Here is a 131659-nt window from a genome sequence, read left to right on the forward strand (position 1 = left end):
TGCTCTAAAGTTCCTTACTGTCAGTTTTCTAAGTGGTGCATGTTTGTCAATCACTTGCATGAATAACAAATTAAATACTGCAAGAGCATCATCTGGATTTAGTTTTTCAAAAATATTTTCCAACATATCTTTTGAACATCCTTTATAAATGACTCTTCACAAAAACATTTCATTGATCTCCTCACAATTACTTTCGGTCCTGCTTTTGGCACCTTTGTCTTTCTCACGATAATTATTAAATTATGATCAGTACACCCTACTGGAATTGATATTGCCTGTGAACATAAATGGCTAACACTTGTAAATATATGATCAATACAAGTTGCACTTGTTGCTCCACCTTTCTTTATGCATATCCTAGTAGGTTTAGTCACCATTTGTACCAAGTTACATGTATTAGCTATTGTCTGCAACTTGTTTTTTAAGGCACAGTGGGACATATTCCAGTCAATGTTTAAATCACCGATAAAATAAATCTCTCTATCAAGATCACAAACTTTATCTAACATTTGACATACTTTTTCTAAATAATTTAGGTTTGAATTAGGAGGTCTGTAACAACATCCCACCAACAAAGGTTTCAAATGAGGTAAATGAATTTGCAACAACAGTACTTCAATATCAGCAGACATCAAATCATATCTGACTTTAGCTGGTATTTCCTTTTGAATGTATACTGCCACCCCACCTCCATATGCATTCCTGTCTTTTCTAAATATACTATATCCCTGAATGTCCACTGCAGCGTCATTAAAGGTGTCATCTAAGTGAGTTTCTGATATTGCTAACAAATGAATACCACATGATAATATTTCCTCTATCTCAGACACTTTATTTCTTAGGCTACAAATATTGATATGAGCCAATTTAAACCCTTTATTTGGTAACTTATTTGACATTAAGATGGCAATTTAAATGTTTTTCCTTTTTCACTTCTTTTCAAATTGAGAGCTGAACCAAAACATACAAGCAACACAACTTCAACCATGTAACTGCCATCGAAGTCAGAATAAATAAATAAATAATAGATTAATAAATATTAGGTTAAAAATATAGAGTTCATAAAATACATACATTTCTAGTAATAATAGTTTAATATTAAAAGCATCATTTCATATATTTCATGTATATTGTTTGTTTTGATACGGGAGAAAAGTCTTAATTAAGGGGGGAACCAAAGTTTGCTGCCGCAGGTTGACGGGGTGTTATGATGGTCGTTACTTGTTAGTAACATTCTGGACCAAGCTAGCAGGCAGACACCTCGCGGATTCCTCTGCCTAAGACCAGCGATGTTATAAGGAAGATTTGAATAAAGTGCATAGTGCAATGAAGGACTGAAGGAAGATACCTAATTGTCTCTCAAGGGAAAGCGGCCAATGAGGTACATTTGTGTTTTGTTACTGTTATTTTTGTAAGACTGTAAAGATGTAATGTGACGGATTTCTGTTGAGTCATGTAACTATGGTCGCGTTGTGTCTTTGATGTTTACGTGGGAATAATTTGTTTTTATTTGCTTTTCTGTCTGTATGTTAACAGTTCTCACGGCACACTATCATGCTCTTCGTGTGATTAAAGCCAGTAAACTTTAAGAACGACTTGGTTTCGTAACTTCGACTTGAGAGGGAATTACAGTGAGAACTCAGCCACCGCCACACGAGGGGAGAGCGTGACCAGCAGCCAGCAAGGAGCCAGCACGCGCGCCTGTCTCTCGTCGTCGGAGCTGTGAAGATGTTCGAGGTTTCGGAGGAGCTACTCTTCAAAGGACAGTAAGCAACCTGCCGGTAACCTAGGAGAGTTGTGTGGTTATGCCAACGAGAAGCACGTTTGAGCCAAGTTAAATGTGAAGACGTGGAGTAGCCTCTACAACTGCTAAAAGGACTTTTGAGTTTGAAGATTCAGTCGGACTGATTGCACACAGCATAAGGATAAGTTCAAGAACTTGCATATTTCATTAATGAATGCTTGCTAAGTTTGAAGTGTAATTAAGGTTTAATGCGATAACCTTTCTGATTATTGTACACATATGTTGCCTTTGATATTTGAAGGTTTATAGGCTAAGTGTTAAGCAACTTTAAGCAATTCTGAGGAATATTTAGTTAAAGGAGGACTGTGGTATTTGACTATTTTCAGTGATTCTAAGTTTAAAGAGTGCTCTCATTTAATATTAATTTGAAATAAGTCTATCTTGCCATATAGGGCATTTAAGCTATCACTTGACATTCAAGTTGGTGTGATCTGATTTAAATATTATTACTTCATTTATTACTATTACTTATTATTATTAGTTTTATTACTACATCATTAAGACTGCATTATTGATATTTTAAAGTTTTAATTTCACAGAATAGCCTTTAAACATAGACCAGTTTAACTGTTTAAAAACAAAAGGTGAAACTTTAATTTACAAGCTAATTTAATTTACAAGCTAATTAATGCTATTTAAGGCTCCTAAAGGTTACTTATTAGACTCAGTTTAATTCTTAAAATACTAAAATGGCTGATAAAGACATTGCAACTAAAGTGCAAGACTCGGAAGATACTCATGAAGACGAAGAGGAGTCTGTTCACGATGAACCTTTAGAAGAAGGCCCTGCAAAAGAAACTGAAGTGAATACAGAAACTGATGTTACAGAAGAAAAGAGGAAAAGAAAACTTACTGAAAAGGGTCAGGAATTGCATAATGAAAAGTTAAAGAAACTACAACGTAATTTTGACAAAACATACGATAAATGGAAAGTTCTTGCCAAAGAGGCTAAAAAGGCACTCTCCTTACCCAACCCAACCGACGTTCTACATGAACACCAAATCCAAATTCACGCTGCTGATCTCGAAGTAAAGGAATGCTATGAGGAAGTTCGCAAACACAGTGTCCCGGACGCAGACACCCGACGTCGGGTAGACACCTGTGATGCTGTATCAAAACAGCTCATTGAACGGCTACAGGTTCTACAGGATGAAGACACAGATAAGCATTTACCCACTGTACAAGCACCATGGGGTAACACTGGCTCAGTGTTTTCATTTAAAGAAGACCAAGTATCCATGTTGAGCCGCCCAGTCTCTGGACGTGTTTCAAGACGCTCAAACCAGTCCTCCACAAAGAAGCAGGAGGCAGAAGCAGAGTTAGCTGCAACTAAAGCTACCTTGAAGGTTCTTGCAGAAATGGAAGAGGAAGAAAAAGAGATTCAAAGGCTTGAGGCTGAGAACAGGAAGAAGATGGCAGAACAAGAAGCAGAAAATGCTGAAAGACAGACGTTACTGGAAGAGAAGCGCAGACAGTTAAAACGTTTGGAAGCAACTAGAAGAATGAATGCTGCAAAGGCAAGACTGCAAGTCTATGAGCAAGATGTAGGCTCAGATGAAGAAATATCAGATCTTCTTCATAACCGTAACCTGTCATGGCCTCCACCTAAAGCTAATGCCCTTCCAAAATACAGCATGCCTTCAAAGCCTGCCAGTAGGCTCCCCACTATGAGCTATGAAGTCCCAAAGCCTACTTCTCAAGTTGCTCGCCCCACTTCTCACGAGAATAGCACAACAATGCTTGCTGAAGCGATAGCAGAGTCCATAAATACAAGCCGTCTTCCAGTGCCAGAGCCGCCGATCTTTAGCGGAGACCCAATAAGGTACAAGGACTGGAAAATGTCATTTCTAACCCTTATAGGCCGGAAGAACATTCCTGTAAATGAAAAGATTTACTACCTCCGCAAGTATGTCACAGGAGCTGCAAAGAAAGCAATTGAGAGTTATTTCCTGGTGGGCACTGACAAAGCCTATGATTCAGCATGGGAAATATTAGAAGAGCGATACGGCAACTCCTTTGTGGTCGCTAAAGCTTTCCGCGACAAGCTGAATTCGTGGACAAAGATTGGACCCAAAGACAGCTTTGAGCTCAGAGAATTCGCAGACTTCCTGCGAGGCTGTCAAGCAGCCATGAGTCATATTAAGAGTCTTGAAGTCTTAAACGACTGCAGTGAAAATCAACGAATCCTCAGCAAGCTCCCTGACTGGCTCATTGCAAGGTGGAACAGAAAGGTAATGCAATTCGAAGAGGAGACACAAGACTTTCCGAGGTTCCACACCTTTGTTGAGTTTGTGTCTAGAGAAGCCAAGATAGCTTGCAATCCGATGACTTCACTTCATGCTCTGAAGAGTGGTGATGCTGAAAGGGCAAAGCCGTTTAAGGTCCGCAATGTCGCAGCAAAGGTGCTAGCAAGTGCATCTGAAGAGAAGCCGGATGTTGAAGGACAAAAAGGCGATGCTAAGGGATGCATGTTTTGTGAGAAGACAAACCATGGAATTCAGACATGTCGGAAGTTAATGGAGAAGCCTGTCAAAGAGCGAGTCAAGTATGTGCAGACAAAGAAATTGTGTTTTGCATGTTTAAAGCCAGGACACCACTCAAAGAGCTGTGAGAAGAGAAGTGTTTGCAACGTGTGCAAGGGGAGGCATCCCACATGTTTGCATGAAGACCGTGCCAAGACGGATGAAAGGGTCCAAGTGGATGGACAAAGGGAGAGTGGAAAACCCTCAAAGGGAAAGGAAAGGTCTAAAGAGCCGAAACATAGTGACACAGAGTCTACAACTACGGAAGTAACGAGCACAGCTATGTCTAACCAAGTCACGCACAATGGGAACAGCACATATTCGTCCACAATAGTGCCTGTTTGGCTGTCAACGACAAGAAACCCAGATGCTGAAGTTCTGGTATACGCTCTTCTGGACAGTCAGAGCGATAGCACCTTCATCCTACAAGAAAGGGCAGAGACTCTTGATACACAGATGGAGCGTGTGCAATTAAAGCTTTCCACACTAGCGTCCAAGCTGACCGTAATCCCAAGTCACAAGTTAGTTGGGTTGCAGGTCAGAGGGTTTTACTCCTCCAAGAAAATCCCTCTTCCCGTGACTTACTCACGAGACTTCATCCCTGCTAGTTTAAGTCACATCCCTACACCCAAGACAGCAAGAGCATGGTCTCATTTAGAGCACCTTGCTGAAGAGATCGCTCCTCTGATTGACTGCGACGTTGGCCTGCTCATAGGGTACAATTGTTCTCAAGCCCTGTTACCAAGAGAGATTGTATCAGGCAAAGATGACGAGCCATTCGCAGTAAGGACGGATCTTGGCTGGAGCATCGTTGGCTGCGTCAATCCCTGTGTTGACTATGGAGATGCCATCGGAAGCAGCCACAGAATCATTGTGAAACAAGTCACACCAAGTCTACAGTCACAGAGTGACCTAACAAGTCAAGTTCAATATATACGCAGAACCCAAGTCAAGGAAGTCATTGTTCCGACAGATGTGCTGAAAGTGCTTGAATCGGACTTCAGCGAGAGAAACGTGGAAGACGCTCATTTCTCTCAGGATGATTTTCGCTTCATCACAAAAATGGAGGAGGGCATAAAGACACAAGCGAATGGACAGCGTGAAATGCCATTGCCATTTAAAGAAGACAAGCCGTGTCTGCCTAACAACCTCAAGTGTGCAGATCATCGCCTCCGGTGTCTGAAAAGGAGGTTTGAGAAAGACAAGCAGTACCACAAGGACTATGTTGCATTCATGAATGACATCATATCCTGTGGAGATGCTGAGAAGGTCCCGGAAAGTGAACTCCAACGAGGCTCTTGCTGGTACATTCCGCACCACGGAGTCTATCACCATCAGAAACCAGGGAAGATCCGCGTGGTGTTTGACTGTTCAGCCAAGTTCGAAGGAGTATCACTTAACGACCATCTACTCACTGGACCAGAGTAGACTAATACTTTGATAGGCGTCCTCTGTCGATTCAGGAAGGGCCCAGTAGCCGTGATGTGCGATATTGAGCGCATGTTTCACCAGTTTCGGGTCAGAGCAGAAGATCAAGACTACCTCAGGTTCCTGTGGTGGAACAAGGGGGACATCAAGTCAGAGCCATCAGTTCACCGAATGAAAGTGCACCTATTCGGTGCAGCCTCGTCACCCGGCTGTGCGAAGTACGGCCTGAAACACGTCGCCGCACAAGGACGAGGTCAGTTCAGTGAAGCAACAGTCCACTTCATTGAAAGAAACTTTTACGTCGATGATGGCCTGATAAGTGTCTCAACGCCGGAAGAAGCCATAAAGTTGGTTGCTGAAGCCAGACAGCTCTGCAGCTCTGGAAGGTTGCGCATCCACAAGTTCGTTTCCAATAGCCAAGAGGTGCTTGCATCCCTCCCGAAAACAGAGTGTGCAGATGCGTCAAGAAGTCAAGACCTGGCTCTAGGTGAACCCCAGATGGAGAGAGCGCTAGGCGTTAAATGGTGCGTCACGTCGGACCACTTCAGCTTCAGAGTGGTGGTGGATGAACGCCCACTCTCTAGAAGAGGAGTGTTGTCGACTGTGTCCTCCATCTTCGACCCCTTAGGCTTTGTCGCTCCCTTTATTCTGATCGGGAAGCAGATACTTCAGCAGATGTGCCGCGACAAGGTTGGATGGGATGATCCGCTGCCAAACGATCTGAGACCACGGTGGGAGTCCTGGCTCCTGGACTTGAAGAACCTGGCAGACGTCAAGATTCAGCGATGTTATCTCCCATCAGAGTTCAAGCAAGTCCAAAGGTATGAACTCCATTACTTCTCCGATGCTAGCGTCCTGGGGTATGGAGAATGTACTTACCTGCGGGTAATTAGCGAAACAGGACAAATCCACTGCTCCTTAGTGATGGGCAAAGCCAGAGTGGCCCCCACTAAGGTCACAACTGTGCCAAGACTCGAGCTATCGGCCGCAGTCGTAGCCGTACGCATGAGTGACCTGCTCAGAAAGGAGCTAGAAATTGAGGCTCAAGAAGTCTTTTGGACTGACTCAAAGGTCGTTCTTGGATACGTGAACAACGATGCAAGAAGATTCCACGTGTTTGTGGCAAACCGCATCCAGCGGATTAAAGACAGCACCAGACCAGATCAGTGGAGACACGTGAGATCAGAAGACAACCCTGCCGATCACGCGTCGAGAGGCCTGCGGGCAAAGGAGCTCATTGCCTCCAACTGGTTCTCTGGTCCTGATTTTCTCTGGTGTGAAGAACTTCCTAGTGGAAATGTTGAGGTAGAAGATGTAGCAGCAGAAGACCCTGAGGTACGCAACGTCTTCGTACACAAGGCTTCAGCTACAGAAGTTGCACTTCTGGATCGCTTCCCTAGGTTCTCCTGTTGGACAAGATTGGTCAAGGCCATTGCTCGTCTCATGCGACTTGCTAAGGAGCTGAAAGGTTCAATCCCAAGAACGAATGAAGCCACAAGTCTGGTGGAAAGGAGCGATGCCGAGGCTACCATCATTATTCTTGTTCAGAGAGAAGCTTTCGCGGAAGAAATCCAAACCCTCCAACATGGGAAGGAGCTTGTTAAGACCAGTAAGCTACACAGACTGAACCCTTTCATTGACGAACAGGGAATCCTCAGGGTGGGAGGTCGGCTGACGCATGCTGATTTGCACCATCACATCAAGCATCCAGCTGTTTTACCTGCCAAAGGTCATGTAACAAGACTGCTCATACAGCATTATCATCAACAAGTGCAGCATCAAGGACGTGGCATAACTGTCAACGAGCTACGAGCCAATGGATTTTGGATACTCGGATGCAGTCATGCTGTGTCATCCTGCATTAACAAGTGTGTCAATTGCAGAAGGTTTAGAAGGTCTACAGAGAATCAGCAAATGGCAGACTTGCCGCGCGACCGCATGGAAGAGACACCTCCGTTTACATATTGCGGAATAGACTGCTTCGGACCGTTCTATGTTAAGGATGGAAGGAAGGAGTCAAAGCGCTACGGCCTGCTGTTTACTTGTTTATGCTCTCGTGCAGTTCACATAGAGCTTCTTGAAGAGATGACCACAGACTTTTTCATCATCGCTCTCCGTGCCTTCATAGCCATACGTGGCAATGTTCGACAACTCCGCTGCGATCAAGGCACCAATTTCGTCGGTGCCAGGCGCGAGTTTGGAGAGGCCTTGAAAGAGATGGATCAAGAACGCCTAAAGATACTGGGCTGTGAGTTTGTCATGAATCCGCCGTCAGCAAGTCACATGGGCGGTGCCTGGGAAAGGCAGATTCGGACAATAAGAAGTGTGCTTACGTCTATCCTGGATCAGTCCTCAAATCGACTCGATACTTCATCATTGAGGACATACTTCTATGAAGTAATGGCAATCATTAATAGTCGGCCATTAACGGCTCACTTACTGAACGATCCTACGGGACCGCAGCCTCTTTCACCTAATCATATACTGACAATGAAGTCCTCTATCATTCTTCCACCACCTGGAAAGTTTGAAAGAGAAGACCTCTACCTTCGGAAGAGGTGGCGCAAGGTCCAATACTTAGCCAACGAGTTTTGGTCCAGATGGTGCAAAGAATATTTGCTGAACTTACAACCACGTCAGAAATGGCAACGAAAGCGCAGAAACGCTAAGGTCAATGATATAGTGATCGTGAAAGATGACAATACCCCAAGAACAGAATGGAAGTTGGCAAGGGTCACAAAGGCAATGGGATCGCTCTTCTCTATATCCTTTTTCAGTCCAAACACACGTAGATTCAACTTTCTGTTTTGAATCTCCATCCTCTCAATTGTGTCTTTAAACTCTTTGTTTTCCTTCATTAGATTTCCATTTGCGGTTTCGAGTATAGCAACCCTACAATCCATATCGGTCAGTCCCTCCTCCACATCACCGAGCCTCTGACAACATGAGTCGAGTTCTCCCTTTAAAGTATCAAGCTGCGGCTGGAATCTCTCGAAAGCAGCCCTTATCTCCTCTCTTATTATTGAGAGTATTAGTGCCGACAGCTCCGAGTGGCTCACCTGCGAGGACTCGCTCTCCATGGCGTTCTCCTCAGCTGCTCGTGTGTCATTCACTCCCGACAGGCCGCTGCTCTCGTTTAACGGCACTTTAGCCTTTTTGTGTGCTTTCTTTGATGCCATTATATTCCCCACATTATATTTCACTATGGACTTTGACTGAACAACTTGATCATCCGTTCATAACCGGATTCTTCAAAAGTTTGAAACGGGAGCTACACGCTCCTAAGTTTTACACACCACTTCCGCGCATGAGCAGTTCTGACTTTGCACACCGTATAACCAAAACAATATGATACTATAAAAGCTGCAGTGCTTGAAATCCATATTGTTATTATTATTTTTTTGCATTAACCATCTCATCAATTTGTTAACTAAAATATATTGATCAGTACAGTTTAAAAAAAAAGAAGAAAATATTGAGTACTGGCAGAATAAATGCTGTATGTATCACTCAGTACTGATTGCAAAGACTAACCGCTTTCCGATTATTATAATGTGTAGAAATGATCTACTTATAAACATTGTTTTAGGTAATAATTAGGGCTGGGCGATATGGCCTTAAAAGAAAATCCACGATTTTTTCACAAAAAATCCGATTTACGATTTAAATCGATTTTCTCTTACACGTACCTGGGGTCCAAAACGTTTAGCATGCGAATAAACCCCGGCTTTTCCACCGTATGGGCACCATATCCTTTGCTATATACATTGCGACCACATCTGTGATCGCTGTCCAGTGGGCCCCATTCTTTTCATATGGGATGCAGTTTGAAAATGTTTGTAAGACGGTGTTGTTTTTTGGTGGGTGTGCTTTGCCATCTTTTTCATTCCGTTGGGCGCAACATTTCTCCCTTTCGGCAGGATGCCTCTGTTTGAGGTGCTGCAGTAAATTTGTCGTAATGCTGCTTTTGCTAGCAACAGACTTCAAACACACTTTGCAGCGGGGTGTTGTTTGATCTAAGTCTGTCGCCGTAAACACAAACCAATTCCAAATTACGGATGACACTGTGGCTTTCTTGGGAACAAGTTATTCCCTGCTCGCTGCTATGTTGTTTACTGTATCTCTATGGCAAACGCGCGCGCGGCACAGGGGGAGGGCTGAACCATATACAGTCTATGGGCTGAACCCATTCAGTACTACGGGAGCCCAGAGGGGAGCGTTGGTGGATGTTGAAGAGAAAACAGGTTTTCATTTAAACAAGTCGAGGTAAACTGCACACTCGAGTTAATCGATAAAATCAATTTATCGCCCAACCCTAGTAATAATATCTAAATTGAGCATGTGTTGAAGAAAACTGATATCATTTACTGTGTTTCAATGCTGATTCTTGATGACTGGCTGCTAAATGAATAATAAAAAGATACACTGAATAATAACATGGAGAGAGAGGTTCATCTTCGTATGTTGTGCCTCTACTGTGACATGTTTCCGTGCTTCAATGTTCAACAAGCTCTTTATTTTTCTCATACTGCCTGGGCTGCAGCACCTATTTTCACCTTCCGTCTGAAACCAGAGCCCAGTCGGTTCTGATTGGTTAGCTGGCCAACTCTGTTGTGATTGGTATATTTACATGGGTACATCTGTTCATTTACACTGTATTTTAACAGTTTGGTCTGAAGATGTAAGCCTTCTGTCTGCTCCGCCCATAGACCCCCCATCTCTCCAGGTTTTATAGACATATAGCAGGAACAACTTCTCTCTCATTACCTTCATCTGAGACTCTGTTAGTGACCACCGCAGCCAGATCACCTCAACTACATAATGAGCTGAAATGAATAGTGTTCTCCTATGGCAACCCTTTGCAACCTGTTACAAAGACACACACACACACACACACACACACACACACACACACACACACACACACACACACACACACACACACACACACACACACACACACACTTAAACAAATGATTGCACAGAGCAACCACATGAGTTGAATTTGCAGTGAAAGGCTGGACGTGATGGAGAGCGGGCTCAGACATCAAACACTTGATGGTTTCAGTTTGTGCCGGCAGCCGCGCTCTCCATTTTAATCCTTTCAGACATTAGCATCATGTCAAATGGATTAGACACACTCTAATGTCTTCATAATGTATCAGGTGCGTTGAGCAGAGCATCATTCAATATTTATAATTAAAATATTGGTTGTAAATTGGATTTTGTTTCGAGAGTTAATGAAAATTATAGGATTTGTAGATCAACCAGTTGTTGAGCATGTTAATTAAAATACTCACGTTAAGCAGGCCTACACTACATTGAAACTGTAAAAAAAAAAAGAACCACAAGCTAAATAGAAAAACGTGATAAAAGTAACAGTAAAATAAGCCTTATTATAAGAATGAGCCAGTTAAAATAAAAATGGATTGAAGTGTACAATAATACAGAGAACAGATACATAATAAGGTTTTTTACAAAACTACATTTATTTTCCGAGAAGCAAGATGTATAATAAAAAATATGGTGTTAAACATTTTATTAAAAAAAACAAGCCACATTGGATTGAGCTTTGGATGATCACATAATAATGTTAAATCTAAAACAAAAGTCAAAAGATTATGTTTTTTTCTCTCTTCATAGTCCATTTTAATAATTCAGTTCCCTCTATTGTTTATTCATACATTGAACAACTTTTGATTTGTGTAGCCTTTTAGCAGCTTTGGCACTTCTGAGACTCTGTACCCCTCCACACTTGTGCTACTGCTCACAAGTGTTCTCCTAAATGTGCTTTTGATTCTGAGATGAGATGATGGGGAATCAAAATAAACTTTTTTTGATAAGTGAGTTGTAAATCAAGCCTTTTGAGTGCATGTCCCTGTGATGGCCTGTGTGTGTGATATGCCTCAGAGGAGTGATCTATTGTTTGATCTAAAAAAAATGTTTCCGAAGATAAAATGCAACAAGCTAAAAGCCGAATCGTCCCCTCAAGACATCCCAGATTGCCTCTGACATGACAGTTGTTCCAGATGCTTTTTCAGATTTGCAAGCAGACTCTCTTTCTCCTCTCACCCTTATTTTACTTTGCCGGTGTATTAACTTCTGGCTAACAGTAGAGCCAGATATGAGATAGGAATGTTAGCCTGGCAATATATGCCATATATCAGCATAATCCGAACCCTGCGGGCGGATCTCCTCGCTCCTTTGAGTCCAATTATAGAGTGTGTTGTGTGAGCAGATCCAGCCAGTGCCAGCCACCTCCTCTCATCCTCGCTCTGACACCCACACACACACTGACATATACCCGACTAAAGAAGAGATACAGTACATGGACACACACACACACACACACACACACACACACACACACACACACACACACACACACACACACACACACACAGGGTAGATGATTTGTACAAATTTAACGAGGCATGCTGTCCCGCGCCATTGTTGTTTACTCTGTCACATTTTCCCTTATAGTTAACAAGGCGAAAAGTATTTGAGCAAAGGAAGGATAATCATTAACTAACAATCTCCTTCCAGTTACACATTAACCCTGGCTCTGCTAAATCTGTTTATACACTTAGAATTTGATTTAGCAATTCCTACCAGGCTAAAATGTGTTCATGTGACAGCTTACAAATCGATACCTTTTCTTAATTAATTGCGAAAAATACCTCCCAGAACGATCAATTGTCCAATTTTACACCTTACAAAGACGTTACAAATCACTGTGGCAAAACATTAAAGCATATTCTAAACTGAAAAATTGAGGATTCAGTGGGGTTAAGGACCACAAACTACTTGCTAAGGGAATAACCCTGGTCGTGGTGAAAATAAACTGGAGTTGACTGTCGTAAAACCGGAAGCCATGCCATCCATCCACCCTGAAACTCTTCCATTGCATTGTTTTCTGTTAACAATCCCTCATGAGTCACATTTATACATGTTAAAATGTCCATACACAGACATTAGTGACACAAAATAATGTCCAATTTCCCAAATTACTGTATTTTAAAACCACTTAGTGTCTAATATACGGAGAACAGTGAATAAGTAAATGGCAGACTTTGGTAACCCTGCTGCCATTACTGGTCTTAGTTGAAGGTAAAGAAACGTCATTTTTACAAATGCACAACATTTTCTGTGAATATTTCCTTTTTATCAGATTATAAATACCTTGACATTGGTGATAGCCTTACTTTTCCTCCAAGATGGAAAAATGGTGATGACATGTTTCTAATTTCACGAAGGACTCTATTTGAAACCACTTAGTGTCTATTGTATAGAGAACAGTTGAATAAGTGAACAAGGTACTTTTGGGAACAGCCATTAGACCTTCTGCCATTACAGGCGATAGTAAGCAAATTACATTTTTGGACAGATGTTGAGACTAATGGTTCTGTCACAGTCTTTAAAGGTACACATTTGCAACCATTGCTTCAACACTTGGCAGAATGTCTTTATAACTGTTGGATGGGATGCAATTATATCACATTTATATGTAGGCCGGCATGTGCAAACGCGCTTCAGCAGCCAGAAACACTTCCATTAGGACAGATGCGCTGCACTTTCAAAATCAATGCCAAAAGGAAAACACAAATTTGCCAAAACACATTCAAATGAAGAAATATCTTCACCAACTTCACCAAACATGCGCCGGGTTACTTAAAGCCTTGCATAAACAATCGATTGCATAAGGAAAAATGAAGCAAGAATGCTGAGCATATGTTGTCAAGTTGGTGAAGATGTTTCTTCATTTGAATGTGTTTTGGAGCACTTGTGTTTTTTTATTTGAATTGTTTTTGAGCTGTGCATTTCTCCTGATGAAAGTGTTATGGGCCGTAAGCATTTGCATTGCTCAGGTACCCAGAAGATGTATACTTATGACTTTGGTTCCCTCCTGACTGTCCATCTAGCAAACACCTTGAGTGGCTGTGAAATACCTCAGGATGATGGGAAATAACTTAATTTAATGGCACCTTCATTAGATCAAAATTACAGTTGCATAATGCCTAATGACAGTCCCATGATTCTCAACTTTACGTAGTGTATATCGCTAATCAGTGAATAGCATCACACTGAAACACTTAGCTGCGATGTGTTGGCCTATGTCATTACTGTTTTATAGAGCTGCTAGCATGGCTGTGGACTCTTGGGCTTGTTTTCAAAATTGAGTTAGACATTATTTTACCTTCATTTAACTGCCTTTGAAGTCCTAAATATCTTTGTTATACTTCTACGCCCTCATTTAAAACACTCATGGACAAAAAAGAGGCGGAGGTCGGATGTTGTAGTCTGGGAGAAAAATGATGTGTTTCAATACTTCCTTCATTACGTCGGGCTTTGCAGTGTGTGGCCCTGTGGAGTCTTTAAAGCTACAGATCAGAGGCTGTGGGTCTGTAATGATGTCCGGTGGGAGATGTTGCTATAGAGCCAAGGACCTTTTCCCTCTCTGAACACAACTGCTTTTCATCCTGCGTCCTCACCTACCCACCACATTTTGATGTATCTTTTACATGAGCTGTTACTCAGTTCTTCACCCTCCCTCGACATCCATTTCTAGCTACACATTACCCCTCCCACTTCTTGTAACCCTGTTAGGATTCTTTAAACATCAATTTTCTTCCAGAGATAAAAATCCATTATAGAACACAACATACCTTGCAGAAGATTTGTGCACATCTAGTATTTATCAACCTTCTGTTTTGGCTTTTGTTAAAGACAGTTATTAAACTGGTATATGCTTTAAGCTTGTTGAATTTTCACTCACTGAATCTCCTCTCCCCACATTGTTTAGGGATTGATTTTTATCCTATAAATTGACTGTGACTTTTTGAGAACCAAAGCCATTTGAAAGCTAATAGATTTTTTTGTCAATTGTAGGATCCTGTTCCCATTCACCTGCACCTCCTTTGCATATGTTGCATGAACAGGAGGTCAATGAGAGAGAAAATGTGTCACTTTTGAAAATGTAATGTGCTATTTGCCAACTCGCTTTAAAAATACACCACTCTGACCTTTGCTATTGCTCTATTAGCAACTAGAAAAGGTCATACCTTCTGCATGTATTCATAAAATAAAACTAGGTTTTCCACCACTGCATTACAAGCCCGGCAGCCTGTCGAGCAGAAATAGTTTTTTTTAATGATTTCTTAAGAAGTGTCTTAAACCAAAGTTATACAAGTAACTGCTATAAGGCATCACTTTGCAGAATCGTCACGTGTGTGTACAGGTTATTTATCAGTGGACACATGTGATACCCCTCAAGACCCAAGCCAAGTTCCTGTCGCGTTTTGCAACTTGCTAAACAAAATAAAGGGATCAAAAACAATAATTCAAAGCTCACTCAAGGAAGGCTGAGTAAGCCAAGTCCCTCTGCGGAGTTTCTGCTCCACCACTCCACCACTACGGCCTAATTGCTTTTTCTGGCAGGAACCCTTTAAAGAATGAAATTCATCGAACATTTGGCCTGGATTTTGCTTAATTGAAAGTTAATACATCACTAAATTCATTGTGACTCATAATGTTGGTAATATGAATATTTACTAAAATAAATAGCAATCTATAGTTGATGCTATATTAGAGACAGTACTAAAGTTGCAGACTGAACAATGGACAATCTCTTAATGCCACTGTCGAAACATCGATCCTATGCACAGTTAAAACAGTCGAAAACATCTTTGCGTGAATGACAATCATTTTCAACAGAAAGCTAAACGGACACAATCTGAATATACACAAGGCAGGTTTATTGTTTTGCATCAAGGGAAGTCTAGGAGTGGTTCTTTTAGAAGCTTGAGACTAAAAAAGTCAAAGTGATTTTGATCAATCTAGACAACTTTAGGTGGTTGCAAGATTAAAAGTCGGATAGGAACCACTATTTCAAGTCACGATTCCAACATTTCCATATACTGGGAACGTTTCAATGAGCTATGGATTTATTTCAGGTGAACTAGTAGCAGTGCATCAGTGGAGAGTTGTTGTAGTTCTAGCAGTCAGCTGCAGTAGCGTACTGCAGTTATGATGAACTCACATTTTAGAGTAGATATGCATGTTTTCTTCATGTTTCTGCACCTTATTTCCCATTGTTCCTCTTTTCTTCTTTCCTTCAGCCTCTCTTCATCACATCTCTGCTCCTATTTTTATATTTCAGAGGTGTATTTGTGGTTCAGAATCGGAATCAGGTCAGGTGTCTTTCTCTCGTTGTTGGTCCATCACTCTCCTCCCTCCATCATCCTTCAGTTCATCCATGCATCGTTTTCCTGTCCCTTGTGAAACCAATCCCATTCACACCCGGGGAGAGTGGAACACCTTTCGGAAGTGTGTGTGTGTGTGTGTGAGGGTGTGAGATGGAAAAAGTGAGAAAGACGGGGATAGAGAGGTGAAGATGCATCATCAAAACAAGATGAGCCAAAAGGGGCAGATTTAGAATAAAAAGAACACAAAGGAGATACAAAAAGGGGGATGCAAGCTGGGAATATAGAACAAATCTGTCACATTCACCTTTAAATAGCACCTGGAGCACCTTTCTCTCTGTGTGATTATGCAACCAAAAGGAAAACTCATCTGATTGATATTTGCAACTCAGTATTATTCTTCGCCTTGTAAAGCTCTTTCTTTGCCAAGCTAAATGAAAAGGACCATCCATCCATCTATCTATTTTGGACCACTTATCTGGAGTCAGGTCACAGGAGAAGCAGTTCTCCAGAGGGCCCCAAACTTCCCTTTCCTGGCCTCATCAACCAGCTCTGACTGGGGGATTTCGAGACTCCCAGCTGGATGTGTCTGTAATACCTCCCCTTTTTCTGAATAGTTATGAGTTAAGATATGCCTGAGTTTTGCTGATGTTGTGTAGATCAAAAGAAGCAATCCTTGAGTTTTATGTGGAAGTTAAAGGAAACATCTTGATCAAATATAACAACAAAATAATGGCTTATGGTTTCGCTGGACACCAAGTTAATGCCACCCAGAGTGAGTATATCTTAGGGTCGAGTACAACTTCACTTTTGTCTGTGTTTAACATCAAAAAGTTAAAGGTCATCCAAGTTTGTATGTCCTTGAGGCAATTTTGTATTTTATTTGAATGATTGGTTATATCAGGCTTGAATAATAATTAGAATTGAGTATCATCCGCATAACAATAAATGTTTCAAATACTTTGCCTCTCTGGCTTGAAGCTCTGTGGTTGAATCTTATCTGATTTACAAGAAAGTATATTTCCTTAACAATTAAACCATTCATTAATGAGAAACTATTGCAAAGAACATGCAATGTAATATCCAAATGTCAATAACCTTTGAATGCCTTAGAAGAGTAAATACAGGGTTCCTGTCTCATCCCAGGCAATTTCCATGACTATATTACATTTTCACCACTATACTCCGGAGGTGCAATAATGATGCTTTTACAGTTGCCATGACACTCCTTTATTGTCTACTTCACAACCTATTATAGGGCCGAAACCAAGTTTGAGTTTTTTAAACAATGGCATAAATAGAAGTTGTATATAATAATAAATAGTAATATAGTCAACTGATATGTTAGTCTAACCTTAATATATTAATACAGCAAATTATAAATATACTTGCAGTTTCTAGTTTTTCATTATTGCTTATTTTCATTCATCATTATTTTCCTTTAGCCATTATGACCGCAACATATGAATTGTTATTTCACGCCAGCCTTGTTTAGTACGGTTGAATTGAACACTGGAGCATTTCAGTTTGTTTGGGCTGGTGTGAACGCAGTCCGAGACCTCTGTTCCGAACTAAACAACCGGACTCTGGTACACCTAAAAGAGATGGTCTTGGGCCGCTTGCTAATGAATTCTGGTGTGAACGCACTCCACACCAACACATAGGAAGCATGGTCTTTACGGGTCATTTCCTTGTTTTTTTAATCTAGGCTGTGTGTAACCTACAGTAGCCTATAGGGTCATGCTTTCATTCATTCTGAAATCATTCATTAATTCACGGAACTACTGTTAGCGGACTTTTATGTGTGATGCAACCTTAGTGCTGATGTCCTAAAGACTTTTATGTTAATTTTCTTGTTCAAATTTGTATTTTGTGCCTCTACTGTAACATGTTTACATGCTTTAAAGTGCGAGTGTTACATAGTGATGTCATTATGTTGTGTCATTTAACAAAGTAGGGGGGCATTTCTCTAGAGGGAAATTTTGGATTTTATCTTTTGCAGACCATTCACATGCACTAGGACCTATATAACACACCACAAAAGCATAATAGGGACCTTTAAAAAGTCCTAAACAGTATTACATTTAAATTGACTCCCCTTGACACCCCTTACCTGCACGTATTATCACTTTGCCTATTGGATGATCAATCAGATACCAAAAAAGGACAAAACTTTAGAGGTATTTACGCTGTAACATATTGAATATGTTTTGTGAATTAGCCTATGAGACAGCGAGTGCAGATGGTGCGCAACTCATAGTGCTTTCAGTGACCGCATTCCATTGTTTGTTATTTGCCCTTCTGTGTTTCAGAGGGAGTTGCACTTAATACTTGAAATATAATGGAATAAAGGTTAGCAGTTAATTAGATATTTTAAACTTTGTTAAACAAGGAAACATCACTATCAGCTGGAAATAGTGTCCTGAAAACATGAAACAGGTCTTCGTGACTTGGATAACAACATCAGGGAGCTCAAACAGAAACCTTTTGTCTGCTGTCCAGGGGCTCTGGCTACAAACTACCCTATTAGTGGTGAAACCCGGTGTGTGTGTGTGTGTGTGTGTGTGTGTGTGTGTGTGTGTGTGTGTGTGTGTGTGTGTGTGTGTGTGTGTGTGTGTGTTCTCAGTAGTTTGCCTCACCATCCACCTTCACCGATGCATTCTCCCCTCTCCTCCATTAACGTGCTGTTGCTAAGATACCAACCGCTCATCTTTACTCCTCTACACACAACCACCCTCACCCTATGTGGATAGTGAGAGGTGTTTTCTCCCTACTTCCTGACTGTCCTTGACACAAACACACACACACACACACACACACACACACACACACACACACACACACACACACACACACACACACACACACACACACACACACACACACACACACACAGTCACCTTAAGGGCCCTTTCATAGTCTACGCAAGCTATGCGGACGCGAACGGATTGAGCTACGCAAGGAGGGTTTGACACGTACTTGCGTAGCAAAATGTGTAGTCCAGATTTTTGTAATGCGACGCAAGTGCACCTGTCATTTCACGTGTTTCTGGTAGGGGCGCTGATGAGAATTACTGTACTGTACTGTACTAAATCACAATTAACAGAAGAAGTACTATAGCAACCATGGCTGACAACGAGGAGCGTCTCTGTGAATAAGTTTGTGTGCACCAGCATCTTTATGACCCTGCAAGCGCTTCACATTCAGATAGAAACGCAGTTGAAAATGCATGGCGAGAAATAGCGCTGGACCTAGATATCGATGTTGATACCATAAAAAAAAAAGTGGAAGCAGATGAGGGACCGGTTCATGCGAGCCCAGAAAAAATGGAAGCAGGCAGCAAAAAGTGGCGCGGGGCAGCTGAGTTTCGGCTACCGCGCAATACTTTCTCGTCTCGGTTGGCTTGCTGAGTACATCAAGCTGCCGGAGATTCAGGAGAAGCAAAATTAGGCACTCCTCTTCTGTAGCCATTTTCCTTTTTTCTACCAGACAGACAAGTCACCGGAGACTCTGCTACCCCCTGTTGGATGAGCGGTGTATCGCGTCTGACAAGGCACAGCGCAGCAACTGACTCGCGTTCTGTATGTACTAAAAATACGTGCGTGAACCTTGCGTTTACAACTGCGTCCGCGTAGCTTGCGTAGACTATGAAAGGGCCCTAAAGGTCACTGGATGACAAGGTAGATAGAATTTTTTTTGTTCGTCCTTTGTCGCCTGAAGACACATTCCTGCCTCCTGAAACCTTGAAACAAATTAAACAATAGCATTTAACTGGCCAAAGAGCATTTCCAACAACAACACTAACGTCCCAGTACTCTTTAAACAAAATAACGTCATGTGCCAGTCCTCTATTGAAATGAAATATGTCAAGGAACAACTCCCGTTTCTCCCCGAAGAGTCTCGCCAAAGACTCATGGGAAATAGTATGTTAATAAAAAGTACAGTAGCTGTCTTGTGCTGAATTGATCAGGAGTTTTAATGTCCTCTAATGCAGTAGATATAATATTCATGTCACGCATTTACAGAATCACTGCGCATTATTTTTTCATCTCTCAGAAGTAAATAGTGTAATTTGTAGTGCACATCATTCGCTTAACTTAAGTTACTTCCAGTAGAGTTTTTTTCAACTCCTCTTGTTCAGTAAAACCTGTAAGGTCTGTAAAATCCAAATCCAAATGTTTGATGTTTAATATTTGTAATAAACTGAAAACACGTCATCACAGGGTTGTTTTTAGAGATACTGTATGTGGTTATCACAGGACCTCCACAAAGTTCCAAACAAATGCTGATCTTAAAGGAAATGTTGCATTGAGTCATGAGTCATTTCAGTAAAAAAACAGCAAAGTAGCAGTGAGAGGGAGAGAGAGAGAGAGAGAGAGAAAGCTAGAGAAATTATCTGTTTTTGTGGACAGTCCATGCATTCGATGGCTGACAAAGTTTAGTTGTATTATGCTTTCCAAACAGCTCAAATACTAGCTTCATACTTTTTGAGTTGTTAATGAGAATCTATAGATAAACTTATTTAAATTTGTCCGTTTGTTATGATACAGCTATGAGCACATGATGGTGGTGTGCTTACCTATCTCACTACCACTGCGTCAGTTATTTTTATTTTGGCTCAGTCAGCCTCCAGCCTGAATGACCTCCACGAGAACCATAATGCATTGTGGGGGGGACTCTGATTCTTGCTTGTGCCTATGCAGAGTATTCTGAGTCTTCTTTGAGACTCTGAACAGAGTCCTGTATGGGGTTTGTGAGTGGGTCTCCTTAATCTTGCTAGGAGACTTCAAAGCGGGCAATAATGGATACCCTTGGAGGGGTGTGATTGGGAGGAATGGCCTCCTGGATCGGAACCTGAGCGGTAGCTTTTTTTTTTCAACTTTTGTGCTTGCCAAGTGAACACGATACCAGAGCACCTAAGGCAGAACGTCAATGACCAACTTTGTTATTGTGTCATCTGACCTGAGGCTATATATCTTGGACACTTGGGTGAAGAGAGGCTTGGACGGCGTTGACCTCAACTGATGTGGTGATAGGGCGGTGGATGGAACACTTTGGGGAACTCTAAGTTAGAGGTCAATGACATAAAGCCATCTAATCTCTGTTCAAGCAAATCAAGAGCTGTGTCTAGATCCTCAGCAGTAAATCAAACTAATTTATGTTGAGGATTGGCCACCACCAGAGGATTGGCCACCATCAGAGGATTGGCCACCATCAGGCAAATCCAGCTGATAGGAGACCGAAAGGCAGGCCCAAGAGCTGCTGGCCTGGGAGCACCTTGGAATCCCAGTTATTGTAGCAAGGGAAAGGGACATGTTCTGCCCCCTGCTGGAACTGATTCCTCCGCATCCCATCTCCGGGTAACCGGTTGAAGATAGATAGATGTACGGATGAATATATCATATTTTCCATATTTAAACTTCTTAGGAAACTTTAACCAAACCAAGTACTTTCAGTGCAAGTTAGATTTTAATTAACAAAAGTGAAAGATCCACAACCAACCCACACAACATCACTGCGTAAAGACTACAAGTTTAATGAAGACATATGTGCTCAGACACTCTGACTGCATGCTGTCAGAGCATGTGCTCGTGGCTGCTATTCCTGACACCAGTTTGTCACAGTCCTGTCTATAAGCAGGTGACAAAGGGTTCTGTGAGATGCCTGAGCAAAAACTCATAGAACAAGCAGGAGATGATTTGGGAAATGTGTGACTGAGAAACCAAGGTACATTTTAAGTTTTAATACATACATTAATTGAGGATTTGAATGTTATATATTTTATACTTCTATTCTATTAGTTACTAGTTATAAATTACAATAAGTTGCTTCTCAGATTAACATATCAAATAAAACGTATCACAATTTCAAAAGAATAGTGTGCGTTGTCTTCAATTAAACTTGTGTTTCTCAATCTTGGATTGTTACACCTTTCATTAAGACAATTGTTAAATTACTTGAAGATGCTCAAAGACAAAGAAATTCCCCAATATTTTACAATTGCACTGTACAATTTTCTCCAATTGATGATTTAATGACCCACCTTAACCCAAGGATGGGAACCACTGGACCTAAACTAGTGTATGTACAAATATAAATTTAAACAAGATTCATTTCAAGCATCCTTAATTTATTTAATATTGCAGGCTAATATATGATACATCAGTCCAAGGATCTAAACCTAAATGTTTGAAGCCTAATATACATTTCCTGATATTCTTTGACTTATAGGTTTTTTAATGCAGAACAATTACTTGTAATACCGTATGTTTTTAAGAATGTATCAGAGTATTTCTTCCACCACTGCTTAGAATTAGCATTCTTTCTGTTGATGCAACTAAAACGACTAAACGGACTCAATGTGAGATTAACTGCAGCCTCATTTTTATTCAAAGAAATAAAAAATAACATTTGTTTTTTTACAGAAACTTTAATCAACAAATGAATAACTTCATTGCAAAGAATAATACCAAATCATTGACATCATCAGTATCAATCAGCAATTCCATTACATCAATGTGTTTTTTGTCATTGTTTCTATGATGAATTGTTTTTTTAATTGTTTTTATTTTTCTTCCCCTTATAGTATCATTAACTATTTAATGAATCTTGAGCCCATCAAGTAAAACCAAAATCATAAAATAAAGTTTATATTTGAAAAATCAATAAAGTGAGTAAATGATTTAAATCAAATGAGGGCTGAGCCCTCTAGATCGGTATTGTGTCTGACCTCAGCAGAAAGCTAGCCATAGCCATATTATAGAGTAAATGACTTAAATCCAATAAGAAATTATTTAAAGAAAAGCTGAGCCCTCTGGGTTGATGGACCTCAGCAGAAAGCTAGCCACTGTTAAACAACAGATCTGGAGCTATTGGTGAATCATAACGAGCCGGGAGTTGAAGTATCTGGAGGCCGACCGTCTCCTTCCGTTTCTGGTGAGGAAAAAAACAATGAGATCTAATAAACAATATTTCAACCCTGTTTTATTTATGTATTGTTCTGCTGTTAGACCATTTTAGTAGTTTGGTGTATATGCTGTGTTTAGGTTGAATTAGCATTATTTTCCACTCACATTAACATCGGTAAAGCTTGTTGACACGAGCGATGTCATTCTTGCTCATTGTACCAGCAGTCCCAAAGTTAAGACTTGGATTGCTCTTAGCGAGGATGGTCGGTTGGCTGTTTTTGCTGAAGGCGTATCTTGAGGAGCAAAAGAAGACAACATGTTTGGCATACAGAGGTCGTTGGAAAGTTGACTTTTGTAGACAAACAAAACATTTCACAGTATGTTATGAAAATCTGAGCCTTTGAGGAAATATTTGAAAGTCCCTGAAGCGGTAAACAATGTGAAAACACAAGTAAAGTGACAAAAGCAAATGTGCCAGTGTCGGGTAGGTAATGACAGATATCTGCCCTGCAGTCTGACTGATGACATGTTACCTACACAAACATGACTTTGACACAGTGTGATTCAATTGGATTGTTGAGTAAGAGCTTCCTGGTTCACTAATCTTTCCATTATATAATCCTGACTCAGTCGTCTGTGGTATGTAATATATATATATATATAAATACACATGTCTTTGAGTTAAATTAAAACATTTATTTTTTATTGTATTATATAAACTACTGACATTTGTTTTTTGTGTTGGAATTCAACAGACACTGTAATGGCTGCCATACATGTACAAATAAAGATTTAAGAAAAATGTGGAGTGGTCTCTCTGTATGTATGTTTTTTATTGGACATTTCTTTTCACTTCATACACTTCATATATATATATATATAAATACACATGTCTTTGAGTTAAATTAAAACATTTATTTTTTATTGTATTCTATAAATTACTGACAATTGTTCTCTGTGTGGGAACATAAATACTGTGCGACAGAAGAAGATATCCAGAATAGCAAAGGCAAGGTCAACATTGAACAATCTGGAACACACACACACACACACACACACACACACACACACACACACACACACACACACACACACACACACCAAAAATGACATTGTAATGTTGACTTGTTTGTGAGCTCGTTTTGGCAATCTAGAGTTAGATTTAAGACTCACTTTCCGTAGTGCATGATGGAGTCGAAGTCGTAGGGAGTACCCAAGTTGTTAGTTTGCTTCTTCATAAAATTACTTTCTCTTCTGCACGGGAAGACACAACAAAAAAGCATTTACATTTGAGGAAAGTGTTTACATTTTTGCCTTTTTATGAATGGTGGATTGAAAATGTGGTAACAAAACTTGCTTAAAAGCATGCTGGTAGACGTAACAGCCAACCCCTTTGAAGTATTAGTAACTATTGGATGGATATAATAGAGACATTCATGGTGCTCACGGGATGTTTCCCAATAGATTTCGTGTTGCCCTGACTTTTCCTCAAGTGCAACAACTTAGTTAAAATGTTACTCATCTAGTAAAATATCTCAACATCTAAAAGATATATTTTCATAAAATGCCCAGATAATATATTCTAATTATTTCCCTCTCGCGCCATCAGATGAAAATCTAAATGTGTCCAATACTTATCTCTACAAAGCTAACTGTCAGGCCCTCTGCTCCCTAGCAAGGAATCTCTCTTCTCTCTCCTCCCCTGTGTGTGTCTGTGCTTAATTACAGGATTGGGATTTGGTGTGCAGGTGCCAGGCTGTTTTCAATCCCAATCAACATGACTTTAAATACCGGGCTCCAACTCCAGCAAGCCGTCAGATCATAGACTCTGCTACACAGCATCCTGCCTGACTCCTACCTCCGACCCCTTTGCTTCAACCTTGTTTAAGTATTCAAATAAACTCCTTTGCAACCGCTCCCTATCTCAGTGCTGTGTGTTCTACATTTGGGTTCAATTGGTTATCTAGCCTGAAACTAACACCTTCCCCAGCCTCAACTTTCCTTTGTGTTGACTTGTAATTATCAGATGTTAGCATGCTAAAACGCTAAACACAAGACTGGGCCTCTCTCAAGGTTGATGGAGGATGTGCGAACTGGGAAATGGGAAAGACCTTGAAGAGCTGCTATCATGGCAGTGACTTTGATGTTGGTGAATTTTCACAACAAAAACAGAGCGTGGGGAACCTCGTGCTGCACTGTGGATTTGTACAACCAACCATTTTTCTGCAGGGATACAAGCTGTCCTCTATGCTGTCGGCCCAGGTAGGACCAACACCTGTCTCACACACACACACACACACACACACACACACACACACACACACACACACACACACACACACACACACACACACACACACACACACACACACACACACACACACACACACACACACACACACACACACAAAACAGGAAAAACCCCTGTAAGAATAGGTGTGGTTCATGCATTCCTCGCTTCAAGTATTATTAACTTTTAAGGAAATGGGTGTTTTGGATAACTACTTTAATTAAGTACTGTACTCAAATAAAAAAGTATATAGATGTTAACACACTATGTTTTTATTTGTCATGTTTCACATGTCTATGTAATCTTTTAGTATATTTACAGTGTGAGTACTTCTAGTGAAGTAAAGGATCTGAACACTTCTTCCACCACTGCCAATAGGGAAGCTGAAAGAACATGAGGGGAGGCCCTTCATGGGTAACAATGCGAAATTAAACATCCAGCAAAACAAGTGGCAGGTGAACAAGCCATCAGCAGGTTCGTTTATGGTAGCTTTACTAGATTAGATATACTGTAAAGCTTTTATATATAATAATATATTATTACAACATATACGTTGTTAAAGCATGCTGCGATTTGACAATATTTCAAAAACTACAGTGTTAGGTTCTTCAGTAAAAAATAATATACAGTATATACATTTGACTTAGAGCTGGCTAATTGTTTCTAATCATTTTATTGCTAAACCTTTAGCAGAGTAGAATATCAGTTTGGAAAATAACATAATGTATCCTTATCCCATCATCAACTTAAAAACTCCATGTTGATGCAATACCTTACATTGTCAATGCAATCAACTGTATTTAACATTAAATCGGCACTGCTGTGTCTTCCAAATCTTCCTCATTAAATATTCACAACACTCCTGTTCATATTGCTTAAAAAGAATGACAGCCTCAGGAAACTTGAAATGTTGTAAAATGATCCGCACCGACAAGGATTCAGACTTAGAAAATTCAAATATAATCCCAGAATAATGAGATTTAATTGTGTTACAGTGTGTGTTCTTACCCAGATCCAGAGTAGAAGTAGAGGTAATTTCTATGGGAGCCCCTCCTGACAAAGCGAATGCAGGTGGATGCGTGGAAGATCAACAGGGCTCGGATGATGATGTTGCGCTCTGTTGTTGCTGAAGATACAAAGAACAGGGTGCTGAGCAGTGTTCACGCCAAACGTGGTCTGACTACCAGCATCAAATCTCAAATGTAGGTTGAATGTTAGGGCGCAAAAGTGAATTTACTGTAGCGGTTGGAGAATATGATGGGTATGTAAACATATCTTCCATATTTGGGCCATTTGCAGCCTGTAGCCGTGCAGGGATCTGCATTCCTTCTTAAATTTGGCGCAATGTCTCCGTCGACCAGGCGCGTTGCTGCAGAACAATAGGTGAAACCGACATGTTTCAGGAGTCTGGAGTTTCACACATTTCATGGAAATTGAACAATGGGCTGAGGCTAAGGTTTTTTTCCCACAAACATATCTGACCAACAATGAAAAGCCTTTCCTCTCATTAAACATGCTGGAACTAACAGATGTTGAGGAAAAATCCTTAATAAATGTCTGCAATGGTAACTCTTGACAAGTCATATTCTGTTGTTTGACTTTGACAAACAGGTGAGATCTAAACCAGGTCTCATTGTATTTTTGCCATCATGTTTTTTGATTTTGGATAGAAAATATAAAACCTGTGTCGTACTTATGTTAGCATTCGCTCTCTCGATGATATCAGAGGCGTCCACAAACTCTTCTGAAAGAATAAACAAACAGAGAAAACAAATGATACCAGAAACAAATTCAGAAGTCAGATGTCTAGAGAAACTAAGAAGAAAACAGAGGTCAATATACAGTAAATTCTCCATTCTCAACTCACGTGTTTGTGCTTTTTGAGTAGCACCCTACAACACAAATGCACAACATTTCTTTTAATTTTATTTATACAAATTAAAGTATTTATGCCCCTTTTTCTTTTTTAAATCAACCAAAGCTTTTTTTGTCCTACGGGAATTGTTTGTGTGAACACGAAGAGTCAGACTTACCGGAGGAATGGCCGATGTAGCGGTGCTCATCCGCAATTAAACCTCAAATCTGAAAGAATAGGTTTGGTATACATACGTTCTAAATGATTTATGTGAAAACAAAAAGACTAAGAAGAAGATCAGTGGAGCTTACCTGCTGTAGCTGACTGGGATGCTCGATGCAGCAGGTGCTCCGCTCCTGGTGCTTTATAGAAAGCTGTGAGGGTGTGTCAGAGGAAGGACACAGATCTGTAAACCTCAGCTGTCAGTCATTATGTAATTTATGAGATGCTACTTCAGAAGAATTCAACTTTTCCAGGAAGTAAATCAGACTCTTTACTGTAAGTTTAAAAAAAAAAAACATGTGAATGTATGAGTCATTACAAAGAAACAAAAGGCCAATTGTACACGCTTTCAAAAAAAAAAAGTAAAAGAAAAACTACGAAACACTTTAGAAATATTTTTATTTATTGGCATAAAATAATACAACATGAATAAGCAGCAGAAGTAAAAAACAAGAAAATTCCGAGACAACTTGACTGTGTGACTCGGGGCCACAATGGGACAATAAGTCAGTATACATTATACATTTCAATAATCATAAAATGTTAAGAATATGGCCGTGACCAATAACATTCCAATAGCAATACATTGAAGCTGATTTATTTCATATTTGTGGGTTCATTTAGTTGTGTGTGTCTGGGCTCCTGAATCAGCCTCTCCTGTCTCCCTCCTCTCCCACTGCTCCTCTGTGACGCACCTGTAAAGACTAGTTTTAGCTCTCAACAAGTTTTTAAAGTTTATTTTATCTTATTTCACCTAGTTAAAATGTTTTCTTTTTATTCATGCATGTTTAATAATCACTCCCCTTTCAAACTGTATTTTAGTTGTACTGTCCTACAATATTGATTGCAATGATTTCATACCCGTTTTTATTGATTCAGTTATTTATAATAATATTATAAAAGGTGTGTCTTGGCCAAATCGCTTGAGAGCCACTGAGATAACTTAAACCAGGGATTCCCAAAGTGTGGGGGTGCACGAGCTGCCACCAGGGGGTGCGCGAAATGAAACATATAATGGTGGTCTGGTGTAAAAATATTACACAATGTTGTTTTTTAAGTGGGATTTTTCCATAGGTTAGATAAAAAACAGGAACAATAAACATGTCCTTTGTAATCCCTTTTATTTTGAATCAAAAAAACTATAATTTATTCGTTTTTGATAGAAACGTAGAAGAAGACAGCCGCTGTCTTCTTCTACGTTTCACTGTAGCCTAGGATATGCACGCCAACTCGTTTCATTCATTCTTTCAAATATGATTAATTGGCTGAAATCAGGGAAACTGTCAAGTGGAACGTCTCAGGACAAAGTTATTTATATGGTGATAGAACAAAGCTTTGTTGCGTTTTTTGTTTGTTTTTTTTGGGCGGCGCGTCAACCCGGTTGGGACGTAGAAGGGGGTGCGCCGCAAAAAAAGTTTGGGAACCGCTGACTTATACTAAAGTAAACTATCTAAACACTCAAAGCCAGAGCTGGAGCCGGAGCTGATAAAGATCTTGTTTTTTCTTGTTTCCAACACAGAGGTGCCGGCTTTAAGCGCAGAACAAACGGATCTTGCTGACCCTACTCCGCTGCCCGGCAAGATCAGAGAACCACATATATCACAGTTACGTTCACTAATTTACGACGGGGGGGGGGGGGGGGGGCGAGATTAACCTGAGCAATAACAGTTGATGACGAGTACAGTGAATAGGCTACTCGTTGTAACAAGCAGTATCGCTGAGCAAAGTGACTAGAATGCAACCACACACTTTATAAAGTCAGGCAACAGTAACCAGGCTTAGTTTGATTCTGTTTATTTTTACCTTACTTTAAAGACCATCCGTTCACTGTTATTGATCATTGTGAAGAGCAGGCTGACGTTTTCCTGTTTTGTATTATTGCAGCTATCGGATGGAATCAAAACATGGGTGACGAGCAGCACTGGGCGGTAAATGCCGCTGAACCACATTAATAAACAATGAACCACGGGACTCTGTAGAGAAGTATAAGGTTGGAGAGGTAGTTCTTTAATTGAATCTGGCTTCCTATGATTAAAAACTACATGATATCGACCCAACACAGTCCTCTATTGATGTTGTTGGGAGCGGCGTTGGTGAGAAAATCAGCGACGTAAAATGCTGTGTGGGTTCAGCATGACGCTAACGTAGGGTGACCAAACGTCCTCTTTTGCCCGGACATGTCCTCTTTTTACGTCCTGTCCGAGCGTCGGGGGGTTTTATAAATTCATGAAAACGCCCGGTTTTCACTGTTGGGACCATTAAAAATTGACTGGCGCTTCCCCCCACCCCCCAACAATCGCAAGTGGGGGTTTTATAAATTCATGAAAACGCCCGGTTTTCACTGTTGGGACCATTAAGCGTGTACTTAAATTGACTGGCGCTTCCCCCCACCCCCCAACAATCGCAAGTGTCCTCTTTTTCACCACCTCAAATCTGGTCACCCTAGCTAACGATGACGCAATGACGCAGCTAAACTTGAGCTCCACTCGGACCAGAAAAATGCCAGAAAAGCAAAAGATCAGGTCTTGAATCGGATCGGGTTTGGTGGAAAAGGGGACCCATCGAGGGCTTTAGTGTATGATCGGTATGACAGTTTCCATGTCGGCAGGTCACGTCATGTAGACAGCCAGTCACCATGTGTGAGGCAGACCCATATTTGCTCAGCGTTGCGTTTACATTACATAAACAAAACAAAAAAATCCTCAGGCCAGCAGGCCACTTTACAAGCCAGGCCATCAGGAAACCACCCGGTGCTCCAGATGGCCGGTCTGGGCCTGGTGTGACTGAAACTTGGGTTCGTTTCCAGGGGCGGCTGGCCCATAGGGGGCGATAGTGCACCGCCCTCCTTAAGCCAAACGAAAAAAAAAAAAAGAAAAAAAAAAGAGAGAAAAGAGTTTATTTTGCCGGTCTAAGTCTTAATAGTATAGTCCAAACAGCAGCCTGAATATCGCTGCGACAATCAGCAGCCTGGATGTCACTGTCCAACCAGTAGCCCCGCCCCCTTGGGGCGATATCAGTCAGATTGAAAATCGCCCCAGGCGCTCTCATAGACTTACATGTTGAGACTCGTTTTTTCAAAAATCGAACGATACAATGCATTTCTATGGGCTCCGGGGGGGCTTGCCCTAACGTGATTTCGTCATACGCAGTTACGCACTGATGCGTGCTCGGACGCGCGTCTGGCGGAGACCTGTAAACCTGTAAACTGTATAGTGGTAAATGGAATATGTTCTGGAAAATTTTGATTAATTACAGTTTTGATTATAGTATAATTTGATTTGATTATTGCTATGGCATCCATGATGGCTATAAATTGTAGACTGTGCTAAAAGTGATTTCAAGGGCAAACTATTAGATGACAAACTATCTGTTAATGTGTGTTTTATTGTGGAACCAAATGTATTGTATATTTTATGTCTGGGGTTGCATCTAGTGGTTGAAAACCAAATTAAACAATGAGATGTGACACTGTAAAGCTGGCTATCTGACTTTTATTTATTATTATTTTACCCATTGAATGGGTCATCTTAGCCATCATCACAACTTTTGCCCCCCCTGAGAAATTTGTCAGGAGCCGCCACTGTTCGTTTCCCTACATTATGACCACCAAATTAGGTGTTAAGAGTGAAACTTGTGGCCAGCCGAGCAATAGTTGGGGAAAAGAACTCAGAGATTTTACAGCTCCTTATTTCCCCTCTAGCCGTGATTTCCCCCACTACAAGTCTTAACGAGCTCTACCATACAAACCCATCATAAAATGTGAAACATTGGGACATTTTCACAAAAGGTGAGTTGCGACTACGTGAGAGCCGACTACTAACTATCAAAAAATATTAAGTGAATTAGTATAATAAAGTCCATTGTCTTGAGAACCGTTTAAACTTAATTATTGTTCTTCGTTAAAGTATGCGAAATCTGTATCGGCTCAAAGTGGGGTGTTTTTGAGCTCTGTTCAAATGGATTTCCCATTCACTATTGGGAAAATGATTGCAGTTTGCTGCAATTTGGATGAAAACGGCGAATCTCTTATAAAAGACATAGCACACATATCCGCAGTCATTCATTCATGTGATTTTTTTTGTGTTTCATGTGAACGCTGCCCGGCAAGTAGCATGACAAAATTTGTGGTGGAAGAAGGAGAATAAAATGAGACTAGAAAAGGGATTTCCTGCTAAAATGCATCTGAATGCTGTAAACTGCGAAAATGTGTCGCTGAACTTTACTGAAAATGCAGAAAAATCTGAATATTTGAATAGCTGAATGGTGACTGCTGTATAAATAACCAAATATATATCCTCCTGCAATATCTGAATAATTTAATAGTAGAGTCGTTTCTGTAGCTGAAAGTAGGCTGAATGAGTTAGGTATTAAATGTACTATATAATTGTATGTATAATTGTAAGTGTTCGGACACTGTTTTCCAACTTGTATATATTATTGGTAGGATTTTTTTTTTTTTAAACGTTTGTTTTAACAGTTACTTACCTGTATATAATTTTAATTTAATTTCAATTTCATTTTATTATCCTGTGTGAAACCGTACGGTCCTGTTTTTCATTCTCACTCTGTTGCTGCTTGACTTTCAACTCCTGAATTTCCCAACGGGGATTAAGGTACATCTTATCTTATCTTATCCATAAGCCACATTGTGTTGTGTTCTGCTACTGAAAATGTACTTTGCACTAAGAATTATTTGCACTAAAGACCTACGTGCACTATGGTCAAACTATGTTGATTGTGTCTAACATAGCCTATTACTATATTATTTTTTGTATACCCCTTTATCTACGCTCTTATCTTTATATGTTATATGTTCTTGTTTATATTTGCACTGTGGGACTGCAAGAAACGGTATTTCAATTTTCTGTATGTATAACACATGTGGAAACTTTGACAATAAAGTGGACTTTGACTTTTGCGTAATTGTGTGTTGTGGACGTGTGTGTCTCTGTGTCTGTGTGTGTTCATGAAATGTCAGTTTTATACACACTGTGGCCCAATTGTAATTGTAGTTATCACACAGTTTATATTTGTTCATAGTCATTGATGTATAATTATTTGCAAGTTAATAACTAGTGGGTGGTCATTTTACATTTTTTCCAGCCTGATTCTGTATCGGACTTCGGCCAGTAGATGGCAGGATAAGCCAGCTAATTGAACCTCTCTTTCCTCTCTCTGATCTACTGTGTGTTGAAGTGCAAAAGTCAAACCTTGCTTCTTGCCATCCACTTACAATATGTTTAAATATTTCTTCTTCAACTTCATCTTAGTATTACAGATACCACACCCATTCTACAGGTTAACTTTTCAAACTCATCCGAAGGATGAATAAAGTTTGTACAGTGCAGAACAGAGTGTGCCACTCTAATTAACACATGTGTGCTCAGACACGCTGACTCAGTGCCGTCAGAGCATTCAGTTGTGCCTGCTATTCCTGACACCAGTTTTTCAGGGTCCTGTCTACAACCTGCAGGTGGAAGAGGGTCCTCTGAGATGCCTGAGCAAAATGTGGGACTGACAACCGCTGGAAGTACATTTCCCCGCCAGTATGGCATGGACTAGGACATTAGTCACTAGTTAAAAAAATAGACAATAAGTTACTTCTTAGATTTGGATGTTAAATAAAATGTGCGACAACATTAAAAAGTATTTTGCGTTGTTGGAAATTAAACCAGGGTTTCTTAATACAACATTGTTACACCTTTGTCGAAAACATTGCCATAATGTCCAAGTGTACTCAAAAGGACCTAATATTTTCTAATTACATGATACAATATTTCTCATTAACGATCTCAGGACCCTCCAGATTTATTTTATGACCCTTTAGAGTGGCTCAACCCCTAACTCAATTAGCAAATATATATGAATTACAGATCATTATGTACCATTATTTATGATTTATCAGTCAGGGGTCTAAGACGTTCATTATTGATGCCTCAAGTTATTTTCCTGATAGTACCGTACTTTTGCCTAACTCTGTTTTTGATAGAGAACATTGACTTGTTATATGTTTTATACGTTGTTCTGTTTGTACTTTAACTCAACAAAGGTAGGCTATAAGGGAGTATTTCTTCCACCACTGCTTAGAATTAGCATTCTTTCTGTTGATGCAACTAGTACGACTAAAGCTACAAACAACACTTTTATGCATTTTATTCATAGTTAGGGATTCAAAGTGAGAGTAATTACAGCATCATTTCTAATCAAAATAAATGTAAAATCACTTTTATTTTTTTTCAGAGAAAGATAAAAACAGAGTAATTGAAATCATCAGTATCAATCAGCAATTCCATTACATCAATGTGTTTCTTATCATTGTTTCTATGATGAATAGTTTTTATTTATTTTCCCCTATCAGTATCATTAACTATTAAATGTGTCTTTAACCCACTAAGTAAAACCATAACCATATTATAAAGTGTATATTTCTAAATCAATAAAGGGAGTAAATGATTTAAATCCAATAAGAAATAAGAAATAATTTAAAGAAAAGCTGAGCCCTCTGGGTTGATGGACCTCAGCAGAAAGCTAGCCACTGTTAAACAACAGATCTGGAGCTTTGGGTGAATCATAACAAGCCGGGAGTTGAAGTATCTGGAGGCCGACCGTCTCCTTCCGTTTCTGGTGAGGAAAAAAACAATGAGATCTAATAAACAATATTTCAACCCTGTTTTATTTATGTATTGTTCTGCTGTTAGACCATTTTAGTAGTTTGGTGTATATGCTGTGTTTAGGTTGAATTAGCATTATTTTCCACTCACATTAACATTGGTAAAGCTTGTTGACACGAGCGATGTCATTCTTGCTCATTGTACCAGCAGTCCCAAAGTTAAGACTTGGATTGCTCTTAGCGAGAATGGTTGGTTGCCTGTTTTTGCTGAAGCCGTATCTTGAGGAGCAAAAGAAGACAACATGTTTGGCATACAGAGCTACACTCACGCAACACAAGCACACACACACACACACACACACACACACACACACACACACACACACACACACACACACACACACACACACACACACACACACACACACACACACACACACACACACACACACATACACACACACACACACTTGCTTTTGACTCACAAATGAGTTGTAATGTTGACTTGTTCTTGAGCTTGTTTTTGGCAACCTAATACAGGGTTCTTACAGCAATAGGCTTAGATTTATATTAGATTTAAGACTTAAAACTGATTAAATGCCACATTGGATGACATTTAACTTCACAATACCCAAGACTGAAGCAAAAAATAAATCAATGATCATTAAATGTTTGATTTTGAACACACACTGACTGATGTCACATTTGAACAAACATACATGCTCTCACACAAACACTCACTTTCCGTAGTGCATGATAGATTCAAAGTCATAGGGAGTACCCAAGTTGTTAGTTTTCCGCTTCATAAAGTTATGTTCTTTTCCTGGATGAGAGAACAATAGAGATTCATATTTGAGGTAAGTGTTTACATTTTTGCCTTTTTATGAACGGTGGATTGAAAATGTGGAAACAAATCATGCTTAAAAGCATGCTGGTAGACGTTACAGCCAACCCCTTTAAAGTATTAGTAACTATTGGATGGATTTAATAAAGGCATTCATGGTGCTCACAGGATAGATTTTGTGTTGCCCTGACTTTTCCTCAAGTGCAACAACTTAGCTAGTTTTCACTCATCTAGTAAAATATCTCAACATCTCAAAGATGTATGGCTCAAAATCCCCAGATCATATATTGACATTATTTATGGTGATCCTCTTACTTTCTCAGGGGGGACGGGGAAATCGGAAAAACCTTACAGAGCTGCTATCATGGCAATATCTTTGATGTTGGCAAGTTTTCAGTCAAGAAGCATCACACCTGTTTTTGTATAACAAATACAACCAGGATTGTGAAGAAGAGTGTTTGTGTGTGAGATGACCTGGCTTAATGTTCTGGTAGAGGATGGAGACGTATCTGTCTCTGTCAGAGCGGACTTGCTCATGGTTGAAGCCCAGAGCGTGGAGAACCTCGTGCTGCACTGTGGATGTGTACACACAAGCATTTTTCTCCAGGGAGACAAGCTGTCGTCTACGCTGTCGGCCCAGGGAGGACGAACACCTGTATCACACACACACACACACACACACACACACACACACACACACACACACACACACACACACACACACACACACACACACACACACACACACACACACACACACAATATGGGTTGGGTTTATTCTTTAAATTTTCCATGTTTCACATATTTGTGAGTTGTTATCTGTTTCACCAAAAACACATTTCTTCTTCGAACTTCTCAGAAGTTTCATTCAAAGTCAAACAACAATTTGAATCCCGAAAGAGATGTAGTTATCCAACTTTTAACAAAAAGATTGGAGAAAACTGAAAGCAGAGTTGTGTTTTTAAGCTCTGTTTCGTCTTCTTTTCCGCCCCCATCAATCACCCTGAATATAAAGTAGTTACATTAAGTCCCTCCCCTAAAGTATGATTTCCTTCAACACTGACATGAAGCAAGATCACGACCAACCAAACAGGAATGGGTTCAGACTTAGAAAATTCAAATATAATCCCAGAACAATGAGATTTAATTGTGTTACAATGTGTGTTCTTACCCAGATCCAGAGTAGAAGTAGAGGTAATTTCTTTGGGTGCCCCTGCTGACAAAGCGAATGCAGGTGGATGCGTGGAAGCTCATCAGGGCTCGGATGATGATGTTGCGCTCTGTTGTGGCTGCATAGACAAAGAACAGGGTGTCGAGCAGCGCTCTCGTAAAACCTGGTCTATGTTCCAGCATAAAATCTCACATTTAGATGGAATTTAAGGGCAAAAGTTAATTTACTGTATTTGGGGGAGATTATGAACGGTATTTTAACGTGTCCTTTCCGTTTGGGCCATTTGCAGCCTGTAGCCGTGCAGGCATCTGCATTCCTTCTTAAATTTGGCACAATGTCACCGTCGACCAGGCGCGTTGCTGCAGAACAATAAGTAAAACAGACAAGTTCATGAATAACCATACCAGGAGTCTGGAGTTTCAAATTTCATGGAAATTTACCAATGGGCTCAGACAAATCTCACAAGCATATATGACCAACAATGAAAAGCCTTAACATTTCCTCTCATTAAACAGATGTTTGGGGAAAAAATCCTTAACAAATGTCTGCAACAGGGGCGTAGCTAGGTTTTCAAGTTTGGATGGGCTTAACCCAGAGGTGAGGTGGAGCTGTGTAGCAAATGCTAGCACTAAAACATTTTCTGGGCCTCTTTTTTAAGGTAAGGTGGGGGAGATTTTTGTTTATATTTTAAAGTGAATTGACAAGTCATATTCTGTTGTTTGACTTTGACAAACAGGTGAGATCTAAACCAGGTCTCATTGTATTTTTGCCATCATGTTTTTTGATTTTGGATAGAAAATATAAAACCTGTGTCGTACTTATGTTAGCATTCGCTCTCTCGATGATATCAGAGGCGTCCACAAACTCTTCTGAAAGAATAAACAAACAGAGAAAACAAATGATACCAGAAACAAATTCAGAAGTCAGATGTCTAGAGAAACTAAGAAGAAAACAGATGTCAATATACAGTAAATTCTCCATTCTCAACTCACGTGTTTGTGCTTTTTGAGTAGCACCCTGAAACAGAAATGAAAAATATTATAAAAATAGGTTATTTTTGCTTCAATGTAATTCATAGAAATACAGTTATTCATGCCCTTTTTTCTTTTTTAAATTAATACAACTTAAACATTTTGTTTGTCAATCCCACAATAATTGTTTGTGAAAACATGAAGCGTCAGACTTACCGGAGGAATGGAGGACAAAGAGATGAAGACGATAAAAAGCAAAACTGGAGTCATGACGGTGCTCATATACAGTTAAACCTCAAATCTGAAAGGTAAAACTTGTAAAGTGTTTGGTGGTTAAGGAATAGGTTTGGTATACATACGTTCTAAATGAGTTATGTGAGAACAAAAGGACTGAGAAGAAGATCAGTGTAGCTTACCTGCTGTAGCTGACTGGGATGCTCGATGCAGCAGGTGCTCTGCTCCTGGTGCTTTATAGAAAGCTGTGAGGGTGTGTCAGAGGAAGGACACAGATCTGGAAACCTCAGCTGTCAGTAATTATGTCATTTATGGGATGCTACTTCAGAAGAATTCAACTGAAATGTATTTTTACCAAGAAGGAACTGAGTCTTTTTACTGTATACGTAATAATAACATTTGAAATCATGAGTCATTACAAACAAACACAGGCTAATGATTCAATTTTCAAACAAACTGAAAATAAGAAAACCAGGAAACACTTTATAAATCTTTCCATTCATGGGCATAAAATAAATAGGCTAAGGTATATATATATTGATCCCAAGGGGTGAAACTCAGTTGTAGCAGCAGCGCAAAAACAGGGAAAATGTATATAGAAGGTAATAAATAAAGAACAATGGATTATATTGAAGTACACATTGTCCAAATAGGATATGATAAATATACTGTAGATTTGATGCACCTTTTGACAACAGTAAGAGGCATATTAAGTATATTTGATCATGTATAACCCCTATAAAATATTAAGAAACGCATATGACTAAAATAGTTTATACATCATACACTCCCAGTTCTTTCACAATACTGCCACTTATCTTTTTCTACTATTTGATTATTATTATTATTATTATTAATGCAATGCGTGCTTACCTTTTTATTAAGAGTATTTTATTTTTGTCTCTCTCTCTCTATATATATATTGTCCGACTTTGTTGTAACAATGTATATTTCCCCTCTGTTAGAAGAACATTGGAATTTTGATTGTGATTCAAATTTCTTTGCTTTATGGTATTTATGTCATCTTCATTACTGTATGACTGGGTTAGAGAGTCTGTGACAAAGCGTTGTTCACCAGGAAAGTAATTATTGTTTCTCATGAAAAGGATGACAATGTTGGTCAATTCAAAGTAAAGCTCGACTTCTTTTTATGGAAGTGAAACTACAAACTATTCTCAAAAGCAGTGGAGGATGTGGCGCTGACGCATGCTGTGACTGGTACAGTGTGTGAGCTGAGAATAGACCAAATAAGAGATCTAGATCCCAGCCTTTGGTCACCAAAGCTTTTCGGGGGGCCGCACATCATTTTTTTAAAACAAAAATGCCCAGTTTTCTATATCTGTGTTTATCATATGTTTCTGTAAATAAAATAAATTAAAGTGTAAATTATTTTTGTATTTATAAAGTTTGGGATATTCTTTAAGACATAAACTTTCCTTTGAATTTTACAGGATAAGCCAATGTGAAGACACAGATGTTAATGCTAAACAGAAACATCCTGAATTAGAAAAGCCATGATGTGGTGGGAGACTGGTATTGTTTTGCTATGAATAAAAGATAACCTATCCATACAGATATATCACTCACTGTCAGGGTCCATCAGTTTGTTGGAGATTAAAACTGTTTTTCTCAATGTTGGATTGTTACACATTTATTAAAAAAGTTGTCATGTTTCAGCATTCTCAGTTAGTTTCATGTACATTTTAGATGCTCAAAGTCGTACATTTATACAATATTTTGCAGGTCTTCAGGTTTGGAACAACTGGTCTAAACTAGAATTATATGGAAAACCATCCATATTTTGTGACCTATATATCCACAGATAAAAATTATGGTAACAATAATACAAAAGGAAAAAGAAAAAAGATATCGAGTCCCTTGCCCACGCCCCCTCATCCTTCCCCCTTTCCACCCCCTTTGCCATTTCACGGAATTCTAACCTGATGCTTGTTAGCAATCATGTCTGAGTTTATCCACATATTATAGCATAACCATTTATACACATCACATACATTCATACACGTTTTACATAACTTTTCATCTGTTCAAACTGTTGGACATTGAGTCCTTATCATCTACCAATACACAAGGTGTGTGTCTGATATTGCCTCATTCAGACCATGGCTCATATACTGCATATATGTCCAGTCCGCATAAAGCAATATCAGTGGGCAAGATAAGCAGAAAGGGTAAAAGCCGTAGTGGAATATATAAATCTTCAACAGCTTCATCAGTAAGAAGAAAGGCAGAGGCAGAGAGAGCTGCGCTCATATCACGTGCTGCTGCCTCACAACAGAAAGGCTCACTAGAAAAGCAAGACGCTGACCTGGAGGCAATGAAAGCCAATATCAGAGCTGATATGGAAAGGCTTGAGCTACAAACTGATATTGATGCTGCAACAGCCAAAATTAAAACATTGGAAGCCTTTAAGGATGGTGACTCTGATCCTGACGCTTGTGAGGGGGAGGAGCAGTACTATACTGGTCATCCAGCTGAAAATTATGATTTACAGGATGAAGAGAACCAAGGAAAAGCTGTGGAGAAGGATACTGAAAATAGTTTCATTGACTCCAATTCAATAAACTCAAGTCATGCTGCCCCTAGAGGTCAAGTCCAAGTATTACAACCAAGGCACACAACAAGGACAGCAGCATCAGCACCGCAGCGTCGCTCCATCCAAGTCAGACAAAGCTCTCGGACAGAAAGCAATGACTTTATTCAAGTAATGCAGCAACAACACGAAATCACTGAAATGCTAATGAAGGAGCAATGCTTAAAATTACTCCCATCCAGAGAAATACCTATCTTTAAAGGAGATCCATTACAGTACCTTTCATTCATCAGGATGTTCGAAGATACCATAGAAAATAAAACTGACAATTACAAAGACAGGCTGCTCTTTCTAGAGCAGTATACAGAAGGCCAAGCCAAAGACTTGTTGAAAAGTTGCCAAGACATGGACTCTAAAAAGGGCTTTCTAGAAGCAAAAAGACTGCTCCAGGAGAACTATGGACATCAACTCTTAATTGCAGCAGCTTGTTTGGACAAAATGTTGAACTGGAATGCCATTAAGAGTGAAGACAGAAGAGCAATCCTATCTTTCTTCGTGGATGTTGCAACACAATGGAAGACGTTGAGTTTTTGGATGAAATTAATAGCACATCAAACATGCAAACTGTAATCATGAAACTCCCAATTAAACTCAGGGAAAAGTTGAGAACAACTGCATATGCATACTATGAACACAATAAGAAAAGAGCAACGTTTCCAGTATTGGTCGACTTCATTGAAAAGCATGCACGCATTGCATCAGACCCCATGTTTGGAGACATACAGGATGTCATGCCAAAAAGGGATACTAAAGTGTACAAATCACCCAGCAATAAGCCTGCTCATGGTTATAAGGGAAGTAGTTTTGTTACTGTGACAAGCCCAGAAGTCGGTGAGGAGCAAAAACCTTTCCAAAACATCAAATCAGACCATAAAGGCATTACTGTTCAGAAGCGATGTGTATTTTGTGCAGGAGAACACATCTCTGAAACATGCAACATGAACAAAAAATCTCACAGTGAAAAGATTGACTGCTTAAAAGCACAAGGAATTTACTTTGGCTGTCTAACGAAAGGACATCTAAGCAAATACTGTCAAAAAAGAATGAAATGTGAGCTTTGTTCAATGAAACATCCAACAATATTGCACATCTTCAAGAAAAGGATTGAACAAAAGTACAACTCTGATAAATACACCCAAGCAGCTTCTGTAAGTCGTGCATTAGTCTCCTTAAATGGCAGAAACCACACTGTCCAAGTTCAAATCAAGTTCTCAAACTCAAACAAGACTGTGCAGACTTACGCATTTATGGATCAGGGAAGCACTGCAAGTTTTGTACTCAAGCCCTTCAAGAAAACTTGCATGCCAAGGCCAAGAGAACAAAAATCCTCTTAAAAAACAATGGGTCTGGAGAAAATGATTGACACTTCCTTTGCCAAAGGTCTTGAAATGAGTGGCATCGAAGGCAATGATTTTTATCAGCTGCCTAAAGTGTACACACAAGAGGAAATTCCTGCTGGAAAAGAGCACATTCCCACTCAATAGAGACAATAAATAAATGGAAATACCTAAAAGAAATTAAGTTGCCTGAACTGGATTGTGAAATTGGGTTGCTTATAGGAACTAACGCACCAAAGCTAATGGAGCCGTGGAAAATAATAAACAGTCAAAATGGAGGACCCTTTGCTGTTAAGACAGTCCTAGGTTGGGTTATGAATGGACTGAATCAGGAAACCACTGAATCTGAGAATCCTTCATGTGCTGTTGTGAATCGGATATCAGTGACGGACATAAGTGAGCTGCTGGTGCAGCAATACAATCATGACTTTCCACAGAAAGGTTGTGATGAGAAGAAAGAGATGTCAGTTGAAGACAAACAATTCTTAAAGGTCATGGCCGATTCACCTGAAATCAAAGATGGACATTATCAGCTTGAACTTCCATTTAAAGAGAAGAATGTCACATTCGCAAACTTGCAGAGTAGAGAGCAGAATCATTCAAAAGGAAATTCAAAAGGAACAAAGTTTTCCATGATGAATATAAAACATTCTTGGACGCTGTGATAGCAAAAGGTCATGCTCACCTATTGCCCCAAGAGCAGCTCAAACCTGAGAGTGGAAAAGTGTGGTACATACCACATCATGGGGTTTACCAAAAGAAAGGCAAGATTTGTGTAGTGTTCGATTGTTCTGCATCTTATCAAGGATCTTCATTAAACAACAAGCTTATCCAGGGTCCCAATCTTACCAATACGCTACTCGGTGTGCTCATTCGATTCAGACAAGAACAAACAGCTTTCATGGCTGATGTCGAGGGGATGTACCATCAGGTCAAGGTTGCTCCAGCCCTTCAGGATTACCTTCGCTTTCTTTGGTGGCCAGGAGGAGATGTCAGTTTACTTCTCGCTGAGTACAAGATGACAGTACATCTATTTGGTGCCACTTCATCAGCAAGTTGTGCAACCTATGCTCTCACTAAAACCGCAGAAAACAACAAAGATGATTTCTCTGCAGAAGCTGTTGACACTGTCAGAAGAAATTTCTATGTTGATGACTGCCTAAAATCTGTCGCTTGTGCTGATCAAGCCGTGAAGCCGCGCACAGGGAGGATTTAATCTGACAAAGTGGACAAGCAACAGTAAAAGTGTACTGGCCTCCATCCTAAACAGTGCACAACCCAAAGAGATAAAAAACCTGGACTTACAGACCCAAGACAGCCTTCCAAGAGAAAGAGCCCTAGGGACATGTGGAGGAAGATTACTGATTACTGATTATAACTGTTTAAAATCTCACACAGCCACAAGGAGAGGCATCTTTTCTACAGTCTGCTCTGTGTATGACCCACTTGGATTTCTTTCACCATTTATCTTCACTGCAAAGTATGTCCTACAAGAGTTGTGCAAACTCAATTGTTGGTGGGACGAAGAAATCCCGGAGGCTCACAAGAAACAGTGGCAAAGATGGCTCATGGGATTAAAACAGATAGAAAACTTCAGGATTGATCGATGTATCAAACCAAAGAATTATGGACAAATCAAATCTGCACAATTGCACCATTTTAGTGATGCAAGCGAGATTGGATACGGTGTTGTCACCTACCTTAAGAGGACAAATGAAGATGAAGAAGTTCACATATCCTTCATGTCAGGAAAGTCACGTGTCGTGCCTCTGAAAAAGGTCACTGTCCCAAGATTAGAGCTCACAGCAGCAGTACTGGCAGTACGCATGGACAAGATGATCAGAACCGAACTGTCTTCTGGACCGACGGTACATCTGTTCTGAGATACATCATGAATGAAACACTAAGGTTTCAGACATTTGTAGCTAACAGAATAAGTCTGATAAGAGAAGCAACAGCAACATCACAGTGGAAATACATCAACACTAAACTGAATCCAGCAGATTATGCATCTCTGGGATTGACAGCAGAATCGTTCATGAAATGTGGGACTTGGGTAAACGGTCCATTGTTTCTGAAAAAACCTGAGGACAAATGGCCTGAGATTCTGGACGCATTTAAAGTGGTCAATGACAGCTATCCTGATGATACAGAGGTGAAGAAGGAAAAATTCAATGTGAACCCAACCATTGCAACTGACCTTAATGCCACAAGCAAACTAGTGTATCACTACTCTGATTGGAGGAAGCTGAAAAGAGCAGTCGCATGGTACCTTCATGTAAAAGATCTCTTGCTGCTTTTGAGTAAGAAGAGGAAAGAAGTATTTACTTCTACTCAAGCACAAGAACCAAAATGGATACAGCTGATTGAGAAGGAGATGAGAGTGTTTAGAACCTCTGTGAGAGGTCTCACACACTCTAAGGATAACTTGGATAAGGCTGAAGCAGCAGTGTTGTGTTTCTGTCAAAAACAGTCTTTTCCAGAGGAAGTGGAAACTTTGAAAATTAGAAAATCTGTCAAAGGAAGCAGTACACTGTATACATTGGATCCAGTGTATGAGAATGGACTGGTAAAGGTTGGAGGAAGGCTAAATAAAATGGCAATGCCTGAGGAATCAAAGCACCCAACCATTCTGGGAAAACACCACCATGTCTCTAAAATCACACTTCGAGATATTCATCAACAAGTTGGTCACAGTGGAAAGAATCATATGTTATCCAGGTTAAGGCCAAATACTGGATCCCATGTGCAAATGCATTATCCAGAAAAATAATATCTGAATGTACTGTGTGCAGACGCATGCATGGAAATGCAGGAGAACAAAAAATGTCAGATCTGCCAAAAGACAGAGTTACACCAGACCTACCACCATTCACACATGATGGTGTGGATTATTTTGGCCCAATGGAAGTGAAAAGAGGACGAAGCATTGTTAAACGATATGGCGTTATCTTTACCTGTCTAACAACCAGAGCAGTGCATTTGGAAGTAGCTCATTCATTGGATACAGATTCATGCATAAATGCCTGCAGACGTTTCATCAGCAGAAGAGGCCAAGTATTGGAGATCAGGTGAGACGATGGGATGAATTTCGTTGCCACTGAAAAAGAGCTGAAGGAATCCATAAAGGAGTGGAATTTAAGCACAATAGAGCAAGCCCTCCAGCAAAAGGATGTGAAATGGGCCTTTAATCCTCCTTAACCTTCGTCTTGTGTTAGGGTCGGCACCGACCCGTTTTTAGGTTTTAAATGCATAAAATAACCATATAAATTTGTTTATTGCATCAAGGCTTTATGACTTTGTCAGGAATGTCTATTTCAACAAAATAAAACAAAAAAAATTGTTTTCACTAAATTATAAAATGCTCTAGTTGAAATTGATACCTTTGTGTTGTTAGGGTCGGTTTCGACCCAGTTATAAAAATAAGATTATAAAGCAATAATTAGAGCCAAAACTGAAATCACAAGTTCACTGTCAGCCAACACACTGACAGCCAGCTCCTCTCCCAATCATGTGAGCTTTAGGGGATTCTCATTTTGCCTTGTTTTCCAGTATACCTGCACAAAAACAAAACAAACAAAGACTGGCATGTCCAGACATGTGAGGCCAATTCAGTATAGAATTGGTGACTTGCAGAGTGCACATCTCCAATTTGTAGCATGCAAAAATGAGAAGAAGATTTTCAGTGAGCCAAGTTCTGGATAATATTTTTGGTGAAAATGAGGGAGAGGACACAGAGCAGCATAGTGATTCGGATGAGCAGGTTTCTGAGGAGGAAGACAATGTGGAGTATGATCCAGAAGACACAGACACATCTGATGAGGAGGTCACCGGTGCTGAAGCTGCTCCCGCTGAAAGATTCAAGTCCAAAAATGGTAAGATCTGTTGGAGCTCAGTACCTCCTGATGTACATGGCAGGGCAGCTGCTGCAAATGTCATCAAAATGACCCCTGGAATCACAAGATTTGCTGTGATGAGAGTCAGCGACATCAAGACATGTTTTGAGCTATTTATGCCATTGTCACTAAAAAGAGTCATCATTGCTATGACAAACCTTGAAGGAAAAAAAGTCCATGGCAGCATGTGGAAAGACATTGATGAGGAATACCTGGATGCTTATATTGGTGTTCTTCTTCTTGCTGGATGACGCCACTGATAGTCTGTGGGACGCATCGACAGGCAGAAATATTTTCCGGGTAACAATGTCACTTCAGACCTTTCACATGATATCAAGAGTCCTCAGATTTGACAACAGAGATACCAGAGCAAGATCTGACAAGCTTGCCCCCATCAGGGATGTCTGGGAGAGATGGGTGCAGCTCCTTCCACTGATGTTCAACCCAGCGAATGACCAGGAGATGGCCAATGGTTGTGTTTTACAACATCCTTGATGTGTCTGCATGTAATGCATTTGGTTGTGGACCCACATCCACCAAGGATGGAACTCAACCAAAAAAAACAAGCGGAGAATGTTTCTTGAGGAGCTGGGAAATTCCCTTGTCAAGCCACACATTGAGCAAAGGGAACGGGTGCCCCGAGACCCAGATGCTGCAACCTTGGTCAGACAGCTGCAGAGCTCACCTAGAACTCCGTCCACACCAGCATCCTCCTCAGACAGCCCTGCCTCAACATCATCCACAACAGCCACAACCACAACCCCACTCAGGCCACCTGTGTGTCACTTTTTGCCACACATGCATCTAAACACACACACACATACACATGCATGTTCTTGCACACAGAGACTTTTACTCTGATTTTTATTTTTATTAGTGTTGGAACTAGTAATTGATTTCTATTGGTTTGATTTGCTTGATTGGTTGTTGTTTGTTTGACCTTGAAAATCTATATTTTGTTATATATATATATTTGTTCTGCTTTTCATTTTGTGTTTGTACTAAAGTTTTATTGCTGAAAAAAGAGACTTTTTTGCCTTTTTCTTGAAGTAAATATATACGGGTCGAAACTGACCCGTAACACCATAGATGTTACTATAGTTAAAAATATTAAAATGAAAAAATAAATAAAACTAATTTATTCAAGAGATGTGTTCTAAATCCCCTCAGTAATAGTCAGGTGACATAACAACCTTTTATTTATTTATATGATTCTCTTGAGGTTCATTTTACTTTTTTTTTAAATTGAAATCGAGGGGTATACTGACAAAAAAAAGGTCCAGGGGCCCACACCAAAAATATTAAAACCAATATTTTTATGGATAAGGAATCCTAACAAGGTAACCAAGAGATGAGAAACAAATTGGATGATAGATCATTGTTTTTAGTGTATTTTACAACTAAATTAAAACACGGGTCAAAACCGACCCGTTAACATAAGAGATGGTAACAGGGAACTAACACAAGGTGTATGGGAAAGATTACTCCGGCTTGTAAAGAAAACGCTGCTATCCATCACAAAACAACAAACTCTTGATGATGAAATCCTTTCAACAGTTCTGTGTGAAGTTGAAGGAATTCTCAACAGCTGACCAATAACTGCAGTGTCAAATGATCCAAATGACTTGGAACCTCTCACACCCAACCATTTAGTGCCGCTCAAGGTCAAACCTTTGTTGCCCCCAGGCTTATTTCATCAGTAAGATACATGCTCGAGACGCCACTGGCGACAAGTGCAGTACATTGCAAATTTGTTTTGGACCAGATGGATCAAAGAATATCTTCCACTTTTGCAAGAAAGACAGCAATGGAATCGCATTAAAACGAACTTCATACCTGGAGACATTGTATTAATTATGGATTCAAATGCACATCGTGGATCCTGGTTAATGGCAAGAGTTATGGAGACGCGTCCTGGATCTGGAGGACTAATTCGGAGTGTTCTTCTTAAGACAAAAACCAGCCAGCTGGAAAGACCGATAAGCAAAATATGCCTACTGGTGCCTGCCTTGGAATAAGAACATAGCTGAAGATATATAATTAAGACCCCCCTTTTGCCTAGAAAGGCCACCTAACTTTGACGTTTGTAGTCAACTCACTATAAAGGACTACAAATCCCACGGCGCCAGGCTAAAAGCCACAGTGATGGGCGACCTGTGTGAGAGACGCCGTCGAGGAACAGTTTTTAACCTTACAAACCGTACACATCGTAGAAGTAGCTATGTTGTTCATTATTTTATTTGAGTTTTGCTTATTTCTTTTGAATATTGTAAAGGCCTATTTTCTTTGTTGCATGTGCAAAAGTTTGTTATTTTATTTTGAGCAAACACATCGCAACATCCAAACCATCGGAGGCCAAGCAACTCTTCAAAAAGTGAGTAACTAAAGGAAAGAAAACGACTTAGAACTGTTTGTTTAAGGCGTCTATTGGCTTGATAGAAATACAAGGAAGGAAGCCATGACAGTGTGTATATATGTAAAATCTTAATTAACATGAATGATATCACTAGATCAGCAGCTCGTTTAATAGCCTCTAATGTTTCCCCCTTACCCTTGTCAGCTCTGAATTGAGTAGGTCCTAGAAGGATGATGCTCATTGTTTGATAAATATAGTATGTGGGCTTTTCCATCGTGTGACAATATTTTTGTCACACGATGCTAGTCATACAATCTATTATATAATCTGTAGTGCATTCATAAAACATGTGTGTATATTTATACACAAATTTGTAAAAAGCTTTCTTGACTTTCCAATGATATCCTTACTGTTTTGATTCTACAGATACTAAACAAATAATTCATATTAAATGAAGACTATGATCAAGACAAGGTTCTGAGGAAAAGTGCAGACCGTTTTTATCCAAAGTTACTTTAAGAGGGGGCTTAATATTTTGGGGCATAGTACCCTTAGCAGGTTGTTCCTCTGATAATCTTCAACAGTCAGCCTATGGATAAAGGAGATCCAAAGGAGATTTTTATTTTGATGAGGAAATAGTGTGTGTTTGTGTGACACAAAAGACAACACACACCGCCTGTTGTAATTCCTCTGTCTTTAGGTGGCTTCGTTCCTTGGAATCATGAGTAACAGGCCTTCCATTGTGTAAATTACTTTAAATTGTGGAAAAGAGTAGATAGCCCCCATGGTTCTGTGTGTCAAACTTACAGACAGCCTACACACCTGTCAATCATCAAACCGGGGGTCTTATTTCATTATGGGTTCATTTCAATTTGAAGTTGTTCCTATGGATGTATAAAGAGTACTGCAAAGTTATCTCCGTGGGGTCTTCCAGCAATAACATAATGCTGTGTTCTTGATTCTGATTGGCCGGAAGACTCGAGAAGAATCACCAAAGAGGTTTAATTGAGAAGATGATCACGACATGACAGCAATTTTCAAAACTGTTTCTGGTCTTGAGTATTTCCAGTTAAACAACTACTGCAAGTTAGAAATTATGGCCTTCAAAATAATAATATTGTTTGTACATCCACGATCCACTAAAAATGGGTCCGCGACCCACCAGTTGAGAACCACTGGTCTAGAGGATCCTTAACCTTAAAATATGACCTCCTTGGCTGTATGTTGCCCTTTACCACACAAGCTAAACTCTTTCTGCAGTCACTCTGGAAGAATGATTGAAGCAAGTGATGCCAACTGTTTGGGTTAGGGCAGATATGTCTATAGGGAAGCCCATCCTTGACATTCTATTACACTCAAAATGCTTCCAGAAATGCTGGCTGACTTCTATTGGATTCTAAGAGATGCCTGAGCAAAATGTGGGACTGACACCGCTGGAATAGTCACATTTCCCCGCCAGTATGGCATGGACTAGTGCTCAACACCAGCGTCAGTAGCAAATGTATGTGAATAGATCATTTGACCATATGTTTGATTTTGTCAGGGGTTAGAGTTCATGTTGTGCTAGTTTTTCTGTGTGTTTTGCTATGTGTTTTCATAGAAATGCAAGTTTTATACTCGACTTGGAACCACAATTAATGGAGTATTTCACACATGTTATAATTAGTTCTTTGTTTGATGAATAGTCGATTACTTTTGCAATTAATACATAGGGATTCAAAGTGAGGTAATTTACATAATTTCTAATCAAATATCATGTAAAATCACTTTCGGCAAGATCAGATAACAAGCTAATTGAAACCATACATACATTTCCATTACTCAATGATCTACTGTGTTCTAAGTGCAAAAGTTAATTGTTCTTCCACCACTACAATATTAATATTAATTTCTTCTAAACCCACTTAGTAAAATACCAAACCCATTTAAGGTTAATTTTAAACTCATCCAAAGGGAGATAAATGATTTAGAATTAAAAAAATAGACAATAAGTTACTTCTTAGATTTTGGATGTTATATAAAACAAAATGTGCGGACATACATTAAAAAGTATTTTGCGTTGTTGGAAATTAAACCAGGGTTTCTTAATACAACATTGTTACACCTTTGTCGAAAACATTGCCATAATGTCCAAGTGTACTCAAAAGGACCTAATATTTTCTAATTACATGATACAATATTTCTCATTAACGATCTCAGGACCCTCCAGATTTATTTTATGACCCTTTAGAGTGGCTCAACCCCTAACTCAACTAGCAAATGTATATGAATTACAGATCATTATGTACCATTATTTATGATTTATCAGTCAGGGGTCTAAGACGTTCATTATTGATGCCTCAAGTTATTTTCCTGATAGTACCGTACTTTTGCCTAACTCTGTTTTTGATAGAGAACATTGACTTGTTATATGTTTTATACGTTGTTCTGTTTGTACTTGTAACTCAACAAAGGTATAAGGGAGTATTTCTTCCACCACTGCTTAGAATTAGCATTCTTTCTGTTGATGCAACTAGTACGACTAAAGCTACAAACAACACTTTTATGCATTTTATTCATAGTTAGGGATTCAAAGTGAGAGTAATTACAGCATAATTTCTAATCAAAATAAATGTAAAATCACTTTTATTTTTTTTCAGAGAAAGATAAAAACAGAGTAATTGAAATCATCAGTATCAATCAGCAATTCCATTACATCAATGTGTTTCTTATCATTGTTTCTATGATGAATAGTTTTTATTTATTTTCCCCTATCAGTATCATTAACTATTAAATGTGTCTTTAACCCACTAAGTAAAACCATAACCATATTATAAAGTGTATATTTCTAAATCAATAAAGGGAGTAAATGATTTAAATCCAATAACAAATGATTTAAAGAAAAGCTGAGCCCTCTGGGTTGATGGACCTCAGCAGAAAGCTAGCCACTGTTAAACAACAGATCTGGAGCTTTGGGTGAATCATATCAAGCCGGGAGTTGAAGTATCTGGAGGCCGACCGTCTCCTTCCGTTTCTGGTGAGGAAAAAAACAATGAGATCTAATAAACAATATTTCAACCCTGTTTTATTTATGTATTGTTCTGCTGTTAGACCATTTTAGTAGGTTGGTGTATATGCTGTGTTTAGGTTGAATTAGCATTATTTTCCACTCACATTAACATCGGTAAAGCTTGTTGACACGAGCGATGTCATTCTTGCTCATTGTACCAGCAGTCCCAAAGTTAAGACATAGATTGCTCTTAGCGAGGATGGTTGGTTGGCTGTTTTTGCTGAAGGCGTATCTTGAGGAGCAAAAGAAGACAACATGTTTGGCATACAGAGGTCGTTGGAAAGTTGACTTTTGTAGACAAACAAAACATTTCACAGTATGTTATGAAAATCTGAGCCTTTGAGGAAATATTTGAAAGTCCCTGAAGCGGTAAACAATGTGAAAACACAAGTAAAGTGACAAAAGCAAATGTGCCAGTGTCGGGTAGGTAATGACAGATATCTGCCCTGCAGTCTGACTGATGACCTGTTACCTACACAAACATGACTTTGACACAGTGTGATTCAATTGGATTGTTGAGTAAGAGCTTCCTGGTTCACTAATCTTTCCATTATATAATCCTGACTCAGTCGTCTGTGGTATGTAATATATATATATATATAAATACACATGTCTTTGAGTTAAATTAAAACATTTATTTTTTATTGTATTATATAAACTACTGACATTTGTTTTTTCTGTTGGAATTCAACAGACACTGGAATGGCTGCCATACATGTACAAATAAAGATTTAAGAAAAATGTGGAGTGGTCTCTCTGTATGTATGTTTTTTATTGGACATTTCTTTTCACTTCATACACTTCATATATATATATATATATATATATATATATAATACACATGTCTTTGAGTTAAATTAAAACGTTTATTTTTTATTGTATTCTATAAATTACTGACAATTGTTCTCTGTGTGGGAACATAAATACTGTGCGACAGAAGAAGATATCCAGAATAGCAAAGGCAAGGTCAACATTGAACGAACTGGAACACACACACACACACACACACACACACACACACACACACACACACACACACACACACACACACACACACACACACACACACACACACACACACACACACACACACACACACACACACCAAAAATGACATTGTAATGTTGACTTGTTTGTGAGCTCGTTTTGGCAATCTAGAGTTAGATTTAAGACTCACTTTCCGTAGTGCATGATGGAGTCGAAGTCGTAGGGAGTACCCAAGTTGTTAGTTTGCTTCTTCATAAAATTACTTTCTCTTCCTGCACGGGATGAGAGAACAAAAAAGCATTTACATTTGAGGAAAGTGTTTACATTTTTGCCTTTTTATGAATGGTGGATTGAAAATGTGGTAACAAAACTTGCTTAAAAGCATGCTGGTAGACGTAACAGCCAACCCCTTTGAAGTATTAGTAACTATTGGATGGATATAATAGAGACATTCATGGTGCTCACGGGATGTTTCCCAATAGATTTCGTGTTGCCCTGACTTTTCCTCAAGTGCAACAACTTAGTTAAAATGTTACTCATCTAGTAAAATATCTCAACATCTAAAAGATATATTTTCATAAAATGCCCAGATAATATATTCTAATTATTTCCCTCTCGCGCCATCAGATGAAAATCCAAATGTGTCCAATACTTATCTCTACAAAGCTAACTGTCAGGCCCTCTGCTCCCTAGCAAGGAATCTCTCTTCTCTCTCCTCCCCTGTGTGTGTCTGTGCTTAATTACAGGATTGGGATTTGGTGTGCAGGTGCCAGGCTGTTTTCAATCCCAATCAACATGGCTTTAAATACTGGGCTCCAACTCCAGCAAGCCGTCAGATCGTAGAGTCTACTACACAGCTATCATCCTGCCAGACCCTTTCCTGACCCTTTCCTGACCCCTGCCTGACCCCTGCCTGACCCTGCCTCCGACCTTGAGTATTCAAATAAACTCCTTTGCAACCGCTCCCTATCTCAGTGCTGTGTGTTCTGCATTTGGGTTCAATTGGTTATCTAGCCTGAAACTAACACCTTCCCCAGCCTCAACTTTCCTTTGTGTTGACTTATAATTATCAGATGTTAGCATGCTAAAACACTAAACACAAGCATTTTCAGTCAAGAGACAAAAAAACTCACCTCTCTGTTGATATCATCATTTTTTATACAACACATACAACCAGGATTGCGAAGAAGAGTGTTTGTGTGTGAGATGACCTGGCTTAATGTTCTGGTAGAGGATGGAGATGTATCTGTCTCTGTCAGAGCGGACTTGCTCATGGTTGAAGCCCAGAGCGTGGAGAACCTCGTGCTGCACTGTGGATTTGTACACACAACCATTTTTCTGCAGGGAGACAAGCTGTCCTCTACGCTGTCGGCCCAGGTAGGACCAACACCTGTCAAACACACACACAAAGGAAAAAAATAAGAACAGGTATTGTTTATTAATTTCTGGCCTCTTGTGTTGATTGGGAAATTTTACCACTAACTAGCAAATGGTATCGGTTGTTTTTTAACATTCCAGATTGACGGAAAGTAACTAATTTACTCGAGTATTGTACTCGAATAACAGGTACTCATACATTCAATACATTATACATATACATTTAATCTTACTTTATTCTTTACATTTTCCATGTTTCACATATTTGTGAGTTGTTATCTGTTTCACCAAAAACACATTTCTTCTTCGAACTTCTCAGAAGTTTCATTCAAAGTCAAACAACAGTTTGAATCCCGAAAGAGATGTAGTTATCCAACTTTTAACAAAAAGATTGGAGAAAACTGAAAGCAGAGTTGTGTTTTTAAGCTCTGTTTCGTCTTCTTTTCCGCCCCCATCTATCACCCTGAATATAAAGTAGTTACATTAAGTCCCTCCCCTAAAGTATGATTTCCTTCAACACTGACATGAAGCAAGATCCCGACCAACCAAACAGGAATGGGTTCAGACTTAGAAAATTCAAATATAATCCCAGAACAATGAGATTTAATTGTGTTACAATGTGTGTTCTTACCCAGATCCAGAGTAGAAGTAGAGGTAATTTCTTTGGGTGCCCCTGCTGACAAAGCGAATGCAGGTGGATGCGTGGAAGGTCAACAGGGCTCGGATGATGGTGTTGCGCTCTGTTGTGGCTGCATAGACAAAGAACAGGGTGTCGAGCAGCGCTCTCGTAAAACCTGGTCTATGTTCCAGCATAACATCTCACATTTAGATCGAATTTTAGGGCTGAAAATTAAATTTACTGTAGCGGTTGGAGATGTAAATGGGTACATAAACATATCTTCCATATTTGGGCCATTTGCAGCCTGTAGCCGTGCAGGGATCTGCATTCCTTCTTAAATTTGGCACAATGTCACCGTCGACCAGGCGCGTTGCTGCAGAACAATAAGTAAAACAGACAAGTTCATGAATAACCATACCAGGAGTCTGGATTGGTACAAGTTTGATTGACATTGACCAATGGGCTAAGGCTAATGGTTTCTTTCCATTGTTGATAAATATTTAAGAAATCACTGGACGATAGATAGACTTACAAGCACGTCTGACCAACAATGAAAATGCATAATTTCTTACGTTTAAGAAGCTGAAATCAACAGATGTTAGGGAAAAATCCTTAATAAATGTCTGAAATATGGTCATACTTATGTTGGCATTCGCTCTCTCGATGATATCAGAGGCGTCTAGAAACTCTTCTGAAAGAATAAACATACAGAGAAAAACAGATTAAACCGGAAACTTTTACCAGCAGTTCAACCAGTTAACCATTCAAATGTCAGATGTGAATTAACAGAAACCAAGAAGGAAAAAAATGCCAATAATAAATTAATTCTTCATTTTCAACTCACGTCTTTCTCCATTATCAGTAGCACCCTGCAAGACAAATGCATAACATTTAAAAAATATATATATATATATATATATTTTTTTTCTTCCATTTAATTCATACAAATAAAGTAAATATGTCGTTTTTTATTGTTATAAATAACAAAAACATGTTTTTTGTTATTCCCACTGGAATTATTTGTTTCACAATGAAAAAGTCAGACTTACTGGAGGAATGGCCGACAAAGAGATAAAGAGGACAAAAAGCAAAACTGGAGTCATGACGGTGCTCATCTGCAGTTAAACCTAAAAGCTGAAAGGCAAAATCTGAAAAGTGTTTGGTGGTTAAGGAATAGGTTTAGTATACATATGTTCTAAATGATTTATGTGAGAACAAAAAGACTGAGAAGAAGATCAGTGGAGCTTACCTGCTGTAGCTGACCGGGATGCTCGATGTAGCAGGTGCTCCACTCCTGGTGCTTTATAGAAAGCTGTGAGGGTGTGTCAGAGGAAGGACCGCCATAATCAACTCTGTCAAACAACATGAACTCCAAACTTGTTCACCAGGAAAGACATGCTTGTGTCATGACAATGACATGACAGTACAATTCACAGCACAGCTCCACTTTTAAAATGGGAACTAAAAGTAAAAACCTTTCCCAGAAACCAATGAGAATGTGGCCATGCTTGTTTGTAAAGTCACAAAAAACATGAAACATATAGATAGATTAAAGCATTCTTAAAAAGTTAAAAGGTTGTCTTATGCAGAATACACTGCTCAATATTCACCCAAATCGCTTATTTAAAAATAAAACTTAGTTAGTATTTTGACGTACTCAATGATAGAAAAGGAGTCCATGAGGGAAAAGGTTGCATACCAATGGATTAGAGGATCAGGTCATTTTAGGAGTTCTTTAGTCTAATGACTGAGATTTAGATTTATTTCTTAGGGATGTTTTCGTGAAGACATGAAGGAAAAAATGATTCAATATTTAGAAAGAAATTTATTTTGTATTCCTTAAGGAACAAAGACCGTTCACGAAAGCTGTGTGTGTGTGTGTGTGTGTGTGTGTGTGTGTGTGTGTGTGTGTGTGTGTGTGTGTGTGTGTGTGTGTGTGTGTGTGTGTGTGTGTGTGTGTGTGTGTGTGTGTGTGTGTGTGTGAGTGTGGGTGTGGGTGTGGGTGTGTGTGTGTGTGTGTGTGTGTGTTCTGGTCTTCCAGATAGTTCAGGATGTTTAATGTTGACCTTGCCTTTGCTATTCTGGATATCTTCTTCTGTCGCACAGTATTTATGTTCCCACACAGAGAACAATTGTCAGTAATTTATAGAATACAATAAAAAATAAATGTTTTAATTTAACTCAAAGACATGTGTATAATATATATATATATATATATATATATATATATGAAGTGTATGAAGTGAAAAGAAATGTCCAATAAAAAACATACATACAGAGAGACCACTCCACATTTTTCTTAAATCTTTATTTGTACATGTATGGCAGCCATTCCAGTGTCTGTTGAATTCCAACACAAAAAACAAATGTCAGTAGTTTATATAATACAATAAAAAATAAATGTTTTAATTTAACTCAAAGACATGTGTATTTATATATATATATATATATTACATACCACAGACGACTGAGTCAGGATTATATAATGGAAAGATTAGTGAACCAGGAAGCTCTTACTCAACAATCCAATTGAATCACACTGTGTCATAGTCATGTTTGTGTAGGTAACATGTCATCAGTCAGACTGCAGGGCAGATATCTGTCATTACCTACCCGACACTGGCACATTTGCTTTTGTCACTTTACTTGTGTTTTCACATTGTTTACCGCTTCAGGGACTTTCAAATATTTCCTCAAAGGCTCAGATTTTCATAACATACTGTGAAATGTTTTGTTTGTCTACAAAAGTCAACTTTCCAACGACCTCTTGGAGAAAACTTGGCTGAACCCTACCATGTCTTGTCCTGGGAGCTGACTGAGAAAACGATCACTGAAAACAACCCCAATGTTGACAGTGTCCAGAGGAATTAGGACCATATGCTATGCTCTTGGTGTGTTCATAAACCTTTAAAAGGATCTTTTCCTGAGATTTTTAAATTTTTGCTCATTTTCAGGTTGATATTTGTATTTAGTGCCTCTACTGTGACACTTGTCCATGCTTTAATGTTCAAAAAGGTCTTTATGTTTCTCATACTGCCTGTTCTGCAGTAACTGTCTGAAATCAGAGCCCAGCCTGCTCTGATTGGTTAGCTGGCCGGCTCTGTTGTGATTGGTAAACAGCTTAGCAAGGAAAATACATGTAACTTAAAAATGTACTTAAGTACGGTAATTTATTAATTTACTTGATTACTTTCCAACACTTAGCGCAAACCATCAAAGATAGGTGTGTTCCTTTTTCAGATATTAGTGGTTGTGTCACGATCTGTGTTTTATTTTGTATTATCAAGATCTGTCTTTTTTTTCCTGTTTTATTCGGAAAAGTGTGCACTCCCCTAGTTATGTCTGATTTTACTTCCTGTCTCGTGTTTTCCTCCTGTTTGATTACCTGATTCAGTTACCTCATGCTCCTGTGTTTTTCCTCCCCCCCACCTGTGTCTTGTCTTTGTGATCACTCTTGCTGGTTTTTAAGTTCTGTTCGTCTTACAGTCGTTGTGAGATCCTTATTGAATTTGAACGCGGTTCACTGGGGAGAGAGTTCCCATGTATGTTTAATCTTATTGCCTTGTATAAAGGTATTTTCAGTTAAAACCTGTCTGTGCTGCATTTGGGTCCTGCCACCTTGCTGAACACAATTCACACAACCACACACCCAAACTGCAAAATACCTCATATATGCTGCAAAATGAAGCACTGCAACCAAAACTACATATACCATTATGAAAATCAAACCTTTGCATCAAACGGCTCACACTTCATTCATATTACCAGATTGTTGTCTCACCAACTACACACTGTTGGGCAAAATGTAAAGCACTAACCTCTTTAGTAAGCTTTGCCATAATACTAAAATAGTTCAAATTGTTGAAAATTCTTCAGATTGTTCACATGCACAGAAATATTTGTAGATACACACACATGCTGCTGTTATTTTTTATTTTTCAGCAAAAAAGTCAATGCTAAATATGTACAGCAGATGCATTGGAGTGAACAAAAATATGCTAACAAAAAACAGTAAACTGAAAAAGAAAATTACAGAAAAAATGTGCAGAAAAAAAATATATGAAAAAAAGAGGCGAGAAAAATACTGTAATTAGGCAGCATCTTGCCGCATAGCTGGATCTGGCCACAACGCCGAGTCCACATCACAGGCAATATCTTCCCTTGCCAGACATCGAGGGAAGAAGCGCCTTGAGTGCCTTATCCATCCCTGAATCGCTCCCACATCAATTTCATCACATGCCTCTTCCATAGCCTGCAAAAGAGGCATGCGCACAAAGGGCTGCCGGTCGTAAACCTTCCACCGCCATGCTGAACAGAACTCTTCTATGGGGTTCAAAAATGGTGAGTATGGTGGGAGGTATTGCACGACAAATGGTGGGTGGTCAGCAAACCAGGTTTGGACTGGGGCTGCACGATGAAAGCTCACGTTGTCCCATACTATAACATACCTGTTTCTTTGATGCTCTGCATCATTCATACACTCTGGTGGTATGAGAATATTGTGGAGTCTGTCCAGAAATGTGAGACAACGGGCTGTGTTGTATGGTCCAAGGTTGGCATGACGGTGGAGGACACCATGCGTATTGGAGATGGCAGTGCACATTGTGATGTTCCCACCACGTTGGCCTGGAACATCTATAATGGCTCTGTGGCCAATGACGTTCCTTCCCCTTCTTCTGGTCTTTGCTAAGTTGAACCCAGCCTCATCTACAAAGATGAAAGATGAAATTTCCAGAACTCCCTAGAAACAAAGAACAAAAATCAGTCAATATGGTGTTATCCAGTACACTGGGAAACAATGTTGCATGTAGTGTACTGTAGTCAATATTGTACTCACATCCACATATGCTCTTCTGAGCTCTTTGTGTCTTTGAGGGTTTCTCTCAAAAGGCACCTGTTAAAGTTGTTTCATACTGATTTGGTTTCGCTCGAGAACGCGAGCCAATGTGGACAAACTGACTTGTTGAATGTTGTTGAATACGGTGTTGTCTTGGATGACGTGACTTTGAATATCTCTTACAGTAATCTCATTTCATTACTTCCTAAAACCAAGTTTACGATGGCAGCTTCCTGTACCCCGGTGAACGTTAGGCCCCTTCCTCCACCATGGCTGCGTCTCTCAGTCCTTTAGAAAAACAAAAAAACAAAAACATAGGGAAGGTATTTCCCCCACAGTAGAGTAAATGATACAGGAAACGTGTACAGTAAGTGTATGACATCAGCCATTCATGAAGTAAACAGGTGTCACCCAACTGATACACTATGAAATGGCGTGTACTACAAAATGTGAAAGAAATGTTGGTTGCATACCTGTGCTCCAGTCTAAATGTCCGGATGACAGAGGCGACAGTAAAACGGCTCAAGTTGGGCTGCACTCTGTCCAGCTTCTCGCATTGTCAGCCCATGGTTGATGACATGATCAACTAAGGTTGCTCTGATTTAATTTGAAAGTTGTTGTCTTTGGCCATGAACTCCTCTACCAGCTCTACCCCTACCTCTCACTCTTCCTCTTCCTCTCATTCTCACCCTTCCTCTTCCTCTCTCTGCGACGTTTTCCATTGTTGTTGTAAAAAAAAGATGCTCACCTGTGGTGCTTTTATAGTGCTTACTTCCTGATTGAAGTGCTAACAATTAAGCATTGAGGTGTTTGGCAAGGTGGCACATATTTTGGCCAATTAGCTCATGAAGTGTTATTTTGAATGGCAGTGTTTTGATATGGCAAACACTTAACTGTATGTCAGATTGTTGTGTCTTATGCAGAGAACCGTGTTCAGTGCATTTAAAAAGTGCCATTTTGGATTGCAAAATGTGTGTAAAGCAGAACATGTGTTTAGAGTTTTGGAGACTTGAGAAGAGGTTTTGCTCTCTGTGTGTCAGTTTAAATAATTGTGCTATGCGTGTCATTTTAGTGTATTAGCAACTGTAAAAAAACTGTAAATACCTCAACAGGTTCTTTGGACAATAACAACTCGAGTTTCTCGTCAGTGATGTTTCAGGCTCAACAGGTTCCACCAACGATTGTCATGTGACAAATGGCAGCATTGTACCCACAGTTTTTTTCAATTGTTAAAACACCTTTTTTGAAAACAATTCACAAAACCACACACCCAAAGTGCAAAACACCTCAAGTATACAAAATGAAGCGCTGCACTCAAAACTACATGAACACAAAATTAAACTTTTGCACCAAATGGCTCACAATTCATTTATAGTACAAGACACTTTGTCCAACCAACGACACACCATTATGCTTAATCACAAGCACACTCGTCTTTCATGCCGCTCCGTCTGTAGAGAATTCTGCATATAGAGATTGTTCAATCCTACAAAAGTACGTGCAGAAACACAAATATACTGTTATACTGTTTAGAAAATGGCAAACATGTGACTATGTCAGATGTCTGTGTCTTACTTAGAGAACCATGTGCAGTGTCTTGCAAAAAGTTCCATGGTGAATCGTGAATTGGGTGCAGAGCTGAAAATGTGTTTAGGGATTTGGAGATTTGAGCTCAGGTTTTGCTCTTTGAGGGTCGGTTTAAATAATTATGCTTTATGTGTCATTTTAGTGTATAAGCAACTGAAAAAAACTGTAAGCTATATGCATGCTAAATGTGGTCCTAAATGCTTGTCTTTATGAAGTGTGGGATTGTGTTTGGATGTGTGATTTATCAAGGTTTACTTGCAATATGAAATGAAATTTTCATTTGAACAAACCGCGCTTTAATTGTGTGGACGACAATGAAGTTCCGTGGCACAATTATTTAGTTTAAGCTAAGAACGAAGTTTTTGGCTTTAGCTCACAGACACAAAATACAAGTAAAAGTTCTGCATTCAAAAAGTTCAGAAGTTCAAAGGCATCAAAATGTAGTTTAATTAGCAGGTAAAAAGTTTTTAGTATGCAGAATAGTCAATTTCAGAATCCCATATAATGTATCATCACTTTATAACAAGAAATCAACTTGTAATTTATCTCTTAAGCATACCCGTAATGTCGCTGCAGGTAGAGGTGGGGCTTATTCATATCTTCTATATATTTCTGGGTAGCTTAATATTTCTTAATTTTTTTAACAGTTACTACTTGAGTAAATGTTGATTGCCACTACATGAGTGAGGAAAAGAGATCTTGAAGAACAACCAATTAGAATATTGTAAATCTGGTTTTGGTACCTTTCAATAATTGAAATAAACTAAGTACATTTACTCAATTTGTACTTGTTTTTCCAGTTTCTACTATTTTATACATCATATCCATTACACATCAGAGGTAAATACTATGAGTACTAACTTGACTATACTTACCCGTATTCTATTGTTTTTATTTTAAAACATTTTGATCACTTGCTGAATACAGAATGTAATCGACCAGTAAATTATGACTTATTATTACAGCTTATAACTGATTAAGATAAAGCTGTATTGCTCCTCAGGGGAAATGCACAGCAGTATTAATTAAAATGACACCAGGGAGTGCTGCTCAGAGATGTAACTGGAGTAAGGGGTGTGTTAGAGCCGTTTTCACTGAAAGACAGGTAATTCGTTATGTTCTGATTTCTGTCAACACAGTCATCATTTCCCAGAGCTGTGTAATAAACATGACCATTCAGACACACAGGATTTTAAAGTGTATTGGTATTACAATAATCATTAAATTAGATGTACTGCCAAGTAGGTATGAACATACTATGTGGTGTTTTGGTGCATATCAGTAGTGTGCAAAATGTAAGCATTTAAATAGTAAGCTGGGATCATTTTAAATGTTTGCCCTGAAGATTGGCCTTTCTAACTGCACATCTGCCTGGCAGCATATTTACATGAACACATTGCTTAAAATCCTAATTTCTGGATGTACAGCAAGTATATCCTTCCCCTGTTGCATCTTTAATGCTATACTCAACACCTATTTTATATTTTGAAGTTATAACTACATACATGTAAATAGAGATGACAGTAAACCATGAAATTAATTTTCTGAAAACTAATTCCACACAAGAGGAGAATAACAATAATAACTATTCTCTTTCTACATAAAAATACTTTGACTCCTTTGAATCTTCAACGAAGTTAGGCTCACCCTGCTCCCTATTGGCCTTTATGGTCTATATTACCTCGCAAATGGTTACAGGGAAAATCTAGTTTAAAAAATAAAAAACACATATTGATATCATATATACAATCATGGAAGAGTTCTGATGCAACTGAATTTAAATGAAGGTTTTAGCTTGTAGTTGCTGTGCAGATTTCTACATCAATATTGAAATTAAAATTGAGAATGCAAAAAGGTTTAAAAAAAAAAGTTAAAATACTTTAAATACAAATTGCAGTATATACATGACATCATGCACTGATTCTGTTTTCCATTTAGCGCTCTTAATCACAACCAGCTCTTTTCCATTTCCTAAGTATGTAAGGCCAGCTAGTCAGACGATTGCCATCATTTAAATACATTGGGAGAGAAATACCTCATAGCCCTTTTCTTTTTACAAAGAAAGAAACTACCCATAACCGGACCCCCCTACCTTCACTGATCCTTCCAATTACACCCACCAGGTCCGCTCTACAAAGTCTCACTTTGAAACATATTTTTTTGACAAGTTAACTGTTCTTGTCAATTCAGTTTGAACAGTTTTAATGCTATTTGTGTGCACACATGTTTATGTGAAGTTTATATTACCTTGGCTTCTCTTTTACCATATATATAAGCTTAAGAATAGGAGTTGTGTCTCTTTAGCTTTTTAACTTAGCATTGCTGCATTCGGTTTCATATCCACAACATGCCACCTGCCAAGGTTCTCCTTGGTAGTCTGCTTTTAGATTTAGATAGGTCACCTTTTCGACACAATATGTACATCCGAAGGTACTGTCTTAAGGATCCTCAGTTTGGGTACTACTGTTCTACACAGGAGGCAATTGTTCAATCTGTGACAGATACACTGAGGGTTGTGGAAATCTCACGTCCTCTGCAGCCTCACGCATTCGTCCAAACCCAAATGCGGGGTAGAGGGGTTCAGAGAAGGTTGCGTGGAAGGTGAAGAGGTGGAGCCGTTTGTCTGAAGAGAAAATGGAGGGGAGACAGTAGAAGGCCAAAGTGCCAGCAGGCCAGTCCAGAAACACAGCTACCCTCTTGCCGCAGAGGGTTTTTTCTGTGTCTTGAGGTGTGTTATTGTGCCATGCCGTGTAACTCTGATCAGTGCAGAGCAGACTCCAGGACTGATCGTTCCAACCAATACAGCAGTCATCGCGGTCGCCCCTCCTGTTGATTCCCCTGTATGTCACTCCTATATGAACCCTTCCTTTCCACTGGACCTCCCAGTAACAGCGCCCAGTCAGACCTTCACTACAATGCACCTGTTTCCAGCTGTTGAATCTCTCTGGATGATCAGGATACGGCTGCTTCTCTTTCACGACCATTGCTCTTCTGTTGTTGTCACACAGGAAGAGTTTTTTTTCAGCTGTGTTTGGGTCCAGAGAATGCTGACAGAAATCTGACAGAGGACATATAACACAACACTAAGTTAACTGCCCCGAGCAACGACTACTGTAGCTTATATTTGACTCAAAATTACATGGGTTTGACAGATACATAATTCACTACCGATTGGCACAGGCAAAACTCTACTGAAATAGTGCCAGACTGAATAAAGTTCAATGCAACGCTACCTTATACCATACTTTCACTTTGTATGATATTTTTTCAAATGTTTTTTGTGTAGTTTCTTGAAATAATGATTAAAGAAGTTATCATTGTGCTTAGTGTGGGGCAATGTGGTTGTTTCCCCATTTGTTTTTTGTGCAGATTATCTAATGAGATTTGATTTATTTTTGTGAGTGTTGGAGTTCCTGGAATACGTATTATGCTACCTGTTGACACATCAGTGACAAAGTAAAAATGCCACTTACACCTAAGAGGTGCAGGTTTCAGCCGAAGCTCTCCACAGTGGTCAATCCTGTAGGAACAGAATTGTGAGTGACAGAGAAAGACATATGAACACAAACACTACATTTACGCATATACAACAGGCAAGATGTATCTGTACAATAAATTGAATCTACTCTACTTGAGAGTTTTCAGTTTACAGCATGGGTCATCCAGTACAGCATGTAGCTTGGCCACTCCTGAGTCTCCAGGGTGGTTGTAGCTCAGATCCAGCTCTCTCAGATAGGAGGGGTTAGTCTTCAGAACTGAAACCAGAATCTCACAGCCTCTCTCTGTGACCATGCAGCCTGACAGCCTGCAATCACATTTACAAACTCTTAAGTTTTACAACTTCACTGTCAATTCCATGCTCGGTTATCAATCTTTTAAGAGGAAATTGAGTCATGAAATACTGACCCGAGAATCTCTAGTCTACAGTGTGAACTCTTCAGTCCAGCTGAGAGCAGCATAACTCCTCCATCCTGCAGGTCATTGTTGCTCAGGTCCAGCTTTCTCAGGGCACAGTTCTTGGAAGTGAGAACTGAGACCAGAGATTCACAGATTCTAGGCGAGAAGTTACAGCCACTCAACCTAAAAGAAGAAAACAAGTACTTTGAGTGAAAAGTGTGTCCTTGTTGTCAGCCACATAAATTATAACATGCAACAAATATATTCTATTGTGAATCTGGACACCTACATAGCGACTTTGGATGCTTTGACAACTGGCAGCATCCTCTGAAAATCCTTCTCAGAAGTAAATGATTTCCTCAGGTCAAGCACGTCGAGATCCTTTTGTGATGATATAAGGATGAAGACCAGCACTGACCACTGTGAAGGTGAGAGATTCTTTCCAAAGAGATTCCCGGATTTCAGGTACTGCTGGATATCCTCCACTAGTGAACTGTCGTTCAGCTCGTTCAGACAGTGGAAGAGATTCATGCTCCTCTCTGGAAGACTGTCCTTGATCTTCTTCTTGATGTACTGCACTAGCCACTCTTTGACTTCTTGTTTACCTTCCCTTCTTTTCAACAAACCTTGTATGAGTTTCTGATTGGTTTCCAGTGAAAGGCCCAGAAGAAAGCGGACAAACAAGTCCAGGTGTCCATTTGGACTCTCTAAAGCCTTGTCCACTGCAGTCTTGTAGAGATGTGTGAAGTTAAATTCACGTTGCAATGGCACACTCAGCACCAGGGTGAATGGCCTTTTTTTTTTCATTACATCAGTGCCAGTGTTGATGAATGTCAGGAAGACATGGAGTGCAGCGAAAAACTCCTGAACGGACAGATGGACAAAACAGAACATCTTGTCCTGGTTCAGCCCAAAGCCATCTTGAAAGATCTCTGTAAAAAGTCCTGAGAAGACTGACGCAGCTTTTATATCAATGCCACACTCTTTTAGCTCTGCTTCATAGAAGATCAGGTTTCCTTTTTCCAACTGCTCAAATGCCAGTTTTCCCAGAGTGAGAATGGTCTCCTTGGTCTCTTTGGTCCAGACGTGATCTGTTTCCGCACTTGCATGATACTTTACATTCCACTGTTTGGTCTGGACCACAAGGAAGTGGATGTAAATCTCAGTCAGGGTCTCGGGCAGCTCTTCCCTTTTTCTGTTTTTCAAGACATGGTTCAGAACTGTGGCAGTGATCCAGCAAAAGACCGGGATGTGGCACATGATGTGGAGGCTTCTTGATGCCTCGACGTGGGAGAGGATTTTTCCGGCGTGCTCCTCATCTCTGAATCTCTTCTTGAAGTACTCCTCCTTTTGTGGGTCACTAAACCCTTTCACCTCTGTCACCATGTCAACACACTCAGGAGGGAGCTGATTGACTGCTGCAGGTCGTGTGGTTATCCAGAGGCGAGCATTGGGAAGCAACTTACCTCTAATGAGGTTTGTCAGTAGCAATCCAACTGAAGCGGACTCTGTAACATCAGTGAGTATCTCATTGTTTTGGAAGTCGAGGGGAAGTCGACACTCATCCAGGCCGTCAAAGATGAACACAACCTGGAACTCATCAAACCGGCAGATTCCTGCTTCTTTGGTTTCAGTAAAGACATAATGAAGCAGTTCCACCAAGCTGTATTTTTCTGCTTTCAGCAAATTGAGCTCTCTGAAAGTGAATGGAAAGATAAACTGTATATTGTGGTTGGCTTTGTCTTCAGCCCAGTCCAGGATGTACTTCTGTGTAAAGACGGTTTTCCCGATGCCAGCCACTCCCTTTGTCACCAGAGTTCTGACTGGTGCCTCTCTTCCAGGTAACGGTTTAAAAATATCCTCATGTGTAATTGTTCTTTCACAACTTGTTGATTTTCTGGAAGCAGCTTCTATCTGTCTGACCTCATGTTGATAATTGACCTCTCTATCTTCCTCTGTGATGTTGAGTTCTGTGAAGATGCTATTCAGATATGTTGGGTTTCCTGCTTGAGCAATTCCTTCAAATAAACACTGGAACTTTTCCTTCAGTTTAGACTTCAGTTTAATTTGGCAAACCGAAATACGACTTTCTGAGAAGAAAACACAAAAACATCATTCATTAAATGTTGTGGTTAACATGTTCACATTCAGATATTAGACTATTCTCAAAGATCAGATCTTGAGTACAAAGATCTACCAGTACAAAACCATATTTCAGGACTATTATTTAATTGAAAAAAGCATCTTACTGCTCTGTAGAGAGTCAGCCAGCTGCTCCTGATCCATCTTCCTCAGGAAGTTGAGTGTGAGAGTCAGAAATGCATCTGTGTTGCTGCTTCCCTGCTCTTCGTCTTCACCTTCCAGAGATTCATCCTCTTCTTTCAGGCCCTCCAAGTGTTCTGAACTTTCTAGAACTGTCTTGAACTTCTTCAACTCCTTCTTCACAAATGTCACAATGCTCTCCTGAAGAAGCTGGAAAGTAAAGTGTATCATTCAAAAATGATGACATTTTTTCCCTAAATCTGTAGCTTAACGTCTGCTATGGTGTATTCAAGGGCTGAACAATTGATCCTGCATGTACACCTGCCTCCTTATGTAACACTTGCAGCTAATATCTTAACTGCACACTGGCGTATTAAGAACTTGGAGCTTAGCCAATAGACAAACTGTAACTGCCTGTAATGCACTGAATATGTGATGAAAGTGTATTGAAAATTAGGCACTGTCAACACAGTAAAACTGAAAAAGACCTAGAGTAACCAAAACAAAAGAAACAATAAACTCAGTTGCCTTTTAAATTGTACTTGTCTCTCTTCAATGTTTCCTTCTGTTACATACCTTGAAAATTGAGTCCAGTTTTTGTTGATGTTTCTTCGCAGGCCTCTCTTTGATGACCACTGACCTCTTTCGTGGAACTCTGTACACCCAGAAAACATGAGGTGATTTTACAGGTGTCACACTCTAACAATGTGCGAAATCTGATCATCTGGAAGGTATTTATTTTAATAATTGGAACACCTGTGATAAAGATGAACGTTTTCAGTTGAAAATGATTGTGAATGTAAAGGAAGCAATAGTGTTGCTTATGATAGCTAAAGAGTTTGGATCTGAGATTATTAATTTAACCGATGTACCTTAAATAGAAATTCAGTGTTGGAGGAAGCTCTCATTTGACTAAAGGAAAATACCACAACAGTTCTGTACGCCCCATGATTGTAATGGATGATGAAAAGATAAGAACAAACTAACACAAAGCACTCTGTAGGATGAATCTCTTACCATTACATGACAAACTTGGACCTAGCCTCAATGTGACCCTTAATCAAATTTAAACCGAGTCAAAACCCTCAATCTCCAGATCCTCTTTAACAAAACAGCATTTTTAAAGTGGCCGATTGTTCTAAAAACAGCATGTCTTTGTGTGGGAGGAGCTCAGGTATCCTGAAGAATGTACATCTACTGCCAGGTACCTTCCTGTAACTGCCATCAAAAACTATTCCCGCTTGTTCAGTGACTCACTTCCTTGAAGTCCATTTTTTGTTTTGCTAATTTCAATTCCAGGTCATTGATAGTATTAAAATCTATTTCTGACTTTAGTTCTCTTAACCTGTAAGTGTTGATATTCTTACCTTGGCTCAACAATTGGCCCCTCGTTCTTAAACTCAATAGGTTCAGATATTGACTTATTCATTATTAAAATGTGCAGGTTATAAACTGTACTAATTCCCTTTCCTTAAAATTGCAGTTTGTTTATTGACACTTTCTTGAATATTTGGCTGTTTTCACATTAATCTGAATAAACTTTAATAATAATCGAATAAGGTATAATACAGGTTAACTGCAAAACCATACTCATGCTTTAAATTCTTACCTTGGCTCAACAATTGGCCCCTCATTCTTAAACTCAATAGGTTCAGACATTGACCGGTCACTCCTTACTGACACACAGGTAGGTCCAGGGGAGTCTGGTCTCTCCTGCTTCAGTGGGCTTCAACGCAACATAGACACAACATATTTTAGAGCTCTGAGAGGGTAACGCATTCATAAACAGTTAGAGAAAAGTTGATCGTCTTACTTCACGGCTCTGGTGTTGTTATCATATGGATCAGACAGAGTGACTTCAGAGGAAGAGACCCTGTGCTCTCTCTCCTCAGACACATTCATGTTGTAGCCTTAACCTTTACAGAAAAAAGCATAATAAGGCCTCCATTGAACCTCACAGGACATGACAATTGAAGATCTCAAACTTATTACAATTGATAGTTAGATTCTTACCTGCCAACACTCTTGTCTTGGTCAAATGGAAAACACTACACACGAGCACATCTCACAACACTTCTCATTCTCTGTCTTTTACTGTTGCTTTGTCTGTGTCTGATTTGTTTTTATCACATGCTCCTTTTTTGTTACCCCAAACTGCTCTAACCTGTTTGCAAAAGCTATTTCTCTGCCAGAGGAATTAACTGATGCAGTTCTGCTTTGAGTCAATAGATGGTGGAATGTATCCTAATCAGCTGTTACTTGAAGTGTTCAACAACACTGCAAAATCTCCAAAACAACAACTGAACACCACTAAACAAAAACATTATAACCTTCATAAGAGTATGATTTATTGTAAGACAGTTGGACTAGACAAAGAAAAGATAAAAAAGAAGGAGCTTTGAATTAGATCACTAGGATAGAAATGATTACTAAAAAATAACTTTGACAGAGGAGCAACAATCAGAATAACAACCAGACTGAAAAATGATACACTTGCTTGGGATGTGCATGGCCCAGGACAGGACGGTTATGTGCATACCTACTATTAACCAACGTTTTTTTTTGTATGTAGATATGTTAATGATTAAATTAGTATAATGATTTGAATATATTGTTTTATAAAGTGTTTTTACATTCTAGTTTTTCTAGTTAAAATCACTGCTGTCCTGACTTGAACAAAAGGTAAACTGGCCCATTAATGCAAGGGGTTTTTTTTGTGTGTGTGAGCACACATCATTTTATAACCAACTTCACTTATCTTTTTAATTCTATTCCCTTCTGTGTTTATATTACATTTGTTCATTTTATGTCCATCTTACTTTTATTTTTCTTATTAACTCTTTATGTTTCATTGAAGTCCTTCACAGTAAATGTACAGCAAGAACTTGTAACTCTGCTTTAGTGTTTTGACTACAGGAACTGAAGTGGCTGAAATGCTACATGCAAACTGTGCAATGCCCCATAGAAACGCTCGCGCACACACATGCACGAGTATTTGGCAGGTCAGGTGACGGTCACATGGTGCAGTCAGCTGATGCTAACGCTAACAAGCCGACTGACTCCAGCGGTAGAGACGGATCTGACGGTCAGACAGGATGCCTTTCTCCGAGCTCTATTTTAACGTTGATAATGGCTATCTGGAAGGGCTGGTCAGAGGATTCAAAGCTGGAATACTGTCCCAGGGGGATTATTTGAACCTCGTTCAGTGTGAGACCCTGGAAGGTGAGTTAAACAATTGATAGCCGCACTGGCAATAGCTAGCCATATCGGGCTAATTTGAGCTAAAGCTAGCTGTCAGTCTTAAAGCTCGTTAGCTCGATTAACATCAACGACAATGTTGCTTTGAATCGCATTATTCAACTCTCTGTTTTGCGTTATTGCCAATATTTAGTAGTCAGTAAGTGTCACGTTGAGACTTCCCACATATCTGTTAAAACTGTTTTGGAATTTGTTTTTTAAAAAGCTTACTATCCTATAAATCCTAGCTAGCTAGGGAAGGGGGCTAACGCAATGCTAACGAGCTATGCTGATATAGCAACGTGTTTTACTTATATTGTTCAATCACGGATTTTTATTTTTAGAGGAAGTGAAATAAAACTAGGAAGACGTTTTTAACCCGTGATGTTACGTACTAAAGTGGAGAACAAATGGCATATTTTATACGCTTTAAATGACTGGATTACTCTGACACTCCCGCAGTTTATTATGGTCATTAACGCCTAAAGTCACTTCTTGTGAGCGTTTTCTGGTCAACATCAATATTACACTTACTTTTAACGTTATAGTTAAACAGAAATTAGGTGTTGCAGCCCTACAAGGATGAAGTAGAACATCGTATAAGGTCAAATGTATTGATATAGTACAACATAAACACGGTATAGCCTACTGCAGCAGAGTACACGATTTCACATGTAATTTGTTACAGTATCAGTGAAAGTCTCATTTTAACTACAAAGAAGTTATGTTAGCTCTGATTGGTTGAACATGTATATGTCCACTCTGCAATTGCAATGTTAAGTGTACATGATGTGTATAAAATTAGCTAAAACATGCAAGCGTAGTGGTATGATTCTGCTGAGTGCGCAGATAAATACGATCATTCCAGGATATATTGCCCATCTTGCAGCTTAATTTATGGTTTCTTTCATGCTTAGTCAAATTGACAAGGACAAGGTTATTTTTCCTAATTAGCTTGTCTCCCTTGCAGATCTGAAGCTCCACCTGCAGAGCACAGACTATGGCAGCTTTCTGGCAAACGAGGCGTCTCCTCTCACAGTGTCCGTTATCGATGACAAGCTGAAGGAGAAGATGGTGGTGGAGTTTCGCCACATGAGGAATCAGTCTTATGAGCCTCTGGCCAGCTTCATGGACTTCATCACGTAAGCAAAAAATGCTGTTGTGTTGAAATACCTTTCAACTTATTGAACTATAACTGTGATTTTCTGTGAAATCTTTCTTTTGTAAATGTAACACTTGTTAAATACTGAAAACGGCATGGGAATAAATCATGCACATACCATTTAGCATCAGTATAAAATCAATAATAATCCTGTCAAATAAAGTTAAGCTAGATGAGGGAAAGTGACAGATACACACCCAGATGCCCAACAACATTAAAGAATAGCATGCAATATTGTTTTCTAGTTAATTTCTTGACAAAAATAAGTTGTTTGAGTTCATTTCAGTAAGCAATGACAACCAGCATGGAGAAGTGTGTTTTAGGTTACTAATGCTTCACAGTGAATATCCCTGTCATTTCTTTGTTAGATAGCTATGTTATCTTGTTTTGCAATAGCTGCAAGAAGGTACTGTTTGAGAAAATAATTAGTGCATTCAAGTATACTCCAACATCTGGGAACTGATAGTCATTAGCTGTAAAGCAATCCATTGATGTATGTTGTTGGAAAAACAAAATCAGACATAAACACCATTTTAAAGTGTTTCTGACTTTCATTCAGATTAATCTTGCACTTCAGTAGTCCTTGACTGTCCTTGAATGCACCAGCATGCAGAATTTTCAGAGCGGTTCTTGCCCATAAAATAGGCAAGTTGTTCATAGCGTGCTTTTTATAAGCTTTTCCAACACTGACTGTATTAAAACAAAGTTAAGATATTCAGGTGTAGAGGTAAAATAATAGTGTTGGGGTTAATGTTATTCATGTTGTGTCTTCAGGTACAGCTACATGATTGATAACGTCATCCTGCTGATCACGGGCACCCTCCACCAGCGGGCCATCTCTGAGCTGGTGCCAAAGTGTCATCCCCTGGGCAGCTTTGAGCAGATGGAGGCGGTCAACATCGCTCAGACCCCCGCCGAGCTCTACAACGCCATCCTGGTGGACACGCCCCTCGGTTGGTACCCCCCCTATAAAAACATGCCATTTATATCTAAAAACAGAATAGTAATGTCTTTAGCAGAACAGCAGATGGTGCCAGAGCTAACAGAAACATTTCCTTGCTGTTGGTTTTAATGTTATTTCTCTTTTGTTTTTCAGCTGCTTTCTTCCAGGACTGCATATCTGAGCAGGACTTGGATGAGATGAACATTGAAATAATTCGTAACACACTTTACAAGGTGAAGCACGTTATATTATATTATATATTTAATGCAAGAGCTTTTCCCATTTTTCAGTTTTCCCTTTCCTATAGTTTATTTACACTACGTTTTTGTGCATGTAAATGGTCTGTAAATGATTTGGTTTTTGCTTGGTTTATTTATTGGTTATATATATTTACATAACCTTTTAAACCCTTTTTACAGGCTTACCTGGAGGCTTTCTATAAGTTCTGCTCCAACCTTGGAGGAACCACGGCTGACACCATGTGTCCCATCCTGGAGGTGAGTCTCTGCCTTGTATAGAATATAAACAAACACACATGCATCTACACACACTCAGACACAGCTGACTAATTTTAACATCTTTTGTGTCGCAAGTGCTTTTTAAAGGTTATAATATGTCCAACTTCGTTCCCGCCTATTAATTCATGTGTGTATAAAAATGCTAAGTGTTTTTGGCTGTGGAATAAAGTAGTGGCTCAGTCAGTCACTCGTTGTTGCTCCACTTACATTCTACTTGTTGCTGCAGTTTGAAGCTGACAGGAGGGCCTTCATCATCACCATCAACTCGTTCGGCACAGAGCTGTCCAAGGAGGACCGCGCCAAGCTCTTCCCCCACTGCGGCAAGCTTTACCCAGAAGGCCTTGCTCAGCTGGCCCGGGCAGATGACTACGAGCAGGTCAAGGCCGTCGCTGATTTCTATCCTGTAAGTCCAAAAGCCAGCTGCCTGCTGAGATCCCCACAAGTTAAAGACATCAAATATAAATTATCTGTTTTTGGAACAATCCTTCTCTTTTTTAAATCAGAAAATGTGTTCCCTCTGTATCTCCATCTCCCCTCACGCCCTCAGGAATACAAGCTGCTGTTCGAAGGGGCCGGTAGCAACCCAGGCGACAAAACACTGGAGGACCGATTCTTTGAGCATGAGGTGAGACGCATGTTATCCGACATAAACTCAATCCCATCTAGAGAAGGGACTTCTCTAGATGGGATTGAGCTTCAATGTACAAAGGGAACATTTCAAAAGTGTTTGGTTAAGGGGCAGGGTTTTGTCTAAACCAGGTAACGGGGGCGCTGCGCCCTCTAACTGTCGGCGTGCGCCCTCATACCAATATGCAGATTTTCCCCATTAAGTTTTAAAGTGATTCAAGAAAACAATATTTCTGTTTGTCAAAAACAATATAATTACTCCAAAAATATGAAAATCATATCAAATAGAGCGTCAGACAGCATAGACAGTTTTGTTTTCACGGAGCTCCGAATAAAAAGGGGATGGATGTCCGGTTTCCAAATTAGATTGTGTCTTTTACCGTCCTTATTTCTGTAGAGGAAGTAAAGTAACCGTGACTCTGGATTTATTTGTTGTTTGAGGTGCACTATATGACTCAACAGCTTTCAAACCTTGAAGAAACTATTATTTTCTGCTCTGCTCTAATGCATTATTTTCACCGGAAAGTGGGCGGGGCCGTCATTTTGTTCGGAAGTGACTTTAGGGCCTTCATACTTTATTTGTTCTAAGAAAAACCCCTGACAAGCATGCATACATGCATTACACAGCAATTTAGATAAGAGATGCTTTGTGGCTGTGCTTGAATAGGACCAGCTTTTGTTGCTCCTAACCTTGTCTGTCATCAGGCGTTCTATGTTTATATACTATAGCTGAACGAGCAGCACTTTGTGTAGTGACCCTGTGATTTTATAAAAGCATCGTGTCTTCTACCAGCAGCTCAATCATTGGGAGGAGGTTAGCAGGAGGACAATAAAATGACTACATTGTCATTTCCTTGCATTTCTCCTCTCTTTCAGAATCACAAATATTTACTTATCTCTGGGGGGGAAACTACAGTATACATATATTGCTTTGTTTTCTGTTTCCAGTGATTTCTCGCTGCACAAAATCACAAACAGATGGGATGTACGTGTGAAGACAAAATCTGATTTTTAAATATGAATTTGAGAATAATCAGAAGTAGATATTTATATATACATTTTATTTAGAGATTTGCAAAACCTTTTTATTAATATGATTACATGTAAATGGCAATACAGACATTCGTTTTGTTTTTACAAATTATGATCAACAAATTTAGTATAAGTGGGATGTTTTCTAGCTGAATATCAACTTTTTGTCTTGTATTTTGGCATTCCTTTACTGCAAGTCTTCATCAGCTGGATACTGAATTCACAATAATACACTCATCTTCCTCCTCCTCTTCCCTTCCTTCAGGTGAAGCTGAACAAACTGGCTTTCCTCAACCAGTTCCACTTCAGTGTCTTCTACGCCTACGTCAAGCTGAAGGAGCAGGAGTGCAGGAACATCGTGTGGATCGCCGAGTGCATCGCACAGCGGCACCGCGCCAAGATCGACAACTACATTCCTATCTTTTGAGCCTTCTCTTCCTCCTCCCTTTTTCCTTCCTCCTGTCATTTCATTCAGTCGTACGTCTTGAACATTGTCTCGCAGTCCCACCTCGTGTTAAAGATTCTGACGCTCTGATGCTGAATGTTCTGCATTCTTCACTCGCGGGTGTTAATTGATTCCTGGCATCCGAATCTCCTGTTGGAGCGTGACTTCTAGCAAGGGCTCACGAAGTTAAACGCATTATCAACCGAAATACAGAGCTGAAAAATAACCAGAAAGCAGCAGCTTGGTCCATTATGGGGGGTTGTTGGTATTATCAGCTAGGCAGATGAAGGATGCAACTCATTTGACTATCAAATATTTTCCCTGATTCTTAAGCCTAGTGTGCCTTTTTGACAGGCACACCCTCTCCACCTAACACAGCTCGCAAAATACACTAGAGAAGAATTTGCAATTTACTAAGTACACAAATTAAACCTCCAGCCACCAAACACCAACCATCTTTTTGAGATTGTGTTAATCTCCAGGCATATGAAGCACTTAAAGGTGCAGTGTAATGTATATTGTGGATTCACCTTAGGATATCAGTAAAGGGCAAAGGTTAGGGTTTCAAATCTGAACGTAATGCGTCTGAACTTTAACCCGTCATAAAAACATTCCTTTTCATAGCGTTAGTGTCTACCATGTTCTGTACAACCTGTATTTATTTCTGTTTTAGTGCTAAGTTTTGTCAGCATGTCTTATCATTACTGTGGTTTACCCCCCAAAAAAGTAACGAGTGAAGTGTGTGAGCTCCCCCCCTCCTCCACCTGATTTGCTGTCTTAAATAAATTGTTGTTAGATATTAAAAATACAGCAGCCAAACAGGAGCTTCCCCTCCTCGGCGTCCCCGTTCCTGTTTGAGTTTCTCTGTAAATGAACGTACTGGAATGAGGCGAAAAATCTTGTGAGTATATGAAAGACTTAATGTTAAAACTATACAAAGATATATAGATATTTAAAGATGAATATATGATTTTGTTTTTTTCATGCTGTAAAAATTGATCTGTTTCTGTTTCGATCTGTTTCTTACTTGTGAATGTGTACTGTAAATGTGATAAAAAAATAAATGGACGAAACTGTACAAATGCTAGTCTCAAGAAATGAATAAGACCCTCCTAATGGGTATATATAAGAAGAAGAAGATATACACTTTATTAATCCCTTACAGGGACATTTCTTTCCCCACTCTCTCACATTACACACAGGGAGGATGTACATGCACAAACAACCACACACATGCAGGGAGGCTGCCAGGTACCCGGCACCAGCGAGTGGTTTCAGGGTTTGGTGCCTTGCTCAAGGGCACCTTGGCAGTGGCTCAGGAGGAGAACTGGCACCTCTCCAGCTACCAGCTCACTCCATTGTTCTGATCCAATCGGGACGTGAACTGGCGACCCTTTGGACCCCAGTCCAAGCCCTTGAAGGCAAAGCCACTGCTGCCCCTTTTAAAAAAAAAATGTTTAAGAAGATATACAGATGTAGGAAAGAAAGGGATGCGTCAGCAAAAAGAAATCTCAGCAGTCAGTAGTAGGAAAGGATAATATTCATATAGAGTTGGGTATTGGTACTTTACAAAGAAGTTTTATGAATCTTTTTTGTGGTAACAGGTTGTAATACTGCTGCAAGTGTTTGTTTGCTGCAGCTGAATGCTGTGTTTGATGGGATGTAAACAGCTCTCTAATTAATAGAGCATTCTAACATGCAGATGTTAAGCAGGTTCACTGTTTATCATCTGAGTTTAGCATGTTGGCATGGCAAAATCAGCTAGTTGAACTACTCTTCCTAGACCCGCAAGATTCCCGATCACAAAAGAAAACAAAACCAAAGGAAAATCCAGAATTAAAGCTAGTCAGAGCTGCTTCAGTTTTGACATTCATAGAAGTTTCTTTGCAAAAGTGTTCTCTCTGAATTTAAATGCTTTTTATATAATATGCCAGTACAATTTAACTTACCGGTACCTTTTGTTTTAATACAACTTTAATTTCCAGTTTTTCCTGTGCTTTCAACAGCCTCTATCAGTCTTCATCAGTAGAGGAGGTTAGTTTAGTTGTCATGTGGCATCACCTGACGTTAATATGGAACATTATTCACAACGGTGGGATCCATTTATTAATCAAAACTCCATTTAGTTTCAGTAACTTAATTACAATCTTATACTGTTTATTATATTGAACCTATAAAACATATTGAAATGTATTAATTGCAAATGTAGCTTTAGCTCAGATATCTCCCTGATGGGTTTCAGCACAGGCTGAACTCTTTAGGTCTAATTGAGTCCAATCAGGCTGCTGAGCTCCAGCTGTAGTATCAGCAGCCTGTCAGCAAACCTGGGACTCTTAATCAGAGAGCTTCTGAACTGAACAGAAACCCATGAAATGCATCAAACCATGACCTTACAGCTGAAAACCAAAGCCCAACTCGTGGACCTGCACTGCTCTGTGGGCCTGACAGACTGGGACATGGATAAGGAGCTGAAACTGGCCACAACCACGGATCAGTTTTACTACGGTGACTGGTTTCCTTAGCTTCACTGTGGGTGGAATTATTGTAATTGAATCCAACAGCACAGTAAAACATGGAGGAGGATTGTTCATAAACCACAGATTAGGAACTGAATGAGGCGGCTTCTAGGGTGCAAGAGGTACAGATTGTCGGTGAGCATATGTTTGTGTCGATGTTTTAATCTTTCACTGATGGCAGATGACAAACTGAATGATCAATATGTGGTCCAGAGGCCTTCTGCAAGAGCCTCGAGAAGAAAAGACGAATTCATTTGGTACGATAAAACATCAGGTAAGATCAGAGAAAAACGTGCTTCATTAATGTCTGTAGCATCTGCTGATTTTAACAGCAGCCTGTTCGCTTTATGCAGGACTCACTTTAAAAGCGTTCTACATTCTGTGTTTTTACTCCCTTCCACATTAGCTTATTTTCCTCTCCAGTTGGACCAATTGAAAATGGATGTTACTTTTTTGCCAAAAAAGCGTAAAGACGTTCACTGTGGTTAAACCGTTCATTCGATTTTTCTATCCTCCAGACACCTTTGTGAAGCCAAACCTGTGGCTGCTGGTGAATCCCAATATTGCCAGCCCTATCCAGTACAGAGAGAATTCAGCAGATCTGCAGACTACCTGTGAACCTACTGATGAAATCCAAAAACCACTACTGAACTCTGCAGGGACTCGACGTCAACTTAGCACAGAGCTCAACATGTGTGCTCCTATCAAGCAGGAGATGCTGCACTCAACTGACTACATGGTATGGTATGCACTACAGACATCAACAATCAAATGTGTGGTGGCATGCTAAAGTTTACTTTGTGCCCTATTATGCCCCAAAAGCATAAAAGGGCCTCTTTAAACTTGTTTTGCAATGCATTATGGTTGCATAAATGGGTTTCTTGTACATGTACAAGCTCTAAATACAAAGCACATATTAATACTAGGTGTAAGTGGGTGGCTGGTAAACAGTGTGGCTACTTTTTAATCTACCTGCAAACAATTCATGTAAAGTTACACATGAGACCAAAGCCCTGCCCTGCTTTAAAATAAATACTGGAGCATACCACCTGATCCAAAAGCTTTCATTGCATTAATTCAGACAACTTGATGGTGTGTTAAGAATCTAATCCCACCATCTGTTGACTGCTAGATCAAGAATGAAGACGTGTCCTGTGCACCAGCAAAGAACCGACGCAAGGGAAGAACCCCGAAGACCAGGGTGAGAACACTGGGCTTGGAAAAGATCCATATTCCTTAAGTGGGGTATAGAGAGCTCTAGGATCGCATCCTTTTTCCTTGTTCTTAAAGACCCTTAAAATTGGCTCCAGCCGTGGCGCAACTGGCTGGGGCACCTGCACCGTATGCCGGCGACCTGGGTTCGATTCCCGACCCGTGGTCCTTTCCGGATCCCACCCCAACTCTCTCTCCCACCTCCCTGTCACTCTCCACTGTCCTCTCCGATTAAAGGCAAAAATCCCCCCAAAAATATTTTAAAAATAAAATTAAAAAAAAGACCCTTAAAATATATTTTCTTAATATGACTGATTTTTCAGATTTGACAAGTGTGAATATTTACACCTGACATTTGAATATCCTTGGAAGATGCATATTTTCCCTAAGAACTGTAGATTTGAGTTTGCACAAGTTTATCACCCGGTTTCTGAAATGTTGAAATCAAAGTGTCATTCATGAGCACCGGCAGAAGAGTGAATGGGCTTTAAGTGATTGTTCTACTTTGCCTTCAGGACAGTAGGACCCTGAAGCCAGGATGCTGGCCTCGTCCACCTTTGAACTATTGCATCCTCATCGCATTGGCGCTCAAGAGCAGCCATACTGGGAGCCTCAAAGTCCAGCAGATTTATAACTTCACCAGGTTGGAATTTGATAGTTTGGTAAAACACAGCCAACAGGTTTATGTAAAGCTTGGTGGTCTAGTCTCATTAGGGTATACAACATTCTGTGACTGTGATGGAGAGGAATGCCCTCTGAAGGGAACTTTTAGTCTTTGCAGACCATTTACATACACACTAACCTATAAAACACACTACAGGAGAGAGGAAACTCCAAAAAAAACATAATAGGGACTTTTAAGTAGCTAATGCAAACTCTTCCAAAATGACTGTCTCCTCTCTTTTTAGTAAAGTGCCTTTGTGTTATGTGCGCAATTTAAGATTCATTAGAGTGTCCCCATTTTTTTCATATTCTCCATATGTCCCCAGAGAGCACTTCCCATTCTTTCAGACTGCCCCAGATGGCTGGAAGAACACCATCCGACACAACCTGTGCTTCAACAGCAGCTTCCGCAAAACCTGCAACCAGCTGTGCCGAGATGGCAAGAGGAAGTCGTGTTTCTGGCACCTCACTCTGGACGGCCACCGTCGGCTGAAGGATGAGATTCGCACATTAGCGGGAGAATCCTTCAAGCAGCTGGAGAAGAGCATGTCCCGCCCAGGTATTTGTGATGACACTTTATTCTAAGGGAATGAATTTAACCTCAACCAACACTTCAGACTCCCTCCAACAGCCAGTAACTTTTGCTGAATGATGAGATGGTGCTTATTATTAATTCAGTTCAGTTCAATTTTCACCCTCAGAAAGTTGTTGGGTGGTGTACATATTGCAAAGTTGATAAAATGTTGCTCTTCAGGTTTTCAATCTGTAACAAAGACGGTATTTACAATGTCTTAATATTAAGACCGTATCTATAGAGACGCTAACGGCTGTTTTCTTTTTGTTTCAGATGTAATTCAGAGTTTATTTGCACTGTAAATATATGCATAATAAAACCTTCTATACAAAAAGTTTCCTCTCGGTTGTGCTGTGTACATTTATGAATGCATTTTTTTGTTTGTTGTAAATGCTTTGATAGCGTTTTGATTTACTTTACTGAAAATGCAGCCAGATGAATAAACGAGAAACTCAAACAAAGTGAACTGTAGCACAATTTCATTGTTAGGAGGACAAAATACTAGCATTTCAAATGTTTAATTGCTTAAATATGAAATTTGGGAGCTGCCACACTTAACATTTTCTTTGAAATACGCATGAATCCCATTGTTGAAGGGAAGCCTCAATTACCTAATAAGATGATGTCATCATTAACATCCTTAGTAAAAGTTCTGTGAAGACGATATGATTGTCCGATATATTGTTCATTTTGTGTAGGACTCGGTTGTTTCAGAACACATTTTCAATATATGCCGGTCGTGCCCCTTTTTAGAACGACGAGTCAGCAAACAACATCATTTTTTAAAAGGGATCCGATATTCAAAGTCACAAGTGTATACACACAAAATGTTCTTAAACTAATATCACGCAAACACTTGTGATCTTTACGTCTTTATTGAGACATACCCTTTAAACATTCAAAATGTTGGTGGTAAAATTAAGTTAACCCTTGGATTTAAACACTTCGGTAGCTCCAGATCAGACCTGCACAACGTTCAGGAGAAATGTTGGACTGTTCGTCCTCACAGAACTGCTTCAGTTCAGACATATTCTTAGGATGTCTGGTGTGATTGGCTCTCTTGAGGTCATTCCACTGCATCTCTATCGGGATAAGGTCTGGCCTCTGAGTGATCCACCCTAAATGCTTTATTTGGCTTTGGATTCATTTGTGCTGGGCGCCCACTTCTAGGGAGCAGGCACACCTAGATTGGCTCCTTTTTAAAGAAATGAGTCCAAATATGGATAGATAAATGATAGAACTTATAAAGATTACTTTCTTTTTTGCATGGTTCACATCAGCAGATGCCTGGAACAACCATTCTAATCTGGTTTTAATGATTAAAATGAGGTTTGATAACTCATTTCTCAGGCAGTGTTTGTAAAAGTCTAGGGTTTCAGATACTTTTCCAACCTACACTGTGAATGTTTAAACAATGTTTTCAATATTGAGAAGAACAAAATAATAGTTTGTGTGCTATTAGTTAAACAGATTTGTTCATTATAGTAATGGTGAAGATCAGTAAATGCAGGTTATTCCAAAGGGTGTACTTTTTCTTTTAACTGAGTCTTTTGGTCAAAGCAGGTTAATCTCTGTTTCATTTGCAAACAGTCAAATTGTGCAGAGCCCCAGAGAGCGGACAGTTTATCTAAGTGTGTCAGAAAGTCAAATGGTTGATCTGCTCTGTCCAACTGGAAGATTGTTGATGTGCAGCTGGACATTAATTGTTCATTGAGCAGTGTCAGGTATTTCTAACTGAGGATAACACAGCACAAGAGACGGCAAAACAAGCATCGATACAGGTAACTCTGACTCAAGACATTAACACTGGGGCTCAGTCAAATGTTTGTTAAGTTAATTGACAATGATTAAGTGGTTTTGTGTCAGGTACCTTTAATTTGGTATGTTACAATAAATTAACCATTCGTTTTTGCTTTAATTTGCCAAGATATTAAGATAGCCATTAATACATTCATCAGCTGTACAACTTTTGTGTTTATACTCCCTACAAACAATAGCGCCTCATGATTCAATGAGTCTTTTTGTACAACAGAACTCTGACGATGATGAACAGCGACCGCTCCATCCTCCTCCTCCTCCTCCTCCTCCTCAGCAGTGCTGTATCTGGACTAGGATCAGTGGTGTGGAGAAAATACATTTACGTCCAAGAACATCTCAACTGGCAAGAGGCTCAAAGCCACTGCAGGAGGTGGGGGTTTGCTTTTTATTCACATAACTATCCAAAGTTAGAATGTGTGGAACAACTTGACCGTATCACTAGAAATTGCCTACACAAATTATACATGGGATCATTACAGGCAGTACCATTCATTGTCTTGGATCCATGAAAAATTGTACTGAATTACCATCCAGTGATGTGTATGTTGAGGACTGACTAGCATTTTGGAAAAGAAATACATATTTTTGGTTCTTATTGGAAAGATTCATGGTCTTCAAAGAGGAATACTTCTAACTATAAACATCCTTCAAGGTTTCTTCTAGTATGATAAATAGTATAATTTCAATAGTGTATATATATGTATTCATGTCCCCCTCAGGATTAATTGTAATAACGTTGAGTAAAAGGTACAAAATAAAATCTTCTCATATTAATATAACATTTTAATATAAACCAAATATGTGCTAAACGAATGACTTCCCATTAGACTCAGCTGCATTTTGTGCTTAGTGATTAGAAAATGTTATTGCATGTGCATTTTCTTTTCTGACAGATCCAATGAAACTAAAACCATTTTTTTCCTTTTGTCCAGTTCAAGCACAACTTACCACACTGACTTGGCCACCATATATATGCAGTCGGAGGAAAACCTTATGAACATGAACTATTATCATGCCTGGATCGGCCTGTACAAAAACACAAGCGGTCATTGGGCTTGGTCTAATGGAGAAAACGCCACCCTCTCCTTCGATCCTCCCTGGGCACCATACGAGCCAGACAATGCCGCAAGCTGTGCTACCTGTCTTTTACAGTAATAAAAGGTACGACTCTAAAGGTTTTTTAAAGACTACAATGTTTTTACCTGTCAAGCAGATATTCAATAGTAGTATACCACAATGTGTTCTTTATTATTTTACTCAAGCAGCCACTCCAATCCTTTCTAGGTAAACATTTTAATCAGTTGTTACTCTTGTGTGATAGTGGAGGTCTGAGTCCTAATGGAATGTAAGTAAAACAGCTCAGGTTAGGTTGACATGGAGAGTTCTGTATCAGTGTTTTTGTCTGTAAATTAAAGTTTTAATTCATAGCATGTAGCCACTAGATGGCACACTGCTCCTCCAACCTTCCATTATGTTCACGTCAAATCACTGTGGTTGTCAGTTTGAGGCACAATTTGCATATGATGGTGTTGATTCCCAGTTAACTGACTAACGTAACTTGGATTTTAATCATAGCCATCGTGGCGTGGCATTTCAGCCCTTGAAACTAAACCCTAGGCTTGTTCTTACTTTGTAACTGAGCACTTGTAATTGGTAATGAAGTGATGCAGGGCGCCTACCATCAGACTTTGTTCACGTATTTCCAACTTGCATTTACTAGCAACAATTGAATTGATGACAAAACTGAAATATATTTTGTTACCAATGTCTATATACATTTAAATCACAATCCTTGTTAGCAACAGAACTGGCAGCAAACAAAAGTTGACATCTAAGTTTGCACCTTTTTTTTTAATTTGTAGGTTTATGCTTTTTTTATATTTAGTATAATAAAAATATCCATTTAAAGAAAAGAAAAGAAAAACTTGTAAGATTGATGGATTGATTGATGCTAATCTGCTGATTAATATGTTGTGTTGACAGCTAGGGTTTGTGTTCCTTCCAATATACTGATTGTGTTACATTAATATTATTGTTAATATTAGTTGCAACGTTCATTTTTCTAATGTCTGAGGTTTTCCTAGTTCTTTTGTTTTATATGAAATGCAGCGTTTGGGAAGTGTGTTACTTAGTTTGCGTTTGTTTTGTTTATTTGCATGTGTTTGCTTCAGTTGCAGCACATTGAGCTCTTTTGGCCACCATAAAGGAGAATAGGGAAAGATCTAGATTAGGAAAATAGTCGACAGAGGTTCAATGTTTTTATTTTTGAAGGAAGTAGACGATAAGCAAAAAACAAACGATGGTGCTAAAATAGTGAACTGTCAACACCTTGGGACCTTTTTTGACAAATTTGATTTATGCATGTAATTCTTCCTCTTTTGAAAGGTTTTATGGAACAACTTGTGATTACTATAACTTCTTCTACTGTCACGAGAAACACGGTGACCAATTTAATTACACATTTGTACCACAATCGAAGTCTTGGATGGAAGCCCAGCAGTACTGCAGGAGTGAGTTTGATGATCTGGCAACTTTCATAAATATCTCCGATCTGCATTCAGATATCAATGAACAAGACTTTGAAGTCTGGACTGGACTGCACAGAGAAGGTAAAAAAACCACAAATGCAACCCTGTGTGCTTTTCTGAACTACTCTTATCAGTACAGAAACTCATCCATTTGTAAATAATTTTGAAGATGGCGCCAAATCTGTGTAGTCACCATCACAAGTAGCCTACATTTAAAACCCTGCTATGTTGACCTATTATATTTTATCCCACCATAAACTTCATCGACTGTCTCTACCTGTCTTTACACTGAATTTCTTCTTTTTCTTCTTCGCCATAAAGCTGATGATTGACTGGAAAATGTATTAGATCGGTAAAACACACAGAGTTTAACATGAAGTTTCAAAATCTTTTCTTCAGGTGAAACATGGAGGTGGAGCACAGGATTGTCGGACTACAGGAACTGGGCATCGAATGAGATGGGAAACAATACCGACTGTGTCTCCATATCCTCCTTAGGTAAAAAGATGGCTACCCAAAACTGCTCTACCCGGTTTCCCTTCGTCTGTCTCAGGGACAACCTGTTCCTGGTGAAGGAGAACAAGACGTGGAGGGAGGCGCTGGACCACTGCAGAGCCCTTTGGCCAAATGACAATTCCAACTTCCGCTTTGAGTTGTTCAGCGTGCAGCCTGAAGACCATGATTACGTGATGAACAGGGTCCAAGAGGCTGACACTGAAGAGGTGGGTTTGCATTCAGTAAACATTCTAAGACATTTTACAGGTGAAATAATTTGGGTAGGAACTGCCATCTCCAACAACCACTGCTCTGTGGAGCAAATGTAAAGGGAAATCTAAATTGCCTTACAGCTCTCCTTGTAGACCAAACTTAGCCTTTTAAAATGTGTATAAAATCCTCTCTATTTTCTGCACCAAATTTACCTTCAGATACTTGAATTGCCATACTTGAAGTTATTACTTGACACTAAATATGTAATAATGATTAAAAACTCCATAAAAGGTGGAAAGTGATGGGACTCAATTGCTACTATCAGAAACCCAAGATTCAAAGGTTTATTTTCATAACATACACACAACTACGGTGTAGTTATGTAATGTATGAAATCTTAAATCGCAGGTTCCTTAACAGTGCAGTTACAAGACGTACAAAAATACATATAAATATATTAATATAAACGTTTTATATCAAGTTGTTGAAAAGAATACCCTTGAGCACCACCCATCAGAAGAATACATTCAAAGCCATAATTGTTGTAGTCTCTTAATCTGAATCAAAAATCGCGATCACTGTTGCCGAAGAAGGGAAAGGTCAAGGACAGTTTTGGCTTCAGTATAAGCCCAGGCAACTCATCAGGAGTTGGAGAGCTGTTTGAAAGAGGTGGACCAGTCAGGGCTTCATGGGAAACTCAAAGCCTGGATCTACCATTATGGTATCTTTCCCAGTATACTCTGGCCCAGGGGTGGACTGGGACAAAAAATCGGTCCCTGGCATTTTGGACCAGACCGGACCACCACATTCGATAACGCCAGCTTTTCGGTCTTTTGAATGTGTATAGCAACTGTGCAATTCTTTAAAACCACGTACATTAAGGCATGCAATGAGTTAACAGGAATCAGTGAGAGTGGAGACATTAAATACTTCCAATAATAATAATAATATATATAAATAATATATCTAATAATAAAATATATATATATATATATATATACACAAGCTAACATACTACCAAGCAGACAGAAACATAGTTAGCGGGGGAAAGACCCGCGGCGGCGGTGTGTGCGTTTACATCAGTGATGCTTGGTGTCGAAATGCTATTGTTGTTAACACTGTTCCCCGCTGGTGGAGTTTATGGTTCTAAGGTGCCGTCCTTTTTACCTGCCGAGGGAGTTTTCCGCCATTCTACTGGTGGCAGTTTATATCCCTCCGTGCCCTAACAACAAGGACAGAGAGGAGGCACTCAGTGAACTTTACAAAGCCATCAGTGGTCAACAGACAGCACACCCAGACGGCCTTCTCATCGCAGCTGGAGACTTCAACCATGTTAACTTAAAAACTGTTCTGCCTAAAATATACCAGCATGTTGATTTTCCAACCAGGGAAAACAACACATTAGACCTAGTCTACACAACCATCAAGGGAGCATATAAGGCGTCCCCCCTCCCCCACATCGGCCTCTCTGACCACCTCACTGTCCTGCTGAAACCGGCTTGCAGAGCAAGGGTAAAGGTTGCCAAACCGGTTTCAAAACAGGTATGGGTGTGGGTGAGGACAGTACTGCTGCACTTCAAGACTGCTTTGATACGACAGACTGGGACATGTTCAAGCAGGCAGCTACTTACAACCATCACATTAACATACAAGAATACACAGAGACAGTCACAGGCTACATCACCAAGTGCATTGATGATGTAACCACCACCAGAGCCATCACCATCCAAGCCAACCAGAAGCCATGGCTGACAGGGGAAGTCCGCACGCTGCTCAAGGCCCGCGACACCGCTTTCAGAGCTGGAGACCCAGCTGGGCTGAGAGCAGCCAGGGCTGACCTGTGCCGTGGCATCAGGAAAGCTAAACGTCTGTACACCAGGAAAATCACAGGACATTTCAAAGACAGCAGGGACTCACAGAGCCTGTGGCAGGGTATTAGGACCATAACGGAATACAAACTACCACCGCAGACCTGTGACAGTCACACCTCCCTGCTCAACAACCTCAACGGCTTCTTTGCATGCTTCGAAGCACAGAACAACACAACTGCGCAGAAACCCCCCCAGCAACGCCTCTACTTCTCTACGCCTCTTCAGCCTCCTGCCTTCAGGGAGAAGGTTCCTCAGCCTCCGCTCGAGCTCCACCAGGCTGAGGAACAGCTTCTTCCACCAGGCGGTCAGGATGCTGAACTCTCTCCCTCCCTCCCTCTCTCCTCTCACCCTCTCCCTCCCTCCCTCCCTCCCTCCATCTCTCGCTCTCTCTCTATCCTCCGTCCCTCCCTCAATCCTCTGTCTCTCTCTCCTCCCTCCCTACCTCTCTCCCTCCCTCTCTCCTCTCGCTCCCCCTCTCTCCGTCCTTCCCTCTCTCTCCCCCTCTCTCATCTCCCTCTACCCCGGCTCCCATCCCTCCCCTGACCTCTCCGCCCTCCGTCCCACCCACCTTTCCCCACAGCCTCAATGGAAATGTACCAGGACATTAATCCCCCTCCTTCACACACCCTTCCCTCATCCAGCACCAGTCACTTTCTATTCTCCGCTGCTACTGAAAAAGTACTTTGCACAAAGTATTTTGCACTACTGTCAAACTGTGTTGTTGTGTCGAACATATGTATATATTATTTAGTTTTTTCTTCTGTATACCCCTTTTTACCCCCGCCCCCCTTTTTTTTCTACGCTGTTATCTTTTTATATTATCTGTTATTGTTTATATTGGCACTGTGGGGCTGCCAGAAACGGTATTTCAATTTTATGTATGTATAACACATGTGGAAGCTTTGACAATCAAGTGGACTTTGACTTTGACTTTGACACATACAGTGGGGCAGAAAAGTATTTAGTCAGCCACCAATTGTGCAAGTTCTCCCATTTAAAAAGATGAGAGAGGCCTGTAATTTTTATCATAGGTATACCTCAACTATGAGAGACAGAATGAGAAAAGAAATCCAGGAAATCACATTGTAGGATTTTTAATGAATTAATTGGTAAATTCCTCGGTAAAATAAGTATTTGGTCACCTACAAACAAGCAAGATTTCTGGCTCTTACAGACCTGTAACTTCTTCTTTAAGAGGCTCCTCTGTCCTCCACTCGTTACCTGTATTAATGGCACCTTTTTGAACTCGTTATCAGTATAAAAGACACCTGTCCACAACCTCAAACAGTCATACTCCAAACTCCACTATGGCCAAGACCAAACAGCTGTCAAAAGAGACCAGAGACTAAATTGCAGACCTGCACCAGGCTGGGAAAACTGAATCTGCAATAGGTAAGCAGCTTGGTGTGAAGAAATCAAATGTGGGAGCAATTATTAGAAAATGGAAGACATACAAGACCACTGCTAATCTCCCTCAATCTGGGGCTCCACGCAAGATCTCACCCCGTGGGGTCAAAATGACCACAAGAACGGTGAGCAAAAATCCCAGAACCACACGGGGGGACCTAGTGAATGACCTGCAGAGAGCTGGGACCAAAGTAACAGAGGCTACCATCAGTAACACACTACGCCGCCAGGGACTTACATCCTGCAGTTCCAGACATGTCCCCCTGCTTAAGCCAGTACATGTCCAGGCCCGTCCTGAAGTTTGCTAGAGGGCATTTGGATGATCCAGAAGAGGATTGGGAGAATGTCATATGGTCAGATGAAACCAAAATAGAACTTTTTGGTAAAAACTCAACTCGTCGTGTTTGGAGGAGAAAGAATGCAGAGTTGCATCCAAAGAACACCATACCTACTGTGAAGCATGGGGGTGGAAACATCATGCTTTGGGGCTGTTTTTCTGCAAAGGGACCAGGACGACTGATCCGTGTAAAGGAAAGAATGAATGGGGCCATGTATCATGAGATTTTGAGTGAAAACCTCCTTCCATCAGCAAGTGCACTGAAGATGAAGCGTGGCTGGGTCTTTCAGCATGACAATGATCCCAAACACACCGCCAGGGCAACGAAGGAGTGGCTTCGTAAGAAGCATTTCAAGGTCCTGGAGTGGCCTAGCCAGTCTCCAGATCTCAACACCATAGAAAATCTTTGGAGGGAGTTGAAAGTCCGTGTTGCCCAGCGACAGCCCCAAAACATCATTGCTTTAGAGGAGATCTGCATGGAGGAATGGGCCAAAATACCAGCAACAGTGTGTGGAAACCTTGTGAAGACTTACAGAAAACGTTTGACCTCTGTCATTGCCAACAAAGGGTATATAACAAAGTATTGAGATGAACTTTTGTTATTGACCAAGTACTTATTTTCCACAATAATTAGAAAATAAATTCATTAAAAATCAGACAATGTGATTTCCTGGATTTTTTTTTCTCATTCTGTCTCTCATAGTTGAGGTATAGCCTACCTATGATAAAAATGACAGGCCTCTCTCATCTTTTTAAATGGGAGAACTTGCACAATTGGTGGCTGACTAAATACCTTTTTGCCCCACTGTACATACATACCATATATATTATATTATATTAGATATATGCGTGCATATATATATATATATATATATATATATATGATCAATACTGCATGTAATATTACTAAGCCTGTCTTTTCACTTTATCAAAATCAAACGGTTTCTGATCGCCAACAACAAGCAAAAAACTCTTTATTATTTTATTATATATCATATATATATATACATATACATATACATATATATTATATTATATATGCGCCAATAGGCTATACCACACAAACACAACGCAGAGTAGCAGCGGGCTGTTGCAGAGCCAAGCAAGAGGCTGAGGGCTACATACGCAATGTGTTATAAATACCTGCGTTTACAATACAAACTAACTTGGCCATAGAACATTAACCAAAAATACTTTATTGACGTTTTATCATTTTTATCAGATTTACCAAGGGGTTGGGTTGCTTTTGCCTACTCACTACAAGTGTTCTGAAAGGAGTCCAGTTTACCGCAGGTTTTACTGCATGTCCCTGTTCAATGTCGCCGCCACCACCACTGTCATCAGCTATGGGGGATAATGAAGGCCCTGCCGTGGCAAACATATCATTAATTTTGGCGAATTTGGCAGCGTTGGCTTGAAGAGCCAACTTTTTATTTTCTCTCAGTTTCTCTGCACCTCCTTTTCGGTTTCTCTCCATTTTCAAAGATCCGAACAGATTACGTTACCGGCGCACCGAACCAAAGGGGGGAGGTGTTTCATGATATGATTGGGCGAGCCCCGTGTCAGTGAAGAAAAATAACCAACGGGCCGCAGACCTTGCGCTTATTTATTTTTTTGCCGAATGCATTGGGATGGGAACTGTGACGCAGGGAAGAGCTGGCCTGGGAACGTTCAGAACTCATCAGTACGACTAGGCCAAGGCGAAAGAGCACAGCGGGTAGTTCCAAAAGGTGGTAAGGGCAGAAGAGCAGGAGGAGCGGACCAGCAGAGCGGTCAGCCTGAGGCAGCAAACGGGTAGAAAGAAATGCATCAATTTCCTGCTCCAGGCAGTCTATGATGTCCTGTCCAAACTCTTATCGGCAAAGTGGAATTCCCAAATTGCCCACAATGCTCAGGCAGGGGAATGTTGAAGCACCTCCTGAGCAGCTGCCTAGTGGCTCTAGGACAAGGCCGGTAAACCTGGCGGCATGATCAGATTCTGAAACCCATTGCAGAGACCATTAGCATAGGACATCGCACATAGCACATCAGCAGTTGCGGACGAGCAAGAACCTCCACACAGATGAAACCTTTCATGAAGGCTTGAGTTTTCCATAGTACCACAGCAACCAAGAATCGTTCAGGAATCCTGGTGGCCGTGCCGGACTAGCAGTTTTATTTGTTTACTTTGTGAGACAGCTGAGGTTCCTCGGGCATACTGTTGCTGACCACTCTGAGGCCAGACATTCTCCTGGTGTCAGAAAGGACCAAGAACATCATCATGTTGGAACTGTCGGTGCAATGGAATGACTGCATGGAGGAGGCCCATGAGAGACAGCTGTTGAAGTTAAGGAGCTGGTCGTCTGTCGCAGGAATGGCTGGAAGGCAAACTGACCAGGCTTTGCAGCAAGGGCTTTGCAGCAAGGGCTTTGCAGCAAGGGCTTTGCAGCAAGGGCTTTGCAGGGAAATCTTTTTAGTTTAAATTTGATTGTTCTGTGTTGTGTGGCCTGCTGCATCTGCTCATTAGCATCTCTCTTTCCCAGTGCTCACCAGAAAGGCCTATAAACATCAGAAACAGATTACATCAAGCACATTAACATTTCTATTTTAGGCTCTCCGAATGTACAAATATTAATTTAAATGGTTTGAAAATGAATACAAAGATTTATAAGTGCCCTTTCTGGTGGTGTCCCATTGAGTTTAATAGATGTCTCTTTATAATGATGATGTTCTATGGTATAAAATGCTTTGTGGACAGCAGGTGGAGGTTCATTATACATTTCTTCTCCATAGGTGTGGGTAGGCCTCCGTTTCCTGGCCGGTCATTGGGTGTGGGTGAACGGGGCGAGTATGTTGTATCCTGACCTCCCCCCCTGCCCCCCCGTTGAGCAGGGCTGTGGAGTCTTATCTAAGAACGACATGGGCAAAGTAGAGAACACAGACTGCACTGAGAAAAGGAACTTCCTGTGTTACAGCTCTTCCTGACATCACCACCATTATCTGCATCCGGGGTTCACCAGGGCGGTCAGTTCAACAGGTGTTCAGCCTTTCAAATCATCAATGGAAAATATGTCTTTAGGAATTATTTTGCATATGGTATCACGATAATCTTTCTGAATTGTTATCTTGTGAATTCGAAAAAAATCCCTAATCACCTCTATATTGAACATCTGCCTATTTCTTAGCTTTAGGCATGTATCAGCTCAGTAAAATATATATTAATAAAAATTAATCAACTGCGATACAGTAAGGTCTTTTTGTGTATCATTAAATTACAAAATTCCTAAATACATTTCTTCATACTTGCTCTTGATATGATTAAAGGATAAATCACACTTTCTTCTTAAAGGTCCCATATTGTGTCCGCTTTTACTAATCATAATTCCATTGTTGAGGTGTAGCTACTAGAATAGATTTACATTGTTCAATGTTCCAAAATCACATTGGTTTTCTCATACAGCATCTCTGTATAGCAGAGGTGTTTAATGCAAATTCAAAGAGGTCCAGTTTTTTCCAAATTACCTCAAGCAAAGGTCCGGAACATCAACATGTCTAACTGGCGCTATGAATGAGTGTGATATACATTAGCTGTGACCTAGTAGAGGTATCAACATCTGCATTTAATCAACAACTGACTGTCTCATCAAACTAACAAACTACACTTCAAAAACAAAAATATTTATTGTCACTTGAACTATACAGATATACAGTATAATACTGTAGATATTTTTAATGTTGCACTCGGGCTGCATTTAAAATAAAATACAGAAAATAAATAAAATAGCTTTTGAAAATGTGTGAATCTTAAAAGAGCTTAATTTAGAGAGATGAAATAAAGTGCAGCAGCAGCTTCAGTTTCCCTTTCTCTTTGTTAACCGTTTCACAACTTGACTTAACAGTTTCAGTCAATTATATAACAGATCAGTTTTAAGGTTTGTCTTTCTTGCCCTCTTATATTCCACTCCCTCACTGACTTTCTTTAGTTCAGTGGGAGAACTGAGCTCTAGCCTGTCAGGCCAGGATTTTAAATTTGGAGACAGATGGTTTTCACCGAACAGGAATGATGATGGTATTGTAGTAGAAATAAGTAGAAATAAGAGTATAAATTATCCTTAAATGAAAAAACAAACATAATTTGTACTTAACTAAAGTACCTGAGCAAATTAGTTGCATTCCAGTGCTGGATTTTTAAATATATAAACAATTGCACATGATTTAATGGCCATGAATGGAAACCAATGACATATTAAAACCATAGACTGTATAAATAATGGACGTCGTATCCGTGACGTCACTCTCGTATGCTACTCGCGGCGCTATCCCGCGGCCGCAAGTCAACAGCACACCCTGCGGTCTCGTTGCTCCCGGTGGCCAGTCGTCTTACTCAAGGTAAGTTAACCTGAAACTATACAACAAAACTCGACATAAAGATCTATCTGTTATTGAGATTATACTGCACTATTTTAAAAATACTTGTTTCAAATATAGACGTAATTTGCAACATTATATTTCCAGAAATGTGGCCAGTGTTACCGTGAATCAGCGTGACGTTAACGTTTAATTTGAAACAGAATTTTAATTTTCACATGATTCAGTTCACGAGTCGTTTCTATGGAACACTCGATGACAACGTTCATACCTGCAAACTAGTCACCTTTCGGCGAGGGGGGGGGGGGGGGCTGACCGACGACTGACCGACGACTGACCGACCAACCATAGACTGTATAACCGACTGTATAATGAGCAAGAAACAAGTTTGCTATCTTCACAATAAATAAAATCTTTGTTCAAATGACTCGCGTTCCACGACCACCGACCAATCATAAGCAAGATAAACCACAGCGCACGTCTTTTTACCCTTCGGTCTCTCTTGGAGTGGAGTGCTCAGTCGTCAGCGAGTGGTTCTTCTGGACAATTTTTGGGATACGTTACAGATACAAGTTTTGAGGTAAGCCTAGTAGCAGCTAATCTGGCAAAACATTGTATACTGCAGTGGCGGCTGGTGAAAAAAAATCTTGGTGGGGCTAGTGTGCCAACAGATTTCCCTGCCTAATCTAGCATAAGCATTCAAATGAACAGTCGGAAAATGACTACAGTTCCACAATAATAATTTAATTTCACAGTTTCCAGCTTCACAGAAAAAGTAACAATTTACAGCTATATTAGACTTTATGCTATCAAATACTATACAATACAATCAAGGGATACATTAACACCAAGGGTATGATTTCAGCTGAATCTATACAAATCAACAGTGAGTGATACTGTATGTGCTATGCTAATCTTTCCGAACACAGCTAGCTTTACGCAGTTTTCCATGTGAACTTTGGATCGATCGTGCTTCTTGATCCGTTCAGAGAGGTGTTTTAAGTCAGTTAGTCCAGTCTTTGTCCAAGTCGAATCACATTTGTCACCTCTGAAGAGGATACAGGGGAAACAGAAAAGTGCATTGGCTGCTCCACAACCTGCCAGCCACGTCTTACGGTTGAACCAGCTCCGACAAAAACTCCGTTTGTAAGATTTATCTTTCAGCTTGATTTGCTGGGAAATGCTGATTTCAGGCTTGTCGGGTCCCAGCTCCTTAGCGAGAAGTTTTTCCTCCGTCGTCCGTCTCGCAAAAGGGTATATTATTAACGATTTCACCGAATTTGGTGGAAGCTGCTCTTGAACTCCAGTTGTCACCGCCATCGCCATCATCTCTCTTCGTCGTCGCGCATATTTTTTCCCCACGTAGCGTAGGACAGAGTCTGGGAGTCGCACTACGAAAAAAAACTATCGCTGGCTCCTTATGTAGCTACAGCAATCCTAAACCTTCAAGCATTTTACGTAGCAGTTGGGGCTACATTTCCAGCGCCCCACCGGCGTTAAATTTGGCGACATTGATAGGTCAATTATTCATAATTTCCCCCTAGCAACCATAACCGGATTGGCTGTTTAGCTACCGGTCAGTGGCACTTTGCCGATCGCCCCATGAGAGAATGATACACTGTCTGTCAGTGGAAATTCACTGTTTAATGAGTGTTAGTTGGTGGAAATGTTGTTTAAATGATTTAAATTGCATGTAGGCACACACACTATTAAGTAAAACTGACATTGATTTTAAAAAAAATATGCAAAAAATATTAATTTTACTAAGGGTGGCTTTACACGGAAACGAAAACGGCTTAAAAACGCAAAACATTTTTGCGGACGCACTATATCGTTTAGATGGAAACGGCGTTTTGGGGGGATGAAAACGCAAGAAAGTGAAACCACCCTCCAGAGTGGAATTCTTGAAAACGCTCCACTGTCGCGCCACCGTGTAAAGGATGAAAAACGCAAAACTTCGTTTCTCGTCACATAGAAATGACGTGACAAGCATAATAAAGCGCCAGAAAACCGAGGGAAACACATTAGAAGGCTATCAACATGTCCGTCCCTGCGGACTTTCAACTCGCCTTAGGCGCTGTAATTGACGTTCAAGAGTCATTTCATCAGATAACAGCAATGATGAGCGAGAGTAGTAAAGAACAGACCAAAAATATGAACTACGTTCTCGAAATTCTTGAAGTTCATAGAGAGAGCAGGCGACCTAGACAGCTGTGGGTGAGACCTGGGAGGACTTCTCAGTGGTGGGATAACTTCATGAATGAGGTGGTAGATGACCAAGCGTTTCACCCTAAAACGCTTGTCTAAATGCAGATTTAAAAGTGAAAACGAAACGCCACTTTTGCGTTTTTGTTTCAGATCGTTTCCGTGTAAAGGTAGCCTTAGTAGCTACGAAAAGTTTGGAGTTACGAACAAAATCTACAAACGCTGGCGACCGTGTGTAGAGTTTGTTTACAGTAGCCTAAGCACATATAACGCTTCACTGTTGGAAATGACATTATTCATATTGCGCTGTGTTATGTACACAAGACGCAGTTGCCTTTGAAACACGCGATCTAAAAACGAAAACATATTTTATATGTAGTAACAATTGTTGGCAATTGGCAGGTTTAAGATCCAGATTAGGTTCATGGTTGTGAATTATCTATGTAAATCGACTCTATAGATTACACGTTCATTCTACATGTTGAATGATGATAGCGTAATAAAAATATAGGCTATAGGGCCTACATACAATGACAAAACTGCCGTGGGCTATATGTTATCCGTATTCTTTGTTAAAATTAATGTTCAATAGCTCTATGCCAATGGGAACAACAGAACGTGCGCATTACATATGGACCAATGCGACACGTTCATTACGGCCGTGGACCGATAAACACTCAGTAACGTACGCACACCAACCGGCATTTGCGTGTTTAACACCTTGTTTACTTAAATAACGAAGAACTGCTTTTAATTAAGACTTGGCCGAGATCTTAACGTGCTATTCATGTGTTTCCCATGAATAGCCTACTACTATAACTCGGAGCGGAGCAGGATATAATGCGCATGCGCGGCGTTGCTAGGCAACGTGTACAAAGCGAGAGTGCAGGTCGTTTTGGTCAGAGCTATGAAGAGAATATATGTGAGGAAGCTCATACATATGATGGGTCACCTGCTGCCACCATATGCTGACACAGACCAAGAAATTCTGCGTTTCAATGTTGACCAGGCGCTTCCCAGTTTTCAGCATGGAGAGGATGTTGTCAAGTGGTGGGCCGTCGTCTTCAATACAGGGAAGTACCCTGCACTGTGTCAGGCAGTCAAGGCTGCCCTCTCAATGTTCCATGGTGCCCTGGTTGAGTCTTCCTTCAGTGTCATGGGGACCATCATTGATCAACGATCAACGTCAATGAAGATCTCCACCCTCAGTGCTGTGCAGACTGTTAAATACACTTTGCAGACCAGGAACCAGACTGGGGTGGAAATGTTCAGAAGGGATGATTTGAAGTTTGGGGAGATAGATAGGAGGTTGTGTTCTAACATTAGTGCAGCTGGAACTAGGGACAAAGCCCAACGACAGGAAAATCAGCTTGTAATCAGAGAAAGGAGGGTTGAGTTTGGCTGCCAGCCATCTACCAGTGCTGCTAGTAATAAGGCAGAAGTGGTGGAGAACGATAGTGTGGCCCGAAAGAGGCATTTTCCCATTCAAAATGTTTTTAACTGACCAGTTTATGGGTCAATAAATGTGCCATTGTTACCATAAGAAAATGTTGTCTTTTCCCTTTATTTTCTTATGGGAGTACACCAGAATGCTTAATTTACATGTTAAAATAGCAAAATTTGGCTGGGGGGGATGCCCCCAGACCCCCCTACAACGGTTTAGTTGACTTTAGTTAGTCACCTTTTTCAGCCCTTCTGAGTTTGCAGGTATGAACGTTACTTTTAATACATTTCATAAGCTAAGTTACATGTGATGGTAAATGTATTATTGATACTGGCTTCCATAGTCATAGTTATTATTGCTGCTTTAAGGAATTATACCAAACAAGAGTCAAGACACATTATCAGTGCAGTGACTGTTAGCGGTGCTAGCAGAGCAGACAACTAGCGGCTAGCACCCACTGACGGCGCTAACCTGTCAATCAAAGCGACCACGCCCTTAATTATGCATCACTTTAAGCCTTTATATAATTAAAACGGGAGAGTTATATAGAAATACACCCTCCTCACAGTTGTCATGAATAGGGAAATTAGCTTTAGAGACCAAAAGCATTTTTTTGTACCACGCTGTAAACATGTTTATTTCTGCTGTAAAAATTGGCATTTTAACATAGGGGGCGTCTATGTAAATTGCTCTGTTTTGGAGCCAGGCCTCGCGGCCATTCGATGAACTGCAGTTTTTGGCACTTCCGTTTGTGTTTCACTGCTCAGCCCCGGAGGTTGCCCCTTGATTTAAACTTTAGAAAAAGTAAGCCTTGATTACAAAAAAGAACTTTGCACAATTACATCAGCCAAATGTAACCCTGACCTTAGCCTGTGTTTAGTACAAGGGACAACACATTACAGTAGCACTGATATTTGAGCTCAAAGCATCCATATTGACCCATATAAGAAATTTGTTTAGAACAATTTTGATATTATTCCCTTTGATGTGTTGTTCGAACAGTTGGGACCAATACATTTTGACAAACTGTTGACACTTTAAAATTCATTTTGTTTTGTCAATAACTGGCTGATATTTACGCCAATGCCAATATAGCTATGATATATATGAGCTAATATTAGCCTAGCCATAGCTGAAGATTGTAAGGACGGGATGAAAGCAAAATCATTTTTGTGATGTTGGCTTTACTAATTGTCCTTTAAACAGCTCTACAATGTTTCTGATCAACCTTCAAACTCAAGTTACTTGACTGCATTTTATGTTATGGTCTTTCATTTAATTTGATTACATCAAGATTATTATTTCAGTGATTTGGAAGGGTGACTGAACTTTAACAAAGACTTCTCAATGTTATTTTAAACAATACAATGAAGCAGCAGTCATTTTTTGCCTGCTTCCTCGTCTCCAAGAGTCAAATGGTTTATGGAAATGGGGCAACAGGGAGCAGACTGATTATATAAGTGTGTCTCCTAGTCAAATGGCTGTTCTAATTTGTCGAACTGGAAGATTGTTAATGTGCAGCTTGACGTTATTCACTCATAGAGCAGCGTCGGGTGCTGAGGACATTGCAGGACAAGAGACGGCTAAACAAGCATCGGTACAGGTAACTCTGACTCACACATTAACAGTGGGGCTCAGTAAAATGTTTGGTAAGGTGCTTGACAATGGTTGAAGTTGTTTTTTGTGTATTTGCTGCTTTTACAGGTCTTTATACAAATACTATCCGTAGTTTTCAGTAAAAGATCACAATATTCACAAATATGCTGTCTGAGATATTAAGAGATACATTGCTAGATTCATCAACTGTGCAACTTTTAGTGCTTATTCTCACTACAACCAATAACCCCTCAGGGTTTTACATTATGCTTTTTGTACAACAAAACTGTGAAGATGATGAAGAATGGCTTCTCGGGACCCTTCCTCATCCTCCTCCTCCTCAGCAGTACTGTATCTGAAAAAGGATCAGTGGTGTGGAGAAAATACATTTACGTCCAAGAACATCTCAACTGGCAAGAGGCTCAAAGCCACTGCAGGAGGTGGGGGTTTGCTTTTTATTCACATAACTATCCAAAGTTAGAATGTGTAATTGGATTCAAGTACAATTTGAACTTATCACTAGAAATTGCCTATACAAATTATACATGGGATCATTACAGGCAGTACCATTCATTCTCTTGGATCCATGAATAATTGTACTGAATTCATAATTAGGATTATACAAAGTAAGACTCAAATGTAACACTTGAATAGGCACAGAATGAACATGTGCAGGGGATCATAAAGTCCTCTGAAACCATAAATGATTCAACTGAATTTCATGCCAGTGACATATATTTTAGACGCTGAGGACTGACCAGCACTTTGGTCAAGACAGAAAAATGTTAGGTTTTTATTCGATGGATTCCTACTAACTATAGACATCCTCTAAGGTGTATTTCTGTCTCACCATGAGGTTGGCATTATTAGTTTTCAGAGAAACATATTTGGATGGATTTTCAAGAAGTTTGGTACAAACATTCATGTCCTTGTACTTTGGTGATCTTTCAACTTTTCCTGTAGAGCCATAATCAAATTTAAATCAATAAAATATGATTATAATACTATTTTCTATGACCAAATTGTGTACATTTAGAGATTACTGTGGATTAGAAAACGTTAGCATGTGCATTCGCTTTGTGACAGATTGTGTTTCAAATACGTTTGTTTGTCCAGTTCAAGCACAATTCACCACACTGATTTGGCCACCATCAATACCCAGTCTGATGAGGACAGTTTGCACTTGAAAGATTATCATGCCTGGATCGGCCTGTACAGAAAACAAGGCGGGAATTTTGCATGGACCAATGCAGATAGCACCAGCTACACTCTTCCCTTCAAAGATGAGCAACAAAGCCAAGAAATATGTGTGACCGTCCATTACAGTGATTTAAAGTAAGGGTAAATTGTTATGCACTGATTTAGGGATTGCAATGTTTTTGCCTGTATAGCAGATTATATATTATACCATACAGTTTGTTCTTCGTCAGAGTTATTGTTGTTATTATATTGTCAAAGGGGTGAATTTGTTTCTTGGTTTGCTTGTGTTTCGTTTATTTTCATATGTGTTCTTAAGCAAACAATGAACTATTGTTTGGCCACCATACACAAGGATAGTGATGGCTCTCAAAAATGTTGATGTATGATTTGGAAATGGTCATCAGCATTTCAAACATTTTGTTATTTGTAACACATTTTCTAAAGAATCAATAGCATGTTCACAATATGACTGACACAGTAAACTATCAACATGTTTGAATATTTTGGAAATTGGTATTTCTGCAGAGAAAGTATCCTCTTTATAATTGTTTTTTTATATATTTCTCTTGAAAGGTATGATGTCAGAAGTTGTGAAACCTATTACTTCTTCTTCTGTCACTCTCCACACGATACACCCTACCATTACGAATTAGTACTGCAGTCGAAGACTTGGGAAGAAGCCCATCAGTACTGCAAGAGCAAGTTTACTGATCTGGCCACTTTCACATCAATCCAAGATATAAGAAAGGATGTTGAAGAACAAGTCTTTCAAGTCTGGACTGGACTCCACAGAGATGGTAAACACACACAATCGCAACCATGTGCTTTTTTGAACTAGTATTGTGTATATAATCTAGAAACTCATCCGATCATGTTTTTTTTTTTGAGGATAGCAACACATCTGTGTAGTTACCATCACAATTAGCTTAAGATGTTTATCTCTTTCCTTACAATTCAACCACTGTCTTTAGCCATTAAGCTGATGATGGAATGGATAAAAGATTTAACGTCATCAGTAAAAGAAACAGACATTCACCTGACATTCAAAATCTTTTCCTCAGGTGAAACTTGGAGGTGGAGCAGAGGAGTGTCTGACTTCAGAAACTGGGCAAAGGATGAGCCAGGGAACAATGGTGATTGTGTCTCCATCTCCTCCTTAAAAAAAGAGATGGCTACCCAAAACTGCTCTACCCGATTTCCCTTCGTCTGTCTCAGGGACAACCTGTTCCTGGTGAAGGAGAACAAGACGTGGAGGGAGGCGCTGGAGCACTGCAGAGCCCTTTGGCCCCACGACAATTTCAACTTCCGCTTTGAGTTGGTCAGCGTGCAGCCTGAAGACCATGATCACGTGACGAACAGGGTCAAAGAGGCTGACACTGAAGAGGTGGGTTCATATTCCTATCTCCACCAACCACTTTACTAATCTGAGGGAAATGTAAAAGGCTTTACAGCTCTGGACCACGCTTATGACCTGTGTCCCATAGATCCTATTTTATGGTAGAAAGGCGCTGGCAAAGTGATGGCGAAAACCTCCTCCCAGAACTTCATCTAAAACACGCTCCCACTGCCTTTTTATTGTTTCTTTAAGAACATTATCTTGGTAACAAATCACCACTATTGTAAGACAGACAAGCCTCGCCCCTTTGAATTTTAGCATGTGTGTTTGCCACGATGAATCTGTTTGACAAGATGTTTTTTTCACAATGAACACCCACTGGAAGATTCTTGTTCTCACAGTCAGCCTGACTGTCTTACAGCAATAAGGACGATCCGACAATAAAAGTATAACAATCACCGACTGCAACATTTAGTATGATGTAAACTTAAAATAATTTCAACTCAAAGTGCTTGGAGCAGCCTCTCATAAAAGGCAGACTGTCTGTGCTTGCCTTTTCTTGAGGCGGCCACAGTGACAGCATGCGATCTGTTCTCATTGGAATCAATTGAAAAAAGACGCTGGCACTCAGAGAATAAAAAAACGCTTTTCAGCCATTGGCCCTTAGAGTAAGTGTACCTACTTTTACGTGGTCTTATTGTACTATTCTTCTAGTCTTATTTTATTCAGATAACTATATACAATAGAATCAGAATTTAGGTTACAACATACACTTTATCTACAACCATTCAAAAACCTTGCTTCCACTTCCTCAGGATCAAATGGCTTTATGAGAAGTACTGATTATCTAACTCAAGATGGTGCATACGGATAAAAGCTTTTCATCTAGCAAACATGCCGAAAAAACATTTTCTCTGCTTTACTTCTGTGTTGTGCGGCCTGATGCATCTGCTCATTAGCATTTCTCTTTCCCAGATCTCAATGGCCTATAAACTTCACAAAGAGATTACATCATGCAAATAAAAAATGATTTTCTAGGCTCTTTGATGCACAATTCTTAACTTAAATGAATAGAACACAGAGTTGTAATTAACCTTTTTTCGAGGTGTCCCGTCAAGTTTAATAGACCTCTCTTGATAATGATGTTGTTCCATGGTATAAAATGCTTTGTGGACAGCAGGTGGAGGTTCATTAAATGTTTCCTCTCCGTAGGTGTGGGTAGGCCTCCGTTTCCTTGCCGGTCATTGGGTGTGGGTGAACGGGGCGAGTATGTTGTATCCTGACCTCCCCGCCTGCCCCCCCGTTGAGCAGGGCTGTGGAGTCTTTTCCAAGAACGACATGGGCAAAGTGGAGAACACAGACTGCACTGAGAAAAGGAACTTCCTGTGTTACAGCTCATACTGACATCACCACCATTATCTGCCTCAGGGTTGTCACTACCAGAGGTTCAAAAAGTTTACAGCATTTGAAAACATCATTGGAATATGTATCTTATTGTGGAATAACTTTTTGATCAAAATGTATGATTGATCTTTTTAAATGTTACCTGTAAACTTGGTGAAATGTCCTAAATCAGCTCTACAATTTAACATCTGCCTCCTATGATATATATTTTTATGATGTCTCATATGATTTATGCTGTATTAGCTTAGTAAAATATTAACCAAATGAAACATGTCTTTCTGCGCATCATTAAAATGCAAAAATCATTTGTGACATTTGGCCTCACTCGCCAAGGTCTTGCTATCTTTTTAAGTTTGTTCTTGAGAAAGGTCAGAAATGTTGTACCTGTGTTTTTGCACTGTACTACATTATAAAACTATCATTGTTATTTAAATCATAGCTTCATACAATCATTTTTGTAAAAACGGTTTAAGTGGGATATTTCTTCTGAAGAACAGTTCATGACTGAGGCCCAATGTTCTTGGTGCTAAAAATGCTCAAAGTACTAGTACTAGTAGTAGCACTACACCTCCGTTGTATAAAATGACTGAGGAGCTCGGAAATACAGCCCTGTTTTTAGATTTGCACTTTTCAGCTAATATTAGAGGTTTTTTAGGTAGTTCAAGTAGCCTGAGAAGTAGAAGTTTTTCAAGCCATAAGAAAACCTTTAATTTAGTTATTCATAAGGATTCAAAATCAAATAACCACATTTTGAAGCACTTTTCAGTGGACAGGAATTATATAAGGAAGTGTAATTATTGGAATATTTTCATCTGGGATGCAATGTTACAAAAGTTTTAAGTATCTTTAAAGGTCTTGTATTATCAAATCTTTATCTCAAATATAAAAAACACATCTCTGATGTATTTTGCTCAAAATACAAGGCCGCTACCCCTCTCCCTCAGCCCCATTTTCGGAAGTGCTGATTCTGTGACTGACGCTTTAAATTTGAGATGAGCTGAAGCTGGCCACGCCCCTAACTCTAAGTTTCTCCTGCAGACATCCTGCACAGAGACACAGAGTTGCTACAGAGGGGATTCAGCTCGCGAATGTATATTGCGGACGATGGGGGGACGTTGCCAGGAGTTCAATGTATAGCCAGCCCACATTTAGGTTATGACGTCATATCGGCAGCAAATCTGGAACAGCTTGTTTGTACCCCCGTAGAGATGTGGGTAAGGAGGAAAAGAGAGGGTTGTATTTTGTGAAACTTTGTGAGTCTCCTTACACACTGGGGACACATTTATGTATAAAAGACAGCAAAAAGTGCATTTTGCATAATAGGGGACCTTTAAATGGAAAAAAAAACATTTTGTACTTAAGATCTTCAGTTATTGTACTTTCACTAAGAATTTCTAAATATATAAAGTAATGTTTGAGGTTACTGTTTGTTGGCCATCAAGGAAAACCAATGACTATCTGGCGAGTAGGAAAACCAAGTTAACACATCAAACACAGTAAGTTTCCAAAAGATACTTGCACCATGTCATCAGTCAAATTAAAACCCCATTATAAAAACGTTTGTGAATACAACAGAGTCTCATTGGTGGTCAAAGGTTGTTCATATCGTGAAGGAATCATGGTTGTTTTCTGAACACATTCACCAAATCCCCCAAAATTAAATGTGTTTCTTTGTTCATGTTAATAAGCCATCAGTCAGCAGGCGACATTTGTCCCTTAAAGGTCATTGTTGAAAAACTCGGTCAGGCTGCTTCTTCTTGGTAAGGTGGTATTTTCAACAAGGGCTGATCCCCCACTGTTGGCACAATGCTTAGCTGTGTATGTTGGGACAGGAGCAGGACTGTTAAAACAAACATGGCTACCTACCTGGCTGTCAGTCAGCTGGCATAGATGTATTTAGCATAGCATGGTGAAACAAGTTACAGCCAGAATGATACAGGATTTTCAAGGCTGAGGAACATATTTATATTTGATTTCAAAATGTACAAAAAGATATAAAGACCAATATAAAAATGTTACTATCCCTTGTATGGGATCCCAAAAATATGATTTGGGTTGTTGTAATCGGCTCACCTCTGTAGGATTTTGGCTACCATCTGCTTTCTAACAAGTTCTTCAATTCCAAGCAGTCCAAGTGCTCCCCAGAGTGACTGCACCACATAGCCCCAACTGCACCAGCAGTGTCCAGGCCTTCAATCCCTTCCAGTTGCTCTTGTGGACGAGGTCCTGATAGTTCTTGAGGGAGGGAAATCTCATGTCTTAAATTATTGTCGGTTATCTCCTCTGGGAATTTAAGCTGCTTTTAAAGGTCCATCTGCATCTCCCATGCGCTTGCCATGTACTGGACGCTCCTCATCTCTGCTGATGTGCTCTCTCCTGACCTTAAAAAGTGGATGAAATGAGGCCCACTTAAAAGTTGTTTTGGCTACTCTCTTGCCTGCTCTACATCAGCAGCTAACTTTGAGCAAATCCTGTTATTTGTATTGCAAGTTTGGTGCCAGACTTGACCGACATGAGATGATATGTTCTGGGTTGGATGTCCTTCTGCAATGCGAGCAGAAAATATGCACAGAACACAGCAGAAACTTTATCTGGCGTTCTTTCATATTCCTAATGTCTTTCCAGGTCCGTGCCCTTTGTCAAATGCTTACCACCTTGTCCACACTATCCTTCTTGTTTATGGCTTAAGTAATGACATGTCTTTCCTGCTCTTGCTTGCAGGATTACCTTTGCACCATGTTATGCCACTCTTTTAGGTTAGCCCTGTTCCAGCCTATCTGTGAACAACCCAGCCTGCCCTGGGCTACTGACCCTTCAACATTGACATGATGCAGGCAATCTTCAGCCTCTCTTTGGGCTCTGCTGTCTGACCACTTGCATCGTGTTTTGAACTTAATGCCTGCCCGGTGTACTTTTACTCCTCGACCATGGCTGTTACTGTCAGCTGCAGCTTGCTGCCTATGCTAAATAGGGATGTCCTCCAGGTCATCGCTTTAACGAGCGTCTCCCTAAAATGTTGCTTGTCGGTAAGGTCGGCTCTGTACAACTTCACCAAGCCCTTCACTGGTTTCTCTTGGATCTTTGGTATAATGTCCTTACCAACCTTAAAACAAAACCAATCGTAAATACGCTATTATTCTTAGTACCAGGCTTCTAGATTTTGCGGGTTTAAAATTCATGCTTGCCTAACTGTTGAGCTCTACCAAGTCTTTCAAAATCTACCGTCTGGTACTGATTTTATTGTGATGCTGAGTTTGTCTATGAATGCCCTGATGAGCACTTGCTCGATTCAGCTTGCCAGCAATGCACCACAACATAATTTCTCAGCTGACTTAACGAGGAGGTTCTTTGCTGGAGAAAATAGAATCACTGACATTGTGCACCCATACAGTTGAAAAATAAACGTATCACTGCTCTGTGGTGGACATAGAACTTTTACAGTAATTAAATGATTCAATTAAGTATTATTGTGTTAGTCTTATGAATTAGAATTCTAAAATATAAGAAACTGGAATTTCATTTAATCTACCTTGAGATGAATTTACTTTGTTGACATGTTAAGTTCAATTATCACTTAATTCAATTTAAAACCAGAGAGCAGAAATTAAAGTGCTTGTTTGAATGACATGTTTTCATTTAAATATTTTATTTGTGTTGTAAGTTAATGAATGTGTGTTTTTGTGTTTCTTTAATGGTTTTCAACCAACTAAATGAAGCTAAATAACACTCTTCATGAACTCAAATAAAAGGAAAAGATTAAGTTGTCCCATGCGTACTTTTGGTGTGATCCAGGCCATTTTCAAGTTTAGGCAGGAGTCAATCAATCAAAACAATACATAACTTGACAAACATTGACAATAGCCTACTTTTCGGTGTCCCTTGAGCAGAATATGTCTTTATTTTCCAGTTCTGTAGGTAAAGCTCTGCTTCATTTGTCAACAGTCAAATGGTTTGTAGAGAGTAGGGGCCACAGGAAGCGATTGTTTGATTTAAGTGCGTCTGCTAGTCAAATGATTGTTCTGATATGTCGATCTGGAGGTGGTAAAACTTTTATCTGTGTGTTGGAAGCTCATCGAGCAGCACCGGGTGTTTCTCTGAGAGGACGCTTCCGTTGAGGGTTCGTCGCTACTTTGTCAGAAAATCAAGTGTTTTTTGTGTTCATCTACCAGCTTATAGACAAACTTTTTTTTTTCTCCTGCTACAATTACCAAAAATGTTCTGATGCTCTGTTTTGGACACATTTTTCACACCTGATTGCCACGACTGATGCTCCGATTCCCTACCTGTCCACCCTGCTACACCTGCTACCAGTGTCCGAACTACGGGGGGACTCGGGGGATCCGAGACCCCCTGAAACTGACACGAGATCCCCCGAAAACATGATTTGGGAAATGTCGGGGGGTCCCATTTTTCTCTCGGGGGGGGGGGGGCGCTTGCTCTTGCGCTTGACTCAGAGCGCGGATCTCGAAAACACAAGCCTACATACAGAATCATACGCGGACAGCACAGCTTTACGGCAATTACGCACACAGGCTCCACACCTCCACACACGCATCGCGTCTGCAATCATAAGGGGAAATCATGTCCGTTGGCATGCTCAAAAACAACATCGCGTCAACAATAATACCACACGCAAGAAAAACACAGGCAACATAGGCCTACTCAACACATCCACCAAAGATCACTGGAAACCATGTTCACATCGGCATACACAATAAAGCAACCAATCTTGCACGGCAACAAGCGTCAACAAACAAATAGGCACCACAAACATGAACGAATCCATCAGGCGTTTCCAAACCCAGCATATAGGAATAGTTAAATGCATCATGTCTTACTTTAAAGCAGAATAGACCACAAAGGCCTTGGCTCGTCTTCCTTGGCTGTTGGTCCAGAAACCCATGACGTGGACATGCGATGACCTGATTTGATCCATGATGTGATGAAGGGTGCTGGGTCAAAACGCTCCAGTGGGGGTCCATTTAAATCCACAAAAAGTAGCGATGACAGGCTTTTCTCGCACAGTCTGTTGCAGGTTTTATTGTCCGTATTATTGACGGCCGAAAACCCCCTTTCACACTCTGACGAGGTTGGGAGATATGTCCTGCTTGCTGTTCACAACTTTCCAGTGTTTTGCCCGGAGCGCCACCTTGCAACTTCCAGTCACGAAACTCATCCGCTGCCTCTTTAGCCGACTCGCCTAGTGTTTTCGCTAGTTTCCGTACTTCATGTTCTCCATACATGATTAACGAGTTGCGGTCTTTTGGCCAGAAGTGCTTTTCCAGGGGTTTCAACATCTGGACAAGGTCCGACTCTGGCATGCGCATTTTAAGTCCGTCAATCACCGACTGATAGAACTGGCGCCGGTTAATTTTCTCCCTGCTCTCGGACAGTTCCACATCTTTAAACAGGCCCACGGACGCGCGTTGTTCGGCCTTCAGTGTGGATTTCCCTCCGCTCTCTTTCATTGCTGTCAGGACATCCACTGTCTGCTGAATGTGGCGAGTGGCATCCACTAGGGATAAGTCTCTCCGCTGGAGTTTTAATGATAGGCCCTGCAGCTCACGTAGCATATCTTTCATGCACGCCAGATCCATTAAAAAGCCCTTTGCGTGTGAGATGTTTGTATAGCCCCAGGAATTTTTTTCTCTCTGTGTCATTTCGACCTGGATCTTCACTTGCTGTTTTGAAGTGGCGCGCTAATGCGGGGAAGTTGTTCCACACTGCTCTCACGGTGTTAAAGCTACTAGCCACCCATCGTATAGTGAATATTTGTCCGATTCTCAAAACCTGCATATTGAGGTCAGCAGCCGCCTCCTCAAGCAAGCGTGCATTCTTTGCGGACTGGTGGTACAGAGCATAGAGCTTGGAGATGAAAATCTCAAAGTGGTTACATCCAGCAACCTCCTTGAGTGAGTCATGGACAGCCAATTCAAGGCGGTGGGCGAGACAGTGGATTGACTGTATGTTGGGGAAATCGCGTTTCAGCCTCGCAATCAGCCCAGTGGTTTTACCGGTGAGGACTGCAGCACCATCTGTGGCGATGCTAATGAGGTTCCGGCCCAAAAACTCGTCATCTAACCCAGCTTGGCGCAAACTCTGTCTCAAACTATTGAAAATGGATTCTGCATTTGTGCCCTGTGTCAGCTCTGCAATGTCCAAAAATACATTGTCCACGTCTCCTTTCCCACTCACGTCACATCTTACATAAATAATGAGATAGGCACGTCCGTGCACTGTGCTCTCATCAATGGTTAGGCTGATTCTTGAATTCATTTCTTTTATGTTTGAAACTAACTTTCTTCTCATTTCCTGCGCAATATGACCAATCATTTCAGCACATGATTTGTCTGATTTGTGCACAGGACCCACTTTTGCCCCATTCAGCTCTTGCAATTTCATTATAGCAGGTAGCTTCTGATAGGCTAGCCTTTCCTTGGCCACCATATAGGCCGATCTAAAGGACAGTGCCGTTTCTTCTGTCGCTTTGGCATTAATCGCAGTAACTCTGTTGGGTAGAATGTCCTTTTGCTTGGTTTCTGTTATCTCGACTGCCCTTCTGTGCGCGTTGCTATCCCTATGTTTGTATATTTTTTTACGTAACCAGAATTGTGTCTGGCTACTTACATCCCCGTGTATCCATTCCTCAGACAGGTGTGTGCCATTTCCCATTTCCGATAAAAGGGTTTTTGTGTCCCGGCAGACAGAGCATCCCAACTTGCCATCCTTTGTATACAGCCAGGGGTTTCGAGACTTCCACTCTGTCCACTGCTGGCTCGTCCAGATGCTCGGGTGAGAGAGGGCCACGGACGTGGACTCACCGGCAGATAGCTCCACGCTGCCTGCTCGATCCTGCTGCATGCTGACGGTTGGTCCTGCTGCACGCTGACCGTGGGTCCAGCGTTTCCAGTAATGCACGTGGTTGCGGACGCTTGTCCACTGTCATCTGCTGACTGAACAACATCTTGTTCCTCAGAATTTTTGCTTTTTAAAAAAAATCCAAAATGGGAAAGAGTGGCTTGCTGTCGTTTAGCCATTACTAACGCTGACCACTTGCACTTACACGATCTGACTGAAGACAGAATTATTAAAAAAACACTTTCTCAAACTTCGGCCACACCCACAACATACATTGTATCAAAATGCGCATGGGAAAGAGGCACAACCACACACAAACAGGCCTAGTCGTTTCGTGAGAAATTATGGGGATAGACTGCAGTCGTTGTCATATCTGTTTATTTTATCTTTGATGTAAACACAACACTTCTGATATGCAAATAGTTCCTGTTACACACGATTTCAATATCAATAAAACACATTTTGCCAATATTTTAGAGACCCCCCAACATTTCCCAAATCATGTTTTCGGGGGATCTCGTGTCAGTTTCAGGGGGTCTCGGATCCCCCGATTCCCCCCGTAGTTCGGACACTGACTACAACTGTTAACAACTCCCCCACATTCATGTTGTTAAATACTCGCTCGCTTAACAATAAAGCATCACTCATCCATGACATCATCACTGATAAGAAAATTGACTTTCTTTGCCTCACTGAGACATGGCAAAACCAACAGGATTTTCTCACTCTCAACAAAGCCACCCCCCTGAGGTTATGCCTATCTCCAAAGGCCCCGCTCCATTGGTCGTGGTGGGGGGCTGGCAATAATCCATAGAGCTGACATCCCTGTAAAACGACTACCGGTACCCAGAGGCGGCTGGCCCATAGGGGGCGCTGGGGCTCTGCCCCACCAGCTGTTGAGGGGAAAAAATATTTTTTGCATATTTTTTTTTAAATCAATGTCAGTTTTACTTAATAGTGTGTGTGCCTACATGCAATTTAAATCATTTAAACAACATTTCCACCAACTAACACTCATTAAACAGTGAATTTCCACTGACAGACAGTGTATCATTCTCTCATGGGGCGATCGGCAAAGTGCCCCTGACCGGCAGCTAAACAGCCAATCCGGTTATGGTTGCTAGGGGGAAATTATGAATAATTGGCCTATCAACGTCGCCAAATTTAACGCCGGTGGGGCGCTGGAAATTTAGCCCCAACTGCTACGTAAAATGCGTGAAGGTTTAGGATTGCTGTAGCTACATAAGGAGCCAGCGATAGTTTTTTTTCGTAGTGCGACTCCCAGACTCTGTCCTACGCTACCTGGGGAAAAAATACGCGCGACGACGAAGAGAGATGATGGCGATGTAATATGTAATAATATTATAGTATGTAATTGTAATATAGTTGTGGAGAATGCTTTGTTGTTTCTCTCAGGCTGTGACATGCAATGACAACTGTATGGCACTGATGCTGTTTTCTCCAAGTAAATGCATTTTTCCTTGAGAGAGGGTATTAAAATAATCTGTTTATGTAAACATTTTTGAAAATAACTTGGTTCTAAATTCTTTGTATATGTTACATTTTAATAGGAAAGTTCTGTTTCATTCTCTCTTCTCAACCCACACTCACTCATTCACTCACTCACTGTTGATTTGTATAGATTCAGCTGAAATCATACCCTTGTTGTTAATTTATCCCTTGATTGTATTGTATAGTATTTGATAGCATAAAGTCTAATATAGCTGTAAATTGTTACTTTTTCTGTGAAGCTGGAAACTGTGAAATTAAATTATTATTGTGGAACTGTAGTCATTTTCCGACTGTTCATTTGAATGCTTATGCTAGATTAGGCAGGGAAATCTGTTGGCACACTAGCCCCACCAATATTTTTTTTCACCAGCCGCCACTGCCGGTAGCTACCTGTTTTGAATTGCACCTCATTTGAATTCATTACCTTCTCGTTGGCTGACTTCTCAAAGCAGCAGGTTTGCCTTATCTACTGCCCCCCCCAAACGTTCCTCCTCATTCATGTCTCATCCGGTCTGAACACCCTGGCCTCACTAACTCAGCCCTCTCCTTCTTACACTCATTCCTCTCTGACCGGACACAATTTGTGACCTACGCTGGCTTTACCTCCTCTGTCAACTCGGTAAACTACGGTGTTCCAAGGCTGGGTGATCGCTCCCCTCCCTGTGATCGCTCCCCCGTCACTAATCTACTGCCTCGTTGAGAAAGAAGAACCAAAATCAGCTTTCTTTTCTCACCTCGTAAAAGTGAAGGGGTCAGTTTTAAGGGATCTTATGTGTGTTTTATTAAGTATTGCTGTTTTTTTTTATCGTGCTAGTAGCCATATGAATTTTAAATTCCCTACTGCCCCTGAACTACTCACCACACAACGGCAGCAATCAGCGGGATGCACGATAGGTGTGTGTGAGTAGCAGTGTTGCCACAGTTACCTTGAAAAACTAATCTGATTGCTGCTTTAAAAAGTAATTTAGTTACTTTACTTGATTTTAAAGTAACTAAGTTAGATTACAAGTTACTTTATTAGTTACTTTACTCATTACTTGACTTTAAAAGTAACTGCGTTAGATTATGTTAGAAATAATCAATATATTGAGATGGAACATTAAAAGATAATTCACTGTTTCAGGACGGATCATATTTGTCCAATTCCGGTGTTCCAGTTTAACTGGAATCCAGTTCAACTGGTGGCGTTTGTTTATGTTGATAGCTATATATGACGCTGTACGGGCCGAATCATATGTGGTTGCCATGTTAGTCATTTTCACCTTACTTGTGTGTCTGAAGTGTGACCAGACAATATTAAAAAAAAATCTCGGCGAAAAAACATAAGCATCACTTCATGTAAATGTGCATGTGGAGATCACCTACAGACAACAACACAAAATATGCCGGCCAAGAAATAGAAAATATATATACAATATTCCAACTCCATCGACGGGATTCGAACCCGTAAATCTGAAAATATAAATCGCAGCCATGATCGGATCATTACGCCACTGAACGGCTTGAACAACGCAGTGCTTGAACCATATAGATCTTGTCAGCTGTTGTCAGCAGCTGTTTACAAATCATCGTTTAACATGGATGAAATAAACCCCACCATGTTAACTGGTGATATTCACAATATGACACCGGCAGACGCTGCCAACGCAAGCCTCAAAAACGAATGCAAAAGCCATGTGTTACGGACAGTGTTGGGCAAGCTACTTGTCCAGTGTAGTGAGCTAAGCTATCAGTTACTCAACAATAAATTAAGCTTCACTACACAAAAGCTACCACCTATAGAAATATAGCAAGCTAAGTTACACAAATGTGTTAAAAGTAGCTTAACTACATCAGAAGCTACTTAACGTTGTACCAACCTTATGTCAATTCAAAATGAGTCTGATACACTGGTTAAAACATTTATTAAAGATCAGCCAATGACCTAACACAGTGTAGATATTGCTTTGCAGCATACATGGCTATGTAACAAATGAAACTGTTTACAAAAAAACAAAATCTTACACCATGATTAATAAGCATGGCTCAGAGAGTGATCACTGGGACAATAGTAGATGATCTAAACTGAATGACAATCAAAAGCCCCTTTCACACTGAGGAAGTCCAATCAAACCTGTCAATTCCAATCAAAGTTTTAGTGGTGGGGGAATAGGGCGGGGTGGGGCTGGGGGGTTAACGGTGCATGGATCAGCCCTTATTGTTCTTACAAGAGGTGTTTGTTCACACGGCACAAAAGAAGCATTTCAAAAGTTGCATCAGAAAGGCGGTTCCTCTTTGGTCTGAAAATGTCTTTCCCTACGCTAAAGAGTCTTTCACAGGCTGCACTTGCTGGGTCTCCCGTGTTGTACTTAAGAAAGAGTTTTTTCATTAGTGGCAGATTTTGGAATGCATTTACAAGTTTGGTTTCAGATGACTGCAAGTAGGAGTCTACTTCATTCAGCTCTGTGGCTGATCTCAGTGATGGGAAGTACCCCGTTACCTCATCAACATCATCAGCTAGGTTGTCATCTTCAGTTTGCCTGTGACCTGAAGGCTGGGTTTGAAGCAGGTGTACTTCTGCTTTCAGGTCTGACACAACTTGAGCCTTCTTGTCACTCGGGATGTAGGTCAGTCTGAACATCGGGTGAGTTGCAGAGGCTGTGAGCAACCTGGTATCTTGATAAATGTACTCAAACCTTTTCTTAATCCCACTGATGATCGCATCTACCAGGGGGTTGCAGTGATGAAGCTGTCTCTCCCGCTTCATCTCTTCCATCTTTTCCAGTAGAATTGAGATAGTTGGCACCAACACTCCCGAGAAGCCCATTCGGTCAGACTGTAAAACGTCAAGAGCCTTGGCCAAAGGCATCATAACCTTGGAATACAGTCAAAGAAAAATATTAACTCACATTAAATCACATATTGTTCAATTATTTAAGTCATACAATTGAGTTGTTATTATTATTATTATTATCAGCTCCGCCAAGGTGGTTATGTTTTTGGTCGCATTTGTTTGTTTGTTTGTCTGTTTGTTAGCAAGATAACTCATAAAGTACTGCACAGATTTGGATGAAATTTTCAGACAACATGGGTATTGGGACAAAGAACAGCTGATTTTTGGGGGTGATCCGTGACACCGTGTGGAATTTGTGGGTCAGTCACCCATATTACCTTGGCGGAGGTCTGCGCTCTCCGAGTGCTTTTTTAGTTAAATACGTTATCACATATTAAATTCAGGCTATTATGATAGTTTGTTGTCATTGTGTTCACATACTATTTGCACACTTGTCATATTTACCTTCACATATTCCTGTATGAATGTGAATTCTGTTGACTTGAATCGTGCCACCTGCAGCTTCTCACAGACTTCATAGAATTCTTGTTCTTTTGTGAGGATGCAAGTATTCAAGCGCTCCATGGCATGGTAAGTTGAGTTCCACCTGGTTAAAATGGGCACTATCAGCTGACATCCTAGCTTCTCTTGAATGGTGTCAGAGGCTTGAGTGCTCCTGTTTTGCTTGTTCCAGAGAGCCTGACATTTGGCAAGCGTTGATCTCGATATTCTCTTGAATGGCTCTGACTGGGTCAATGCGTGCTCAATGTCTCTGGTAGCAACAAGATTTAGAGAGTGGCAGGCACAGCGCTGGTGTGGAGGGAGGCTGTAATCTTCCTGTGTTTCCTCCAGGATGTCTGTGAGATTGATGAAGACAGGATGATCTTCCTCATCCTCATCGTCTTCCTCCTCTTCTTCCTCGTCTCTGTTTTCCTGGATACTCCTCTGAACTTCCGCGAATATACTAAAGGCCTTTATAAAGTTAGATGCGTTATCGGTAGTCGTTAGAGTAAGCTTGTCTTTAATGTTGAATTCTCTGTGAACACCTTCAAGCATCTCGGCCAAAACATCAAAAGTGTGCCTCCCTACAATTCTACGGCAGGCTAAGGCCCCAGAGCGGATGTTCAAGGAGTCCTCATCTATCCAGTGGACACTGACACCGAGGAAGCTCCTATTATTTGATGACCAGGCATCTGTGGTGGTGCATAGGTGACTCTGTTTGGACATTACATCAGTCAAAGCACTCTTCATGGAAGAGTATTCCTTGTTAAGAAGTCGCCCTAATGTTCGCCTTGAAATCAAATGCCTTGAGGGCAGAATTTCACTGAATAATTGTCTATATTCAGGTCTGTCCACAGTGTGGAGGGGGTGCATTCCTTGAACTATGAAGTTAAGAATCAGCGTATCGAAACGTTCCTGAGATATGATGGGTGTGCCCCCCCTGAAAAACTGTGACACGCTGGGTTGTAAGTCACTGTCTTCATCATTTGGCGTTAGACATCTTTTTTTTGCCCGAGCGCGCTCCTTGTCCAGCCATTCCATTTTATTTGGGTGGACCCTCTAAAGAAGAAATGATTGATTCATAATTATTTTGTGGTCCCAAACTCCCTAAAAGCTCTTATCTGTGTAAATAAGCCTTAAAACAGATTTGTGTAAACATCCTGTCTGGTAAGCTAGGCCATGAAATTACAATATCCAAGTTTCACTACTGCTCTCTAATGATAGTATTTAGTAGCACTCATCAGATTTGACTTCATGGAAATTAAAGGCGGCAATAAAGTAACAAATGAACTGCAGTTGACAATTTTGATGAGTGTTAGGCTATGTAAAACAAATAGCTAGGCTTGGCCACATGAGCTTTATATGGCCATTGGCCAAGGACCTTGAACATCACTCATGTCTGAATATCTGAACCTGATAAAACACCAAGCTAATCGAATTTTACAATTATAAAAACTACATAAGCTTTTAAAAAAACACTAGGGCCTAGCCACTTGGCTAGTCCCTTCCCACCACACACTGGTTGCTAGTTAGCTGGGTAGCTTTCGTTTGACTAATTTAGATACAACACTTGGTTAAAGTGAGTTGGGATTTGCGTTTACATGCACACAAAAAAAACAACACGATTACTGACAATAAACGGGTATAAATAATGAATTAATTAATAAACCGTTTAAGGTGTATACATGCATTTAAGAAATCTGAATATTGACACACAGAAACCTAGGTGTGTTAAACGGGTTTTCATAAACCGATAACGGCAGTAAACAGATAAGGAATATAGGTTTATTCCGTTTACATGAGTACTTGAATAACCAGATAACTACAAAAACCCGATAATAATCAGTTTATTAGTGTGCATGTAAACGCGCTCAACTGAGTTGATGCTAGACATTGCACTTGGAGGGAAATTAGTGATTCACCTGAATGTGAGTTCTTAGGTTGGTGTTCGATGTCTTGGACGTCGACAACATCTTGGTTTTTGGATTGCAAAGCAGACATCTGAACACGTACTTTGTATCTGAGGATTCAACAAGTGTCATATATGTCTGAAGATAAGGCCACGGTGTGGTAGGGCCAGTTGGCTGATCTTCTCGCTCTCCTCCTGTCTCATCCTCCATCCTGTCATGTACGTGTGTCTGTGTGTGTCTTTCTGCGAGTTCCACTGCCGTACGCATGTGCATGTTTCGATAGATACAGTCAGACAGGAGAGGCAGAGTAGAAGCTCGCGCATGAACCATGAACATGTCCAACTAACAACTCTGATTGATTGTTCACTCTGATTGTTGTTTCAAAATAGCAAACCTGGTTTCATTTCTTAGTTATGTCCTGGATTTTGTAGCGTTTGTGGACGCTACGTCGCTACTTGATCAAAAAAATAACGTCACTACAGGAAAGTTACTTGATTCATAAAGCAGCGACGCTACGGTCAAGCTACTGGAAAATGTAGTTTAACTAATAGCTTCGCTACATGTAGCGGCGCTACTGCCCATCACTGGTTACGGACAATAGACAAGCTTGGCCATCTGAAAGCATATTGCTTTGTTTTTTAGCCTTAAAAAAGTGCATATAGTGACCATTACAAAGCACATATCAAACGCTATGAAAATAGCCGCTGTGAGATACGAACCCAGTCATGCTTTCAAAAGGTATTAATCCACTGCCTTACTGCTAATGGCCTGAGCTACTATTCAGACTTTAAAGCAACAAGCTGAATGTTTATTATTGACTATTTGCTTGTAGCTGTTCCCAATTGAGAAAAACTGTCATAATTGGTGTTAAGTTAAGGATTGCAGCTTCATCCTGCGTTGTACTCAGAGATATATTTGATGCAGAGACGGTGAACTGTTTAGCTCTTAGGCATGGTTTATTGTACCCTTAGCTCAGCCGAGCTAACTTGGAATACAACACAGATCACGACAAGTGCATGAAGTGAACACACCCTCATTTGCATATGATGCAAACCTACACATTTACACTTTAGTGCCCCACAAGTGGTACAACAATAACACTGCATCCTCCTGTCAATTTAAGCACAGAATAGACACAATCTATATACATAAATCTCAACTGAGGACATAAACATCCAGCTTAACAATTGGCTACAACTTCATCACTGGATACATTCAAATAGAGGCATGGTTTGGCAAGGGACTTTATTTATTTTTTGGCCGTCAAATACATGCAGGACAGTAATAATCTTTTACAAAGCGTGCACTCCGTTTGGAAGAAAAGGGCAAAAAAAAAAAAAAGATGTGCTTTAGGACAGTTGTATAATAAAAACTTTACAGTAATCAACTTCAAGTGCTCCAAACTGCCTGACCCATTCGTCATGGGTGTCATGTTCGCCACGCACCCGACATAGCTCAGACAAATCATCTGCTGATTACAGATAGCCATGTTATTGGATGGAATAAATAGCACCTGCATAACAATTGAAAACAAATTAGAACCCAACCCGTTTCCTTGATGAGCTGTTGGGCTATGTCCATTCGCAGATGGCTGATCCCCTGCTCATCAAAGGGACCAGTCACCAGTTTCATCATGAATCGACAACACAAGTCCATAATTATCAGTTTCCAGAGTGTCCGCTTGTATTTCCTGTACTTGTGGAAATGTAGGGCTGGACTGAGGTGGGGACGGGGACTAAAGTGAGGATGGGTCAGTCATTGCGGATGGGGAACCAGTTTGCCATTTGTGCGGCACACCTGGTGCTGACTCTATGGCCGAGTGGGTCTATATACTTCATGCAAGGTCTTGCCCTTCTGTGACATTATGTCATCACTTTTCCATCCATGCTGACGATTATAAATGGCCCGTCTAAACAGATACAGTGGGGCAAAAAAGTATTTAGTCAGCCACCAATTGTGCAAGTTCTCCCATTTAAAAAGATGAGAGAGGCCTGTCATTTTTATCATAGGTACACTTCAACTATGAGAGACAGAATGAGAAAAAAAAATCCAGGAAATCACATTGTAGGATTTTTAATGAATTAATTGGTAAATTCCTTGGTAAAATAAATATTTGGTCACTTACAAACAAGCAAGATTTCTGGCTCTCACAGACCTGTAACTTCTTCTTTAAGAGGCTCCTCTGTCCTCCACTCGTTACCTGTATTAATGGCACCTTTTTGAACTCGTTATCAGTATAAAAGACACCTGTCCACAACCTCAAACAGTCATACTCCAAACTCCACTATGGCCAAGACCAAAGAGCTGTCAAAGGAGACCAGAGACAAAATTTTAGACCTGCAACAGGCTGGGAAAACTGAATCTGCAATAGGTAAGCAGCTTGGTGTGAAGAAATCAACTGTGGGAGCAATTATTAGAAAATGGAAGACATACAAGACCACTGCTAATCTCCCTCGATCTGGGGCTCCACGCAAGATCTCACCCCGTGGGGTCAAAATGATCACAAGAACGGTGAGCAAAATTCCCAGAACCACACGGGGGGACCTAGTGAATGACCTGCAGAGAGCTGGGACCAAAGTAACAGAGGCTACCATCAGTAACACACTACGCCGCCAGGGACTTAAATCCTGCAGTTCCTGACATGTCCCCCTGCTTAAGCCAGTACATGTCCAGGCCCGTCTGAAGTTTGCTAGAGGGCATTTGGATGATCCAGAAGAGGATTGGGAGAATGTCATATGGTCAGATGAAACCAAAATAGAACTTTTTGGTAAAAACTCAACTCGTCGTGTTTGGAGGAGAAAGAATGCAGAGTTGCATCCAAAGAACACCATACTTACTGTGAAGCATGGGGGTGGAAACATCAGGCTTTGGGGCTGTTTTTCTGCAAAGGGACCAGGACGACTGATCCGTGTAAAGGAAAGAATGAATGGGGCCATGTATCGTGAGATTTTGAGTGAAAACCTCCTTCCATCAGCAAGGGCACTGAAGATGAAGCGTGGCTGGGTCTTTCAGCATGACAATGATCCCAAACACACCGCCAGGGCAACGAAGGAGTGGCTTCGTAAGAAGCATTTCAAGGTCCTGGAGTGGCCTAGCCAGTCTCCAGATCTCAACCCCATAGAAAATCTTTGGAGGGAGTTGAAAGTCCGTGTTGCCCAGCGACAGCCCCAAAACATCACTGCTTTAGAGGAGATCTGCATGGAGGAATGGGCCAAAATACCAGCAACAGTGTGTGGAAACCTTGTGAAGACTTACAGAAAACGTTTGACCTCTGTCATTGCCAACAAAGGGTATATAACAAAGTATTGAGATGAACTTTTGTTATTGACCAAATACTTATTTTCCACAATCATTTGAAAATAAATTCTTTAAAAATCCTACAATGTGATTTCTGGATTTTTTTTCTCATTTTGTCTCTCATAGTTGAGGTATACCTATGATGAAAATTACAGGCCTCTCTCATCTTTTTAAATGGGAGAACTCGCACAATTGGTGGCTGACTAAATACTTTTTTGCCCCACTGTATATATATATATATATATATATATATATATATATATCCTTTGCCACCTGATTTGCTAATTCATCCAGTGATCAATTTCAATGTCATTGTTACTGTTTTTCCCAATTGATGGGAACAGCTACAAGCAATTTGTCAATATGAAATATTCAACTTGCTTTTTCAAAGTCTGAACAGTAGCTCAGGCCATTAGCGGTAAGGCAGTGGATTAATACCTTTTGAAAGCATGACAGGGTTCGTATCTCACAGGCTACTTTCATAGCATTTGATATGTGCTTTGTAATGGTCACTATATGCATTTTTTAAGGCAAAAAAACAAAGCAATATCCTTTCAGATGGCCAAGCTGGTGTTTTGTCCGTAACACATGGCTTTTGCATTCGTTTTTGAGGCTTGCGTTGGCAGCGTCTGCCTGTGTCATATTGTGAATATCACCAGTTAACATGGTGGGGTTTATTTCATCCATGTTAAACGGTGATTTGTAAACAGCTGACAGCTGACACGATCTATATGGTTCAAGAAGGGCATTGTTTGAGTCGGTTGGTGGCGTAATGAGTAACATTCGTGGTTGATATATATATTACCCAAATGTATGGGTTCGAATCCTGTCGCTGGAGTATGAATATTGATTATTTTCATTTTTATTTTTTGGCCAGCATATTTTCTGTTGTTGTCTGTAGGTGATCTCGACATGCGCATTGTACATGAACTGGTGATGTTAACGTTTTTTCGCCGAGGTTTTCTCCGTTGTCTGGTCACACTTCAGACACACAAGTTACGTGAAAATGACGAACCGGGCAACCACAACATCTGGCGGAAAAGGTAAACAAACGCTACCAGTTAAACCGGAATCCAGTTAAACTGGAACACCGGTAGTATTACCGGATGTTGTTTTTTGCCTCAGTTAGCATATAGCTAATATTGTATTGTATAGATGAGTGGAGGGAGAAGGACGCGTGGAGTTACATACTAAACACACCGCCTCTACCTCTCACTCATTGATGCTGCAATAATACTATTGCGTGTTTAATAACTGATAAACCTCAGAAGGATTGCATAATAGAATATCGTAGGTGAGAGCTTCAGGACATCACTAGCAAGATGGCGACGGTGACGTCATAAGAGGACCCGCCCCCGACGACGTCAGCCTATTTTAAAAAAAATGTATTTAACCTTTATTTAACCAGGTAAAAGACCCATTGAGATCGTGATCTCATTTTCAAGGGTGAACTGGCCAAGAAGGCAGCAGCACACGTCATCAACATACAAGATACAAATACATTACAATAAATAGGGCCACAAATGAATAAAATAACAACAAAGTGCAAGAGCAAAGGAATCAATCATAGGAAATAATTAGGAGCAGAGGCACCGTCCAAATATTTTTTGTTGTTGGTCCTTTACGAACCGGCGGAAGACATTAAAAGATACAAGTTCAGACATTTTTAGTTCGGCCTGAAAATTGTTCCAAGTTGATGGGACAGCAAAACTGAACGCTTTTTTGAAAACCATGATTTTCGATTTGTTGGCATTTAGAACCAGTTTGAGACTTTGCAGGCGGGCCGGTACAACATTAAAAGCAGACTGTAACATCTCAAATGCATGCACAACAGAAGACGCACAACAATAAATAACAGTGTCATCAGCATAAAAATGATAGGCAGCGTTTGACAAATTGACACAAAGATCATTTATATAAATAGAAAATAGTAAGGGTCCTAGGACCGAGCCCTGTGGCACACCTTTAGTGATCTCTAGTGAGGATGATGTGGCATTGGCCATCTGAACACACTGAGTCCTGTTAGACAGGTAGTCAGCAAACCAGGTAGATGCCTGGTTAGAAATGCCAATTTTCTTCAGGATACTGATCAATATCTCGTGGTCGACCGTGTCAAAAGCCTCAGAGAGATCAATAAAAAGGGCCACACATACTTTTTTTAAATTAAGTGCTTCAATTAGATCGTTTAAAACTTTAAGGGCAGCAGTAACTGTACTATGTTGCTTCCTAAAGCCAGATTGAAAGTTATTTAAAATACTATTTGATTCTAAGAAATCTTTTAATTGTTCACTGATTATTTTTTCCAATATTTTTTCAGCAATGCATAATTTGGAAATAGGCCAGTAATTATTCACGTCTGATGGGTCACCCCCTTTTAACAAGGGAAGGACAAAAGCGGATTTCAAAGCTTTTGGGAGTTTGTTGGTGCTGAGGCTGAGATTGAAAATGTGAGACAGAGGCCCAGCTATATGATTGGCAGCCAACTTCAAGAAGAAAGGGTCCAATTGGTCGGGACCAGCTGCTTGTTTAGCATCCAAGCTGATTAGGGCTCTACACACCTCAGATGCGGACACAGGCTCAAAGTAAAAGGAATTATCTGTGAGGCTGCTTACAGCCTCATCCTTAGAGTCCTTGGCCACAACAGAATTTAATTGATTGAAATTTTCCTTATCAAATAGGTGGCCCACAGAGACAAAATGCTCATTGAAGAAATTTAGCTTTAACAGATTATCAGTCAAATTAACTGAGTGTCATGATCCGTGTTTCGTATCCGTCATGTCCTTGTGTTGTGTGTTTTATTTTGAAATGTTTTCCCCTCTTGTGTCACTCGTTAAGCTTCACTTCCTGTCTGCGTTTCCCTCCTGTGTCTGATTGAGTCATTGTGCTCACCTGTTGCCCCTGTGTTTCTCCTCCCCCTTCCAGCTGTCTCTCGTCTTGTGATTACCCATGTGTATTTAGTCCCTGTTTCCCTTTTGTCTGTGGTTCGGTCGTCGTCATTTCTTCCCTGATCCCTTCCATGTTACCTGCCTGTTCCTGGCTTCCTTCATGTCTGAAGCTAAGTGTTTTTCATGTCCTGTGTTCCCCTTGATTCGTGATTTCATCAACAGCTTTTAAATAAAGCTCGCTTTTTGTTTTTGACCCTTACCTGCTTCCCCTTGATTTACTGTACTTGGGTCCAGTTTCCCCAACCCTGTCTTGACTCAAGAAGGAAGACAAATACGCGTCCGGCTTGATGCTGCACCGGACGCCGGACAGGGCATTGAAAAGCCGGACTGTCCGGCCTAGTTTAGTTTTCTAACCTCGCCACATAAATATCTCCAGACTCCTTCATCACCTCCTGCCTGGACTACTGCAACGGAGTCCTGTCTGGGGTTCCCAGAAAAACCCTGGACAGGCTCAAGTATGTCAAGAACTCAGCTGCTAGAGTCCTCACCTGCGCCAAGCCCTGGCAGCACATCCCCCCTTCCCTCTGTCACCTCCTTTCTGGCTCCCAGTCAAGTCCCACATCTCATATAAACTGCTCCTCAACTACAAGTCCCTCCATGCCCTTTACCCTCAGTACCTGAAAGATCAACTCCACCCATACATTCAGTCCTGTACTCTGAGATCCTCAGACTCTGGCCTTTTTTCCATTCCCCATTCATGCCTCTGCACTTTCAGGGACAGTGCAGATTCACACAAGGATATGAAATACAAATAAAAATATATAATTATTATAAAAATGATATACAGATAAGTAATGGTTTAAAACAAACTGTTGTAGTAGTAGTAAGAAGTAATGATTATTATTATCTAATTGAGGATAATTACAAAGCACAAGAGATGGCCAAACACTCATCTCTACCCGTTAATTTATCTCAACATATTAACACTGCTTAATATCATCATCAGCTGTGCAACGTTAGTGTTTATTTACTTTTCCGAGCTCATCACTGGTATCTCTCTGACCTTTGGTATAATGTCCTCAGCAATCTTAAATCCAAACCAATCTTAGACATGCTACCCTTTTCAGTAACAGGCTTTTAGATTGTGCAGGTTTGAACTCTATCCTTGCCTAATTGGTGAGCTTGACCAAGTCCTCCAAAATCAGTCAACTGATTTTTCTATGATTGTGAGTTCATGTATGAATGGCCTGATGAGCTCTTGTTGGATACAGCTCAATTCAACACCTAGTTGGGACTTTTGTGTTTAGCTTGCAGTTGTTGATGAACCTGGCCCTTTCTTGGAGAACATGGCTTATTTTGCAGTAACGCTAACTCTAACCCTTCTCCACCTTTCTTCTGACCATGGCAAGCTTCAATTTGGCCAGGTGGCTAAAATCTTTTCAGTGATAGACCCAAGGATGTATATGGACCGGGTTTTGTGTGTTGCGGCAACAAATTAAACTCAATTGTAAGGTTAACAGCAGACCAATTGTCAGGCCGACGCCAAATGTTCTGGTTTGCTCTTGCTATCTCAGAAGAGAATATGATAAACATGTTATTTTTGTTATTACATGTTACATTTTTTTTATCATGAGTAATGATTTACAACTGTAAGTCAACTAATGAGTTATTAAGACTTCTTGATTTGACATCGAACTGTATGATGATGCAGCAGTTATATTTGCCTACTTTTCGGTGTCCTTTGAGCAGAATATATCTATATTTTCCACGTCTGTAGGTAAATCTCTGCTTCATTTGCCAACAGTCAAATGAAGATAAGAAGAGATTAACCTTTATTGAATGTTTTGAAGAGACGGAGACGCAGGGAGTGGTTGTTTGATTTAAGTGCCTCCGCCAGTCAAATGATTGTTCTGATACGTGGAAGGTGGTAAGATGTTTAGCTGTACGTTGGAGGCTCATCGAGCAGTACCGGGTGTTTTTACTTGAAGACAACTACACAGCGCAAGAAACAACATGCATCTGTACAGGTAACACTAACTTAACACGTTAACACTGCTCAATATTATTATTATCAGTTTTGCAACTTAAGTGTTTGTCACTACAAGCAATAGTACCTCATGGTTCAATATGATGCTTTTTTTACAACAGAACTCTGACAATGATGAAAAGCAGCCTCTCGGGACCCTTCCTCCTCCTCCTCCTCGTCAGCAGTACTGTGTCTGAAACTGGATCAGTGGTGTGGAGAAATTACCATTACGTCAAACTTCATTTAACCTGGCTACAGGCTCAAAGCTTCTGCAGGACGTGAGGTTTACTTTTTATATACATAGCCTTTAAAAATTTGAATTTTTAAACAGGATTATAGAAAGTAAGATGTGAATTTCAGCACCTTATATAGCATAGAATAAAATGATTCAGGGAATCATCAAAGTCAGTATTCATCCTCTTGGAACCATGAGTGATTGATCTTAATTCCATGCCGGGTGCATGCATTCAAGATGCTGATAACTCGATGGATTTTCAAAATATTTGGTATAAACATGTATGTGCCCCTCATGATGAATTGCAATAACTTTGGTCTTGTTAATTTTTTTCTTTCAGCACGTTCATCAAGTAAAACTGTGAATCTTAAAAATAAAAATATTAAGTTTTTTAAATTCCGAATGTGCAAAATGAGTGACATCTCATTAGACTCAGCTGCACTTTGTCTTTGGTGCTAATAAAAGATGATAGCATGTGCACTTGCAGTCTTATGTATCATGTTGCAAATCTAACTATTTTTTTATTTTTGTTTTTTTGTCCAGTTACTTCACTGACTTGGTCACCATCCATACACAGTCAGATGAACACCTTTGGAACATATATGACTATCATTCCTGGATCGGCCTGTACAAAGGCACAAATAACAATTGGAAATGGTCTAACGGAGAAAACTTCTACTACTCTGTCTGGGTAAAGGAGCCAGACAACGGCAAAAACTGTGCTACTATTTATTATAGTAGTAAAAGGTAATTGTCTTTCACGGTTTTGATTTTTTGGTGTGTTTTAAGGATATAATGAAGTATATTACACCATACAGAATGTTCTTTATTGGTTTTCTCAAGCAGCCACTTAACTCCTTAAGGTTGAACATTTGCCTCTGTTTTTCTCAAATGTATTGCTTTGTGAGATTGAAAGTGTGAGACCTAATTGAAGTCCTTGACCAATACAGCCTTAAACGTCATAAATATAGAAATGTAGCCCAAAATAAAGAAATAATAGGTGAAAATAAAAAGAGCTGTCAAGTTTTTAAAACAGGACAGGTTGCTTGCTAATCTTTTACTGATAATTAGTTATCGAAAGCCAAAACTTGAAACAAAACGCGTGTTTCTTTCATAATATTCACTAGAAATATTATGTTCTCATTGGGTCCATTTCTTTTGGAGATTTGTTTGCTGTATTGTTTTATATGACTTGCACAATTGTGTTATTGATTTGTTTTGTTCTGTGACCCCATTGTGCAAATGTGTGGTAACATCTTTGAATTTGTTTCTGAATTTGCTTGTGTTGTTTTTATTTGCTTGTGTTGTTTTTATTTGCATGTGTTTTCCTTAGTTGCAGCACATTGCCCTCTCTTGTCCGTCATATAGGATGATGGAGACCTATCTCAAAAACATTGATTGAATTTGGAAAATGTTCAGCAATAGTGCAAATGTTTTGTTATGTATAGTACATTTGCTCAATAAAAGAGAAACAAAAGTATAGTCCTAAATATCTTTTGGGATATTTTGAATGGGATTCCTGCATCAAATGTATCCTCTTTGTAATTGTTTCATATTTCTCTTGAAAGGTTGTATGGGATAATTGTGAAAACTCCAACTTCTTCTACTGTCAGAAGATTAAAAATCCCTCATACAATGATTACACATTTGTACCACAGTCAAAGTCATGGTTGGAAGCCCAGCAATACTGCAGGAGTGAGTTCAATGATCTGGCAACTTTTAGATACAGCAGTTGGTATTATCCTGTCCAAATGCAGGCATTTCCAGTCTGGACTGGACTACACAGAGATGGTAAATACAAACACAATTGCAACCCTACTGTATATGATTTTATAAACTCCTGATGTGCATATACGTAATCTAGAAACTCCATCCATTAGTGAGTTCTTATAAAAGATTGCATCCAGTCTGTTTAGTCACCATCACAATTAGCTAAAGATTAAATAATTAACATATACAGACTCCTGAAACAAAAGATTGGAATAGATCATTGATTTACTGACTTCAGTAAAACAGACTTTCACAGTTTCAATATATTTTCCGCAGGTGAAGCATGGAAGTGGAGCAAAGGAGTGTCAGATTACAGAAACTGGGCATCGAATGAGCCGGGAAACAGCGACTGTGTCTCCATCTCCTCTTTAGGTAAAAAGATGGCTACCCAAAACTGCTCCGACCGGTTTCCCTTCGTCTGCGTCAAGGAAAGCCAGGACCAGGAAAACCTTGACCAGGGAAACCTGGTCTTGGTAAAAGAGAACAAGACATGGGGGGAGGCGCTGGAGCACTGTCGAGCCCTTGAGTCTCCCTATGATCCCGACATGCTCTTCGAGTTGGTCAGTACGCAGCCTGGAGAAGACCATGGTAACGTGATGAACAAGGTCAAAGAGGCAGAAACTGAAGAGGTGTGTTCATATTAATTGATACATATAAGAAAAGTTCATAGCTGAAGTAATTTGTGTGGAAAAAAACATTTCCTTCAACCAGTGGTGTGTGGAGCCAATTTGAAGGAAACGTGTAAATGCCCTACAGCTCTTTTTTTAAGAGCAGTTTTAGCATAAGCTAACTAAAAGAGGAAGAGGTCATAGTCCCACACACACGTAATTGACAATATCTCAAATAATTGCTTTGCAAACAACAACACAGACTTAGCTGTTTTTGTAAAGTGTTTGATCATTCATAGTGTATTGAAAAGAATCAGAATGTGGATTAATATTGCAAAATTACTGTATATCCAAACATGATTGTATGTTGTAATTTTATGTGTATACACACATGCACCGACGCATTCATACTCTCACACTCATTCAAACATATACAAATACAAGCGTATATTGTAACTCCAAATAAGCACACACACAAAAAAGTTTAATCCACTTTGTCTTGTTCTCACATTAATCACCATTAATAGCCTGCTTTTCTGAAAATCCTGAGGTGCATTATTGATTAGTATTGATTACCAGACGCAAACGGTGCATAGTAATAAAAGCTTTTCATCTACTGTAGCAAACACGGCGAACATATTTTTCTCTGCTTTGCTTCAGTGTTGTGCGGCCTGCTGCATCTGCTCATTATCATCTCTCTTTCTCAGAGCTCACCAGAACAGCCTTTAAACTTCACAACATGAAACATCAGGCTCATAAAAATAGCTTTTCAGGGCTCTTGGAATGTACAATTATTACATTTCCTTATTTAAAGATTAATAGTAAAAAGATTTATAATTAACCCTTTTCTGCAGTTGGGGGTGTCCTGTCAAGTTTAATGGACGTCTCTTTTATAATGATGTTGTTCTATGGGATAAAATGATTTGTGGTCAGCAGGTGGAGGTTCATCAAATGTTTCCTCTCCTTAGGTGTGGGCAGGCCTCCGTTTCCTGGCCGGTCATTGGTTTTGGGTGAACGGGGCAAGTATGCTGTACTCCAACCTGCCCCCCTGCCCCCCTGCTGAGCAGCACTGTGGAGTCTTTTCCAAGGATGACACGGGCAGTGTTGAGATCACAGACTGCTCTGAGAAAAGGAACTTCCTGTGTGATGCCTCATAATCACCCCCATTATCCACATCAGGGTGGACATTACCAGAAGTTCAAACAGTGCACAGCGTTTGAACACATTATTAGAACAGGTATCTTATTTAGAAATGTAATTACTAATTACTGCATATATTTGATCAAACTTTATAAACTTTCGGAAATGTCTTTGAATTGTTTATAGCTGTGATCTTATAGTAATGTCCTACTGTCCCGAACACTTTGAGACACCATTTTGTTGTTCAAAAACATTCAAAACACAATAACCAAATTTGGAGACGCATGGTTTTTACTGGACAGAATTCGTAATAGGAAGTGTCATAACACTATAGTAACAAAAAACCTGTCAGATAAATATTGTGGAGTTTAAAGGAACAGTTTTTCCTCTGAGATGTTATGAAAAAAACAGTACAATTGGAGAAAAATAGCTCATTAGTAATACCAGTGAGTAAAGCACTTGAGTAAATAAACCAAATTACATTTTACCAATACATTTCAAAATACATTACTTCAAATGCACATGATTACTTTTTAATGGTACTGAATGGAATCTGATGACTGTCTGGAAAGTAGGAAAACACATTGAAACATCAAAGACGTTTTTTGTTAAACTATTATGAGATGTTTTGGGTTATGAATAAAGACTTGACGTCATTGCAGATTGATCAAATGAGCATCTGCGTCTGTGTCATTCAGGAAGCATGTCCAGCTCATTAGGTGCCTCCGATAGGCTCCTTAAACACAAAGAACATCCTCTACCTCTCACACTCACACTCACACACACATACCTTGACAGTGAAAATAACCCTTCCAGAAACAGCATGTAAACTTAGACAGCAAGTCTTAAACAGTTTTTTAGATTTGGCCTAGAGGGGAAAAAAAGTGTCAAGAGGTTTGATTAAAAAGGATTTAAAGTTAAGCTGAAAATTGACTTAGTAGTTAAAGGCCCTGACTCATTTTTGCCTTGACCTTTGGAAAACTTGATGTCAGGTTTTTCTTTTCTGTTGTAGATACAGACACTGCACTCTCTCTTTCTAGTGATCTCATGCAGAACCCCCAAACCCATTTTGGTACTCCAACATTGTCAGAGGAAACAAATCATCAGCCATTCTCAATGTATTACTAAGGACATCTTAACAGTTTATAAGATGGTAACAAGAATAGGGGTCTTCAGCGAACCTCAACATCAGAGTCCGAAAAGTAAGATCAAGGCAAATGTGTCTCAAATTTGCATTCTTTCTTATAGCCAGCAGGGGGTGATTCAACTGGTTGCACAAAGAAGTCCAGTCTATCAGAAAATTAACGTACTTCTCACTTGATTTATTACCCCACTAAACATTTTCCTAACCAAATTGGCCTTTCATTACTAGTTTGAAAGTATTCCTTAATACAACATGATGTTTATTTTGTGATTTAAGGTTCCATTCAGAGTGAAATATATAGGATATGCTTTTAGGAGTGGATATTTGCAATTAAAAGTTCAGTTCTTTAAACCTTTAGGTCGGCTAAAAATGTTTTGATAGCATGAGGTTCTATGTTTCTCTAAACTTAGTGTCACTTCTGGAGGCAAGCATCTAAAAGTGACACAACCCCAAACTTAAGGCTTCAAAACAATAATTCACAAACCAAATGGCAACGAATAGTAATCCACATTCAATTCTTATACACAGTCTTTGACTTAAAGCCATTCTAGCAGCTCTTTGAGGTTGTTTAAGACAGTATACTAATTTGGTTAATAAAAAACAAGGACCTGGTGTTAGACAGACACATTCACAGACTGGAGGACAACCACATTGCAACAACCAAAGAGCCATGCAGCTAGTGTATCTTAAAACTAGGGTAGGTGAAAAGTAACACAAAAAAGTCACACAACTTCAATCAAGGACTTTCAGGAAGTTCCTGTGTTTTCATTCTATAACTTTTATTTTTCTACAAAGATTGACCTCCATCCATGAGCTCTTGTTTTCCACACTCTTCCTATTACAAATGAGGTGACAGCCTGAATTACCACAGTGCATCAATCATTTATTACATCGAAACAAAGACATAATCCTGAGGCAATGTCTTGTTTCCAAGCTGCATATAACCTCCAACAATCTCAATCAACCTTAACTTTCAAGGATTAGCTCTTGAATGCTCCTTCTTGACGTCACTCACCTTGAATCCATTCCCTCATCTGTCTGGATTGGATCGGCAGCGGCTGCTTTCCTACCCGTGACGCCGTCTTTACGGGACAGCTGGCAACGTTTACCTCGGTGAGAGAGGCTGATGGGCTGTTTTGGCTCAGTGAAGAGAACAGATCTCCAACCTTCAGGTCGATACTGAGACGGATGTTTTCAAATTGTTCAGTATACTTATTGAAAAGTAAAATGCCTGTCGTTCTAGCATGGATAACAAAATTTGATTACACAATGATCCAGATGCAATGTAGAGACAGCAAGTAGAAAGTTGATTTTTAGAGAAGAGGCAGTTGCACTCTTCTTTTAATGAGCCGAGACACATATGCATGAGTTAACATTTTTCATCTTCCAGCTCGAAATGTTCAGGATGCAAGACAATTTTAAAGTCAGTCAACCTGTTATTGATCTAGACAATAAACTGATTGTGTTTGATACAATAACTAGACCGTATAACTTAACACAGTGTCATTCCTAACTCAACCAGCCTATGTAAGTAATGTAAGGAGAGGTCAAAGTAAAGGGAACAATTCATAATCAATGTAAACAAATGTAGGTGAAAATACATTTTGTAGAATGCCACAGAAGCAGAACAATTTAACTCAGTGCTTTGATAAAGGAAGGGTAAAACCCCCTGAGGTATTCATTAAATACAAAGGTGTTGTTACTTACTGGCCTTGTTTAGGGACGTTTTCACTCTCCCTCTTTGACTACTTTGCACTCTCGGTGTCCTGGAAACTGAACTTCTAAGGATTTTAACTTTGCATGTAGGCCTCCTTACACACTGATAAAAGCAACATTTCAGAGGAAAATTACCAAATCAAAAGGAACTGCAAGTCAGGCAAAAGTTGCTGTGCTTCTGAAACGGTTGTAACAGGAACGCATTGCAGCGCCGCCCGCTGGAATCCAGGTGTTAGCTTACAGTTCTCTGTCAGGCCTGCAGTTTAAATGTCCAGGGCTTTAATTTTAAAATTGGAGGTCAGGACATGAATTCAGACAGGATAGAATCCATTTCATTTTCAGTTGCTTAAAATGAACCAATCCTTACCCTAATGGTGTCAATATTCTATAGCCATTACATTGTGCAATCTAGACTTTCTTCAAAATTATGAAACATGATCTAAGGATACTTCGATGGTATCTCAAGTATATACTGCCTATTATGGATTAGTATGGGAATATTTTACAACATGTATACACAAATGCTATACGATGCTGTGGCTTTGAATGTTTATGCCTTTAATAAACAAATATCTGTCAGCCATGCAGTTTTTCAGGAGCGTGTGCTTTGTGTTTTCCTACTTCTTCTCTCCTAACTGAACTCCTCCCATGGGGGAAACATTGGAGAAAGTGTTAAAGTTGGCTGCCGGGGCGGCGCCTCAGTCCGTCACCATCAGCCTTATGCCGAGCTGTTACGACAGTCAGACTGTGTTAAGTGCTGTGGGAGTGTTGCCTTGACGACCGTTTTTTGTGAAGTGTTTCAAGCTCCCGCCGGATTTGGGGGGTGGGCGAGTGTGTGTGTGTGTGTGTGTGTGTGTGTGTGTGTGTGTGTGTGTGTGTGTGTGTGTGTGTGTGTGTGTGTGTGTGTGTGTGTGTGTTTGTGAGCGGGTAAATCAGTGTTGGCTTGAAATGCCTGTGTGACCTAATGCACATCTGCGTGTTGGGCTGATAGACGGAGAGAGATTTTAAAGAAAAAGTCCCATTTCAGTCTTTATTTTCAGAAGCTGGGTCTCATATCTGAGTGAACACAGACAGACATGCAGACAGAAAGGCAGACAGACAGAGCAGTCTGGGTGTTTTTTAGGCACTGATGCTCTGACAGTGATGACACTTTGGAGCTAGATGGCCTGATCAGCTTGTTGCCTCCAGCAGCTGCTCCTGTTCTGAGCTGCCATTTCTTATTCATAACCTGCTGAACAGTAACCAGATCCACCAAAACCCTTTATTCCTTCAGCCTCGTTCTCAGACTGTTGGCTGCTCATATCTGAGTTTCATACACCATGGCCCCTTGTCTGATCTAAAGCTCTCAAGTCAGTTATCTGCTGGTTATTTTGTTTTTATAATTACAGTGTATTTTTTCATATAAATTCCTTTGACGTTTGTTTATTTTATTACATTCATTTGTTATAAACCATGTACGAAAAGGAGAAAATATTTATTGAGCCAGCTAATTTCTTAATGGACACTAATATCTATAAAAAAAGTTAATTATATGATCCCAATCTTTTGGATTTTCTGGATATCTTTGTCTTACCTTCAATAGTTAGCACAATAACACCATTGAAAGTGTGCCTGCCTATCATGTGAAAGATTAATGTAAAAGAAAAAACACAGAAGTCCAAGAAACAGATTCATTTCATTGGTGACCTAAAGATCTTTTTCAAAATGTTATACCCACCGTTATTTATAACCTTAACTGATTAATGAGACACTTCCAAGTTTTTTCTCTGCCACTTGGAACTCAACAGAAAACAAATCAATTACCAAAACTCAACTTGACCTTTAACATTCAGCACGCACGTTTAATGTTGTGTTGAAAAGTAAGATACCGTCTTACATAATGTTCACCTAAAGCAACATTATGTAAGATGCAAGGTTTTTCCAATTTAGCTACTGTTTCAGAGTGGAATTTAAACATACACCATAGTCACCTGAAAGAAAGAAATGTTTTGACCTGACTTATGAATGATAAAAAATGTAGGTTGACAACATTTTACACAGCTAAACATCAAACAATTGCAACTAAAATACACAAGACAGATAACTGAGATAAAAGCTAACGGCAGCTAGGCCTAATATTAGCTGAAGATTAGCAACTACAGTTCTACTAGCAACAAGTTAAGCCTTCCTTAAAATCCATAACTCAAAAAGACTTGAAGGCTGAGCTGCCTAAGGAAATCAAAGGTCAAAACTAGAAAAA

The 131659-nt window shown here is 40.1% G+C and overlaps 9 protein-coding genes across 12 annotated transcripts; 5 read left to right on the top strand and 4 right to left on the bottom strand.

The window, feature by feature from the left end:
• Positions 1 to 22496: 22496 nt before the first annotated feature.
• LOC134863084 (hatching enzyme 1.2-like) lies at positions 22497 to 27110 on the bottom strand. The gene is made up of 7 exons (XM_063881356.1): positions 26848 to 27110; positions 26392 to 26523; positions 26163 to 26280; positions 25026 to 25139; positions 24038 to 24118; positions 23030 to 23157; positions 22497 to 22889 (listed from the first exon to the last, which is right to left on the bottom strand). Exons 1-6 carry the CDS (start codon positions 27008 to 27010, stop codon positions 23031 to 23033), a joined length of 735 nt encoding a protein of 244 aa, XP_063737426.1. The 5' UTR covers positions 27011 to 27110; the 3' UTR covers positions 22497 to 22889; position 23030.
• A 6330-nt stretch (positions 27111 to 33440) lies between these two features.
• Positions 33441 to 37143, bottom strand: LOC134863790 (low choriolytic enzyme-like). The gene is made up of 9 exons (XM_063882501.1): positions 37044 to 37143; positions 36849 to 36873; positions 36675 to 36725; positions 36084 to 36215; positions 35857 to 35974; positions 35160 to 35338; positions 34583 to 34664; positions 33993 to 34120; positions 33441 to 33852 (listed from the first exon to the last, which is right to left on the bottom strand). Exons 1-8 carry the CDS (start codon positions 37107 to 37109, stop codon positions 33994 to 33996), a joined length of 780 nt encoding a protein of 259 aa, XP_063738571.1. The 5' UTR covers positions 37110 to 37143; the 3' UTR covers positions 33441 to 33852; position 33993.
• Positions 37144 to 49869: 12726 nt separating this feature from the next.
• LOC134863789 (hatching enzyme 1.2-like) lies at positions 49870 to 54578 on the bottom strand. The gene is made up of 10 exons (XM_063882500.1): positions 54543 to 54578; positions 54343 to 54441; positions 54138 to 54162; positions 53934 to 53984; positions 53535 to 53666; positions 53306 to 53423; positions 52509 to 52687; positions 51488 to 51569; positions 50415 to 50542; positions 49870 to 50274 (listed from the first exon to the last, which is right to left on the bottom strand). Exons 2-9 carry the CDS (start codon positions 54406 to 54408, stop codon positions 50416 to 50418), a joined length of 780 nt encoding a protein of 259 aa, XP_063738570.1. The 5' UTR covers positions 54409 to 54441; positions 54543 to 54578; the 3' UTR covers positions 49870 to 50274; position 50415.
• A 5562-nt stretch (positions 54579 to 60140) lies between these two features.
• On the bottom strand, positions 60141 to 67993 carry LOC134862854 (protein NLRC3-like). Of its 2 annotated transcripts, XM_063880955.1 has the most exons (10): positions 67890 to 67993; positions 67690 to 67792; positions 67486 to 67602; positions 66453 to 66531; positions 65864 to 66086; positions 63904 to 65704; positions 63624 to 63797; positions 63349 to 63522; positions 63191 to 63237; positions 60141 to 62775 (listed from the first exon to the last, which is right to left on the bottom strand). In XM_063880955.1, exons 2-10 carry the CDS (start codon positions 67776 to 67778, stop codon positions 62186 to 62188), a joined length of 3294 nt encoding a protein of 1097 aa, XP_063737025.1. In that variant the 5' UTR covers positions 67779 to 67792; positions 67890 to 67993; the 3' UTR covers positions 60141 to 62185. The 2 variants fall into 2 exon arrangements, with proteins under 2 accessions (XP_063737025.1, XP_063737026.1); XM_063880956.1 differs by lacking the exons at positions 67486 to 67602; positions 67690 to 67792; positions 67890 to 67993 and adding an exon at positions 67244 to 67320.
• Positions 67994 to 68872: 879 nt separating this feature from the next.
• Positions 68873 to 74922, top strand: LOC134862855 (V-type proton ATPase subunit d 1). The gene is made up of 8 exons (XM_063880957.1): positions 68873 to 69098; positions 70084 to 70255; positions 71050 to 71228; positions 71372 to 71451; positions 71638 to 71715; positions 71963 to 72139; positions 72284 to 72361; positions 73661 to 74922. Exons 1-8 carry the CDS (start codon positions 68972 to 68974, stop codon positions 73820 to 73822), a joined length of 1053 nt encoding a protein of 350 aa, XP_063737027.1. The 5' UTR covers positions 68873 to 68971; the 3' UTR covers positions 73823 to 74922.
• Positions 74923 to 76115: 1193 nt separating this feature from the next.
• On the top strand, positions 76116 to 79150 carry foxr1 (forkhead box R1). 2 transcript variants are annotated; one of them, XM_063881959.1, is made up of 7 exons: positions 76116 to 76345; positions 76538 to 76630; positions 76875 to 77095; positions 77489 to 77557; positions 78084 to 78211; positions 78558 to 78790; positions 79079 to 79150. In XM_063881959.1, the coding sequence occupies exons 1-7, from the start codon at positions 76213 to 76215 to the stop codon at positions 79105 to 79107; spliced, it is 906 nt and encodes a 301-aa protein (XP_063738029.1). In that variant the 5' UTR covers positions 76116 to 76212; the 3' UTR covers positions 79108 to 79150. The 2 variants fall into 2 exon arrangements, with proteins under 2 accessions (XP_063738029.1, XP_063738030.1); XM_063881960.1 differs by lacking the exon at positions 76116 to 76345 and adding an exon at positions 76356 to 76491 and having other exon boundaries at positions 76570 to 76630.
• Positions 79151 to 80442: 1292 nt separating this feature from the next.
• LOC134863804 (uncharacterized) lies at positions 80443 to 90694 on the top strand. The gene is made up of 6 exons (XM_063882518.1): positions 80443 to 80586; positions 80838 to 80993; positions 81556 to 81784; positions 83009 to 83232; positions 83551 to 83873; positions 90247 to 90694. The coding sequence occupies exons 3-6, from the start codon at positions 81636 to 81638 to the stop codon at positions 90436 to 90438; spliced, it is 888 nt and encodes a 295-aa protein (XP_063738588.1). The 5' UTR covers positions 80443 to 80586; positions 80838 to 80993; positions 81556 to 81635; the 3' UTR covers positions 90439 to 90694.
• Positions 90695 to 91759: 1065 nt separating this feature from the next.
• Positions 91760 to 101275, top strand: LOC134863524 (lymphocyte antigen 75-like). The gene is made up of 7 exons (XM_063882078.1): positions 91760 to 91842; positions 97013 to 97073; positions 97361 to 97506; positions 98183 to 98401; positions 98840 to 99063; positions 99328 to 99650; positions 100815 to 101275. The coding sequence occupies exons 3-7, from the start codon at positions 97361 to 97363 to the stop codon at positions 101004 to 101006; spliced, it is 1104 nt and encodes a 367-aa protein (XP_063738148.1). The 5' UTR covers positions 91760 to 91842; positions 97013 to 97073; the 3' UTR covers positions 101007 to 101275.
• Positions 101276 to 122650: 21375 nt separating this feature from the next.
• LOC134863504 (dromaiocalcin-1-like) lies at positions 122651 to 127232 on the top strand. Of its 2 annotated transcripts, XM_063882054.1 has the most exons (6): positions 122651 to 122808; positions 122930 to 123085; positions 123586 to 123789; positions 124611 to 124833; positions 125089 to 125441; positions 126389 to 127232. In XM_063882054.1, the coding sequence occupies exons 4-6, from the start codon at positions 124794 to 124796 to the stop codon at positions 126575 to 126577; spliced, it is 582 nt and encodes a 193-aa protein (XP_063738124.1). In that variant the 5' UTR covers positions 122651 to 122808; positions 122930 to 123085; positions 123586 to 123789; positions 124611 to 124793; the 3' UTR covers positions 126578 to 127232. The 2 variants fall into 2 exon arrangements, with proteins under 2 accessions (XP_063738124.1, XP_063738125.1); XM_063882055.1 differs by lacking the exons at positions 122651 to 122808; positions 122930 to 123085 and adding an exon at positions 123274 to 123323.
• Positions 127233 to 131659: the final 4427 nt, after the last annotated feature.

Source organism: Eleginops maclovinus, chromosome 4, assembly GCF_036324505.1.
Source record: "Eleginops maclovinus isolate JMC-PN-2008 ecotype Puerto Natales chromosome 4, JC_Emac_rtc_rv5, whole genome shotgun sequence".
NCBI classification, from domain to species: Eukaryota; Metazoa; Chordata; class Actinopteri; order Perciformes; family Eleginopidae; genus Eleginops; species Eleginops maclovinus.

Coding starts and splice junctions, on each gene's coding strand:
- LOC134863084 (XM_063881356.1), bottom strand. CDS start 27,010: ATGGAGAATTTACTGTATATTGACCTCTGTTTTCTTCTTAGTTTCTCT. Junction 26,281..26,391: donor CATATTCTCCAACCGCTACA/GTAAATTCACTT, acceptor TTGTATCTTCAG/CAACAACAGAGCGCAACATC. Junction 25,140..26,162: donor TACTTCTACTCTGGATCTGG/GTAAGAACACAC, acceptor TGTGTGAGACAG/GTGTTGGTCCTACCTGGGCC.
- LOC134863790 (XM_063882501.1), bottom strand. CDS start 37,109: ATGAGCACCGTCATGACTCCAGTTTTGCTTTTTATCGTCTTCATCTCT. Junction 36,726..36,848: donor TACTCAAAAAGCACAAACAC/GTGAGTTGAGAA, acceptor TTATTCTTTCAG/AAGAGTTTGTGGACGCCTCT. Junction 35,975..36,083: donor CATAATCTCCCCCAAATACA/GTAAATTAACTT, acceptor TTGTCTATGCAG/CCACAACAGAGCGCAACATC.
- LOC134863789 (XM_063882500.1), bottom strand. CDS start 54,408: ATGAGCACCGTCATGACTCCAGTTTTGCTTTTTGTCCTCTTTATCTCT. Junction 54,163..54,342: donor CTTTGTCGGCCATTCCTCCA/GTAAGTCTGACT, acceptor TTTGTCTTGCAG/GGTGCTACTGATAATGGAGA. Junction 52,688..53,305: donor TACTTCTACTCTGGATCTGG/GTAAGAACACAC, acceptor TGTGTTTGACAG/GTGTTGGTCCTACCTGGGCC.
- LOC134862854 (XM_063880955.1), bottom strand. CDS start 67,778: ATGAATGTGTCTGAGGAGAGAGAGCACAGGGTCTCTTCCTCTGAAGTC. Junction 63,523..63,623: donor TGTAGACTAGAGATTCTCGG/GTCAGTATTTCA, acceptor ATGTGATTGCAG/GCTGTCAGGCTGCATGGTCA. Junction 62,776..63,190: donor GAAACCTGCACCTCTTAGGT/GTAAGTGGCATT, acceptor GTCCTCTGTCAG/ATTTCTGTCAGCATTCTCTG.
- LOC134862855 (XM_063880957.1), top strand. CDS start 68,972: ATGCCTTTCTCCGAGCTCTATTTTAACGTTGATAATGGCTATCTGGAA. Junction 71,229..71,371: donor CCTGGTGGACACGCCCCTCG/GTTGGTACCCCC, acceptor TTTGTTTTTCAG/CTGCTTTCTTCCAGGACTGC. Junction 72,362..73,660: donor ACCGATTCTTTGAGCATGAG/GTGAGACGCATG, acceptor CCCTTCCTTCAG/GTGAAGCTGAACAAACTGGC.
- foxr1 (XM_063881959.1), top strand. CDS start 76,213: ATGCATCAAACCATGACCTTACAGCTGAAAACCAAAGCCCAACTCGTG. Junction 76,346..76,537: donor CACGGATCAGTTTTACTACG/GTGACTGGTTTC, acceptor CACTGATGGCAG/ATGACAAACTGAATGATCAA. Junction 78,212..78,557: donor CAGATTTATAACTTCACCAG/GTTGGAATTTGA, acceptor ATATGTCCCCAG/AGAGCACTTCCCATTCTTTC.
- LOC134863804 (XM_063882518.1), top strand. CDS start 81,636: ATGCCTGGATCGGCCTGTACAAAAACACAAGCGGTCATTGGGCTTGGT. Junction 81,785..83,008: donor GTCTTTTACAGTAATAAAAG/GTACGACTCTAA, acceptor CTCTTTTGAAAG/GTTTTATGGAACAACTTGTG. Junction 83,874..90,246: donor AAGAGGCTGACACTGAAGAG/GTGGGTTTGCAT, acceptor TCTTCTCCATAG/GTGTGGGTAGGCCTCCGTTT.
- LOC134863524 (XM_063882078.1), top strand. CDS start 97,361: ATGATGAAGAATGGCTTCTCGGGACCCTTCCTCATCCTCCTCCTCCTC. Junction 97,507..98,182: donor GCTCAAAGCCACTGCAGGAG/GTGGGGGTTTGC, acceptor TTGTTTGTCCAG/TTCAAGCACAATTCACCACA. Junction 99,064..99,327: donor GACTGGACTCCACAGAGATG/GTAAACACACAC, acceptor TCTTTTCCTCAG/GTGAAACTTGGAGGTGGAGC.
- LOC134863504 (XM_063882054.1), top strand. CDS start 124,794: ATGCAGGCATTTCCAGTCTGGACTGGACTACACAGAGATG. Junction 124,834..125,088: donor GACTGGACTACACAGAGATG/GTAAATACAAAC, acceptor TATTTTCCGCAG/GTGAAGCATGGAAGTGGAGC. Junction 125,442..126,388: donor AAGAGGCAGAAACTGAAGAG/GTGTGTTCATAT, acceptor TCCTCTCCTTAG/GTGTGGGCAGGCCTCCGTTT.